Source organism: Ursus maritimus, unplaced genomic scaffold (assembly GCF_017311325.1).
Source record: "Ursus maritimus isolate PB19 unplaced genomic scaffold, ASM1731132v1 scaffold_5, whole genome shotgun sequence".
Lineage (NCBI taxonomy): Eukaryota > Metazoa > Chordata > Mammalia > Carnivora > Ursidae > Ursus > Ursus maritimus.
In genome coordinates, this window is record NW_024426663.1 from 60025829 (window position 1) to 60160776 (window position 134948).

Consider the following 134948-nt stretch of genomic DNA (forward strand, 5'->3'; position numbering starts at 1 on the left):
TTTCTCTTGTACTTCCTGTGAATTAGTAATTAAATCTAGGTTCTTGATCAGATTCAAGTTTGATTATTTGGGGGCACTTTCTTAGCTGGTATTGTGCGTTCCCGAAAGGATGCACATCGTGTCTACTCGTCTGTCCGTTATGATGTGAGCGACCATCGGTGACCCTCACCGAGAGGCAATATTTTATTGCGGCTGCTACCTGCTGATATTCTGTCACTCCTTCACTTTCTCACTGGCAGACTTCTGTATTACAAAGAAGCTTCCCCTCATTTACTATCTAGTTACCTTGAGGTTCCTATGGAAAGGTCGGATACATCCCCTTTTATTTACCATTTTTCAAAATAATGAGTCCCTAGCATCTTCCAAAGGCAACCTGTAAACTTTTAAAATTTTAGTCATGGACTTCAGCATGTTTGATGTGTTTCAGTTCATTCCAGTTGTTGTCATTACTGACGCTCACACCATCCCTTCTTTTGCCACAGCAAACTGTTCAGTTGGCTCCTGAGACTCTTACCTTTTCTCTTCCTTGGTATCTGAAATGATACATGTTCCAGTTTCATCTTATATATTCCCTGTTCTAGACATGGAATGAAGTTCTTCTCATTGTTGGTCATCATATTTCTAGGCCTTTTCAGTAGATAGAGCTAGAAATGCATTTTTATTTATTTGAGAGAGAGAGCAAGAGAGAGAGAGAAAGAGCACGAGTGGAGGGGATGGGGAGGGGCAGAGGGAGAGGGAGAAGCAGGCTCCCTACTGAGCCCGGAGCCTGACGCGGGGCTCAATCCTAGGACCCTGGGCTCATGACCTGAGCCAAAGGCAGACCCTTAACCAGCTGAGCTACCCAGGCGCCCCTAGAAATGCATTTTTAGAAAGAGAAAATACATCATGACTTCACATCGAGAAACTTCTAAATCCAATTGAAGACTAAGGATTTTTACTTAACTTCATGGATCTTATATCTCTTTTTTCCCACACCCAATATGAAGCAAGCGCTTTACCTTTTGAAATGTCTGAACATTTCTTTATTCTCCCTTATGCTGACTTGACAGGTTCACTTGGTATAGAATTCTGGGTTGAAAGTAGTTTTCCAGGGAACTTTGAAGACATGCCTCGTTTTCTTCCGAGCCACCACCGTTGCTATTGAGAGGTCTAATGCTGTTCTGACATTTCCTTGTATGGGGTCTTATTATTTTGTTTTTCCATTTAGGGGAGCTTTTAGTATCTTTTCTTTATCCTTACAGCTCTGACATATCACTATGATATGTCTAGGTGTAGATCTTCTAAAATTAACCCTGATCCACACTGGGGAGGTGGATAGGGAGGTAGATGGGGAGAAGTATTCAGCATGCAGGTGGCCGGCTAACCTCTGGCTTTTAGCTCCTCTTCTGATGCCTGCTTTCTGTGACATCAGCGGTCTCCGAGTACAGGGGCTGGGAGGCTGTGTAGACAGGTGGATGCAGCCTCCTCTGTGAGGTTTCTGGTCTTCCCCCACTCTGCTTCATCCCTGAGCATTCATCCTTCCGCTTGCTGCCTTATAGAAATTTGTTGAAAGCTTACAGATATCTCCTTCTCTTCTTTTCTGTGCTGAGGAAGGAAAGAATATGATTTACAATTTTTACTCATAGTTATTATCATGGGCTCTTGGAAAGCTTGGAGATGGACATGAACTGGGAGTCTTGGCCTCATCCCTCAGCATTCTTCCCTGACCTCTAGCTCTTCTCAGTTCTGCAAGGGCTCTTGCTTTCTCTGAATTCTATTCCTTCACCCCAAATTCCTTCCCCACCTCCACCCTGCACAGACTTTGTGCCTGGTAACTCCTGCTTGTCTTCTAGTCTGTGCCCTTTCCTCAAGGTGATCCCTTGCTCCTTCAGTAGCTCTGGGCCCCCCAACTTGAGCTCCCCTCACATTCTCTGCTTTCCCCACTGTCACATATCTCCATCTAGTCTCATTACCTGCCCAGGGGCTGTCTTCAGACTCTGAGCCCCTTGAAGGCAAGATCTCATCTGCCTCATCCTGCAGCATTAGACTCCTGCTTCTAAGACCTTCTCTGTGGGCAGCCAGGAGCCAATGTGTGGCCAGCATGCTTTTGAGGAAGCTATCAGATGGTGGTGGGGGTGATGAGCTGGAGGGAGTCCTGTCAGGGAGACTGATCAGGAGCTGGAAAAGCCCTGGGCGAGGGCAGAGGCAGGAGGGATGGAGAAAAGAGCCTGGCTGTAGAGAAGTTTCTGAGGATTCAGGATCTGGTGGAACTTCCTACAGAAGGGAGGGAACGGGAGCATTCAAAGATGACTCCGCAGTTTCTGTCTTACGAGAAGAGGAAAACAATGTTGCTGTTTCCTGAGATTAGAAAGATTAAAGAAGGGGAAGGTGCAAGTTGAGTTTGGACAAATTGAATTTTTATGTTAAGGGGTGTTTGGGGGTCAACTGGGAAGTAGCTGCAAGTGAGGTCCTGGAGCTCAAGAGAGGCATCCGGGCTGGAGCTAGGGAGTCCTGAGCTTCCAGATGACGCCTGACTTGAGAGTGTGGGCGAGTCCCTCCAGGGAGAAGGCGTGGAAGAGCGGGAGGGAGCAGGTAGGTCCCTGGGCAATCTCAGTCCTGCAGGGGAGGGTGAAGGAACAGCTCACGGAGGGGAAGAGGAAGGAATGGACACAGAGCTAGGAGGAGAGTCACAAAAGCCACAGGACGAAAGAGTGTCAAGAGATAGGGACATAGGGAAATGACTGCATTGTGGCATGGCCATCTGCTTGGAACATGAAGAAAGAAGAGCTGTATATACTGACGAGGAGTCGAGTGCATGATTGATTTTTGCTAAGTGAACCCAGCAATTTCATTCAACCAAAGTTTGTTGAGGGTCTACTGAGTGTCCAGGCCCTGGAGATTCATGAGTGAGCAAAACAGCCAAAGATCCCTGTCATCATGGGGCTCACGATAGCGGGGAAGACAGATGACAAATAAGAAAGATGAAATACACAGTATGTTAGAAGCAAACGCTAGCATAGCAAGCATATTGGCAAGGGCTAAGGGGAAAAAATAGAGGGAAGAGGAACAGGACATGTAGGGAGTGTTGTGATGTCACACAGGGTGGCCAGGCTTGGCCACCTCACTGAGAAGGTGACTTCTGAGAAAAAACTCTGAGGGAGTGAGCTGTGTAGATATCTGGGGAAGAACATACCAGATAGAGAAAGGACTGTGTTGGGAGTGCTCCAGGGGCTAGAGTGGAAAGAACAAGCGAAGGGTTCAGAAGAGTAATGGGGACTTATACCTTGTATGACCTTGCCAGCCATGATAAAGATCGAGACTTTACTGTGAGGGAGGTGGGAGCCATTGCAGGTTTAGGAGCATGGTAGTGACAGGAACTAACTTGTGTTTCAACAGAATCACTTGTAGAACAAAAGAACTGGGATTGAAAGTTCATGCTTGGAAGCCCTGAGGCAATGGTACATAGAGTCTAGGAGAAAATTCAGAGGTTGGAGGTGCACTCAACCAAGATAAACATTTCTGTGGACCAGGAACAGATCATCACTCCAGAGACTCAAGCCACAGTCGTGATAGACTTGCAGTCCAGATGCAGTGGAGATACCCAGGAGCATGGCTCTTGTGAGGTGCCAGGGGCGAAATACATTCCCCACAAGTCCTGTTGCCGGAAATCAGGTCCTGGGGTGGACCTTGTACAAGGGTATGTATAGTTTTTCATGTTTGTCTTTTTTTAAATTTTATTTTATTTTTGTTTATTTTTTATTTTTAAATATTTTATTTATTTATCTGACAGAGAGTGCACAAGCTGAGGGAGGGACAGGCAGAGGGAGAAGCAGCCTCCCCGCTGAGCAGGGAGCCTGATGACACGCAGGGCTCCATCCCAGGACCCCGGGATCATGATCTGAGCGGAAGGCAGACGCTTAACCGACTGAGCCACCCAGGGGCCCCTCTTTTTTTTTTTTTTAATCCAAACTCTTAATCCAGTACATAGAGTCTGCTTTTGTTTATCGTGGACAAATATCTGGACAGGCATGCATGGGAGTGGAGTGGGAGGCTGGAACAGGGGGCTCCCAGTCCTTCCTTTTTCTAAACTTTGGGTGTATTTGGCTCTTCTGCTCAAGGAGTATGTATACCACAACAGAGAAAGCAACAGGAGCCTGGTGTGGATGGAGTAGGACCAGAATTGAAGAGAAGCCCCTGGATTTGGCCAATGAGAGGTCATTGGTGGCCTCAAGAAGAATGGTTTCCTGGGTTTGTGGAGACCAGGGACGGACTGACGAAAGACATGGATATATGAGTGAGTTGAAAAGTAGACTGCTCTTTCAAGAGGTTGGATGGGAAAGGGAAGGAGAGAGACAAGAAAGGGCTGTGGGGGGGCAGGGGGTGAAGACAAGGCTTGCTGCCTTCAAGGAGCCTCCATGAGAGGGTGGAAGGAGGAGGGGAACGAGAGATCTAAGCTGTGGGGAAAGGAAGGAACAACGGACACGCTAACAGGGAATGCCCGGAGGAAGAGCTGGGGCATGACATCCTGGAGCCGAGGGTCGGAGGTCCAGGCAGCGCTGCTGGGCACCAGTGTGGGGCTGGGTGAGTGCTGGCGAGCGCGGCCAAGGCTCAGGGCTCAGGGATCTCGCAGCTTCAGTTACAACACAGCCTGTTGGTTGGCCTCTGCGTCCTGCCTGTCTGGATTTCCGTCTGGATTTCTCTGACTTCCCTGTGAGGGCAAGAACCTCTCCTGCTTTATCCCTGTGGCTCCAGCACACAGTAGGCCCTCAGTTGATGTTTGTTGACTGAATAAATGGATTTTCTTTGTAGAAAAGAGGTCAAGGCCTCCGCCGAGCGTGGAGGAGATGAAGGCGGGGGAGAGTGACTAATATTTGGAGCAGTGGCATGGGACACGGGCCAGGGCAGTGGCTAGGAGCAAGCTTAGAATTTCTAAGCAGCTCTGGGAGGTCTGCTGAGCATGGAAACATCGGGAGGCGGTGCTGTCATGCAGCATGGCTGTGATACTTTCTTTTCTCTCTCCCGCAACTCCAGGCAGTGCAGGAGCATGCCGAGAAAGCAGATGGGTTTTTTGTAATGTGAGTTGACCTGCTGTCATTCTCTCAGTGGAGGCCTAGAAGAGTTAATGTCACTCCCCGAGGCCCTGGCTTCATTCCTAGAGAGTGTGTCCGCCTTGGGTGGGCTCATCCTTTGTGTTTGTAGCCGCTGTGACCAGAGCAAATTAGAGTGTAAGCCTCAGCCCAAATGTCATCCCCGGGGAAGCCTTCTCCTTCCCTCGCCCTCTTTGCCTCCTCCTCCGGGTTCCCCAGTTGGGGTACTGTGAGTCCCCCTAGGAAGCCTGGGCCAGGGCGGTGTCAGCCAGGGTAGAGCACACCCTGGGAGGGCGAGAGCCCGGTTGGGGCATCAGGTATACACCAGCAGGCTTTCAGCAGGTTTGCCGAACCATAGAGAGAAGAAACCATGGTGCTAGCTGGGACCCAGAACCCCAGGGTTCTGGAAGCCAACAGAGAACCCAACACAGGCAGGCGAGAAATGTGAGACAGGTGTCAGGGGACAAGGCAGAGGTTGGTGGGGACAGACCACAGCAGGTTGCTGGCCCAAGGTGGCTCAGGATTTGGGCTTAATAATGCTGCTACTTGTGCCTTTTTGATTCCCAACACATTTTGCTTTGCTGAAGGCAGATTCTTAGGGGGGTGGCCAGGTTCGGCCATATATTGTTATCATTAATAATGTTGATGTTTGCACGTCCAGTAACCACGCCTTATCTTCTTGCCCTCGGCACACAGTACCGTGCTCAGTAAATTTTTGTTTTGTGAATGACTAAAGGACCTCAGTCAGTTCCAAACTTTCTATAATCATACTAGTGTGGGCCAGCAGGCTCCTGAGAAGCCAGCCAGTCCATCCCCTCCACTCCACGAAGGACTTCACGGATGAGAACAAATTCTAAAGGTCCCATATCTGCAAGTTATCAGAAAAATGGATTCTTTTATCTCAAATGAACTCTTTGTCTGGCCTGGAGTCAGAACAAACTATTTTAATTTATTTTATTTTTTCAGTAAAGTGTAGCTGAATGTTCAGGTTACATTAGTTTCAGGTGTACAACATAGAGATCTGACAACTCGGTGCGCTGTGCTGTGCTCACCACAGTGTTAATACCATCGCTCACCGTACAAGGCTATTTCAGTACCACCGACTATATTCTCTTTCATCCTTGTGACTTCTTCATTCCGGAACCAGGAGCCTGCACCTCCCACTACCCTTCACCCATGTTTCATCCTCCCCCCCGGCCCCCGGCCCCTCTGGCAACCATCAGTTTAGGACAGACTAACTCGTGAATTCAGGCACCTCCCTAATAACCATTCTCCCCTTCTTTCTGACAGGACTCCAATTCTGTTCAGATAGGAATGCTTCCAGCCCTAAGGGACAAATCATTAGTGTGTGTCACGTGGGAAATTATCTTGATGTGATGCAGTTTCTAAGTACTCCATCAGGCAAGCTGTTCGGAGGTCATGAACAGGACTTATAGACCAGTTTAAGATGGTTGAATCACTCGGTTTAAGGATTCAGAATAAAGCTTGCAGGGAGAAGCAAGGCGAAAGAGTTGGAGCAGGGGAACCCCCTTTGGGTAAGGTGTGCACGCGGTCGAAGCAGCCCACTGCCCAAATCCTGTGTTCCCTGGTGTTCACGTTATCCACCCATCCCCTCCCTCCCTCCCAACATTTTTCTGCACTGACAGTGTGGGCATGGGAACCAGAGTTGAGGTTGAACAAAGGGGCTCAGCAGACAGAAGGTTCCTGGAGCCAACACATGCTCTATCAAAGAAACATGGGGCAAGTACGCTTGGCTCCAACCATAGCATGCGGATGACCCCAGGGGCAGCTAGGGAAGAGCGCACAAGGGGCCAGAATGGGATCATAATGAGGGTCGCCGAGGGGGTGGGGGGTCATCCCCAGCTGAGGATGACAGCTCTCAGTCTGGAATTAGCATGATCCTAACCTTGCAACTTGGTTTTTCCGTCCCTTTCTGTGTACAAGTAACATTCTTATGTTCTTGTATCTTTTAAATCTATGTTCAACGTCCATATGTTTCATTTATTCTATGTCTAGCACGTCTTGCAAGTTACCAACTACTGTCTATACTTAACACATTTTATGAATTTTGCCCGTCTTTTATTTTTCTTGCCTTCTACGGGCAGACTTCAAGATTCTCAGTAATACAGCCAATACACATTATATTCGTCTGAGCCAACCTTTGGCAATCCCAGACCTTCTGAGAGGGTTTGTGGCTCATCTCTGGTCAATGAGACTCCAGGGGGAGTTTTTAGGGGGCATCTGGGAAAGATTTTCTTCCCTGACAAAAGGCAAAAGCAACGTAGGGAAGAAATCCTTTGTCCTCTTTCCTCCCTCCATGCGTCTGCCGCAAGGAAGCAATGGCTGGCACAGAATAGACACTCAACAAACAGTTGCTTGAGTAGGTGAGCGAACGACGCCAGTGACCGGCCTTAATATCTGTGACGCTGAAGTCATGCTTTGTCTTCTGAGCAAGCTTCGTTCCTTAATCCAGGGTTGGGAAGGTGGAGCAGGGTAGTGAAAATAAATCTGTGACAATCATTGAATAATAATAATAATAATAATAATAATAATAATAATAATAATAAATTAACTGCAGCTTACATTTATTAAAAGTCTACTGGGCCAGGAGTGGTTCTAAGCACACAATAACCACATAAGGTGGAAACGACTACTACCCTCGTTTTGCCCATGAAGACACTGACTCACAGAATGCAAGGCAAGCTCACCCAGCTGGCAGGTGGTGGCCTTGGAAGTGGAATCTAGACACCTCTAGCTCCGAGTGCACACACTTAGACACGACGCCGTCCGTGTAAGTTTCCTGCCGCTGACGTAAAATTACCGCAGTGGGGCTGCACAGGACGCACACTCGCTGCTGGACAGTTTGAGAGGTCAGCAGCCCAGCAGTCTTCCTGGGCTAACATTAAGGTGTTGGCAGGGCTGCGTGTGGTCCTTTTGCAGGCTGTAGGGTGGAGCACATCTCCCCGCCTTTCCCAGTTCTAGAAGTTGTCTGAATTCCTTGCCTGTGACTGCGACATTCTGAGCTCGGCTTCCATTGTTACATCTCCTTCTCTGACGCTCCTGACTCCCTCTTGCAAGACTCATGATTACATTGGGCCCATCTGGATAATCCAAGATAATTTCTCTGTCTCAAGGTCCTTAAGTTAATCACATTTACAAAATCCCTTTTGCCTTGTAGGGGAACATAGTCACAGGTTGTGGGATTAGGACAGGGATATCTCTGGGGAGGTCATTATTCTGATTACTCCACCATCCTGCCCATGCGGGGCCTGGGCCGAGGGACCCTGAGTCATGTAGCAGTTCTGTCACACACTAAGGAATGGAGGGATGTCCCCTCAAACCTTTTTCTGCTTTCCCAAGAGCTTCTGTCCCCAGCAGGGGAGGAATACTTGTAAAGCAGTCATAGGAACCAAACAGGTGAGTTATGGGCCTTGGCCTCTCGTCCATCAGCTCCTGGAGATTACATTAACCAGGTCCTTAGCTCTGTTTTCATTCCTCAGGCGGCTAGCCTCATCCTTGTGTCTGTTCCTTACTGCTAATTTGTTTTTCTTTCTTTCTTTTTTTTTTTAAGATTTTATTTATTTATTTACTTGACAGAGAGAGAGAGCCAGCCAGCGAGAGAGGGAACACAGCAGGGGGAGTGGGAGAGGAAGAAGCAGGCTCCCAGCGGGGGAGCCCGACGTGGGGCTCGATCCCAGAACGCCGGGATCACACCCTGAGCCAAAGGCAGACGCTTAACGACTGAGCCACCCAGGTGCCCCATGTTTTTATTTCTTTTTTTTTTTTTTTAAAGATTTTATTTATTTATTTGACAGAGATAGAGACAGCCAGCAAGAGAGGGAACACAAGCAGGGGGAATGGGAGAGGAAGAAGCAGACTCATAGTGGAGAAGCCTGATGTGGGGCTCGATCCCGGAACGCCGGGATCACGCCCTGAGCCGAAGGCAGACGCTTAACCGCTGTGCCACCCAGGCGCCCCTATTTCAAATTCAAGTTAGAGTAATTTCTCTCAGGTCCCTTGAAATCATTCCTCCAGTCTCCCTGGCCAACCCTTTGGTTCCAGGGAAAACCTTACCTCTCAGCTCTCTTGACTCAGACTCCCTGGTTTCTCTGGATTCTTTCCAGCAGCAGCCCTCTCCAGACCCAGTTTGTCTGTCTGAATGGATTCCCCCCAGAGGTGTGGCTTTCAGGCTTATTTTCCGTTGCAGAGGAACGCTTCGTTGAAGTGAAAGCCCACTATGTACGGCAGATGGAATGGAGCTGTCTGCGGGGGGGGGGGGGTCCAGTCCACTCTGGGCCCAGGTTGAAAACCATCCCTCTGCGTGCTGATTCGCTTCTCCCCAGTTAACTGTCTCCTTTCCTCATGGCTTGCTTCCTTGAGTTCCCTGGCCAGCAGGAAGCATTTGTTCTGCCTCCATTTCCCTCATGCTCTTTGAAGGTCATATTTTCCCAAACAAGCATAACATTTTAACTTCTCATCTCTGTCTAGTGTGTCCCCAGGTGGGGCTTCCTCTCACCTGCCTGCATCTCACCTGTTCACCCTGCAGGGATGGAGGCCACGCTGAAAAAGGCTGGCCAGCCAGCTGCACATCTCCTGGTCTCTCCCCCATGTGAGCATTTTAGGTCCTGCATGTCTATAGGCCATGGCTCTCTGGTTACTGGACAATTGACATGCTTTGTTTCCAGAGAATCCTCTTTGGTCACAGCTACCTTGGAGGAGCAGAAATTCTTCCATCTCAGGGAGGCCGGGGCTCCACGTGGCCATTAGGAGTTGAGGTGGGGGCAGAGCCGTGAGCGGGATCTTCTGACGAGTCCCATGAAGCCCTTTGTAAAGTTAGTCTCAAGCCCTGTCCTCAGGCCTGCCGAGCCAGGTTTGGAGTGGGCTGTCCTCCCCAGCGGGCAGCTCTGGACCACAGGGGGTTGCTTCAGAAATCCCTACGGACTGGGACTGGGGACCTGTGCGTGTCTCTGTGGCCCATTTACTGAGCACAACCTGGACCTCCTGAAACACGTCTTAAATTTCCGGCCTCTCACTTATGCGGGTCTTTTCCAAGTTCTGTTCTTTTCTCATTCGAAATAATTACTTCCATACCTAATCTTGTATTTACAACTGTGTATTCTCTTCCTCGAAGAAAGCCTTCCAAATTCTAGAAACTTTAGGCCCTCTAAAACCTGGATATGTCCCTACAAACCATGGTCTCGGGGCTCTCCCAGGGGACCCAGGGACCCATGCTCTAGGGGGTCCTCTAGGGGAGGCAAAGATTCTCATCTCCAAGGCTTTCCAAGGCATTTGGAGTACTTCGTGTACGGATGTCCATGACAGATGTTCTGGCGGAAGGCAGGGAGGCCTAAGTTTTTAAATGCTTCTTGTCCCGTCTGCAGTATGCGGTTCCCACGGTGGAAACCCAGGAGGCTAGGGAAGGGCTGTTTTCTTGTGGTTGTTCGCCCTTGTGCCACACGGCTCCTACATCCAGCTCTGGGGCGAACTTTGGCCAGTCTTTACGGAAGGAGGAGTCAACGTCGTCCCTTCTCTCCAGGATGGCCTTTCCATCAGGCTGGGACTCCTGGTCTAGGCTTCAACCTGGCAGTACTGGTGCTTGACTACAATTCTTAAATCTAGCTTTTAAGAGTCTTGTCTTATGAAACGGGAGAATTTGCCTGCCTGGGACGTCTTGGGACTTGTGAGCTCAGTGCCCAGGACCCAGTCGGCTTCTTGGATCTGCTCTTGGCTTTGCATTGTTTCACAGCCATTGATACAAGTCAGATGTGAAAGCCAGTGATAGCTAACACTGTTTTATGGTTTTGCTTTAAAGATTATTTATTTGAGAGAGAGAGAGAGAGAGAGAGAAAGAATGCACGTAGGGGGAGGGCAGAGGGAGCGAAAGAGAGAAAATCCCAGGAGACCCTGATGCGGGGCTAGATGTCACGACCCTGAGATCATGACCTGAGCTGAAATCAAGAGTCAGATGCTTAACCAACTGAGCCACCCAGGCGCCCCAGCAAACACTGTTTTAAAAATGTGTAGGGACACTTCTAGATATAGATAGTGGATTAAAACTTCCCCATAGCATTTCTCTTTCTCAATTCCTAACAAAAGAAAGTAGATAAAACCACAGGAGGGGTGGATGTCTGGGTGGCTCATTCGATTAAGTGTCTGCCTTCGGCTCAGGTCATGATTCCAAATAATAATAATAATAATAATAATAATAATAATAATAATAATAATAATAATAATAATAATAATAATAATAATAATAATAATAATAATAATAATAATAATAATAATAATAATAATAATAATAATAATAATAATACTACACAGGGGAAATTTACTATCAGCAACCAATACAATAAACTTCAAATTTGACATCCAAAGAAAGTTACAAAAAATTCTGGAGTGACACAAAGTGGCATAGCACATCTTGCTCCCTCCCTGTCCTGAACACCCAGAAATGGACAAAATCCTGAACATTCTCTCTATTGCTCCTTAATCTGAAAGGAAACAGATGTGAGTCATGCCCTTATATTCTTCCTCTTCTGAATGAACCATATTAAAAAGTGTGCTGGAGAGAAATAGGGGAAGCAGGGAGCATGACCCATGGAGCTGACTCAGTTGATGGAAAGAAAACCCCTAGAACAACACTCCAACTTGAGAAATGGATGCAAAGCCTGGGTTATCCCCTTTCCTTGCAAAAGGTGTATAGTATCCTCCTCTCCATCCCCAATCGGGTGACCTTGTGCAGGACGTTAATCAGAACCTCAGGACAGCAGCACACGCACGCATTCCAACAAAGGCTGCACTCTGCTTTGGTTGAGCTCTCTTTCCCTTCCTCCATTTCTGACTACCAAAAAGTGTACAAAATCCATATATCCTGCCACTCTCTTAGCTCAGAGGGGAAAACAGACTGATTTCAAATAGTAAGGAGATAGTCAGTGAGCTCCTGTCTCTTGCCATCATCTTACAGCAGCATAAAGAAGGTCCGGACAGAGCCACCAAACCAAGATGAAAAGAAATGGATGCAAACACATGGCAGCACATAATTAATGACAAGTAGAGGGAAAACAGTAGGCAAGAGACAAAGGCTCCTCTCCCCCCTCCGTGCCAAAGGAAATTGCTTTCAATTGCTTCACATAGAAAACAACTTAATAAGAACACGAATTTGATAATCGAAGGCTCAAATATGGGATGATAAGATAAGACTTGATAGCAAGGAAACAAATTGAGGACAAAAACAGCCTCATGAGAGAATGAAGAAATAACTTAGAACCAACAAGAAAGGCAACTAACCACGCTGAAACTCCCATTACTGAACTGGGACCGCTAAACAAAGTAAAGAGATTTGAAAAATTAGAATGAATAGAAATGGAATACATACAAAGATGACCCAATATAAGGATTACTCGGTATCCCTGAAGAAGGAAAATAAAAAAATCGAGCCAAAAGAGAATGTCTAATGAAGAAAAAATGTAAACTGCGGATCGAAAGACCCATTATGTTCCAGAAAAGCTTGATTCAGAATGTTTAATACCAAGACAGGTCTTAGTTAAATTGTTGAACTAAAAAAAATGATGGAAAGTGACTTCTTTAGGCATGCAAGCAGGAAAAAGAGGTCACCTACAAGGGGGAAAATTCAGACTCGTCTCAGATTTCTTCCAGAGAAAAAAGTGGGAAAGAAGGTGAGACCCAAGAATGTTATACCCAGCCAAGATCTGGTTTCTATGTAAGGGCAACAGACAGACATTCTTAAACATCCAAAACCCTTCTTGATGAAACAGCGTGACGATGAAACTCAGTCCATGAAGAGATGAATTGAAATAAAGAGTTTGCAAATGGAGACGCCTTGGTAAAAGGCTTGGAATTCATTTAAATCTCGAATGTATACCAAGTACTTATGCAATCATGTTTTTACAGAACAATATGTTTCTCATAAACCTGGACAATGTAACGACTATTATACAAGTAACAAAAGTCAGGAGGCAGGGTCAAGGGAGATGGAAAAATGGAAAGAATCATGAGAGCTGAGATGCCTTCATCTGCCTACACACGTGCACACACACACATCCACACAGTTAAAATGTATCATTTTTAAAGAATGACTGAATGTCTGAATGTTTTTCACCATTTTTGATTATCCTCAAGAGGTTGAAAAAGCTACCTTTCAACAAGTAATGTCTCTTGTGGTCAAGAAACATTACCTGAAGGTCAACTCTTCCTTCAGTTTCAAGTAAAATTAAATGTAATACTTTGAATTAAAATAGCATCTGTATTATGGTCCAATTCTTATGAAGTATCTCTGTGACCTTTCCTCCTATCTTTAACTATGCACAGAAAGCTTTCTGGAATGATGTGATGTAATGTTCATTTCTGTGGTCGATTCTGAAAGGTCGTATACAGCTGATTATTTTCTTGCTTGTCACTTTTTAATATTTTAATTTTCTGATACATCTATGAATTAAAAAATTTAAATACTAGAAACAAAATTTTCTCAGGTACCTCACTGGAAGGGAATAAATAGTCGAAAAACACAGACTTGGCAGAGAGGACTGCTATTTCCCAGTGTCTACTCTCTTAACATTTTATGGAATTTTTAGCATATACATGATGGCCAGAATATAGACCCCATTTCCCAGCTGGGGTTCTGGCTATTGGCTGTAAGCAGACCTACCATGCGGCAGCTTGTGACTCTTTGGAGAGTACGTGTTCATTTTCTCTTTATCACCTTCCTTCCTGCTGCCTGGAATGCAGATATCAATATATGGGACCCTGAGGTCAAGACCTTTCAAAGCAAAGGGACACAGAAACTGCATATAGAATGTCACATCACCTAGACTGACTTTGTGGATACCGTGAAGAAGAAAGAAACTTCCATCTTAGGATGCCTGGGTGGCTCAGTCAGTTAAGCATCTGCCTTCGGCTCAGGTCCTGGTCCTGGGGTCCTGGGATGGAGTCCCCACCGGGCTCCCTGCTCAGCGGGAAGCCTGCTTCTCCCTCTGCTTGACGCTCCCCCTGCTTGTGCACGCTCTCTCTCTCTTTCTCTCTCTGGCAAGTAAATAAAATCTTCAAAGAGAAGAAAAGAAACATCTGTCTTGAGGAAACAATGGAACCTAATCCTAACTGCCCCACAAACCTACACATATGCATATAGAAATCTAGACTCTGGTACTATTTTCATTGTACATCAGTGGGGAAAGACAAAGCGATTAGCTTGACAAAAAGTTTTAAAAACGCTTTATAGGAAAATACAAAGGGAATACCTATGAATTTGAGAGAGGGAAGGATTTTTTTAAAAGAGGTTTTATGGTGAAAAACATAAAGGAAACAATAGGTAAACTTTACAACACCAGCATTTTAAACTTTTGTATGACAAAAGAAACTATAAACAAATGTAAAAGACAAATCTGTCATGTTCAAGTTCAGTGTGATGCTGGTTGTGTATGTGGGGTGGGGCAGAGGGGTGGTCAACTAAATTTGAGGAGAGCTGCATATTCATTCCCTTTCCCTCTCAGATAGGGACAGTGCGTAGTAGCTTATCAAAAGATCTGAGAACTTCTACAGAACCCCCCCCCCCCGTGTGGAGCTCAGCATTCATACATACAGCTATTTTATTTAACTGTGGGATCGCTCTCTGTGTGTGTGTGTGTGTGTGTGTGTGTGTGTGTGGTTAACATCTATGAACTTCTCCTGCTTGTATAAGGAACACATGAAAATGCTGTCATAAGAAATAACTCTTTGGGGTGCCTGGGTGGCTCAGTAGGTTAAGCATCTGCCCATGGCTCGGGTCATGATCCCAGGGTCCTGGGATCGAGCCCCATATCTGGCTCCCCACTCAGCCAGGAGGCTGATTCTCCCTCTCCCTCTGCCCTTCTGCCCCTACCCCAATGCTCCCACTCTCTTCGTCTCTCTCAAGTAAATAAATCAAATCTTTAAAGAAAACAAAACACTTTGCTCATGTGAGAAGTGATTGTTGCGTTCACCTTTGTGTCCCCACAGGTAACTCTTACTCCTTCAGGAGTTTTGACCAGTAGTAGCATTGGAGGGAAGGGGAAGGAAGTGGAGAGGGTGGAGAGGGAGGAGGAGGAGAAAGAGAGGAAGAGAGAAGAGGAAGAAGATGAAGAAGTGGAAGGGGAAGAAGAAAGAAAGAAAGAAAGAAAGAAAGAAAGAAAGAAAGAAAGAAAGAAAGAAAGAAAGAAAGAAAAAAAGAAAGGAAGAAAGGAAGGAAGAAAGAAAGAAAGAAAGAAAGAAAGAAAGAAAGAAAGAAAGAAAGAAAGAAAGAAAGAAAGAAAGAAAAAGAAAGGAAGAAAGGAAGGAAGAAAGGAAGAAAGAAAGAAAGAGAAAAAGAAATTTGGGGCTTGGGGAGTAGGTGTAAATTCCCCTAGTAAAGTGAACATATCCCAAGAGAAGGAAGTCAGCTGTAGTTTGGGTTGTTCCTTCTCGCAGCCATCAGCTGGAACTACTAGAAGTCGGCATTTTGAAACAGACCCAAGTAGGGAAAAAAGATCTTTTTTTTTTTTTAAAGATTTTTATTTATTTGACACAGAGAAAGTACAAGCAGGGGAAGCAGCAGGCAGAGGGAAAGGGAGGAGCAGACTCCCCGCTGAGCAGGGAGCCCAGTGTGGGGCTGGATCCCAGAACCCTGAGATCATGACCTGAGCCACAGGCAGATGCTTAACCATCTGAGCCACGCAGGTGCCCCAAAAGATCATTTTAAAGATAATTTAGGGGGCGCCTGGGTGGTTCAGTCGGTTAAGTGTCTGCCTCCATCTCAGCTCATGATCTCTAGGTCCTGGGATCAAGCCCTGCATCAGGCTCCCTGCTCAGGGGAGGAGTCTGCTTCTCTCTTTCTTTCTTTCTCTCTCTCTCTCTCTGTCTCCCCCTCCCCACCATTCATTCTCTCTCTCTCTCTCTCTTTCGAATAAATAATCTTTTTAAAAAAGATAATTTAGGGCAGATCTCAGAGAGTTGTGATGCAGAAAATGGCATTTGTGACAGATTTCTTGCCAGTTATGGGGGGAAAAGGAAAGAGCAGATAAGGTCTAGGATGGTCAATTTAACACTGATCTCTGCCTGTCTCTGTCTCTGTCTTTCTCTCTCTACTCTGACATTAAGGCCTTTATAGTCTTTTTTTTTTTTTTTTTAAGATTTTATTTCTAACTAATCTCTACCTGCAATGTGGGGCTCAAACTCATAACCCGGAGATTAGGAGTCTCGGGCTCCACCGACTGATCCAGCCAGGCTCCCCAAAGCCTTTGTAGTCGAGAGAGAGAGACTTTGTTAAGGATTTTATTTCAAGTATATTTAAAGCCCTTTACTTATTTTGTCTCATTTAATCCTGTGACAGAGGTACTCTAATGCTTATTTTTAGGGTGAGGAAAAAAGACAAACAGTTAATTGTGTAAGGTTAAAAAGTTAGCAAGGGATTGGAGGGAGGATTCCAACCCAGGAGGTTTGCCATTGGTCCAACTCACTTTACCACTGTTCTGCCTATTTCTTGCAGATAGCCACCACATAGCACATGAAACACCATGACAGAGACGAACAACGTGAACATACCGAGTCCAAAAGGACCAGTGGAGTCAGTTCACTTTAGTGACAAGCTACAATTTTCCTGGGAGCGAAGAGAGGAGAAAGCCATTACAGGGTAAGAAGGTCACCTACCTGCAAGCCAGTGGAAGGGGCAGGAAGGGGCCTCCTCTTAAATCCAGATGTGCCAAGTCCAGATATGGTCTTTGGGCACCTCCAGCCAGCACAAGTTTCTGAGTAGGAGGGACAGGCCAGGTTTTTTCTTAGGAAGATATTGGGAGTGATGAGGAGGACGTATGGAGGGTGGAACGACCCAAGATGAGGCCAGTGGAGGAGCAGGGGGCAAACCTTGGGTATTCCCAAAGACCCAGCAGAAGGCAGAAGGAAGGGAAAGAATAAAGGAGGGTTTTGGAAAATTTGGTGTTAGATTTTGTACTGCTAGTCAGGGAAAAGGACCAGAGCTCGCTGAAGCCATGGGCTTGGGCAGAAGTGTTGTTTTTCTGAGATTTGTGCACATTTTGAGTAGCGAGGTTAGCAGAGAGAATGTGCATGCATTGGGATCAGTGATTCTCTTTGCACAGGGCCCAGGTTCCATTAGGACGTCGCCCCAAGTGCCTGGGGGCGAGCAGGGTGATGACAACTTGTAATCTGGTGCCTTGACCGTCGAGGTGGAATGAGCATCCTGAGCGTTCATTGCGCAAGGAGTCAACTTGCAGGAGCGGAAGGCTGGTCCCTTCCCGGGAAGGCCGCCCGGCCGGACTCGCGGGTCCCGCCCCGGGTCCCGCCCTGGCTCGGATCAGAGCATCAGGTGGGGCCCAGGGCACCGGCAGACGAGGCTCAGGCGGCCTCTTCTGGCCCCGACGGGCAGCAAGTAGCCGGTCGACAGTCTGGCCGGTGGTCCAGGGCATTTGCAGGCTCGGACGGGGTGGAGGCGGCTTGGTGGGGGACACCCGTAGGCGCTCGCAGCACCCCACTCTTTTCGTTATGGAATTGATTTCCTAGCGCGCGGGGCCCTGTCACAACCACCCGGATTCCGCCCCAGCCTCCCAGAGGGACGCGCATCGGCCCTTGGCCCCCCGGGAACTGCCCTCCCGGCCCCCCAACTCGCGGACTACAAGTCCCAGCAGCCCCCGCAGCTTGCACCTCCCGCCTCGCAGCGGAGACCCCCGGCGGTCCAAGCGGGGCTCTGGCTGCGCTCGTGGCGGGGCCGGGCGGGGAGGCCGGTCCCGCGGGCGGGGGCGGGGGCGGCTCCGCGACTTCTCCCGCCGCCGCCGCCAAGGGGAGTTTCCAGGAAGTGGCCATATTGGATCCATTCAGCCGCAGCCGCCCGGGCGGAGCGCGTCCCGCAGCCGGCTGGTCCCCGTCGCGGCCCGGGTGCTCGCCCCGGCCCGCCCGCCCGGTGCGGAGCTCGCCATGGCGGCCACTGACCTGGAGCGCTTCTCGGTGAGGGCCCTGCTGGGCCGCGGCGCGCGGGGAGGCGCGGGGCGCTGGGAGGGGGCCGCCCTGCAGCTGGCCGGGGGCGCCAGGCGGGCTGTCAGCTACGCGCGGCCGGGCCTCGACGCCGGGCTGGCTTGGGGACACCCGAGCGGGCTCTTCGCAGTGCTAGCCTGGGGTCCCGGGGCGTCGGCGGGGGCGCCCCCCTTGGGCGTACGAGAGGCAGACCCCCTTCGCGGGAAGGAGCAAATAAATACCTGGCTGCTTCGGGCCAGGTGCGAGGACAGACTGGGGCCCCAGGAGCCGGAGGTGTGTGTGTGTGGGGGAGGATCCGGGATCCTCCGGACCCCCACATCTCGCCGGGTGTTTCTGCACTGCTGGGGAGATTCGTAGCCGCGCAGGTGCTGTTGGATGGGCACAGCCTGTGAGGATGAAGCCCAAAAGGATCCGAGGGAGTCCTTCAGATGAGCTCAGGGTAGTTGCAGACTCGGATCCTTGAAGACCTTGGGCCTGCTTTGCCTTCCCCCGCCACTCGTCTCCCATCTCCACTCCCCGCCTAAGCGCCCAGATCGTGGGGGCATTCCAGGCAGGTCCCAGCTCAGTGATCCGGTCTCAGGCAGCAATTCCCCCAGGAAGAGCGATTCTAGGTGAATGTTTGTTTGGGCCCCAGTCTGGGTTTGCCTTCGGCAGGGCTACCGGCTCGGGTGGTCCCTGCAGGGGTCTCTGTGGGACTGAGCCCACCAATAGCCAACTTCCTAAAGATGTTTGTAATTCACCTGGGGGAGGGGAGCCTCTTGGGGATCGTGTCTGCCTGTCCCCTGGTGTCTAAGGCTGGATCTGGGTGTGTCTGGGAGGCTGGGCTGTGACAGTGAAGGAAGCTGTATCCTCTTGCCAGCATGTGAGGCCCTGGTCGGGCGGGAAGGGGGAGGGAGGGCGGGCTCGGGGCTGTTGGGGGGGAGGGGGGAAATGTTGAATATGTGACTGATAAGGAATTGGTTCTGGGGCTAAATAAAGGAGCTAGGACTTATGTAATTAATGCTATAAATACTGTCATCTGAATTTATGTATGTAAATTTACCCTTTAATCTGAAAATACATTTGTTGGTCTACTTGGGAAATATGCATAACTGAAGTAGGAGCTTTTGGTTTCCTAATTTCTGGACTGAGGTGTTTTATTCCCATTGAGGAGGAGGCTCTGTGTCCGTCAAGTAAGTTTAAATATAGGAGGAGCAGACTCAGAGGTTGGGTGAATCAGAGGTTTACCTCACCCCTGCACTATAAATTAGAATTTATGTACCCAAGGAGAGCAGTCCCTGAATCCTAAGAGAGCTGATTAGCCGGAGGCCAAGAGATCTGGGGGTGTTTGCGCATCTGTGCATGCGTGTCTGTGTACATTTTCTGTGCCCCGCTGACCAGAAAGTTATGTCTGAGTTTTGTCTGCGGCCAGAGGTTGCTCTAACAGTTGGTTGGTCTTGCTGGTGGGAACGGTATGTAGAGTAACCAGAATCAGACTGCCCGATGTGAATCCTAGACTACTACTCCTTGGCCATGTGACCTTGAGCACGTTAGTTAACCCCTCAGTGTTCTGAATTGGAATAAAAACATTACCTTCCTCCTGGGGTTATTGGGTAGATTCAGTAAGAGAATCCAGGTGAGGTACTTAGAGCAGTGTCTGGCATGCGGTAAGGATTCAATAAATGACACATGATACCTAGTGTCCTGGTAGATGTGGACACTGGCCCTCTGTGTAAGAAGGCAGCAGAAAAGGAGTTTGCTCCGTTACTCAGTACCCTCCCTGGGGCTCTGGTCACTGCACGCCCAGAGGTGGTCCTCAGACCCTGAGCTGAGAGACCTGATAGCACTGCCAGGAGGTGGGCTGGAAAGACCCTTCCCCTCAGATTCCCATGTTGGCATTTCTGTGAGGTTTTCAGGTATTATCTCTTTCACGGGTCAAGGCACAGAGAGGGGACTGACTCAGGTATGGTTGTAAGGCCTTGGTTACTGTGCCAGGTTGAGCTGTCTGGATGGACGCCTTCCACACCCTCCACGCTCTGAGCCATCAGCCTCCTGGGAGGACTTGCATAGGGTTGAATTTGGGTGGAGACCTTGGGTGGGGTTTGGCCTGAATTTAGGAGCCTGGACTCCATTCTCCTCTCCTGGTTTGTCATCCTGGGAAAATCATTTCTTTCTCTGTCTTGGGCCCAACCATACTAATATTCTTCGGAGTTTGTGAAGGTTAATTGCAGTCTATGGCATGTTGAGAGATATGGTTAGGTGTCTGTCCAGCCTCAGGGCCGACTTTGGTGTTAAGCATTGGCCATGAGGCTATGATCTGATTGAACTTTGGCAGGTCTGCTCTCCCCGAACCCCCGTCCGCCCCCGAGGCTGGCTTGGTGGTCAGCCCAGCCCCGGCTGGCCTGGGAACTGTCCCATCCTGGAGCTTAGATGAGCGTACAGAGTTGTACCTCGAGGTCAGTATGTGCTGGGTTCCTGTTCCCCGCATAGCATGATGTAAATAGGCTCGGTAGCCTTTACGTCCTGGCTAGGCTCTGCTCGACCCTAGGTCAGCTGTGCGGTTAGGTTTGACATCCCCTGGATGTGCACGTCTGGGACAGCCCTCTGGGGACTTTCTGGTGCCTCTTGTCTTCCTGGAGCAGCCAGACTCCTGTGCACTCTTGCTGTGCTCCTCCTCCTTACTAGGACCCCCCCCTCCCCTTACTGGGGCCCAGAGTTTCCTGTCCCCAGGGCCATCTCCTGTGTTTCTTCTGTCAAAATCTCATGGGGCAGGGTTCAGACTCCCAGGTGAGGGGCTTTAGAGCCAGAGAAAGTGTGGCTGTGAGGGGGAGAGGGAAGAAGCGTGCAGCATGGCAGCCTCACGCCTGGCATTCCTCCCAGCCAGTCACCTCCCTCCGCTTTATCCCCAGCACCATCTGTCACTTCCGTTGTCACCCCTGTAATCTTGACACTCCCCCAAGAAGCAGGCTATCCAAGGAGTGCCTATTCCCTCCCTAAAGCAAAAACTGGTGGGAAGGGGTGTGTGGGAGGCAACTCTCTCGTGCAACAGGGCTCTGTCATGGAGTGGTATCTCCCTGTCCTGTAAAAGTGGCCAGGCACCTCCTTGCTGAGGCATCCTGAGAGAGAGACGGGAGCTCAGCAAGGGACATCTGTGAAGCTCTCAGTGCCTGGGGGTGTTAGAGGTCGTTCGTGAGCACCACTGCAAGCCTGCAGCTCTGCCCCACCTCCCTCATGGGCATCGTGCCTTGCTATGGGTGCCGACTTTAGGAAGGCATGCCTGGGATCTTGTTTGGAACGGGTCAGAGCAGGGAGGCTGGTGGAAAGGCACTGAGGATCCAAGGGAACATGTGGTAAGGGACTGACCAGGGTAGGGAGACAGAAGGTGGCAAGAGGGAGCCTAATTACAGTGCCAGCACGATGGGAGAACCGATGGAGGCTGGGACCCCAGGCCTGATTTTTGTCAAAAGCTTTGGTTGTCAGGGAGGGCTCTGGATGTTATCTGCCCATCAGGTTGTTGACGCCAGCAGCCCGCAGTTGGGTGAGGCAGCAGACGCTGGTCATTGGTAAGTTTAGGCCTGAGACCCAACCCCAGCACCCACGTAACCCTTGAGATGACAAAGAGGGTGAAGCCCTCTGAGTTTTGGGCTGTAAGATGGGCGAGGGGGAGGTACGTATTTGGGGCATTAACTACCATGAATGTCTCTGTGGCTTGGGTCCAGCTACCAGAAGAAAGCAGCTGCAGGATGACAGAGCAAAGGGCCTGAGGGCTGGCTGGCCTCTGTGTGTCCCCTGAAGCTTCTCCAGCCTTTCTGCCACTGTGCTGCCAGCATGGGTCTTGGGATCCCCAGGCATGGCCCCCAAGGCACAAGCTTTCCCAGACAGCCAGAGGAGCCATGCAGGCAGGAGGGAGACACTTATGACCGGGGAAGGGATATTTTCCAAGGGCAGCATGCCATCATGCTAGCGTTGGAGTGCTGTTTGCTGGAGCCATCTGTATCTTCAGGAGTTAGATGAGGAACCATGGCTGGAAAGAGGTGGTGGAAAACAGGGCAAGGGGCATCTCGGTTGTATCTCTACTTGAATTGCCCTGAGTGGTCTTGGCGCAAATTAGATATTCTCCTCAGAACACATGGCTTCTAGGCAGTTCTTGGTCCCTATCCTGGAAGCCAGGTTAGAGGGATAGAGCCAGGGGAGGGGGGAATAAAGACCTATTTCAGATTGCAGGTGCCAGCTACTCTTGGGGGGCCTCCTGGGCTTGGGCCACGTGGGGCCCAGGGTTCTGGAGAGGCTGTGGACATGAACCCAAGTCCACTTTCCAGCCCTGGTTGTGGGGAGAGGGTGCAAATCTGATACTTTGCCCGGGGCTGGGGTGAATGGAGCAAGCAGCAGAATGATAGTACTGAGCTTCCACTGGCCCATGTTGGTACCCTTGCATTTCTCTGTCCCTTCCCAGTGCCGGCATCCATCCTGGGATTGGAGAGGGGGAGGGTCCCCTTCACTGCCCACATTCCCCCTTCTAAGGGTAGGGTCTCATTCACTGTGGAGCACTGTTTCCTTCCAGTGATGTCCAGACCACTTAGGCTTTCGCTGCTGCAAAGCAGTGGGGACTGTTGCCGGAGTCCCTGAGCCAAGTGAGAAAGTATGAACACATGGGTTTCCAGTACCTTCTGAGGCCCAGGGCGTCTTTCTCATCTGCTCCATGGTAGAATGGACCACTCCTTCTCAGACAGCACAACAAAGCCCAAGAAGGTGTTGGGGTAAGCTGGTTGGACCTAGAGACCAGCAAATGCGCTTGGCTTCTTAGAAGCCTTATTTTGACAGGAGACCTGTGAAACAAGCTGTCGTATGTTGCTAAGTGTCAGCCTTGGCTTTCTGTGTGCACGAAAAGGGAGGAAAGTGCCTGCTAATGAGACATGGAAACAGAGAGAATGGAGTATAGGGGTTGGGGCATGGGGTGGCCTTAGGCTCCTGGGGGTAGTTTTGCTCCTAAAGTCCCTTCACTTCCCAGGAGGGGGAACGGAATGACTGGCCTTTGGAGAGTGATGGTGGCCTCCTCCTGGGGCCCAGCTGCCATGGTGCCATTATTGCCACCATGCCGGCACTTTTGCTGTTTGATCCTCGGTCATGTCTTCTCCCCAGGCTTTTGGGGGTTTTGTTGCTGCATTAGGAGAGAGACACTTTTGCTCACAGGTCTGGTGTCTTCTTGATTATGGGTAGGTGAATCCTGACTCTGTCCTTCCCTCGCAGCCCAGGAGAGCAACATTCTCCCCCGCTCCCTCCCGCACACATCCCTTTGGTTATTTCCCGTAACCTTTGACCTGGGCTTAGAGACTTGCTGTGGAATCCTGGGATGTGAGCCTAAGCCTTTCCTGGGAAAATTCCTAAGATTCCTCTCAGACTCAAGGACAGTTGCGCTATGACCACGGGTTCTGGCCAGCGGCCTCTGCTCTGGCTATTTAAGGCCCAGGCTGCTTAGAGCAGCTAGAGCTGGGGGTAGTGTGGTTTATGCCAGGAACATGGGTTGAGAAGGCTCCCAGTGGGGCAATGACTCCTGGGTCCATTGCTCAACAGTAATAGGGCTTCCCTAGGGCTGGGGCTCTCCTGGGGAGTGGGCTTCCTGTTTGCCTGGCAGGTGCTCAGTCCTATGGGTTCTAGGCCTGGGAGCCTGGGGGAAAAGAGTTGTTGAAGGCCAAGGCCCCGGAGAACTCTTTGGAAGGCTTAGGGTGGGGAGTTGCTCTTTGTCCAGGATTCGGGAGCCAAATACCCGTACAGTGGGGTACCATTTCCGCTTCCATCCCAATGACCAACTTAGTTTGGGGGGTTTGACCTCAGGATTCTCTATTCACCCACACCTTCTTTGGCTCTCTTGGTTCAGACATTCAGCAGATTTCTAATTTTTCAGGATAAAATTGTGTTTTTGTGTGGGCGAGCTATCAGACATGGTTTCTCCCCAAAACCCACCTCTCTTCTTGGTGAAAGGAATAGCTCCTTTTGGATGGCAATTAGGGCTGCTCCAGAAAGCTCAGACAGAGCATTTCCTGGTCAGGAAAATGACGTCCTAGTTATCCACTGGGCTGCATAACAAAATGCCATTTTCTACTTTGTTCTGGACAGCCGGGCATGGAGGAACACGGCGGGCCTGAGCAGTTGTTATTTTGGTTGTTGTCTTTGATGTGCCAAAGAAATGATGACACAGAAGCCTGGGGCCTGGCTCAGGAGCCAAAAGCTTGTTAGTGATTAGAGAAGGGATAATGGCCCTGTGGAGTTTCCCATTGTGTATGTAGAGCCCAGAGCTGCCAACTCTCTCTTCTGGAGGTTTGAGGACAGTTAGACCCCCTGAGCCAGCACCCCAGGGACCTGGGGGGGGGGTGCACAGGGCCAGAAGCTGGGCCCGCTCCTCACCGGGGTCTGAGCTGAGTTGTCTAACTGAAGGCTTCTCCGGTGGAGCTCTCTCCTGCGGGTCTCCACGCCCCAAGAGCAGAGACATGGGTGTGCTGTCCTTCTAGCTCACTCTCCTACCAGACGCGGTGTTGCGGATCGTGAGGCCGCGGACCAGGTACAGCCCCCAGACAGGTTGTGTTGGGCCCCATGGCATTCTCAATTTGTGTTGTTTGCCAACTTTTAAAAATTAGGGGATTGCACGTAAAAATCTAGATTTGTGGATTCCCTTGAAAAATCGTTCGATTTGGCAGCACCAGGCCTCCATTCCCAGAGTTGGCTGGAGTTGCACAGACAGGCTCTGCAGTTCCCTGGCGTTCCCACCTCTCCCGGGGGGACCCCACGCTCAGCCCAGTCAGCAGGTCTCGCAGCCAGCAGGCCGTGGAGTGATGTGGCTGGAAGCGTGGGCTTTGCAGTCATCCTGTCTCCATTCACATCCTGGCTTCACCCTCCTGAGCAGTGTGGTCCCGGGCAAATTCTTAATCTCTTGGAGCCTAAGTTGTCTCATCTGTTTGATGGTGGTGATATGACAGCCTACCTCACAGGGCTGATGCGTGGACAAAATGACACTCAGAGCTGTACGTGGGAAGCTCCTGATAGCCATTGGGTATTGTTGTCCTGGTTATGACTCTACTTTTTCCTCTTCACCCGTTGACATTACCTGCTTGGCCTCTCTAGCCCTTTGAATTTAAACTGCGTTACACTGAGCCCCCGAGGTCTAGGATCCAGTGTCCTCATTTTTTCTTTGGCAGCCATCCCAGTGCCTGGCACATACAGCAGACGGGCCCCGTGTGCGTGTGCCGAGTGACTGACTGAAGGGGTCAGGAGCCTTGTAAGAACAGGGGAGGCAGTATGGCCCGTGGTTTGGGGCCAGGACTCGGCTACTCTCAAATCCTGGCTCTGCCCCGATTTGTTCTCTAAGCGTCCGTGCACCTCAGTTTCCTTACCTGTAAAATGGGGATAATAATGGTGTCTGCCACAGAGGGTGGGAAGGACTGCGTAGGAGCCTGTAGCCACTTAGCTTAGTTCACACAGAGCAGTCCTCAGTGGGGTGTTGGGTCACCAGCTGACGTCTGGTGCTTTCTTTGGTAGACACCCTGTCCTTACTTTCCTTGCTCTCTCTCTGATCCTCTGTGTTCCGAGTTTCACTCTGGAAGCCCTAGCAGTCGCGGCGTTCTCCGCTGTGAGTACTGGGGGGGCCCACTCAACTAGCAGAGGCAGTAAAGGGGAGGTGTGGCCAGGGGCAAAGGGAAAAGCCCAGAGGTAGAGCAGCAACTGGCTTGCTCTCTCCCGTGGTTTTCTTGGCCCTGCCATTCCCTAAGTGGGCTGTAGCCTGGTGCCAGCTCCCCTCATGCTTACAAATGGTCATCCAGGTTTAGCGTGGTGCACTTGCCTGTCTCTGAGCCGGTCGTGGGATCATGCCGATTGGCTGAGGGCTGTTAGGACCTACCCTTAGAGTGGGAGCTGAGGTCTTACCTGCAAATTGCAGGACATTTGCAGGGTCACCAGGTAGCCATTGGGAGAGCTGAAGTTTCTTTCTGAGTTGTGTTAGGTGAGACATGCCCGTGATGCTTTGGGGGCTGCTGGCTCCTCCGAGGCTGGGTCAGCAGAGACACCTGGTTCAGGCACCTTGGAGTGAGCGGTACACCTTGGATCACGTGTTGTTGATGCCAAATACAGGATCAGAGAAGTTGGCATTAGTGAGAGTCACGCCGCGGTACAGCGAGGAAGTCAGTCTCCCGAGACCAGGCAAGGAGGACCAGTCTGCCCTCCTCAGGACCAGCGGCCTTTCGTCTGTGTGTGTGCATGTGTGTGCACGCACGCCCTGGAGATCGACACTCCCGCCGGCCCTGCGGCTCCTGAGCAGGCGCTGATTGCCCCCGGTGTGTGGTCCCTGGAGTGACAGAGTGCAGCCTGGGCAACAGTGTGGAGACAGGCACCTCCCCGCACTCCACACACGTCTCCAGAGAGAGCCTGGGAGTTGTGTGGGTGAAGGCAGCCAGGGCTGGCTGAGCAAGGATAGGGGGACTTATGTGAGACCCCCCCCCAGTGCTGCTCTTAGCCTTAGCAGCCTGGAACTGTGAGAGAGTGGAGAAACGCAGAAATAGGATGGCGTCTGTTTCCGTGCAAGTACTCCGCAGCCAAGCGTGCGCGCGCGTGCTTTCCAGACGCAGCTGACTGGGTGGGTTTTGGCGGCAGGCTACAGGATGTTGGACTGCATCCTGATTGTGTCACCCTTGGAAGAAGAGGATGAATAAACACATAGCCTTCTCTGCAAGCGCAGCACGCCTTAAATTTTGGAGATTTTCCGTCTCGCCTGGAAGGAAAAATGCTCTAGACTAACCGTTCTGTCCTCCCTCTGATCCTTAAGCTGCGATGAGCAGGTGGAACCGAGACTACATAATGCAGCTCTGTGCGAGGTGGGCAGATGCCCCCGGTGCCGCAGCGGGTGAAGGCAGCGTTCAGTGGCTTGTAAATGGCGGCGTTGTGTGGCATGTTGGGCATCCTGGTGGGAGGGTGGGAAGAGTGGAAAGCCCGACCTCCCCCAGCCTGCAGCCATCCTCAAGCAACTTACAGAGGAGTTGAAGACCGGGATGTGTAAGAAAAGGACAACGCATAGTGCAAGGAAACAGGGTCACAGCCAAGGGAGGGGTGTGGAATGTAAGTATGTAGGGCCAGGTCAGAGCAGGTGCCGGGGAAAGGGGAGAATGAGCTTGGAGCCCGGAGAAAGGGACCGGTTGGAAGAATGAATTCAGAGTTAAACTGGCCGAATCTGTGAGGAAGGCCTCAGGCCGTGAAGGGCCCAGAATGCCGTGCTGGGGGATTTGAACCTGATCCAGGACCTCCTGTGCTCTCTTCACTGTTTCTGATGTGGGCACCAGTGAGAGGAAGCTGCCGTTGGGGCCTCTTTGTTGGGTTATGTTTGCAGTCCTGGGGGGAGCCTGGGCTGGAGTGGGAGGTTGTAACATGATCCCCTGGGGATGGAGGAGATGGAGAAAGGGTCGGCTGTAAGAACAGAGGCTCTGTGGAGAGAGGGTTATTAGAGAGCAGGGGTTGGGGTAACCCTGACTTGTTTGAGGGGTTGGTACAACTGCCCAGAGGGTCCATGTGTAGTCAAGGCTGCCAACACACACACCTGGCCGTCATCAGTGAAAGGTTGCAGTGACTGAGCCAGGCTGGGGGGTGAGGGGAGAGGGATGGGCATCATTAGTCAAGGAGGGAAGGTTGAGTGTATGTGCTGGGAGCTGTGGTTGGGAGGAGAGAATGGTTAGAGCGGTTCGGGCTGAGGCAACAGACTGTGGCTACTAAGAAGTCAGAGAGGGCTCAGGTGCTGAGCAGATCCCTCTGTAGGAGGGCAGGCAGCCAGGGCCCACTGTCCGCTCTCCACATTGGCATGAGAACTGCCACTGTCCTACCACTCAGTAGCTCCCAGGGCTGCCTTCATTTGGGCCTGTTTCCTCCCTTCTGGAGCTGTGGGCAGGACGGCAGGATGGGACTCACACCCTTTGTCCTACCCTGGCCTTGCTTTTCTCGTGGGCAGCCAGGGCCAAGGGGCTCAAGAATAGAGTAGACGTTTCTGCACCATGGAGCTGTCTGAGGCCTGCCCTCCCGAGGTCTGAAGCTGGAAAGGCTGAGCCTGGGAACCTTCCCTTGGAGGACAGCATTTTATCCCCATTCCCAGGGAAGTGAAGAAATCATCCACACAAATTGGAGTCTGACTTTGACCCTCTGCTTCGGGTCCTGGTGGTTTCTTTTTATAGTGCTGTGGGCCAGCTCCAGTGTCCCCAGCTCACTCGGGACCTGCTGCCTGCCTCTCTCCTGAGGCCACGCCTCCATATTCTCATCCAAATCGTCTGTCTGAACAACCAGGGCTGGAGTGGGTGTGGGACGGTGGCATGAGCCAGAGCCTGGGAGTCCCTAGAGAGTACCACTGAGGCAGGAGGGCTGATGCTTCAGTCACAGTGCCCTTAGAGACTAGCCCTGAGACCCGGCGGTAGGTGTGAGGGAGCGCTGGCCCCATTAGCAGGGCCCATTTGTGCACTCCGTGCTTGGGTGCGTGGGCAGCAAGGGGTGCACGTGGAGAACTGTGAGCCCGGCCCAATTGGGGGTGGGTAGCCCTCTGACGGAGAACTAGTGTGAAGGGGTCAGGCCAGACCTGTCTCTGCTTGAGTCCTGTCTCAGAAGGAGTGTCTGTGAGGCCCGGGAGGGAGCTGCGGGAACATACACGTTATCCAATCTTGGCCTCTTGAAATCTTTATTTAAGATAAAGATTCGGGGGACCATCTGGGCCTCCTCTTGGGCAAGAGGATAGGTAAATCCTCAGGGGTAGCAACTAGGATAGATGGTTCCCTGGGCCATCCGTGCCAGAAGACGCCCCAGGCCCAGGCATGGCTTGCCAGCCCAGGTAGAGCAGAGGCGTGTGTGAAAGCGCTTTCCTGGGGTGGGGTCAGGCGCCTGAGGCGCACCGGGCTTCCCCTCCGGAAGCTCCTCCTGGAGTTGGAGCTCTGGCGCGCTCACACTGTGTCCTGAGATTTGGTGAGAATGCAGACAAGTAGGGGGGGTGGCGTTGTCTGTGGGGTGTGGCCTCTCCCCGTGTGGCCTCTCTTCCCTAGGGGCTCACTGCCTTGCTGTTTCTCTCTTGGCAGAATGCAGAGCCGGAGCCTCGGAGCCTCTCCCTGGGGGGCCACGTGGGCTTCGACAGCCTCCCGGACCAGCTGGTCAGCAAGTCGGTCACACAGGGCTTCAGCTTTAACATCCTCTGTGTGGGTATGTGTCCGAGTCTGGCCAGGGGTAGTCGCGGATGGGGGGTTCTCAGATGGGGCGGGGGGGGGGGACAGGAGCCTTCCAGGAGATGGGGAGTTCCTGCCCTGTCCACCTGTTGAGCTCCCAGGGAGCTCCCAGCAGAGACACTCTTTGGGGGTCAGGGCGACTAGTGTCTTTACCAGGGTCAAGGACAGAGGCTGGGGGCCTGACTCCAGGGGCTTTGAAGAGTGAACACAATTAGACATGTGAACGTGCTTTGTAAACCCAGAGTGTTTATCACAGAGGTTTAGATTTTGTGTTTGTTAAAAACATTAACTGTTGTTCCTACTGCGTGGTAAGGACACTCTGGTAACCGAGACTCCCCGTCGATTATAGTATCACGCAGTACGAGCTCCGGCACACATCTGAACAAATAGAGCCCCAAACAGGGAGACTGGGAGGTTCCATGTGCTCAAGGCCTCGGGCTCCCAGAGGGCACCGAGAGCTCTGCCAGACGCTGCACAGGTGCCGACGCCCTGGCCTCCGCTGGGCTGTGGGGACGCCTCGGGGAACAGTGTATCCTGAGCAGATAAGGCTAGACGGGTCAGGAGGCCACTGGTGGTTCGCACCTGGCCCTGCTGGGCCTGTGACCAGCCTGGGCCCAGGAAGGGTGGTGTGCAGAGCAGGGGACCAGGTCGCACGCTGTCCAGTGGATCTCACAGCTGCCCACATAGCCGTAGCTTATGTCCAAGTCAGCCTTCTGGCCCTTGCTTCCACACATTATTTTTGAGGCCACCGAGAAGGGATGGTTCCTGGTGATGGGGACAGTGAAGGATGGAGTTAGAGGCCCGCCCCCCTCTCTTGTGTGGAGGCTGAGGGTGCCCGCGCCCCACCCTTCCTAGCCAGCAGCCAGGGATAGCCCCGGCTCCAGCCTTTGACACCCTGTCTCCTCCACTCCTTGCTCCCCAGGGGAGACCGGCATCGGCAAGTCCACACTGATGAACACACTCTTCAACACGACCTTCGAGACCGAGGAAGCCAGTCACCATGAGGAGTGCGTACGCCTGCGGCCCCAGACCTACGACCTCCAGGAGAGCAATGTGCACCTCAAGCTGACCATTGTGGACGCTGTGGGCTTCGGGGATCAGATCAATAAGGATGAGAGGCAAGAGGCGGGAAGGGCGGCCCCGCCTAGTCTCATCCCGCCTCCCCCCCGCCCCCCCCCAGAGGCCTTGGTTCTAACACCCCGCTCTAGCACTTTTCATTCCAAGCTGCCCCCATACAAATCAGCCAGCCTCACACCTCATGGGGGCCAGAGGAAGTCCTCTCGGGAAATACCTGAGGTCCTGAGCACCCCTTTGGAGGTTAGGAGACAGGGTCGGCCACCTGTCCCCAGACAGGGACCCCCAGGCAGAAGCCGCTTGTGCCCACAGAGGGAAGGCTTGTGGGCAGCCCCTCGCCCCACGGCTCGGTGCTTGCCTCCTGGGTGACGGAGCTGTCTGTAGTTACAGGCCCATAGTCGACTACATCGACGCGCAGTTTGAAAACTACCTGCAGGAGGAGCTGAAGATCCGGCGCTCCCTCTTCGACTACCACGACACGAGGGTCCACGTCTGCCTCTACTTTATCACGCCCACAGGGCACTCCCTTAAGTCCCTGGACCTGGTGACCATGAAGAAACTGGACAGCAAGGCATGCACCCCCCCAGACTTGTTTCCTGGGCTTCGTGGTCCTTCCAAGTTGGGGACTGCGGTGTGACTGCCCACTGTGGTCCCTGTCAGGGGCTCTGCTGCTTCGGGGCCCTGCAGATAGGCCCTTGGGTTGGTCCTCTCTCTCTATCTTCTCTTACACCTGTCCCTCCTGCTCCAGTGGGCTCCCATCACTCTGGGCTCTTTCTCTAGAGCTCTGTCTCCTGGGCCTGGGCCTGAGCCCTTCCTTTTAGCTGAATTGATTCTTATTCTCAGGTCAAAGCTGGGTTTGCCCAGAGGACTAATTTTGGGGCTGAATGGTGGTTTGGGGGAACCGGGGCTATAAGAAGCACCATAGACGATTGTTACCACCGATTAGAAAGGCTCCAGTGGCTGGGTTCAGGCCAGGACTACCCATGGGAGCAGCTCCTTCTCTCTAGCCTCCTGCCTTTCTGCCCAGGGATGTGGGCCGTCCACAGCTGGGGAGAGCTAACCTCTGCCCCTCTCCCCTGATCCTGGCAGGTGAACATTATTCCCATCATTGCCAAGGCTGACACCATCTCCAAGAGTGAGCTCCACAAGTTCAAGATCAAGATCATGGGCGAGCTGGTCAGCAACGGGGTTCAGATCTACCAGTTTCCCACTGACGACGAGGCTGTGGCCGAGATTAACGCAGTCATGAATGTGAGCATTAGACACTGGCCTCGGGGCCAGAGGGCTTGCAGCCAGCACAGATCTGTGACACACAGCCCCAGAGACTCTGGTTTCCCAGGATTCCAGCCTTAGCCTCTCCAGGAAAGACGGGTGGGCATCTGGGAGCCAGCAGGCCCAAGTCCTGTGGCCAGGAGATGGGAGGAATCGGGTATAGGGCTGGTGCTGGGCCTTCCCTGAGTGTAAGTTTCACAAGATAAGGATTCTGGGCAGAGACTGAAACCTGGAGGAGTAAACAGGCCAGATGCCAGGGTGTAGGAACTTGGAAGAGAGCCAGGCTTGTAGGTCCTGTGAGGCAGCCTCGACTGGCCCCTGGGGAGCCCCAGGGCTGAAAGGACACCTCGCACATGAGGAAGAGGGGGTGCAGGTTCAGCCTGCTCCCCTATTTGGAGGCTCTAGGATACTTCTAAGGAGAGCCAGGAAGTGAGCCCTGGCCAGGCCTTGTTGAGGTCTGGCCACCCCTCCCTGGGGCCCAGGACAGGGTCCATCCGCTAGTCTGTCAGCTCAGTGCTCAGCCGTCCTTGGGCTCCTTTCCAGGCACACTTGCCCTTCGCTGTGGTGGGGAGCACCGAGGAGGTGAAGGTGGGGAACAAGCTGGTCCGAGCGCGGCAGTACCCTTGGGGCGTGGTGCAGGGTAAGTGCAGGAGGAGAGCACATCGCATCGGGGGCCCAGATGTCGTGTCCCGTCCTTCCTGGCTGCCCGCAGCCTCTGTCCTGTGTCCTCCCTGGGATTGTGCCTTGCCTGTCCCGCCTCGGGAGTCTGCCCGTAACACGTTGACCGCTGTCCTGTGTCCTCTCCTCCTGGTGCCTGTCTGCGCACCCGCCTGATGGCCCACGTGCCCTGTGCTTCCAGTGGAGAATGAGAACCACTGCGACTTTGTGAAGCTGCGGGAAATGCTGATCCGAGTGAACATGGAGGACCTCCGAGAGCAGACCCACAGTCGACACTATGAGCTCTACCGGCGCTGCAAGCTGGAGGAGATGGGCTTCCAGGACAGCGACGGCGACAGCCAGCCCTTCAGGTGACAGCCCACACCGGGAGTGAGCCTGTCTGCACAGCTACGCTGGCATCGGTGCCTGGGGTCTCGTGAGCCAGGGAGAGGGGCTGTGGGGACCCCAGTATCGCTGTGACCGCATGATCCCCCTTCCCACCCCTGCCCCACGCTATCCCGCTGCCATCACACCCTTGGCCTCTTCTCTCTGGGTCTCCACAGCCTGCAGGAGACCTACGAGGCCAAGCGCAAGGAGTTCCTGAGTGAGCTGCAGAGGAAGGAGGAGGAGATGAGGCAGATGTTTGTCAACAAAGTGAAGGAGACAGAGCTGGAGCTGAAGGAGAAGGAGAGGGAGGTGTGTGCGCGCTCGGGTTTGTGGTGAGGCCAGGCCAGGGAGGGAGGGGCCTGGCGGGGTCCCCACAAAGCCCGAGCTCCCCCATTTCTGCTCCCAGCTCCACGAGAAGTTTGAGCACCTCAAGCGGGTCCACCAGGAGGAGAAGCGCAAGGTGGAGGAGAAGCGCCGGGAGCTGGAGGAGGAGACCAATGCCTTCAACCGCAGGAAGGCCGCGGTGGAGGCCCTGCAGTCCCAGGCCTTGCATGCCACCTCCCAGCAGCCTCTGAGGAAGGACAAGGACAAGAAGAAGTAGGTGGTGGTCCCCTGTCCACCCTGGCTCTTGCTCCCTCTGAGCGCCCACTCTGTCCTACTCTTGGCTCCTTCAGTTGACTTTGGTTTTCACCTATGCTCACCTCTTTACCTTTTTGCTCTCATTCCCACCTGCGTCCCCACTCATTCTTGCCCACCTTTCTTTTCCTCTCACTGGTGAGCTTGATATCGCAGGATACCAGGTATCTGCGCACTTTCTGTCTTGCACAAGCGACCCCTTGCCACCCCCCACCTTTCCCTCTTCTCTTCTATCTCTCTTTTCTCTTTCTTTTCTTTCTTTCTCTTTTCTCTCTTTCTCCCTTTTCTCTCTTTCGCTTTTCTCTCTCTCTCTTTCTCCCCTTCTGTAGCCCCTTCAGAGCTGGGGTGGTGAAGACTGGGCCAAATAGGCAGGGTGTGGCCCCTGAAAGGGTGTAGAGGTTTCAGGGAAGGGCTGCCAGGCCTGGAGAGGGCAGGGCCTGGGAATGTCAGCATTTCCAGATTCTAAAAGCTTCTGTGGTTTCTGCTTGGGCAGCTGTGTTGCATGCCCCTCAGTCTCTGAGACAGTAGATGTGGGACCCACACTGGCTGGCAGGTGGTGACGGAGGGCAGCTGACACTTGAGCCCGGGCAGCACTGACCCCTTGGGCAGTATGCTCACTCCCGGTGGAAGGAAGAACCACAGCTCCCTGTAGGGGCTCTGGGGGTCCTGCTCGATAGAGGTGCTGCCCTTCAAGTTAGAGTTGGAGGAGAGAGAAGGACTGGGGAGGGCAAGGAGGCTTTTCCCAGCCTCCAGGAGTGCAGTCAACTTCTTGGCCAGGTGGGGGCAACTCTGAGTCATTTCTCCTTGGCTTTTCAGAGACTCCACACTCTCAACTCTGGCTCCTGGGGATCTCTCTCCTCCACCTCACTTCATTCAGTGTCCCAAACCACATCACACTGTGGGCTCTCGTCCATCCCTGCTTTCCCCTGCCCCTAGTCTGTGTCAGGTACCCTCTCTGTCTTGTCAGCTGAGGAATTAAGCAGGTGACTCCCTTTTTGCCCTCATCCTTGGGCTCCTTGGACTCCCGTTTCTCCTTGGAATGTTTGGCAGTATCTGTGTCCTTGCCGTCCTTTCCTTGCCTTGTGGTTAAGGCCATGCAGCACATAGGAAGCTGTCAGCTCTGGGATGCTACGTGTGGCATTAGCCTGTCCCCACCTCCAGTACTGCATTCCCCAACGCGCGCCCCCCCACGCACCCACACCTCCATGGACACGGTCTGTCTTGCTGTTACTCCAGCCCCGTCACATGCACAGACGCAGGCACATATCTACCAACACACACAGCCCCCAAGATACACGAGCATAGAGGCGTAGTCACATCTAAGCTCCCTGAGCTCCATGAGCTGCTCCCTGGGGGAGGCTAGGGGGACAAAGCCGGGCCTTTAGGAATTGAATGCTTGTTCTTATGCCTAAGGCTTGTCCTCTGCTTTGGGACGGACCCTCCTCCTTTCCATAGTCTCCCTCATCCTGCTCACTGGTGCTGCCCCTCCCCCATCCGCTGGCACTGCTGGCAGAGATGATCCCCCGTCTGTCCCAGGGAGGACACTAGCCCTACATTCCCCTCCACTGTGTGAATTTGCTCTCTGCTTTGCATTTGTCTCCAGCCCCGGCCCCACGTCCAGCTCTTGGCTTGGTGAGCCTGGGGACTCTGTGAATTGGAATCCATGGGGATTTTAAGCGAGTGGCTCAGAAATCTGGTTTCTCCTGGAAAGGGGTCTGTGGGTCTGTGTCCCAGGTGTTGGCACCTAGCGAGACTTTGCCCTGCTCCCTGCCTACTGGGCCCAGGCCATCTGGTTTCAGAAAAGGCAGATAGAGTCTGCTAGGAAATAAGTAATGGAAAAACCCCGCGGAAATGGAAGACGACGATCTGTGGCCAGGTCAGGGCCAGGAGGTGGAGTGCAGGCCGGCTGCACGGGCACTGGCACACCTCTCAGGGTGGGTGTCCATCCCCAGTGTCACGTCTCCCTGCTTTTCCCGTGTGGCCTGGGTCTGGGAGACAGGCGTTCTCTGCCTGCTGGACATGCCAGAAAGCTTCAGTCAGTTTGGCCTCCGGGAGAGACCCTGTGCTCCCGTGCTGGCCTTGCAGGGGCCAGGAGTGGGCTAGGTAAGGTGGCCAGCAGTGCTCCTTCCTCCTGTCCTGGTCAGGGGAAGGGGGTCAGTGCAGAGCGCATTCGAGGTGGTGGGGGGGGTTGTTTCTCATGACCATTTAGTTGAATTGCTTTCATGGGTTGTACTTGGTCTTCAAATTTTAATCTACTTTTGCAAAATTACTTCCCAATCAGATCTTGACCCTCAGCCTGGGATGCCACAAACTGAAGCGAATTCTCTGCTTTGCTCGTCACAAATGCCAAACTGACTGCCCTTTCCCAGCGTCCAACTTGCTGTCTTTTGTTTCTGTTTGATTTGATTGTCTGCGTATCTTTTAATGTGTCTGTTTTTGTTTTGTTTGTTTTATTTTTATTTTTCAGTTAACGCACGCACAGACTTACATGTCAAGAGCGGACTTTAGACTTTCATGTGTTAAGTTGCTTGAGTTACACCTTGTGACCCTTCTTCTCCCATAACATGGTGTGAGGACGGACTGGGAGCCGGTACAGACTCCAGTGTTTACAGCCTTGCTTTGTCCCCTGCCTCCACCCCCAGGCTGCCCTGGGCCTGGTGGGCCACCCCTCTCTGTGCAAACACGTCAAAGCCATGAATGCTGGAATCCAAAACTGACAAGGTTTATTTTTTTCAGAGCCAGTGGCTGGTCTTCCATTTACAGTGTCACTATTCCTTGACGGAGCAGTTATGTGCCACTCTCGCGAAGGCCCCAGCCGGCGATGCTTGGCCTAATTGTTCACCGTCAAGATGGCAACTCATGCGGTGCCCTGGGTGTGGCCGCGTGGTCTGGTGTACATGCTGCAAAATTCACCCTATTCCCCTTCATTTTAATGTTTCTAACCTAGAGCTTAATTTCAATAATAACTTTAGGATACTTCTAAATTTTTATTTTGGCACAAGCGTGAAGACAGATAATATCCTCTCCCATTATTTTCATAAGTAACCCAGATTCCCTGATTTTTAAGAACTAAAAATATCTCTAAACCTTTCTTATGTATAAAGCATCCCTATAATATTTAGGGAGAGGTGGGCAATAAACATCCTGTAATGACAGTGTTTGGAATTTCTTTACGGATGAAAGTGGATCATGAACAAGGCCACGTCCAGTGTTGTAACGCGAATGTAAATGGAACAGCAGCCCAAGCCGTTGTCTGTGCGCTCCAGAGGTGCTACCTGTAAACAGGGACCAACTGCACGTGTGTGTTAAGTGTCTGACTCCAGCTAAGACCCCCAAACCAATCCTGCACATTCCCAGTGCAGAGGACTCCACTGGGAAAAGGTTTTTGTCTCAAGGTCATTGTTTTCTGTTTCCTGGCTGGGTCACAAGGAAAAGAGACGAAGGTGTCTGACGTGTGTGGACAATTTCAGAAAACGCTACCAGCAAAGGAGCTTTCCCCTCTCCACTGCATTCTTCAGGGGATCATTTTAAAAAAGTACTAGGAGCGTCGATTCTTCTCTGTTCCTGTTGGTTTGCGAGCCAGTGGGAGTCAGGGCTGAGAATATGGCGTGATAAAATAGGAGGTGAAAAATGAGTAGCTCAAAGGAAGAATCTCATTTAATGTTGATGGGGCACTGTGCTGGGCACAGGCTACCCAGAATAGTGCGCAGCCCTGCCCTCAAGGAGCTCGCAGTCTAGAGCACTCCTAGTCGGAAGCCTTGAGAAGCTGTGCTAATTTATTGTTGGCTTGGTCGTTTGTTTTTCCTTGTCCTCCATCCTCCTACCCATCACTGTCTCCCCCTTTCTGCCTTGTCCCGCTTTACTGATTTCCAGGACCAAGTCCTGGCTTCATGCTGTGCTTCCAAGATGGGGCTCCATTCAGAGTGGGGAGGAGGGGTGAGCTGTGTGTGTCCGTGGCGACGCAGCAGGAAAAAGGCAGCCTCTCCCTCCTCACCAGGCGCGGAGCAGGCTCTATGGGTGCCCAGAGTGCGACTCTTCCAAGCGTCCTGCCGCGACCAGGGGTGGATCCAGATTTTGAGGGCCTTCAGTGTGGGCATTCAAAAGGCGAATTGGCATATACCTAAGGCCCATGTGGGCCACAAGTGACTTGGCTTTAGGGGGATTATATGTCTGGAGTGTCTTCGGTTGGGTTGAAGTGTGACCTTTAAGATAGCCTCCGTCACCTAACATATTTCTAAAGATGAGGCTCAGTGACCCAGCGGATTTACTGGTTATATAAGAAATGGGGACTCCTGTTCATGGGCCGATCTGGGGACTCTGGAGTGGACATATTCTGCCACCCATCCACCGCAGCGTGTGGGCTGCACCCCAGGCATACTGGAATGCCAGAATTGTGGCTGGTTACCTGTCTGCAGGTGCAAGGCTTATTAGCATCTCTGGGGAGACCCGTCACTGTTCAATTTGCTGAGGTCTGAGCTGCTTCCACAGGTCCCACGGGCTTTAGTGAGCCTCACTGCACTTCTCCCTCTCTGTGCTGCTTGTGTTTGGAAGTTTATCGTCTTTAGCTGAGACCAAATTAGTCCTGGGTGCACAAGGTGAGCTTAAAACGTGCCATTATTTAACAAGCTCCCGGCCCGGGACGTGAGCCCTACTGCGGGGCCTGACGTGCCGCTCCTTTTCAGAGTCATCCTTTGGCATCATCAGGGCTGGCGGCAGGGCTACGCCGGCATTTACTATCATGTCTTTCGTACGCCAAGTTGATGTTGGGTAGAATCATGTAATTTATTGTCCAAACTGAGACTTTTCAGAGTGAAAGGAGGTCTTGTAAATAATTATGCCAGATGAACAGCTGTAAGCTAGAATGGTCTCAGGCAGACCGGGACATAGGGTCCCCCGGTGATGGGTAACCCGAGTCTAGGTGGTTTGTAACTGTGTAGACTGACTGCATATGTTTCTGTGTGCCTACGTGTGGGTGCTCGTTAAGTGGGGCTCGTATTACTGGATAAGAGGCCCGAGGGACGTAAGGCTTGCTCCTCTGTTATGTTAACAAGCTTTTCTAAAACTGCTTCACTTGTTAATTCATTTATTCCTTCATACATTGACTGTTTTTGTTCTTTTCCATTCACTTTGTACTTTTTTTTTCCCATTAAATTTTGCATTTATTTTGAGTTTTTGTGGTGTCTTTTTTGGGCAATAGCTTTTGTGAGTCAACATGTTTCCTAGCCTATTGATCTGCCGCACAGCTGGTAAAATACAGCTTGTCTCCTCTGTGACCTTTGTGGGGCTGGTCAGCTGCTGTAGGGTTACGTTTTAACAGTGCCTCCTGCTCTGGGCATCTGTGACAGGCTGCGGAAGGGGTGAGGGATGGAGGAACAAGTTAGGGAGAGAAGACACAGCCTGTGCTCCAGGCATCTGCAGTGGGCGACTGGGTGCAGGAAAGGGAGAGGGCAAACGCTGCCGTTTGAGAGTTTATATCCTTGTGGAGTAGGCTTGACATGGGACAACTAACGTTTGAGTTCTTGTGGTATGTTGGCCATTGCTCTAAGCTGCATTAATGCATTAATTCCTCTCATCTGCATAACAATCCTATGCTTAGGTACTGTTTTCCGCATTTCATAGTTAAGGCACACGGGGGTAAAGTAACTACCCAAAGTCACACAGCTAGTAACTAAGGGAATTGGGATTTTAGTATTGGTAGTCTGTACGCTCAATTCCTGAGCTATAGCCCCACTGCGGCGACCCGGTGGGATGACAGAAGAACAGCAAAAATGTAGCCAAAATTCAAGTGTGCGGTTTGACAGTGCAGGATGGTGGACCTGAGACGGTTTTGTAGAGGTGCGATGCCCTGTTGGTGAGTATTTCGTTGAAGGGCAGACTGGTGGTTGAGGGAAGCGATGACAAGCTCATGGGTCCATTGAGACGGTTTTGTAGAGGTGCGATGCCCTGTTGGTGAGTATTTCGTTGAGGAAGGGCAGACTGGTGGTTGAGGGAAGCGATGACAAGCTCGTGGGTCCATTTGTGAGGACCTTTCTCTGTTGGGCACTAATCTCTGGGATGACCAAAATGAGGAGAGGGGGACTAAGATCAGGGAGCTGACAGCCCAGCAGGGAGACTTGTGTGCAGACATCTCTAATGAAAGTACTGCTCTACTCTACCTGTGGCGAGGCAGGTAGCAGGGAAGCCAAGTCTCTACCGAGCTTTGCAGAGACTCTCCTTGGGAACAGCACAGTACAACTCAGCTCACCTATGTGGGGGAAGGAGTATTTAGACAAGAATTAAAAAGGCCCATGCTGCTCACCTACCCCTCTCTCAGCCCATCTGCCCAAGTCACCATACCTCCATTTTCTGCAGCCACAGTCCTTCACCAGTCCCCGACCATCTGGAGATGGGGACAAGAGCAAGACAAATTGTGTCCATATTTCTCCCACCACAGTGATCCCCAGTCTCTGATCTGAGGTGGGATAGGAGTTCCTGAAGAAAAAAAGAGGAGAGCAGGATGGGACCTGGAATCCCAAGCACACCTGAACAGCCTATCTGCTTTTCTTAAACTCACAAGTGGTACTTTGGCAACGCACAAGTTTGCTTTTCCTGTTGCTTCTGAAAGATGACAGGGCTGTCCCTTGCCCCAACCCAGGGCTCACAGGTCTGCCTTCTCCTTTTACTCATTTGCTCCAATTGAGAGATTTGCTCTGAGCACCCAGTTTACGCCCAGAGCTCCCTGATTAAGAGACTTTGCAGTTCTCCAGACAGCCTGTGCTTGGCGGGCCCTCAGCGTGAGCCCATACTTGCCCCATGTGGTGCCCACTCCAGTGCAAGGAAGGAGGCAGAGGGCAGTCACGGCCGTCTGTGAGTTGCCCTGAGCAGCACGCTGTCCCTCAGCCTCTCCGTCCGTGCTAGACTGGAGACGGCCGTTGCTGGGCCCGAGGAGATGATATTCCAAGTATACTGAACTGTCAGGTCTACATCCATGGTATCCGATAGACTGAAAATAAGATTCTGACAAGGTTGAAAGGAATTCAAGTTTATTTTTACAAAAGCTCCAACAAGCAAACTTGTGTGGAGAAAAGGTAGAGATTTGTACAGACACTAGTATAGTCTCTCTGGTCTGTGACCACTCTGCACCTACTAGCCTCCCCATGGTTTAGTGCATTTACAAAAAACCGCTGACTTCACAAATGACTGGTAAACAAGTGGTTCGGCCATTCCTATCCCAGCACTACTGACACAGCTCCAGCTGGCGGAGATGGCTGCCTGGGGAATGGCTCTTTGGAGTCAGGGTGTCAGAGAGACAGCTGGCTTCCCCCCCCCCCCCCCCCGGCCATGCTGGGAAGCTCCTAGCAGCACCGTGGCTGGAGCGGGCTCGGTCTCGGAACCTGCTCCTCTCAACCCAGAGCCCTCAGAGCAGTGTCTCCCCCACTGGGGGTCGGCTGCTAACGTCATTCTTTAGCACAGAGTGCCTTTGATTAAGTGAGCAGACTACTTTAAGAGTAACAAAGGAAAAAAACATGTTTTAGGCTTGATCAAATCACTACATCAAACAAAGCATACTTTACGATCCAGCTCTTGTAAGAGAAGACCCAAGACCGAAGTCAGGGCCAAGTCAGGAGCATGCACCTGGAGGGGGGTCCCATTTTTGCAATGATGGGCAGGGTCACTGGGACCTGAAGTGCTACATGTGTGCCTGGTGTAAGCCTGGGAAGCTGGAAGAACCTGGCCAGCTCCAGCGAATGCAGCAGCGAGAACTGGTCAGTGAGAACCAGCCCGGCCCTTCAGCCCCAAGCAAGGCCCACCGCTGGCTTGACTGCATCCCTTGCTGCAGAAGGAAAACCAAGCAGCAGTGTGACTATTCATTCTTTCACCCTGGTCTCTGACCCATGGGAGAGAAGAGAGCAGGGTCTTGATCTGTCAGACTACGCTTCCCACCAGTGACCCTGACCTGCCTTTTTTTCTCTTCATTGCCTTCTAAAGACTTGGGAACTTTTTCTCAATTGCTTTCCAGTGCCTTCTTTCCTCCTTGTTACAGGATCCATAAAGCCTAGAATTCAGAGGGGTCCCAGCAAGAAGGGGTTGCCATTATGTTCTAAAGGATACTAAGGGTAGGGGCCCAAAGGCTGGGAGGTGGAACAGAAAGCTGTCTGAGCAGGAGGATGACTGCGCACTTCTCAGATGCTGCCCCACCAGCCCCTCGCAGAGGCTCAACTGCTCAGTACCGACCTGTAATTAAAATAGACTGGTCATGCTTGAAGCGGAACCATTTTACATTCTAAGTCAAATTTTGAGTGCTAAAATGTTAGTATAGAGCAATTTCAGGAAGGTGTAACCACTTGACTCAAGAGCATTAACCCCACCATCTTAGGGACATCCACCCCCAACCTCAGTGAAGCCGTCATTGGGCTAACTATGCATTCCATCTTACCCCGTCCATCCTCAGGGATTCTGACCCTTCCATGCCTGCCTCATGGCACCCCAGTACCTGGTACCATATAGTCCTATAAAGGGTGAGGCATCTGCAATTTAACCTCTCCCATAGTAGTAAGCTCAGGGTTGCCTCCTCCTTAGCTGCACACGTCCCCCCGGCTTCACCCCAGCCTCTTGACTACAAGGGTGGCCACTGACATAAAGCTCTTCTTCTGTCAGAGAAACCCACCAACTGGTCCAGTAAAGGAAACATATATCCCATACCCATCCAGAGGGCATGCCAAGTGTGCAAAGCCTGGCCCTTCGGGAGACTCTTCACAGAGTCCCTGTGGCCAGAGCATCTTCTGCAGCCCACAAGCGCCGGGAAGGGTGATGTGTACCATTTGGGGGGCAGAGCGCATCAGCTAGAGGGGCGAAGTGGAGAGCCTGGTCTGGGGCGAAGTTGATGTCTACCTGTGCTTTCTTTAGCAGACCAGATATAGGAGTACACCAGTCGGGCATGAGCCTCTCCAGCTCTAAGGTGATGATGACCAAGGCCAGTGTGGAGCCCTTGAACTGCAGCAGCTGGTGGCCCGCCATACAGTGCTGCAGCTGCCTGGTCAGGGACGCGACGTGGAGGGAAGGATTCCTCTGAGGCAGCAGCTCCACCACGTGGGGCCAGCCCACGATCACCAGGGCGTGGAACTAGAGACCGTGGTTTTTAATGTTAGAACCCAAAAACCCCTACCTTTCATAGATAAATGGCCAAAAGTGCAAACAATTTCAATTTCCATCAGGGAACACCAAATGTTGCCCCACCCTTTTCATTCCCATCATGGCCCCCCAAGGGACTTGAGGCTTAATACTCATTCTGTGGCCAAGTTGAGCTTCAGCCTTGGAGAGAAAAGACAATCTGCTTCCTGACATGGTCATTATGAGCTTAAAGTACCTAGATGACAATGTTTCCATTCTGAAAACAGAAGCATACTATTCAAGATTAAGGTAACAGAAAAGTTACTTGTATCTGTTTGACATGAGCAGAAACTGCAACTTGGCAACAGTGGCCAGTTTTCATAATGAAACAGCCCTTAGCGATTTAATCTTCATGCTTCATAACAGACCAAAACCCCATGACATTTCCACATTGCATAATTTTGCCTTACTAACAGATCATATCCTTAAGAATGACCATCATTCCCGAACTAAAAAAATACCAAGTAATACGACATTTTTTAAGTGCCAGATCAATATGGTCTAAAGCCTCAATAAGGATTGTGTGTAGGTGAATAAAGACAGCTAAGTGAATGTGTGTAAAGTGTAGCAAAAGCAGACAGCTTTTTATGTACAGTATTCATAGAATGGAAAGCTAAATATTTTTGCAGTGTGTATTTAAAAGAGAAACTCACCACAATAGTGCCGTCTAAAAATCTTTATAAAGTTAATTTAATGTCTTATAGAAGTGGGAGTCTGGTGGAACTGTGTTGGATTTAAGATACATTTTCACTCTTACACATGTCTTGAGCCTCGTGGGTCACCTCCCTGTGGTGCATGCGCTAGGGTGTGTGCCCGCCTGTGCTTGGCCGTCCTACGTTGTGAACAGCTGTTCCAAAGGTACCAATGAGTCTAGGGTGGACTCGGCCAGCTCCTCGTACTCACTATGGTCAAGAAGTCCAGCAGCATCCCAATGTAGAGGTCCCAGTGCAGTTTGTCCAAAATAGCCAGCTCCATCCTCAGCAGCTCATTCGGGGTATAGCCAGAGCCGTAGTGCTTTAAGAAGTCTTTTACGTGTGGAATTGACTGTAAAAAGAAAATAAAGAGGCCAAAGCGCTGTATCATGTCATGGTAACTTGTTTTCTTATCCATGGGAACTGGGCATCCATGACCCCAGTAGAAATGTCTTCGGGTGACCTGCCACAGAAAATGCTTCCGAAAGAGAAACCAAGTCAGATCTTGGCAGTGTGTCAAGTCCCCTGGTGGTGATGACAACGTGTAGTGAGTGTCACATGGTCACCCTCTGCAGACAGGTTTTCATTTTCATTCCAGTGGAGTTAACATACAGCGTTATGTTAATTTCAGGTGTACAATCTAGTGATTTAATGCGAACAGGTCTTGATCCCCAAATGCACTCCAGCTCATACCCAAAGGTGCTTTTGAGGGTGGGGCTGTGCCGTCTCCCCTGTTCAGCTGCACAAACTCACTCATGGTTTTTGTTCCTATCATTCCTGTTCTTGATCCCTACCATCCCTCTCTTGTCCCAAAGAGAAAAAGTATGCCTTTGAGCTTCCTGGTCTACACCAGACACAAAACCTCCTAAGGTTTTGGCAACACCATAGCTGCAGCCACATTCCCTTCAACCTTGATTTAAGGCAGCTCATTTCTGGAAAAACGATGACTTTTTCCCGGAAGGACTGGTAAGGCTTGCCTATGACTACACATTCAAGTACAGGTGCTTCAAAGACTATTCTCCTTTTTTTTTAGGTAAACAAAGTATTACCGTAGCTTCCACAGATGCTTCTTTTAAGGCTCATTTACTTGATTTTTAGTTGGACAGAAGCAACTTTGGGGGAGCACAAATTATATTCTAATGAACAGGGGTTAAAAGCACTTTTATGGAAGGTTTGGAACTGGACACACAAGTGATTTTTTTTCTGACCCTTCAGACCCTGAGCTCAGCCAGGGGGGACCCTGTGGAAATGACAGAGACTTCACTATCCCCTAGAGGGGGATAAGTTTAGAGAGAGAAGGAGGGGGGTCTGGGAAGGGTATTCAAAGAGAATCTCCTGATCGGAAACCACAGTGAAACTGCAAAGTCCAACCAATCCTGAAGCATTTGTGGGGGTGCCTCATCTCCCCCAGCATGTGGCCCTCCTGCCCCTCTCAAAGAAGGGTTCCGGAGTCCCTGAGGACCATCTTCATTGACACAGACAAGTCCTTAAGTCTCAAACAGATTTCTTAGATGTAGTTTCTAAGGGTGGACATCAGTCCACATGGTTTGGGAGGCCTTTTTCTTAGCTCAACAGCAGATGCTTCTGTTGGGCGGGAGGCCACATCAGACATCAACCAAGGAGGTAAGGTCCATCTGCAGGAGATCAGGCCTCTGGGTCTGCTGGACCAGGAGAATTCAGCTGTTCTAAGTGCCCATTCGTGGGGTCTTGGGGTGCAATAAAGCTAAAGAAGGAACAGCAGAGATCCTGGGAAGTTAATGAATTTTCCAACATGCCCAACATTCCTAAGGACACAGACTTTTCAGGAAGTCTGAGTGCTCCCATGTTAACACTCCTCTACTTCAAAAGCAGCCCAGACCAGACTGCAATGGATGCCTACCTCCTCTTCTTCGTTCACTTTGGCAGCGAGTCTCAAGGAGGTAACCATGACACATTGGAGTATCCTCTCTCTTATCTGCAAGAATGGAACAAACACATTTGAGCAGAACACGAATGCCAGAAACAAATGGTAAAGCACAGGCAATTACATTTTTTCCTTTTTTCAAAAAGAGATTGACTGTATTCCTCCACAAGTTAGTGCCATTTTAGATTTGAGCAGTGAATATGCTCCTGATTTCAGAACCGTAAGGGACTAGTCAATAGTCCTTTGTTAGGGGAATGAACCATGGTGGGAAATACAGCACCATCTCAGGGAACACACAGTCCCATCCTGGCCTCAGGCTGCACCGGGCTGGCCCAGACAAGCACCTCCTATCTCATCATACGGTAAGTCCTTTCCCAACCAGGTCCTCTCGGAAGGCCAGTCGACACTGAGCCAGACAGGCAGGGGAGTCGATGTAAAGAGGTTCCCATTACAGTTCTACCGTTTCGAACAAGTTCCTTAGTTTATGAGCCTCTGAGCATCTGGGATAACAGAGGTCAGGTTTCCCCTCCCACCCCATTGCCATCCTCACAGGCCTCTCCTACCTTTAATGAAACCAGGAGGCGGCCGAAGGTAGAGCCAGGTTAATAGTAGTCTGGGAGAAGTCGAAAATGTTCTTAAGCTCCAGGAGCCCCAACACGAGTTCCCGGACCTTGTGGCAGATCTCGACCTGCCAGAAAGAGGGGGTAGGGGAGGGCCGGGAAGTTCGTCGGTGGCCCGTCTCGGTCCGCCTGTGGAGCAGGTCTGCCGAAGGTGACCGGAGCGGCTGGGAGAAGTCCCTGCACCTTAAGTTGCGGTGGGACTAAGCGCTTCGCCGTTGCCCAGCCGCTCAGGGACTGAGATGGTCCTCCTCCTGGGCGAGACCGGCCCGCGATTCCCGCCTCGTGCCGCCTGGTGCCTCGTGCCCGGCCCGCACCTGGGGCGGGTCCCAGCGCCGCGGGTGCAGCTCACCTGGGCGCGGGCGCAGGTGGAACCCGGCCGCGTCCCGTGCGCGCGCGGGGAAGGGGGTGAACGCGCTCCCGGGAGGCCCCCGCCGCGGGGCCCGCTAACTGGGGTTGGCCGCCCCTCCACAGGCGCGCCTCGCGACCCAGGGCCAGTTGCAGATGGGCGACCAGCCGGCGCTCGTCCAGAGGGCCGCCCCTGTCCCAGGGCGCGGGCCCGAGAGGTCGCTGCGGGGACGGCGCACCCGGAGCGGCGCGGAGGGCGGGGGCCGCAGCTCGGGGTCCTCTCGGGGACGGCGCGGGGAGCCGCTCTCTCGAAGCCATGGCGAGCGCCGAGTCCCAGGTGAGACCCTCCATAGCGGGCCTTTTATAACCCGGCGCCCCGGCCTTGCAGCTGGGGCCCCGCGGGAGCCGGGCGGGGCAGGCTCTCCCGGCCTTCAGCTGCCCCGGGCGCGCCCGGCCGGTCCGGCTTTGGCCCTGGCTCCCGGGCCGCGGCGCCCAGAGCGCGCGCACGTAGCCAAGGGGTCCCCTCTCCCCGCGCTCCCGGTCCCGCCGCCCACTGTGAGAGGCTTTCCCGCGCGAGGCCCGCGCCCCAGGACCAGAGTCCCGAACCCGGGACGGGGCAGCTGGGGAGCACGCCGGCCCTGGAGAAGGACACCCGGCCGCGGACCCTGCGTCTTACCTCACAGGACGTCTTTGGGACACACAGGACCGGGTAGAGCAGCGTCAAGAGCGCTCCTCAGTCAGACAAGCTTGAGATGGAATTCTGACTTTGTGCGATCGCCTGTAGTGACTTGAACTCTCAGTCTCGGTTACCTCATCTCTTAAAAAGAGACAGTATCTTCCTCACAAAGTAGTTCCTTCATGCGTCCATCTTTCCCCATCAGCAGTTACTCAGTGAAGGCCTGAAATGTGTTAGGACATGACTGTGAATAAAATAGACATGGAATTTACATTCTAGCCGGAAAGACAGGTAATAAACATGAGTAGAATCCCAGCGGTTTCACTTCTAAGTATATGCTCAACAGAAATTCAAAAATGTGCACCCAGAAGACAACTACATAATGTTCCGGGCAGCGGTATTTGTAATAGCCAAACGTCCACCAGCAATTGAATGGGATAAACAAATTGTATATTCACACGATGGAATACTACACCACACCGAAAAAGAACGGATGAATGCTATACCCAATAAGAAAGGATCTCACAAACATAATACCGACTGTAGAGGGGCAGGTACGAAAGGCGTCCTGCTGGATGATTCCATTAGTAAAAGCCTAAGAACAAGAAAAAAAAAATCTATGACATTAAGAGTTAAGATAGTGGTTACCGTTAGGGGGCAGTGGATAGTAACTGGAAAGGATCGCAAGGAACTTCTAGGGGCTGGTCTTGTTCTATTTCTTGATTTAGATGCTGATTACACAGATATGTTGTTCACTTCGTGAAAATTGACCAAGCTGTGCATTTATGATTTGTGCACTTTATTTAAGGTATACTTCATTAAAAATGTACATTACATTAAATTTACATTAAAATATATGGGAATGTCAGAAGGAGAAGAAAGAAGAAAAGGAATAGAAGAAATATTTCAAGTGGTAATGACTGAGAATTTCCCCAGGTAATATTAGACACCAAACAACAGACCCAGGAAGCTCGGAGAACACTGAGCAGGATAAATGCCCCAAAATAATACCTAGGCATACCATACTCGAACTACAGAAAGTCAAAGATAAAGAAAAATTTTGAAAGAAGCCAGAGTGGGGGAAAGAAACTTACCTATAAAAGAGCAAAGGTAAGAATTACATTGCACGTCTCTTCCGAGATCATGCAAACAAGAAGAAAGTGGGCTGAAATATTTAAAGTGTTGAGAGAAAAAACTATCAACCTGGAACTCTGTATCTAATGAAATTATCTTTCAAGAGTGTTGAAGAAATAAAGATCTTGTATGTAGAGGACCCTACGGAATCCACTGAAAAACGCTTAGAAGTAATAAACAAGTTCATGAAACTTCAGAGTACAAGGTCAATGTACTAGAAAAAAAATCAGTTTTATTTCTATACAATACCAATGAACCACCTGAAAATAAAATTAAAAAAATAATTCCATTTCAGTAGCATAAAAAAGAACAAAACATTTAAGAGTATACCAAAAAAAGTGCAGCATTTATACATTGAAAACTACAAAACATCACTGAAAGAAATTAAAGAAGACCTAAATAAATGGAAAGACATTCCATGTTCATAGATTAAAAGACTTACATTGTTAAAATGGCAATAATTCCCAAATTGATTTGTAGGTTCAACATAATCTTTTAAGTTTCCAGCTGCCCTTTTGTGGAAATTTACAAGGTGCTTCTAAAATTTTTATGGAAATACAAGAGTGTCAGAATAGCCACAACAGTCTTGAAAAGGCAGAACAAAGTTGGAGGCCTTAAACTATATGACTTCAAACCTACAGCAATCAAGACAGCATAGGACTGGCATTAGGTCAGTCTGTTAGATCAATGGAATTGAGTTGAGGGTCTAGGAATCAATAGTCACATTCACGATCAATTGATTTTTGACTAGGGTGCCACAGTAGTTCAGTGGAGGGAAGAATAGGCTTTTCAGCAAATGGTGATGGGACAGCAGGATAGTGATAAACAGAAAAATGAGGCTGGATCCCTATATCTTACCATATACCAAAATAATTCAAAATATATCATAGATCTAAATGTATAAGTTAAAACTATAAAATTCTTGCAAAAATAAGTCTTCATGACCTTGGGTTTGGAAATGGTTTGTTAGGTATGTACCAGAAGTACAATGCAAGAAAGGAAGGAAGGAAGGAAGGAAGGAAGGAAGGAAGGAAGAAAGAGAAAATACATAAATTGAATTTGATCTAAATTAAAAACTTTTGAGCTACAAAGAACACTCTCCAGAAATTAAAAAGACAACCCACAGAATGGGAGAAAAATTTATGCATATTGTATATCTGAAAAGAGACTTGTATTTAGGATTTAGAAAGAACTCTTACAACTTAATAATGAAAAGACAAATAAAACGGCAAAGATTTGAATAGACATTTCTCCAAAGAAGACGTTCAAATGGTCAATAAGCACATGGAAAGAGGTGCATCATTAGTTATCAAGGAAGTGTGAATCCAAACCAGCATGAGATGCTGTTTTACACCAGTAGGGTGGCTGTAGTCAAAAGACAAGAAAACAGCAAGAGTCGGTGAGGACATGGAGGAACTGTAAACCTCATATATTGCTGATGAGAATATAAAATCGCTGGTAGTGTGGCCACTGTTGGAAACAGCTCAGTAGTTCCTCAAAATGTTAAACATTACAGTAACTGAATGGCCCGGTGATTCCACTGGTAGGCATATTAGACCCAGGAGAAATGAAACGTGTTCACACAAAAACTTATGGCAGCAATATTCATAATGGCCAAAAAGTAGAAACAGCCCAAATGTCTGTCAACTGACAGATGTATAAAAATGTGGTATATCCACACAATGGAATATTACTCAGCCATTTAAAGTAAAGAATTACTGGTCTATGCCACAATAGGGTTGAAGCTTGAAATCATTAAGTGATAGAAATCATTCAAAAAAGGCCACATATTACATAATTCAAGTTATAGGAAATATCCCAAATAAGCAAGAGAAACAGAAAGTTGATTGGTGGGGCTGGGATGTTGACGAGGAGGGGGTGGGGGTGAGTGGGAGTGAGTGCTATGAGTATAGTTTCTTTTTGGTGTGATGAAAATGTTTTGATTGTGGTTATGGTCTGTGTATATAATAAAAACCATTTAAGTTTACAATTTAAATTGATGAATTATATGTGTGATTATATCTCAATAAGGCAGTGTATATGTATATACATAATATATATCATATATAGTATATCAGATGGTGATAAGTACTATGGAGAAATATGATATATGGAGAAGAGATAAGAAGACTGGGGCTAAAAGTTGAAATTTTAAGTAGAGAGATCATGGTAGAGCTCATTGAGAAGGTGATGTGTGAACAAGACATTCTGAAAGGGATGAGGGAGTGAGGTGGATATCTAGGGGGAGAGCATTCCAGGGCCTAGGTTTGGATCTGGGCTTTGCCACTGTCCATATATCTGACCTTGGACAAGTTACATAATGGCTCTGAGCCTGAGTTTCTTTATCTGTAGAATAGTTGTTCCTATTTTCTAGTAAAATGACTAATAGTACTTATTTCAGAAGGTTATTATATGGATTAAATTAATAATAAAAAAAGAAAGTAAAGCACTTAGAAGAGTACACTGGCACTAAGTCAGATGCTTTATAGTTGTTTTTATTAGCTCCTACTGCAAGTGCAAATGCCCTTGCCTTCTAAGATGGAACCACGCCCAGAATGTCTGTTGAATCAAGGAGGCCAAGCGGGGCTGGTGCAGAATAATGAGGCAGAGGGAAAATTGTAGGAAATGGGGAGAGGGCCTGTGACCTTCAGTCTGTGAGATAGGTAATCATTGGCAGGTTTTGAATACAGAAAGGACACTATCTGATTCATTTTTTAACACCATCACTCTGGCTCCTGTGTTGACAACATTCTAAAGGGGGCAGGGATGCACTCAAGGACACCAGTTTTGAGCTATTGCGGTAATACAGTTGCGCGGTGATGGTGGTAGTGAGAAGTGGTCAGATTCTGGCTCTGTTCTAAAGATAGAAACAAACTCTACTGAAAGATTGGACGTTGGGTATGAGAGAAAGAGACTGCGTTTTGACCTGAGCAATTGTCAGAATTCAGTTTAGATTTATTATGCTGCGGGAAGTATGAGAGGGCGTTTTTGTTGTTGTTGTTGTTGTTGTTGTTGTTGTTGTTGTTGTTTTCACGTCTGGAGGAGGGTGGGGCGGGGATGGGCAGTAACATAGTGAGTAATATAGTGTGTGTGCGCGGGGGCGGGAATCAACCTTTCAGTTCTGGACATAATAATCTTGAACTGTCTATTGCACATCCAAGCGCAGTAGCAGGTGTTCAGAGCATAGGTTCGGACAGGAAACAGGATAGATCATTCGTTCTTTCACAAATATTTATTGAAAACCTGTCCTGTGCTAGATCCTATTTTAAGTCCTATTCTAGGCTCTGGAGATACTTGTGAGAATACAGACAAAGCTCCTCCTGACTTCATCTGTAGTAGAGATACGGGCTTTATAAACAAGTCAGCAATCAAGCGCATTAATGTATGCAAAGTCTTTAGCTCTCTAGGTGGACACAGTGTACAATTGCTTTTTTATTTTTTTGCTATGGTTGTTTTCAATATTTGGAGTACTGCCAGGAGACTAGCGGTGCGACCTAGAAGCACCTCCCTCTCCCGACCGGTGGCAGCCAGGTATCCCCGCCCCAATGCGGGCCAGATTTCTAGCGCAGCCGACCGTCAGCATTACGCAGGCGCGGCCTCAGTCCTGCGTCCTAGGAGACGGACTCTGAAAGCCTCGGCGCAGGCGTAATTCAGGAGGCCGAGGAAGCGTGAGGCCCGGGGATGGGGCGGGGCGAGCTCGGAGTGCGCTTGCGCACTGCCTGCTCTCTCCCGAGGAGCCGCAGTCTCGAGAGCTCCAAGGCGGTGTTTCGGTAATCTCTGGTAAACCTCTCCCGCGAACCCGGCGCCGTTGGACTGCGCCCAGGGCGGGGACCTCCGCCGGGCACCGGAGGGAGCCACGATGCCGGTGAGGAGAGTCGCTCAGCCGCTGGGGTTCCTCATCTCAGCGGCCTGGCTCGGGGGCGCGGCCGTTGCCATGGAGGCGCGGATCAGGCAGGCGGCCGGGGTGGGGCGGGGCAGGGTCCGGCTCGACGGGCCGGAGCGGTAGGGGAGCCTGGCGGGTGGGCTCGGGCCCCGGGAGCTTCCAGCCGGTCCTGGGAGGGGCCCCAGACAGGCCCTGCCACCTTCGCCGGTGCTGCATCCCGCAGGGCCTGCGCTGCTTGACATAAAGGCACAGCGCCAGAGGATGCGCTCTCGCTCCCAGCCCTGCTCACGGAGTAGGGCGTCTGGGAGCGGCCGCGGGGGGTCGGCTTTGGATGCTCCGCACCTGGTGGGGTCTGTATGCCGCGGGGCCAACCCTTGGAAGGTAGCGAAACGAGAGCTGCTTGCTTGTCCAGCCCTTGACTCGAGCTGTCATTTCTTTCGTGGTGCTTTAGCTTACAGTGCAGAATGTAACCCGTAGGTATCTTTGTGTGTGTGTGGCGGGGGGTGGGGGTGGGTGGGTGGTGGTATGTTTGTCTTGTAGGATTTCACAGAGTGTTACCGTACGCTTAACAGGGGGCGTCCTAAGTCCAATCTAGGGTCATGGAGAACACCTGAGCTTTGGTCGGTTTTCTACTGGTTGCGAGGCCTGGGACAATTATTGAATCTTTCTGGGTCCTTAGTTCCCACATAATTAAACTGTTTCTCATGCGGTTTTATCAGGATGAAATAAGGTAATGCACGGCGGAATTGAAGGACAGTGCTTGACATTTAGCATTAAATGCTCAATGTTTGTCCCGCGTCGTGGCTTTCAAGTTATTAGTTCATTCAGCAGATACCGGGCATCAAGCACATTAGGCCCTGGAGGCAAAATATTGAGCAAAACCAGCCAGGTTCTTGAACTTGGGAAGACAGAAGCTTCCCTTCATGGCCAGAGTTGAAAGTCATGTTGATAGAGTCAAGATGCTTATCATTCATGAAGCGAACGGTTGGCATATCATAGAAAGTAGAATCTGGTGAATTGTGAAGTGTTCCTTGTAGGAATGCTGGCCTACAGATGTCAGATCTTTTTTTCAAGAGAATCTATAAATTGTTATTTTTGTGAAATTTCTCCATTTTTAAAATTTTAGCAACTAATTCAAAAATATTGTTAAAGTGCTATGAGCCAAACAAAAGATATATGTGGCTGAATTCAGCCCCTGACTACCAGTTGGGAACCTTTGATGTAGACATTTAAGATAGACATTAATCAAATAAGGAGCAAACAAAAGTAGAATTGAAACTGGTTGTAGATGATGGAGGGAGAAGGGTGCTTTCAGGGCCTATACTGGGATTTGACCTAGTTAGGGAAGTCTTCCCAAGTGAAGTGGCTGTTTTACTGAGATCTGAGAATAAATGAAGGGGAGAGTGAGGAATGTTCTAGGCAGGAGGAACAGCACAGGAATGAAACAGCCTGTGGTAAGAAAGAGCATGGTGACAAGAAAAGGCTTTAAAAAAACTAGTGGCTGTGGCTAAGAAAGCCAAGCAGGGTAGCTAGTGAAATAAGGCTGGACAAGTAGACATGGGCCGGAGCCAGGTCTTACAGACCCCCTAAGGATTGTGATTTTAATCCTGAGATCTGTGGGAAACCATTGAGGAGTTTTAAGTAAGGGAGCAACATGATTAATTTGTATTGAAGCTGTTTGGCCACTCGACAGAACAGACTGTAGGAGAACCTAACTAGATGTGGGTGTCCAGTTTAGGGTGAGATCATGGTGACCTAGACTTAGGTGGTGAAAGTAGAGATGGGGAAAATTGTGTTGTATTGATACTGTTCAACTGAACTATTGAGCTTCAGTAACAGGATTGTATTTTTTTAATTGAAGTATAATTGACATATAACGCAGTAATTTCACCTGTACAACGTGATTTGATATTTGTGTACCTTGTGAAATAATCCCCACAGTGAGTCTAGTGACCATCTCTCACCATAAAGAGTTACAAAAATTTTTTTCTTACGATGAATAATTTCAAGATATACTCTTTTAGCAACTTCCAAATATGCAGCGGTGTACTATTGACTATAGTCACCGTACTATGTATTATTTATGCATGACTTACTCATTTTATAACTGGAAATTTGTACATTTGGTCTCTTTCACCCATTTTGTCCACCTCTGTATCCCACTGCCCTCTGGCAGCCACCGGTCTGTTTTCTGTGTCTGTGAGTATTGTTTTGTTTGTTCCTCTGTTTCGTTTTTTAGATTCCACATGTAGGTGAAATCATACTGTGTGTGCCATTGCTTAAGGTTATATTTTAACACAGATGGTTAATCATAAAATTTCAAAAATTGAAACTTTACATATATCAATGTTGATTAGGTTAGAGGGATACTAAAACATTTCTCTCTGCCATTGGACTTTGTTTGCTGTGTTTCATTTCATGTTGTCTTCTATAGAGAAGATAGACTACATATGTCACATGGTAAGAAACATCTTAGCGATGCATTGTAGAAAATAAAACTCAAAGTCTCAGGGGAACACAGGATCTACTACTTTATTCTTGATTAAAGTTGCTAACCAGGTTCAGATGTGTTTTCCTTCAGGCAGGAAACTCAGAGGAAGTCAGGGACTTTTGTGGAGAAAGTCCATAATATACTGATTCATTTTTCTGCTTGAAAAGCATTTATTTACTATAAATGTAAATTAGACATTCTTTCTCCTCATTTGTATTGTAAAAGAAACCATTTGCCTTTTCATATCTTTTAAGAAGCTTTTTCTGTATATCTGTAAGATCTTTAATTGCATTTAACAAATATTTGTTAGTGCTTAATATATGCAGGGCACTGGGATGGCACAGTAGCCTTTTTCAAATTTGAAATTTAATTTGCTGAAGGTAAAAGTAAATGTTCTTTTCATTATTTGTGAATATTTTCTCCACCAGATCAATAAATCAGAGAAGCCTGAAAGCTGTGATAATGTGAAGGTGGTTGTTAGGTGCCGGCCCCTCAACGAGAGAGAGAAATCAATGTGCTATAAACAGGCTGTCAGTGTGGATGAGATGAGGGGAACTATTACTGTACATAAGACTGATTCTTCCAATGAACCTCCAAAGACATTTACTTTTGATACTGTTTTTGGACCAGAGAGTAAACAACTTGATGTTTATAACTTAACTGCAAGACCTATTATTGATTCTGTTCTTGAAGGCTACAATGGTGAGTATATTATTCACTTTTTCTTAAACAACTTTATCAAGGTATTAATACCCTATAAATTCATCCATTGTAATTGTACAGTTTGATGAGTTGTAGTAAATACATACAGTTGTGAAACCATCACCACAATCCAGTTTTATGACCCCCCAAAGTTCCTATATGCCCCTTTGCAGTCCTACCTCTAGGCATCCATTGACCTGCTTTTGTGTGTAGTTCTGTCTTTGCTCGAAATTTTGTATCTCATCTTCCTAACCTGTTTTCTTTCAGTTGTATAATGTTGTTGAGGGTCATCCATGTTGTTATATATATCAGTACCTTGTTCCTTTTTAATGCCGAATTGTATTGCATTGTATGAATATACCACCTTTTGTGATCTTCAATGGAAATCTGGATTGTGCCAATTTTTTGGCAATTATATATAGTGCTGCTATGAACATTCTTTTATAGAAAGTTCTTTGTGCAGATAAGTTTTTAAGTTTCTCTTGGGTAGATACCTAGAAGTAAAATTGGTGGGTCATATGGTTAATGTATATTTATCTTTTGAAGAAATTGCCAAACTATTTTCCAATGTGGTGACTATTAATTTTTTCCCCCACCAGTGTGTTATGAGGGTTCTTTTAGTTTCTTGACATTCTCACCAACATTTAGATTGTCGGTCTTTTTAATTACAGCCGTTCTAGAGAACCTGTAGTGGTATCTCATTGTTTTAACTTCTATTTCTCTATAACTAACAGTGTTGAGCATCTGATCATGTATGTATTAGCCCTTTGTATATCTTTTAAAATATTTTACCTACTTTTCAGTTTCATTGCCTGTGTTATTATTGAGTCATGCTTTTTATACATTCTGGATTCAAATCTTTTGATCAGATAAGTGATTTGGATATATTTTCTTCCAGTATGTGGCTTGTATTTTCATTTTTTTAATGGTGTCTTTCGAAGAGAAAAGATTTTGAGTTTTGATTAAGTCCAGTTTATCGTTTTTTTTTCTTTTATCATTATGCTTTCATTGACATAGGCAAGAAATATTTGCTGAACTCAAGACCAATAAGATTTTCTCTTATGTTTTTATCCAGAAGTTGTAAACATTGTATGTCTTACATTTGGGTCTGTGATTCATTTGGAGTTAATTTTTATAGATGGTGCGTGGTAAGGGCATAAGTTCTTTGCCTTTTGTTCCACCTTCTATGGATATCCAGTTGTTGCAGCACCATTTGTTTAGACTATCCTTTCCCTATTGAATTAACTTGGTGCTTTTGTCAAATATCAACAGACTATGGTTGCGTGAGTTTATTTCTGGATTGTCTGTTCTATTCCATGTCTATCCTGTTTTTATTACTGTAGGTTTATGTGTAGAAATTAGGTATTGTATGTTCTCTAGCTTTATTATTCTTTTTCAAAATTGTTTTGGCTTTTCTGGATTCTTTGCATTTTCACATAAATTCGAGAATTACCTTGTCAATTTCCACACACACACACACACACACAAAACCAAAAACAAAACCTACTGGGATTTTGGTAGGGATTGTGTTGAATTGTTATTCTGACAATACTGAGTCTTCTAATCCAGAACATGGTATCTTTCTTCATTTATTTATATCTTGTTTAATTTCTCTCATCAGCATTTTGTTGTAGTTTTTAATGTACAGGTCTTGTACTTATTTTGATAAATTTATTCTTGAGTATTTTTTTTTTTTTTACCAGTTTCCCTTTTTTTTTTTTTTTTTAAGATTTTTATTTATTTGTTAGAGAGAGAGAGAGAGAGAGCACACAAGCAGGGGGAGGGGCAGAAGGAGAGGGAGAAGCAGACTCCCCTGCTGAGCAGGGAGCCCGATGGAGGGCTTGATCCCAGGACCGCGGGATCATGACCTGAGCCGAAGGCAGATGCTTAACTGACTGAGCCTCCCAGGTGCCCTACCTCTTTCTTTTTTTAAATTTAAACTTTAGTTAACATACAGTGTATTCCTAAGTATTTTTGATGCTTTTGTTTTTATAATTTCATTCTTGGAATTGTATATTTTTGATACATAGGAATGCAATTATTTTAGTAGTTTTTTTAATCAACATAAAATTCAAATAACATAGAATTCACAATTTTAACCATTTTACAGTATACAAGTCAGGGGTTTTAGTACATTCATAGTGTTATTTGTAACTCTCACTGTTAATCTGTTTCCAGAAGATTTCCATCACCCCCAAAAGAAGCTACGTATCTGTTAGCAGTTACTCCCAGTTTTCCTCCCTCCTACCCTAGCAACTATGTATTTATTTTCTATGTGTACGAGTTTGCCTGTTCTAGGCATTTCATATAAATAGAATCATACTATATAGTCTTTTATGTATGGCTTCTTTTACTTGGTATAATGTTTTCAGCGTTCTTCTACATTATAGTATGTATCAGGACTGCATTTTTTAAGAAAATATTTATTTGAGAGAGAGAGCACAAGCAGGGGGGAGGAGCAGAGGGAGAGGGAGAAGCAGACGCCCTGCTCAGCAGGGAGCCCCATGTGGGTGGGGCTCGATCCAAGGACCCCAGGATCATGACCCCAGCCGAAGGCAGTTGCTTAATTGACTGAGCCACCCAGGCGCCCCAGGACTGCATTTTTTAATGGTAAATTAATACTCCATCAAATGGATATGCTATATTTTATTTATCCATTTGTCCATTGATGAACATTTGTGTTGTTGCCATTTTTTGGCTATTATGAATAATGTTGCTGTGAATATTCTTGTACATGTTTTTGTGTAAATGTATGTTTTCCCTTTGCTTAGGTGAATATCTAGGAGTGGGTCAAAAGGTTAACTGCCAGATTGTTTTCCACAGCAGCTGCCCCGTTTTTACATTCTCACTAGCAATGTATGAGGTTTCCAGTTTCTTCACATCTTTGCCAAAACTTGTTGTCTTTTTGGTTACAGCCATCGTAATGGTTATGAAGTGATATCTCATTGTGTTTTGCAATTGGTTTTTGTATATTGACCTTGTACCCTGAAACCTTGTTAAACCTGTTTATTATTTCTGGTAGGCTTTTATTTATTTATTGGTAAGTTCCCTAGGATTTTCTTTGTACGAGAGCATGTTACCTTCAAATTAAGATAGTACAATTTCTTTCTTTCCCATCTTTTTGTTACCTGAATTGTACTGGCTAGAACCTCCAGTACAGTGTTGAATATGAGTGGTGAGAATGGACATTTTTGTTTTGTTCCAGATCTTAGGGAGAAAGCCTTCACTATTTGACCAGTAAGTACAATGTTATCTATAGATTTTTATCAGATTAAGTAAGTTCCCCTTTGTTCTTGTTTCCCCCCCACCCCCCAGGGATGGATTTTGGATCTTGTCAAATGCATTTTTTCTGCACCTATTGAAATCATCTTTTTTTTTTTTTAATTTGTTCATATATTCAGTTACATTGATTTTTAAATGTGAAACCAGCCATACCACTTGGTCATGGTGTATTATCCTTTTGTATGTTGTTAGATTTGATATGCTAAAATTTTGTTTAAGCTTTTTGTCTATGTTCAGGAGGGATATAGTAGTTTTCTTGTAATGTCTTTATTTGGTTTTGCTATCAGGATAACACTAATTTCATCGAATGAGTTGAAAAGTATTCCCACCTTTTTAATCATATGGAAAAATTTGTCTAGAATTAGTATTGTATCTTCCCTAAGTGTTTGGTGGAATTTACCAGTGAAGTCAACTGGGCCTGGAGTATTTTTTTGTGGGAAGGTTTTTAAAGATTCAATGTCTTTAATAATATAAGGCTTTTTGAGTTACCTGTTTTTCTTTTAGTGAGATCTGGAAGTTTATTTTTCATGGAATTTGTCTCTTTCATCTAAATTGTTGAAATTATTGGCAAAAAGTTGTTTATATCAATCCTCCATTTTTCTTGTATCAGAATGTGGTGATGTAATCTTTCTCTGATATTGGTATATGGTATTTGTGTCATCTCTTTTTCTTGTGATTAGTCTGGAAGAGGACTAATAAAGTAGGAGTAGGTTCTCCTACTTCCTCTTTTTCTACTTTCTTATGGTGGGAGCTGAGGTAATTATTTTGAGACCTTTCTAACTTTCTAGTATGGAGATTTAATGCTATGAATTACCCCCTAAGTACTGCTTTAGTGGCGTTGTACAGATTTTGACATACTGTGTTTTCATTTTCATGTAGTGCAAGGTACTTCCTTCCCTCTTGATTTCTTCTTTGATCCTTGGGTTATTTAAAAATGTGTTAGTTTCCAGATAATTTGAGATTTTCCAGAGATCTTTGTTACTGATGTCTAGTTTAATTCTGTGTTAGAGAACATACTATGTGAAACTTGAATCTTTTGAAATTAGAAACATGTTATATGACCCAGAATAAGTTTATTATTAAATGTTTGTATATTCTTGAGAAGCATATGTATTTTGCTGTTGTTGGGTGGAGCATTCTATAAATGTTCATTACATCAGTTTGATGGTATCGTTCAGGTTTTCTATCTACTTAATTATTTTCTACTTGGTCTATCGATTATTGAGACAGGTATTGAATTCTCTTACTATGTTTTTGTATTTGTGTTTTCCTTTCAGTTCTGTCATTTTTTTACTTGATGTATTTTGAAACCCTGTGAGTAGGTGCATAAATGCTTATGGGTTTCAAGTCCTCTTCATGCATTAACCTCATTTTCATTATGAAATTACTCTCTTTATCCGTAGTAATGTTCTTTACTCTGAAACCTACTTTGATATTAATATAGACATTTTAGCTTTCTTTTGATTTAGTGTTAACATGGTATATCTTTGTTCATCTTTTTTTACTTTAACGTATTTGTGTTGTTATATTGAAAGTGCATTTCTAGTACATAGTTATACTGGAGGTCACTAAGATTACCCCAGGTTCAGAGGTTGGTAGGAGAAGTCGAGGGTTTCGGCATATAATTGTACTTACAGCTTTGGTTTATTAGAGCAAAAAAGATACCAAAAAAAGAAAAAAGAAAACAAAAACAGCAGGGGGAAAAGGTGCATGGGGTGAAGTGTGGAGGAAACCAGGTATAAACTTCCTAGAGGTCCTCTTCTAGTGGGCATACAGGATGTGCTTAATTCTACCATGTAATGCGACAATACCTGTGCAATCTTGTCTGTCAGAGGAGCTCTGTAAGAGACACAGTGTCTGTCCCAGGTTGCTCATGTGGGCGCCCTCAGCCTTGCACTTGCCAAGATCCCACACTCGCAGAAGAAAAGCAGGTGTTTAGTATTAAACCACCTTGTTTATACAAACAGTTTAGGCATAATGAGCTACTCTGTTTGTTAGGGATTAGGGAGAACCCTCCCTAAATCTAAATTCCCAAATGCTAGTCAAAGGCCAAACTTGAAAGCAGGCCTGTCAAAGAATAGTAGCCCCGGATCTGTTGTTAGCTCTCTTCTGCACAGCATTGTATAGTTGGTAGGTTTTTTTATGTTGTTGTTGTTGTTGTTTTTTAAACCCAGTCTTTCTGTCTCTGCTTCTTAATTGGGTTATCAAAACCATTTATGTCTTGCTGTTGGTTTTGTCTTTGTCCTCTTTTCCTTTTTATGCCTTTCTTTGTATTATTTGTATTCCATTCTGTCTTCTCTGTTGGCTTATAGCAATACATCTTTGTTTTATCTTAGTGGTTGTTTCAAGGTTTATAGTATAAATCTTTAATATATCACACTTTACCGTCAAGTGATATCATGCTACTTCTTGTGTAGTAAAAAAAAAAAAATTTAAACTCTACTTCTAGTTGTCTCCTCCCAAGTTCCGTGGTGTTGTTGTCGGACATTTACTTCTACATGTTATAAACTCCAAACCACATTGTTGTTATTTTTGTTTAAACCGTCAGTTGTCTTTTAAAGAGATTTAAATAATAGGAAAAAACGTACCTGTTCTCTTACTTATGTACTCACCATTTTTGGTACTCTGTATTCCTTCGTGTAGATCCATCCTCCATCTAGTATCATGGTTTCTGCATTGGGTAACTTCCTCTAATGTTTCTTAGAGTGCAAATCTACTGGTGATGAATTCTTTCAGCTTTTGTAGTCTAAAAAATATTTATTTTGCCTTTGTTTTTGTAAGAAATTTTCACGAGATGTAGGATTCTACGTTGATAGTTTCTTCTTTTAATACTTGAAGGATATTCCTCTACTGTCATCTTTTTGCATTTTGTCCTGGAATTCTGTTTTCCTTATTTTGGTTCTTCTTTACATAACATGTCTTGCTCTGGTTGCTTTTAAGATTTTCTTCTATTTCATTGGTTTTGAGCATTTTTGATTATGATGCGCCATGGTTTATTTTTCTTTATGTTTCTGTGCTTACAGTTCATTAAGCTTTTTAGATCTGTGAGTTTGTAGTTTCCATCAAATTTGGAAAATTTTCAGCCATATTTCTTCAAATATTTTCCCTGTCCCCACTCTCTCCATGGGGGACTGCAATGACATGTATATTAAGCTGCTTGAAATTGTCCCACAGCTCATTGATGCTGTTTTTCTTTTTTCTCTGTATTGCATTTTTTATTGTGTCTGTTGGTACGTGTTAAAGTTTACTGATCTGTTATTCTGCAGTGTCTAATCTACCATTAATCTTTTATGTTTTTCATCTCACACATTGTAGTTTTCATCCCTAGAAGTTTGATTTGGGTCTTTGTTGTATCTTCCATCTAAGTTCTTCCAAACTTCCATCCAAATTTTCCAGTTAACTTTTTAACATGTAGCATATAGTTTTTATAACTGTTTTAATGTCCTTGTGTGCTAATTCTAACATTTGTGTCAGTTCTGAATTGGTTTTGACTGATTGATGAATTTCTTCATTATGAGTTGTATCTTTCTGCTTTTTTGCAAGCTTGACAAATTTTGACTGGATGCCAGACGCTGTGAATTTTACCTTGGCTCTTGGATTTTTTTTAATTCCTATAAATATTCATGAGCTTTGTTCTCAGTTGCAGTTATTTGAAAATGGTTTGATTCAGGGTTTTTTTTTTTGTTCTTTTTTTTGTTTTTTTTTTTGTTTGTTTGTTTTAGTTGCAGAGGTAGAATTTAGTGCTCATTACTTGAAGTGCCCTCCTTAATGCCCATCACCCAGTTACCCCATCCCCCCATCTCCCCTCCAACATCCCTCAGTTTGTTTCCTAGGTTCAGCTTCTCTTATGGTTTGCTTCCCTCTCAGATTTCATCTTATTTTATTTTTCCTTCCCCTCCTGTATGGTTCATCTGTTTTGTTTATTAAATTTCACATATGGATGAAATCGTATGGTATTTGTCTTTCTCTGACTCTTTCAGATCTTTTTAAGATCTTTAGTTAGGACTGGACCAGTACTTAGTCTAAGGTTATTCCCCTAATTCTGAGGCAAGACCCTTTTGTTTACTGTACCTAATGTCCTGTGCATCATGAGATTTTCCAGTCTGGCTGGTGTAGACAGATACTGTTTCTGGCCTTTGTGGGCATTGAGGATTCTTCCTTCCAAATGATCCCCCCCCCCCATTTAGATAGTTCCCTCACACTCTTGAGATGCTTAGTATTCAGCAGAATACTTGAGGAAGACCTGCAGACCTCTGGAATCTGCAGCTTTCTGCACAGTGTTATCCTCTCTGCTACTGCGTCCTACAAATTCTAGCTGCTTTGGTCTCTTTGGCCTCTGGGCTCCTTCTTGACTCGGGGCATCTTCTCATCATTCCTTGGATTCTGCTGCTGTGTGGCTGCTCTGTGGCCGATTCTCTCTCACAAGGCAAGAAGCTGGGCAGTCATAGATCCTGCCTCACCTGTTTGCCAATTTTCGGGGGTCACGCCCTTTGTTGACTGAGGTCCATTGTCTTGAAAACTGTTGCTTTGTATATTTTGTCTGCTTTTCGTTTCTGTCAAGAGGGTAAATCTGGTCCTTGTTACTCTTTGCTGAAAGCGAAGTGTCACTCATTTAATTTTGAAATAACAAAATTGTGTATTTTAAAAAATAAATGTATGGAGTACTATGTAAATGTCAAGGGAATTTTCACCTATTTTCCACCTGTTATGCTGATTGAAAATTGTTGATAGTAACATAGAAAAAAATATGTTTAAAAAGGACAAAAATCGGGAATACTATATAACATAGGGTGTAGTTTACTTGACATTATCAAATGTGCAATGGCAAGTACATAATCCTAATTTTCAACGTTTTTTTTTTTTAATTAATAAACTTTCTTTTTAGAGGAGTTTTAGGTTACAGCAAGATTAAGGAAAATACAGAAATTTCCCTTATATCTCTTGTCTCCAAACATATACAAAGTTCCCCACTATCAACATCTTGCACTACAGTGGTGCATTTGTTACGATTGATGAATGTACATTGACACATCAGTATCATCCAAAGTCCATAGTTTATATTAGGGTTCATTGTTGGGGTTGTACATCCTATGGGTTTTGACAAAAATGTAATGATGTATATCCCCTATTGTAATATCATAAAGAACAGTTTCACTCTCTGCTCTGCTTGTTTATCCTTCCTTCCCCAGCTAAGCCTGGCAGCCACTGATCTTTTTACTGTCTACATAGTTTCACCTTTTCTAGAATGTCACACAGTTAGAATCGTATAGTATTTAACCTTTCAGTTTGGCTTCTTTCACTTAGTAACATGCACTGAAGTTTTCTCCATGTCTTTTCATGGCTTGATAGCTTGTATCTTTTTTGTGCTGATAATATTCTATTGTCTGGATGTACCACAGTTTATTTATCAATTCACTTACTACGGAAGGACATCTCGGTTGCTTCCAAATTTTGGTAGTTATGAATATGCACTGCTGTAAACATCTATATGCAGATTTTTTGTAGGCCTTCTACCATTTTTAAGATGTAGTCATGAAGTCGGGAGGTTGGGTAAAATTTCAGGTCATTTTTAGTTTTTTAAAAGTAAAGTTTTAAGAAAAGTTCATTTTGAAGGAAATGCTAGCATTGGATTTGTTAAGTTGGACAAACAAAAACTAGAAATTTGGAATCTCATCTCTGAAAATGAGATGAGATTCTTTTATTCTAGGGGATTCCTGGTCCTCCTTTCTCAGCTTTAAAAATATAGATCAGGGGCGCCTGGGTGGCTCCGTCGTTAAGCGTCTGCCTTTGGCTCAGGGCATGATCCCGGCGTTCTGGGATCGAGCCCCGCATCAGGCTCCTTGGTTGGGAGCCTGCTTCTTCCTCTCCCACTCTCCCCTGCTTGTGTTCCCTCTCTCACTGCCTGTCTCTCTGTCAAATAAATAAATAAAATCTTTAAAAAAAAAATTAAAAAAAATAAAAATATAGATCAATATCCTTTTTGAATCAATAATATTAATATATTTAATGAATTTATAGAATTGTGTTGGGAATTAATTTTGAATTAAAATTTTGGCCTTTACATACTTTTAAAAAATAAGGGCTCTAGAGCCAGGTGAACTGTGTCCACATCTTGTTTCTACCACTTACTATGACATTGAATAAGTAACTCAACCTCTGTAAGCCTTTGTTTCCTCAGCTAATGCATGGAATATAAATAGTGCCTTGCTTTTAGGCTTGGGGTGAAAATTCAGTGAGGATGCGTGTAAAGTACATGGTCTCGCACAGAGCAGATGATCAGTGAATGATAGCCGTTGTGTTGGCTCTCACGTGCGGTTTGTGAGTTCATAATATTTTCAGCTCTTTTGAAGGCAATACGTTATATTCTTTTTTTTTTTTTTAAAGATTTTATTTATTTATTCGACAGAAATAGAGACAGCCAGCGAGAGAGGGAACACAGGCAGGGGGAGAGGGAGAGGAAGAAGCAGGCTCCCAGCAGAGGAGCCCGATGTGGGGCTCGATCCCAGAACGCCGGGATCACGCCCTGAGCCAAAGGCAGACGCTTAACTGCTGTGCCACCCAGGCGCCCCCAATACGTTATATTCTTAATGGCATAGTTTGAAATATTTAGTTAGAAAAAATCAAAACTTTTTTTTATTTCCATGTGTAAAAAATGGCTTCCGTTGTGATTAAGTATTGTGATGATTGTCACGGAAAGTCTGAAAGTGATGGTGACATAAGAGATTACTTGCATGGGGTGGAAGTAGTTGAAAAGCAATGTCATTTGTGCTGTCTTCTCACACTGTGCTGTCTCCTGCAGAAATTGCAGCTGCTCCCAGGGCTTCCCTGGGCAAATACATCTCATCCCTCCACCTGCCTGCTTGACACATGGATTTGGGTGTGTCATGGGCATTTCGACCTCAGTATGCTCTCAACTGAATTCACAGTCTTTCCCTTCAAACCGTCATTTCTTCTGGTGGTGTTCACCACTTCAGTAGATGACATAGTCATACATCCCTTGTTCAAGCCAGAAATTTGAAAGTCATCCTGGATTCCTCCTTTTCCCCGGTCCCCTGGCTGGTTATTTCCCAGGTGCTGTTGCTTCTAACTGTTGCATGTCTCTGAAGTCCTTCCACCTCTCTCATTCCCTTCTGTTGTCAGCACCATCTCTCATTTGGCTAACCGCTCCAGCTCTTTGACTGGTTTCTTCACATCTCCCCTTTCTTTCTTCCAGTTCTTTGCACACAGTGTAGCCGTAGTGATCCTGATGTCACTCCTAACTGCAAAATCATTCTATGGCTTCACTTTGCTTTCAGGATAAGTTCTTAAAACCTTAGCATGGCTTTCATGGCAGTGTGTGATTAGGCCCTTGCTGGTGTCTTCACCTCTCTGTCCATCTGCCTTCATTTTCCATCTCTGTTTCTTCCATTCTGATCTCATTTCATTTCTGCAAAACCTCTGTTTTCTTTCTTCCTTCTTGCTGCCCACTCTGTTGCTATCTAACTCTTACTCATATTTCAGATTATATCTTAAACTTTACCTTTTCTGGAAGGCCTTTCTTGATCTCCCTCCACTTTCCTCTTGTGTCATTTCTTCTGCCGAGATTATATCCCTTTACTCTCAGCTAGAACTCCGTTTCTCATTCCCAACACTCATCCTGCTTGTAAATATTTGACCAGTATCTCCTTTCCAAGATGATACACACCATAAGATTAAGGATTCTGTTTGTCTTGTTTGTCACCGTGTCCCTGGTGCTTAGCATAATGCCATACTCAGGTGTGTGCCAAGTACTTGTTGAATGAATGAATTTAGGCTTTAGAAAGTTTAAGTTGTATCTGTAATTACTTATAATAATCGTTTTGTCACATTTTTTAATTCCCCCATTCCTTACAGCTTTTACTTAAAAAATACATATTTTAAAAATTAATTTATTTTAGGATTAAGAAGAACAAACCCTGCCATTTACTTGTACTCTACCAGGCTTCGTGCTAATCGCGTGGAGAAAATTGTTTCATTTGGTTCTTACTGTTCATGTCAGGTAGTTATTCTTGTCCTCATTTTACCACTGAGGAGACAATCTCCGGGTAGATCCTTGTCTAAGCTCAGGTGGCTAAAAAGTGGCAGATGTGTGGATTCACAGTGAGGCCTTTCTGTTCTAGAACCTGTATTCTTTCGTTGCTGCAATTATACTACCTTCTCCAATTTAATGTCCACATTAAATAATTAACATACACATTACAGTAAATTTCTTATAATTATCCATAATGTAAAATTTTGCTTTTAGTGCTTGGGATACTTTTTATTAATAATTAGGGGTATCTCATTGACTCATGTGGCACAGAGTACATATTATTGTTGATAATAGAAGTGAAATTCATACTTGAATAAATTTTAAATCCAGGGAAGAAATTGCATCACAGTGTCAAAGGAATTACTTTTGAGAGATACTGTTCTGTAGCATTAGACTCTAAAAAGTGATTGATTCTCTTCATCATTTTCAGGGACTATTTTTGCATATGGACAAACTGGAACAGGCAAAACTTTTACCATGGAAGGTGTTCGAGCTGTTCCTGAACTTAGAGGAATCATTCCAAATTCATTTGCTCACATATTTGGTCATATTGCAAAAGCAGAGGGTGATACAAGGTAAAAGAGAATTCTTTTATTTTCTAATATTGAGAAGTACAAACATTAGAAAAGCATATAGGTACAAAACTTATAAACATATTTAAAAACAGCTCTTATTTCTCTGCTTTTTATGTTTTCTAAAATGATGTTTTATTTATAGATTTTTGGTTCGCGTGTCTTATTTGGAAATATATAATGAAGAAGTCCGTGACCTTTTGGGCAAGGATCAGACACAGAGGTTAGAGGTAAGGATCACTGAAATTGAGGTACTTTCTGAAGTAGTAGAATGTTTACTAAATTATGGTTCTTTTTGTCCAAAAGTATTTTTAATGTTTTACTTATTTTTTGACCTGGTAATATGATCATGATTCAAAATTTAAAATGTGAAAATTAATGCTTTGTAAAATTGTTCCTACCCCAACTGCCCACTTTTCCCAGCCCTAAGATAACCACTTTCAGTATTCCTTCATTGTTCCATTATGTAAGCATCAACAAATATAATTTTACTTCTACTCTACAAGTAGTTATACATGTACATTGATCTGCACTTTATTATTTTTTATTTCTTAAAGATTTTATTTATTTATTTGACAGAGAGAGCAAGAGAGCACAAGCAGGGGGAGCGGTAGAGGCAGAGGGAGAAACAGACTCCCTGCTGGCAAGGAGCCCTATGAGGGACTCGATCCCAGGATTCTGGGATCATGACCTGAGGTGAAGGTAGATGCTTAACCATCTGAGCCAGCCAGGCGCCCCTTGATCTGCACTTTTTTTAAATTAAAATTCTTATTCAGATGAGTGTAGAGTCACATGCGGCTGTAAGAAAGAATATGGAGACATTACCCTTTACGTAGATGAACCTTTTACACAGGTCTCCCCAGTGGTACCATTTTACAGAGCCGTAGTAGAGTGTCACAGCCATGATGTTGTTGTTGACACAGTCCACAGATTTTGCTCACAGTGCTCCAATTTTTCTTGTACTCTTTGCGTTTAGATTGGCAGATCCACTGCCACGTTAAGGTACGACACAGTCGTATCACAGAGATGCCTCCTGTTGCCCTTTCATAACCACATCCACCTCTAGTCAGACTACGTTGCTCTGTTGTCGTCCCTAACCCCTGACAAGCCCTAATCTACTTTCCAGTTCTAAAATTTTGTCTTTTCAAAAATGTTACATAAATAGAACCATACGATATATAACCTTTTGGGATCAGCCTTTTTCACTTGGCATAACCTCCCCTGAGATTTGTCCAGTTGTTGCATGTATTGATAGTTCATGACTTCTTATTGCTGAGTGGCATTTCATGGTGTATACATGTAAAGTTCAACCGTTGACCTGTTGAAGGACGTCTAGGCAGTTTATAGTTTTTGGCTATTATGAATAAAACATCTAAGAACATTTGCACACAGATTTTTACGTGAATGTGTTTTCATTTTCTGGTATGAATGCCAAGAGTACTCCAGAATTGATTTTAAGTCCGGAATTGTTGAGGTGTCAAAAATAAAGATACTAAGACCAATTATGAATATAGTAAAAAATATTAGTAGTTTTCAATCTTTCTTTTACCTAGAGGAAAAACTAAAGTTGCTGATTGATAAAATTTAGTTTGTACACTTTTGAGTAAGAGATGGGCACAAAAGACTATTTTTATCATGCATTTCAGAAAAGGGAAATGTGAAATTATATGCATAAATATTGGAGAATTACAAAATTTGTGAATAGGTGCATTATGTTAACTTACAAGCTTAGCTGATTCACATTCATTGTTTTTAAAAATTGAGATAATATAGAATAGATAATATTTACCCTTTTGAAGTATACAATTTAGCAGTTCTTAGTATATTCACAAAATTATACAACCATCACTATCTAATTCTGGAACATTTTCGTTACTCCCAAAAGAAATCCCATGCCCATTAGGAATCACTCCCCATTCCCCCACCTCCTGGTAATCATAACTCACTTTCTGTCCAATGGATTTGCCTAGTCTAAATATTTCATACAAACGGAATCATATAAAGTATGGTCTTCTGTGTCTTGCTTCTTTCATTTAATATAGTGTTTTCACAGTTCATTGACGTTCTTCATTTCTTTTTTTAAAAAATAGCTTTATTGAGATATAATTCATATACCATACAATTTACTCATTTAAAGTGTACTATTCAATGGATTTTGATATATTCATAGAGTTGTACCTCTGTCAATGACAGTTAGTTTTGGAACATTTTCCTTACCCCAAAAAGAGGCACACTGTGCCTCTTAGATGCCACTCTCAACCCAGTCCTAGGCAACCACTACTCTCCTTTTTGTCTCGATAGAGTTGCCTATTCTGAATATATAATGTGAAGGAATAGTACAATATGCGGTGTTTGATGACTAGCTTCTTTCATTTAGAATCACTTTTCATGGCGCATCCATGTTGCAGCATGTGTCAGTGCTTGATTTTTTTGTTATTGCTGAATAGTAATCCATTGTATGGGCATACTGCATTTTATAGTTTCCATCAGGTGAACATTGGGGTTGTTTCACTTTCCGTCTATTAGGAATAATGCTGTTATGAACCTAGACTTGTACAAGTTTTTGCGTGAATATATCTTTTCAGTTCTCCTGGTTGTATACCTGTGAGTGTAATTGCTGGGTCCTGTGGTTAACTGTTTGCTTAAGCTTCTGAGGTGCCAGACTCTTTTGCACAGCGGCTGTACCATTTTACATTCTCATCACGAGTGAATGAGGTTTCCAGTTTGTCCACATCCTTGTCCGTATTTGTTGTTGTCCTCCTCCAATTTAGCCATTGTAGTCGGTGTCAAGTGGTATCTGCGGGCTTGGTTTCCGTTTCTTTGGTGGCTAACAATTTTGAACATCTTTTCCCATGCTTGTTAGCCATTTTAGTACCTTCTTTAGAGAAATGTCTGTTCTGATCCTTTGTCTGTTTTTAATTGGGTTGTCTTTTTGTTATTAAGTGGTAATACTTCTTTATGTATTCTAGATAGAAGTCCCTTAACAGGTGTATGATTTACACAACTTTTTCCCCATTTATGGGTTGTCTTTTCACTTTCATGATGGTTTCCTTTGAAGCACAAAAATTTTAAAATTTGATCTTGTCTGATTTATCTATGTTTAGTTTTGTTGTTTGTGCTTTTGGTGTTACACCTAAGAAACTATTGTTTTACCCAAGGTCGTGAAGATTTTTGCTTTTGTTTTATTGTAAGAGTTTTATAGTTGTAGCTTTTACATTTATGTCTTTGATCCATTTTTTTGTTTGTTTGAGTTAATTTTTATATATGGCTGAGGTAGAGGACCAGCTTCATTGTTGCACGTGTGGATATGCAGTTGTCACAGCACCATTTCGAAAAGACTGTTTTTATTCCCCATTGCGCTTTGCTTTTTTGACTGAACGTGGATTGTGGCAGTCTTTGCATACAGTACAGAGAAAGCCTCCTCATTCTTGTTTTTTCTATTGCCCTTTTAAAAAGCTGCATACTATCCTTTATATGGACATAATTAAAATGTATTTAGCTAGCCCTCTCTTGATGAACACTCGGGTTGTTTCTAATCTTTCACTGTTACAAACAATTCTGTAGTAAGTAGTGTTGTACCTATGTGATTTCATACATGTGCAGGAGTATCTGAGGATAAATTCCTGAAGCTAGATTGCTGGGTCATGTGGTAAACAATTGGTAAATATTGCCAAATATTTTAGGATATGAAACAAAAAAAGATTAGCTTTTAAAATATTAATACTGATATTTTATTCAGAATTCCATTATCAGTAAAATAAAGAATAATATGTCTAGAGTAGTTGAATGTGGAATAACAGTAGCCACCTTTGTAGAGTGGTGTAGAATACACGTAGAATAACAGCAGCTACTGTTATTAAGCTCTTATAACGTGACCGTAGGCATTCAGTGCGAAAATCTTAAGCAGGCTCCATGCCCAGTACAGAGCCCAACACAGGGCTTGATCTCAGTACCTGAGCTGAAATCAAGAGTTGAATGCTTAACCACCTGAACCATCCAGGAGCCCCTAGCCTTTTTCTGTTTAAGTTTACTATAGAAACTGAAATTTGGAGCAGTGTATTGCAGGCTTAGGTATTGTTTGTTGGACCTTAATGAAGGCCTATTCTGTATGATGATGTATACATAGGAAATGTCAAGGTCAGTTTCTTTTTTGCTAGTTGTCATTTTTGATGTCAGTTTTGATGGATACTTTAATTCTGTGGTTTTACCATTTAAATGTTTCTCATTGCAGAAATTATTAGAATAAAAATCATTTAGAAAGAACATTTCCATTTGTACAGTAATTATGGATCAGATTTATTCTCAGGAACGTTCTTGTCAATGATTCTTAACTGTATTAGACCCAGGGGCCCCTTTTTATAATGTATATTTTGTAATGTCCCTTTGACTATCCTGAAATAAAATTCATAGACAATAATATCTACCTACACACATAATTTTTAAAATATTTGTATACTGACCAGTTGTAATATAAATGAGAACAAAGTACTGAAAAAAATAAAATGCTAGTATTTCATTATATAAATGCTTAGATATAACCACACTCAATGACATAACGAAGCAGTCAGAGGCATAAGTAATCATTATGAATGCAACAGCTGTAAATGCAGACTGTTACAGATATGCTGTATTGGTGATCTAAACCCCTTGAGTGGTGTTTAATGAAATGGTTTTTTAAATAGTGACAAGCTCTTTTTAGTGTTCTGAACAGAATAAAGTAGTAGTTCTTTCCTCAGTTTTATGTATTTCTATTCTTATTATTATTGTGGAAAAGCACTTTGTCTTTATATATAAAATAGAGTCAGGGTCTAGACTCAGGTAATCATAAATAATTTTTTTCACCCATGTGAATATGTGCTAGGATATTCAAAATTGTGTGGGACAATTCTTCATTGATGAACCATCCCACCCATTTCAGGATGTTTAGTATCCATTGCTCCTGCCGGTGAGTGCTAATAGTGTCCTTGAGTGAACCAGAAACTCTCCCTACAAATGTCTGAAACATTCGAGGTTTGGGAGTAACTGCTCCTTTGAGATCTGTTGTTCTAGTGTTATAAACAGTATTTGTTACACAAGTTAAATTCTATGTTTATTATTTTTAAAGATTTTATTCATTTGAGAGAGAGAGAGCATGCTCATGAGCAGGGGGAGCAGCAGAGGGAGAAGCAGATTCCCCACTGAGCAGGGAGCCCAATGTGGGACTCGATCCCAGGACCTTGGGGTCATGACCTGAGCTGAAAGCAGACGCTTAACTGACTGAACCAGCCAGGTGTCCCTGACAGAAATTATTTGATAGCATTTCCCAATTAAAAAAAAGCTTTCACAAATTTAGAATCACATTTGATTTCTTCATCTTTCATATCTAATCAGTTTATTTACACTTATTAATTGAATTTTAAATTAATGTCATACTGTGTTTGGAAACGACCTTAGATTTGCAGACTAATGCCTGTTAGAAGCGTGTTTCTGGTCCGCAGTTACATGAATGCAGAATGTGAGAGTAAACATTTAAAAACTGTTACAGCAATTTGACATTGTCATGACATCAGATGCATGATTTTTATATTTTTCAGAAATACCAGTTTGCCAGATTAGAAATACACACATTTGTTCCTTACCACAGATTTTCTGAGAAGCATTGATATAGACCAGTAATTTCCAAACATTTGAAAGGTTTAAAGCATTTAAATACATCATCAAACCAGACCTTTACGTGGAAGCACAGTATGCAAAACACATGAAGGTGAAGCTCTCTTTAGAGTTCGTCTCAGCCTGAAGACCTCCAGACTCCTCCAGCAGCCTCCTCCGGGCACCATGAACTCTCTGGGCCTCTCAGAGCACATTTCAACACCCAGTGGTTTATAGAGACCAGCATACTCCTTTACTACTACCACTTCAGGGCGTATTTATATCCCATGACAGAAAAAGAGGAGTTTTTCCTAATGTATAAATATATCTTATAAATTGTTACCTAAAAGAGACCAAAAAACTCCCAAACCGCCAACTAGATCTCAGGTCAACACCTGGAGCTTGGAGTGTCTGCCCTTGTAATTTTTGTCTCTGGGATTGTTTTTTATTTAAACTTCCGTTTGTCATCTTTGTCTCTGAGGTCCTACTGCCTGTGGAATGGTTCTTTCCACTGGCAGCCGTTGACCCGAGCCTCAGCTTCACTTTACAGGTGTACCTCATCTTATGGTGCTTCGCCTTAGAGCTCTTTCCAGATTCTGCATTTTGTATCCTGTGTCGAACAAACTGTTGGCACCATTTTCAAACAGCAGTTGCTCATTTCTTGTTTCTGTGTTATGTTTTGGTAATTATTGCAGTATTTCAAACTTTTTCATTATTATTATATTTGTTACAGTGATCTCTGATCAGTGATCTTTTATGTTACCATTGTAATTGTTTTTGGTGTGCCACAAACCATGCCTAAATAAAACAGCAAACTTAATAAATGTGTATGTTCTGACTGCTCCACTGACTGGCCTTTCCCCATTTCTCTTTCTGTCCTTGGGACTCTCGATTCCCTGACAGACAGCAGTGCTGAAATTAGGCCAGTTGACTGTACACAGTGGCCTTTAAGTGTTCAAGCGAAAGGTAGAGTCGCATGTCTCTTTAAACCAAAAGCTAGCAGTGATTAAGCTTAGTGAGAAAGGCCTGTTGAAAGCCAAGATAGGCTGAAAGTTAGGCCTCCTGCACCAAACAGTTAGCAACTTTTGACTGCAAAGGAAAAGGTCCTGAAGGAAATTGAAAGTGCTACACCAGTGTACCCACAAATGATAAGGAAGCAAACAGACTTACTGCTGATGAAGAAATTTTAGTGGTTCGGACCAAAAATCCTACTAGCCACAACATTCTCCTAAGCCAAAGCCTAATCTAGGGCAAGGCCCTAACTCTTCAATTCTGGGAAGGCTAAGAAAGGTGAGGAGGCTGTAGAAGAAAAGTCTGAAGCTAGCAAGGGTTGGTTCATGAGGTCGAAGGAGGCCATCTCCATAATATGAAAGTGCAAGGTGAAGTCGCACGTGCTGATGTAGGAGCTGTAGCAAGTTAACCAGGAATTCCAGCTAAGATAATTCATGAAGGTGGCTATGCTGAACAGCAGATTTTCAATGTAGATGACACAGCTTTCTATTGGAAGAAGATGCGGTCTAGGACTTCGATGGCTAGAGAAGTGAAGTCAGTGCCTGGCTTTAAAGGACACACTGACTCTCTTATCACGGGCTAACGCAACTGGTGGCTCTAAGTTGAAGCCAGTGCTCATTTAACACTCTGAAGACTCCTAGGGTTCTTAAGAATTATGCTAAATATACTTTGTCTTTCATCTATAAATGGCACAACGAGGCATGGATGACAGCATGTCTCTCTACAACATGGTTCACTGAATATTTTAAGTCTACTCAGCAAAAAAGATTTCTGTCAAAATATTATTGCTCATTGTGCACCAGGTCACCTAAGAACACTGATGAAGACATACAATGAGATGAGTGTTGTTTTCATGCCTGCTAACACAACATCTATTCTGCAGCCCATGGATCAAGTCTTGTTATTGAAGAAATACATTTCCTAAGACTATAGCTGTCATAGTGCTATTCCTCTAAGGGATCTCGGCAAAGTAAACTGAAAATCTTCTGGAAAGGATTCACACTTCTAGATGCCATTAAGAGCGTTCATGATTCATGAGAAGAGATCACAATATCCGAATTAACAAGAGTTTGGAAGAAGTTAATTCCAGCCCTCATGGATGACTTTGAGGAGCTCAAGATTTCAGTGGGGGAAGTCACTGTAGATGTGGTAGAAACAGCAAGAGAAGTAGGATTAGAAGTGGAGCCTGAAAATATGGCTAAATTGCTACAACCTCATGATAAAACCTAATGGATGAGGAGTTACTTCCTATGGATGAATGAAGAAAGTGTTTTTTTGTTTTTTTTTGTTTTGTTTTGTTTTGCTTTTTTTGAGATGGAATCTACTGGTGAAGATGCTGTGAAGATTATTGAAATGGCAACAAAGGATTTAGAATATTTATAAACTTTGTTGATGGAGCAGTGGTGGGATTCGAGAGGATTGGCTCCAGTTTTGAAAGAAGTTCTGCTGTGGGTAAAATGCTATCAAACAGCATTACATTCTGTGGAGAAATCATTCTTAAAAGGAAGAGCCAGTCACTGCAGCAAACTTTGTTGTCTTATTTGAGGAAACTGCCACAGCCACCCCAGCCTTCGGCCGTCCCCACCCTAACCAGTCAGCAGCCATCAGCAATGAGACAGGACCCTCCACAGCAAAAAGATGTCAACTGGCTGAAAGCTCAGATGATGGTTAGCATTTTAACAATAAAATATTTCTTAATTAAGGTATATATTACTGTTCTTTAGACATAGTGCTATCACACACTTAATAGGTTACAGTAGAATATAAACATAATTTTATATGGAGTGGGAAACCAAGAAATTCATTGGACTTGGTTTTGTTGAGTATTCACTATATTGCGGTGGTCTGCAACCGAGCCTGTATATCTCCAAGGATGCCTGTCTTTTGTTGACTTGTGGCGGTGACTGCTAGGGTCTTATAAAGTGAATTTTATATTTCTAACACTGTACTTTAAACCTATCCTAAATATATCCTTCATATTTGGTAAATAAGGTCACTCACAGAAAGGTAACATTTTTACTTAGATGTCATAGGTCTGATTATTTCACTCATTTGTTTGAAATCCTCCAGTGTCTTCAAGTTGCTGTTAAGATAAAGACCACTATGCTTAGTCTTACCTCTGGCTACCTCTGTAGCCAGATATCCCACCTATTTTACCTGTGATTCCTATTCTTTCGAGCCAACCTGTCTTTTTTGTTTGTTTTTTGCTTTTTTCTAAGTGCCTAGTTTTGGCCCATTTCAGGATCCTAGCACGTACTTGTTTCCTGCTACTGGAATCTGCATTGGCTTCCTCTTACTTCATGAAGTCTTAGCTTAAACGTCATCTTGGGGAAACTATAAGTCCCTACTTTACTAGCTTAGTCTCTCTATAGTGTATTCTCATACCGTCCTGTATTTTTTTTTTCTTCATGACATTATCCCACTTGAAATAATTAGTGTGTGGTGTTACTCATCTGTACGTTCTCACCGTAGGGTGTCACCTGTGCAGGTCTACGTAGGGACTACGTCTACCTTGTCCATCACTCTTGCCTCACTTTTTAGCAGAGGGTCCAACACATAGTAGATGTTTGATAAATAACTGTGGTGCAATTATGGTATGTGCATAAAATCTTAGGGTCATTTTTTCCTTTCCTTTTTAGGTTAAAGAAAGACCTGATGTGGGAGTTTATATCAAAGATTTATCAGCTTACGTGGTAAATAATGCTGATGATATGGATAGAATTATGACACTAGGCCACAAAAATCGTAAGTGTGGTACATAATTGTGATTGAACGTTTGTGTGTTGAGTGGGCTTTTAGAAGCAAAACTGGTGTGGCACTTTGCCCCACAGAGACTGGGTTTTTTAAGTGTCTCGACAACACTTTCTCCTTGATTATTTACTGTGTAGAGAACATGCATGAGTGAAAGAGGTCACACATTGCCTTCTGTGTGGACCAAAATTTTGTTTCTTGGTAATACTGCTATATATTTGAAACTCTCATATAGCTAGCTGTCTCTTTTTAGCTGTAATCATATTGGTTACATTTATGGAACACTTACTATGTGGTAAGGGCCTGTGCTAAGTGCTTTCTTTATAAGAGTGATCTTTATAAAATCCTCATCCTGGACCATGAAGGTACTAAATTCCTACTTTATGACTGGGGAAACGGAGACTTAGTCTAAGTAACTTGTCCAAGGTTACGTGCTACTTAGTAAGTGGCAGAGTGAGTATCTGAACCTAGGCCGTTAGTCATCATTAACCGAGCACTTTACTGCCTCTCTTTTGTTGACAAGAAAAGCAAACCAAAATTAAATGACATTCTTTTTAATAAGTGTTTGAAGTTTTGTCTAAAAAATAAGTTGCAGCACTATTTAATACACAGATGCTCCAGGCCTGGTACTAGTGATGTTGCTAGCAGCAATTAGAGATCAGAGGTAAAAAAACAAGAACATAGAAAGTAAACATTTTTTAAAAAGTTTTTTTTTGGCTAGGCTATAGATCTAGCAAACTCAAGGAAATTAAGAAAAATTTAAAAAATCCATTGCATTCTTATAAACCAAGTAGTAGAGAAAGGCCAAATTGTAACAGAAAAATGAGCAAAAGATGAACATGAATATGTTATTCCCAGAAGAACTGTGCAGAACAACAAGGATACCACAGGGTGTTCAACTAGACAAGTAATCAGGAAAACGGGTATTAAAACAACAGTGGGGAGGTATCTTACCCGTTGTTCTGAATGGAGCTATGTATCCAGGTTCGTGAAGCTCTGAAGAGATGGGCACTGGTGATGGGAACGTCCAGTGCTCCAGCCTTTTTGAAGGGCAGTTTAACAGTATCAGCTAAAATTTTAAAATGCATTTCTTTTGACCCAGTGTTTCTAATTTTAATGTATATCTAGATACGTTTTGATATATCTATATTGATAAATATATAGAAAAATATCTTTAGACCTAAACACAAAATGCGTTATTGCAACATTATTTGTAATAGCAAAATTTTGATGCAGTGTAACTATCAGTAAAACATCGGTTATAGAAATTATGGCACAGAAATACTATGGACCATAATGAAGCTATAAAAAAAAGAGTTAAATCTACATGTAGAAACCTGAAAGATTTTCAAGATATATCGTTAAGTGAAAAGAAAGCAAATTGCAGAATAATATGTATTGCATTATCTCATTTATAGATATGGAAAAAAGCCAAATTGTTAAACAGCTGTGTATTTGGGCGGTGTGTGTGTTTGTGTATCCACTTCTGTGTATGTTAAATACTAATGAAAGGACATTTAATAATACCTTTAGGTAAGGGGAAGTAAGATTGGAGAACAGAGACATATGGAGCTTTTACCTTGTGTTTTTGTATGTCTGTATTTCTGAATTTTTTTATACCAGGAGTATGTTCATGTACTGCTTATTCAATAAAAAAATTTTTTTTGACTTAGATTCCATTCACGGTAGTGATTAAAACCATCCCTTACAAACAAAACAAAACAAAAAACCCCACAAAAAACCTCCCATTAACAACTGAAAATTTAATTTGGTATGTGGGATTCGTTCAAGGAAAACTAAACAATTCAAACGAGAGAAATGAAATGAAGACAAAGGCATTTGAAGACCTAAGAGAGCGGAGGAGAATACTCTTGATTAGTAGCTTGAGTCTAAGAATTAGACATTTACAGTACTGCAATTTTCCAAATAGAAAATATCCAAGATATTGCAGATAACCAAGTAGAAAAGTTCTAACATAAAAATACCAATTTTATCATATTGAAATAGAGTAAAATAACTATTTGGGGAAAATAGCAGAGGGAGGAAATGTGACAGTAAAAGCTGCTATTTTAAATAGTTGAAAAATTGATACAAATATAGAATTAGTTCCCGTTTTGTCCAGGTGGTCATAGTATAGAAATAGTTAATTTTACACTTAAGAAAATAAGCCTTTTATCCCAAGAACAAATACGTGATCCTCTTAGCAATTAAAATGCAGATTTAAAATAGTCACTTACATTTGCATTCTGGGCACCATTGTAAATTAGCTAATGTTTCTGTAGAGCAGGGTTTTTCAACCATTAAACCATAATCATTTTCTTTAAAAAATTTTCTTTTTGAATAGGTAATCCATACACATGTAAAATTCAAAAGGCACCAAAGTATACATTGAAAAACAAGTCGTTCTCCTACCCTTGGGTTTCAGTCACCTAGTTCCCTGGCAGAACTCTATTACTTTGTCCTGTCCCCTTCCCGACACAGTGTATGTATGCCCAAGCATGTCTTTTTAGAGGAAGTGCTTGTCTTTTCCTCATGAGTCCGAGAATAGTATCCTTTATTCACTTAATGGTATTATTTTGGAAATCATTTCACAGTAACACATGGTAGACATTTCAAAGTAACTATATAGTATTTCACTGAATGGATCTACATAATGTATTTACCCAATCTTTTATTCATGGACTTTTGTGTTGTTTTCACTCATGCTGGTGTTGAGCAATACTGCAGTAAATATTCTTATATGTATGAGTTTATACACATGCAGTCATATTTATAGGATAAGTTTTCCCATAGCATCTTGAAAAATATAAAAATTTAGTTTTTTTCTTACTCCAGAATAAATATTTTGACAAAAATTAAAACTATGTAAGTTTTTTTGTTTTATTTCCATTATGTGATGTATTAGTAGGTTGGAGCATTGAGTCAACTTGATTGCTGCAAGCAGTTTTCTCCTTAGGGATTGTAATGTTCAGTGTAGCATGTTTGTTGCATTGCTTTGTTTTCATAACCAGAAACAAAGAAAAGTCACAGTCATAAATAACATGCTGTACTTACATTGCAAAAATATAATAGGTACTAAAATAGTTAATATGATTTTTTCAAATTACATGTTCTCTCCTACTCCAAATTCAAAAACACTGCTACAGTGTGCTTTGATAATCACATAGCTATAAAACTATTCCTACCCTATGATCTGGTAATTCCAGTTTGGAAAATACATCCCATGAACATAATCCTAAAGTGAAAGAATGGTGTCTGCTCAAAGATGTTCATATTAGTGTTCATTATGAGGACCTAAAATTGGGAAACAATCCCAGATATCTCTCAGGGAGTAGCAAAATCAATTTTAGTAAAATTTGCAAATTGTTTTTACATGGAAATATAGGAGATTAATGTTAAGTGGAAAAGCCAGAAGATAAAATAATACTCAGTAGGTGTATCTCTACTGATCAGATGTTATGAAGTGGTATTAGATTTTATTTTATTTTTTTAAAGATTTTATTTTTAATCTCTGCACCCAACATGGGGCTCAAACTTAAAACCCTGAGATCAAGAGTCACATGCTCTACTGATTGAGCAAGGCAGGCGCCCCTGGATTTATTTTTTAAGTATATTTGGAAAAAATACATAAGTTTGTAATATGATTTAAAAGAAAATTTTTGTAGAGTCACAAATCCTTGCATTTTCTTTCACTAATTTTTCTTTTACCTTCTTCCATTAGGCTTTCCTTTCCCTTATGACTGCAGTTTACACTCTAGTTACCTGGCTTCTCATATAACCATATGCTAATAAAGAATACCCTTTTAATCTTAAAATTATAAAATCAAGGCTTGCACGGAGAAGTTCTGCATGAATATATAGTAGGAAGATAATTTTGACACTGGCTAAAATTAACAAAATGCTTTTCAAATACTTGGCAATTAAAAAAAAACTAATACATACCTATTATAAAAAACAAAACAACTTTTTCTTTATTTACATAATATATTTATGTAAAATATTTATACTTAAATACTATATTTTGAGTGGATGCTTTGTTTAACAGAAATAGGATTGTACTATATATTCCTTTCTCTGTTTTTTTTTTTTTTAGTTCATATGTTATAGGTATTTTCGCATGTCATACATACAGATCTGTTTTGTGTTTTTAAAGGACATATAGTAGCCCATAGTACGATTATTTTTTTAAGATTTTATTTATTTAGAGAGAGCATGCAAGCAGGGGGAGAGGCAGAGGGAGAGGGAGAGGGAGAATCTCAGGCTAGTCCGTGCTGAGGGCTGAGCCCAGCGTGGTGTTCGATCTCACGACCTGAGCCAAAATCAAGAGTCAGATGCTTAACTGACTAAGCCACCAGGTGCCCCATGACTGTTCTGTAGTAGATTGACCACTGTCCTTTTGATTGTTTCTGATCTCTTGGTATTGCAAACAATGCTGTACTGAGTAGCCTGTATCATCTAATGCATATGTGCGAGTATTTCTGTGGTTTGGATTCTCAGAACATAATAGAGATAGCTGAAACAGCAATAATTTTTTTAAATTATTTAACTTTTTTTTTTGCCTTAGTTACTTGTTTAGTCAATAATACTTGGGATTGAAATTAAGTGTTTTGTCCTAAAATTACCTCTGTAATATGAGAAACATTACAAATTCTTTTGTTATCAACATAAATTGTCAGGCAGAGAAATTTCTAATGTTAAATAAACTTATCCTTTTCTGGGTTAGCCATGCTCTCTGGCTCTTTGCTGTGATGAGATTAAGTATTTAAAACCATTCTGGACATTTAATTATTTTTAAAACTACTCCCTCTTGTTATACTTTTTAAGAATTTCTTTCCTTTCTTCAAGGTTCTGTTGGTGCAACTAACATGAATGAACACAGTTCCCGTTCCCATGCCATCTTTACAATTACTATAGAATGCAGTGAAAAAGGCGTTGATGGTAACATGCATGTCAGAATGGGGAAGCTCCATCTTGTAGATCTTGCTGTAAGTAAGAGGGCACTACGCAAGGAATAACTTGTGATTTTGTGCATTTTATAAGTGAATAAAAATTCAAGTGAAAATGTGTGATTTACATACAATTTTTAACTTGTTTACTTGTATATGTGTTCTTAACTTATTATTTATTATGGAAACCTTCTCACTTCTAACGTCTACAAAAGTACTAAGAACAGTATGGTCTCCTGTGTACCCGTGACCCACCTTCAGCAGTTATCTCTTCATGCCCAGGCCTGTTTCATCTCTACCATCAGCCGCTTTTTCCCTTCCTCTATTATTTTGAAGCAAATTCCAGATACCATAGCAGATATTTTAGTGTCAAATTTTGTTTTAAACTTTCAGAGGAATATTCTGTAATTTTTATTTTAGCTTTATTTCTGTCTTTGTTTATTGCTAGGGTTCAGAAAGACAGGCAAAAACTGGAGCTACTGGACAGCGCCTAAAGGAAGCCACAAAAATCAATCTTTCGCTTTCCACCCTTGGTAATGTAATTTCTGCCTTGGTTGACGGAAAAAGCACTCATGTTCCTTATCGCAACTCTAAACTGACTCGTCTTCTTCAGGATTCCTTAGGAGGAAATTCAAAAACCATGATGGTAAGACTTAATTGTGGAATAGTTATCATCAGGAAAATTTCAGATTCCTATTTATGCCAATGATTGATATGCATAACATTTTTAAAACTATTAAGTATTTCGCTTGTTGTGATTTGTGGTTATTCTTTTTCAAGTACACTGTGTGTGCTAGTCCATATAATGGGGTTGGAAATCTGTGTGGCTGATGCTTTCTCGTTCAAGAAGGCCAGAGGAGAACTATGTTTCAAAAATTCTTTTTGATGTATCATAATGGTAGTATTAATTTTAACTGCATCAAGTATAAAATATTTTGTATTCCTAATTCAACAGTGTGCAAATATTGGGCCAGCAGATTACAACTATGATGAAACTATCAGTACATTACGGTATGCTAACCGTGCTAAGAATATTAAAAACAAAGCTAGAATTAATGAAGACCCAAAGGATGCTTTGCTTCGCCAGTTTCAGAAAGAAATAGAGGAACTGAAAAAAAAGCTTGAAGAAGGTAACTTTTTGTCAAAATATTAATGTTAATGTTAGCTAAAAATATGTTGCTTACCCACTAAGTGTTCTAATAAAAACAACCTGTTAAAATTCTTTGAGCATCTAACATTGCTATTTAAAGCTATATTTCTGCAAGGTAACTTGATACACACTTTAGCATTTTCATATTAAGTATAATTATGTAATATTTGAGTATGTGATTTTTTAAAATTCATTTACTTTAAACTCCATCTCAATCATCTCAGTCCCCATGTCCTTTTTTTAAAAAAAAATATTTTATTCATTTGAGACAGAGAGAGCATGAGCAGGGGGAAGAGGCAGAAGGAGAGGGAGAAGCAGACTCCCTGCTGAGCCAGGAGCCCAATGCGGGGCTCGATCCTAGGACCCAGAGGTCATGACCTGAGCTGAAGGCAGATGCTTAACCATCTGAGCCACCCAGGCCATGTCCTTTTATAGATTTCATTTGACCACTTACTAAATAATGAATTTTTTTGGTCTTTGTATAAGAGCAAGTTTTACCATATATGTATTTAGGTGAAGATGACCCAGAGTTCTTTGTGAAAGATATCAGTGGCTATTATTCAAAGTAAAGAAACCTATCAAGGTCATGGGTAAACAGAATTTAGTAAGTAAAAATTCATTGTGTGACTTTGAAAATATGCTTTCATGCTTAAATTTGAACATGCGATTCTGTTTGGGGAATCCTTTTCTAACCAGATGTTAGAAAGTTTGAAGACCTTGTTCATGAGGATGAGAAATTTACAGACTGTCAATCAAGTGCTCAGTGACTCTCCACACTTTCATGCTAAGAACTGATTGGCATAGGGCTGCTCCTTTTCATACCAGATAAACAAAGGGCTTTAGAGTGGGTTTTTTTTTTTTTTTAATAGTATATGGAGAGACTGGATAGGACAGATGTGAATTACACAGATGCCACCATCACAGATGTTTGGAAAGGGTACTGATTCAATAAACTTGGGTAAAATTATTGAGGAAAAGCAGTAATTGAACTGCCTTTTAGATGATGAAATCTGGTATTTTAAATATGACCACTAGGTGGTATTTATAGTCAATATGTTTTAAAGATTTAAAATTTCTTAGATTTGTTAATGTTCAATTCACACCTTTATTTTGCTGCCTTTATTTTTTTACATTTTTTCACTGTGGCAAAATAAACATAGCGTAAAATTTACCATTTTAACTATTTTTATTCTGTGGCATTAAGTATGTTAACATTGTTCTATAACCATTACCATCATCCATCCCTAAAACTTTTTAATCATCCCCAGATGAAGCTCTATACCCATTAAACATTTACTCTCCGTCCCCCTCTCTGCCTCAGGCCCTGGTAACCACTATTCTGTCTCTGAATTTGACTATCTAGATAACTCACATGAGTAGAATCATATAATACATGTGCTTTTGTGTCTGGGTTATTTTACTCAGCATAATGTCTTCAAGGTTCATCCATATCATAGCATGTGTCAGAATTTCCTTCGTTTTTAAGGCTGAATAATATCCCATCGTTTGTATATACCACATTTTATTTATCCATTCATCTTTTGGTGGACACGTGGGTTGCTTTTGCCTTTTGACTACTGTAAATAATCTGGCTACGAATGTGGGTGTACAGATACGTTTTTGAGTTCTTGCTTTCACTTCCTTTGAGTATATGCCCAGAAGTGGAATTGATCGATCATGTGGTAATGCTGACTGTATTTTTAAGACATTTCATTTCACTGATGCTTATGACATTTGTTTTTATAATCCAGTTAACAGAGTGTTATAATATGGTAAATACAGTTGATCATATAAACAATAAAAAAGTAGGGAAAAACATTAAAAGAATAATTTTTAAAATTTTTAATAGACTTAGAAACTTCAAAGTATAGTGAGTTCCTATATACCCATCACCTAGCTTCCCCTTATGTTAACATCTTATATGACTGGAGCATCTTACGGTGAACATCTTACAGTTGTTGGAACTAGAATTTTACATCGATACAGACTTTATTAACTAATCTGTCGATTTTATTTAGATGTTGAGTTTGCTTTCTAGTGCCCTTTTTCTCTAGTCCAGGATGCAATCTAGCATTACATATTGCATTTAGTTGTCTCCTCCAGTCCCTCATCTTTCTCCACCTTTCATGGTCTTGACACTGTAAAAGTCATATATTTGTAGAATATTCCTCAATTTGGGTTGTCTGTAGTTCTCTCGTAATTATTCTGCAAAGTTTCTTCCCTCTAAATTCTATAATTTTACATTTTCCTTTGAACTTAAGGTGTATCTTGTGGGGAGATACTTCGAAATTACTAAAGGGTCCTGTTTCTTATCATACCTTTCCCCACTAATTTGAGCATCCATCTGGGGTTCTTGCCAGCAACAATAATTCTGTGGAATTTGCTCCTCGGCGATTTTGTTTTCTCATCATTCCTTCTAATATTTAATGTTTGGAATTCTGTTGTAAGGGGGAGTAGTCCCTCCTCCCCCACTTGTTTATTCGCTTATTTATTTGTCAGTACCGACTCATGGATATTTATTTTAGTCTGTGCATTATAATACAATAATATCATTATTTGTTTCATTGCTCAGATTGTTCGAACTTCTGCCATAGGAGCTCCTTCAGGGTAGTTGCTGTATCCTTTCACCATGCTTCCATCAATTTTTTGATTTTTGGTTTTGAGTTTTTCTTTATTTCTGGCATCACAGATGTTTTAGGCTCATTTTATATGTTCCCTACCCTGGCATAATACCATCTATTTCTCCCTATTTCCTTTCAGTGGAGAATCGTATTTAGAAACCAAGACTTGGGTGTTAGGTGCACTCACTGCTACTAGGGTGTCACTGTTACTAGGCCAAAGAAAATATTTTTAATAAATTCTTTCTCCCAATATACTTGTCTCTTCTTATCCATTATTTACTGGTTTAGATATTATTGTTTGTGATTAGTATATATTTATTTTTTTCCCCAAATACCTTTGTTTTTTTAGACATTTCATACATGGACAGTGTTATTTTTAAATAACTATTTTGAAGGTAATATAGTACTGATCTGCATTATTAGTTTAATTATTCCCTTTTTTCTTTTTCTTTTTATTATACTCTTTGTACAAGTAAGTCCTTCTTTTCTTATGATATAGTCCTGAAGGTGGGATCACTGTGTTACATGAGTTTTATCATTCTTAAAAAATATGCAGTTGAATGAATTTTTAAAAATCTTAAACAGAGGGACGCCCAGCTGGCTTAGTTGGTGGAGCATGTGACTCTTGATCTCAGGGTTTTGAGTTTGAGCTCCATGTTGGGTGTAGAGATTACTTAAAAATAATAAATATTTTAAAAATAAAATAAAATCCTATACAGAAAACTGAGGAGAAAATGCTCCCAGAGTGATCACTGTTTTAAAAAACTGAAATAGTGACTTTAACTCGAAATTTTTGTATTATATGTAGTACTTTATTTAAACTAATCATTTGAAATTTTAAGTAGATCAGAAATTTTTTTGAAAGATTTTATTTATTTGAGAGAGAGTGAGAGAGGGAGCACAAGCAGGGGGGCAGCATGAGCTGGGGTTGCAACAGATGTGGGGCTCTATCCCAGGAGCCTGGGATCATGACCTGAGCCAAAGGCAGATACTTACCCGACTGGGCACCCATTAAGTAAGTAGATCAGAATTTAACTTCTCTTTAGGAAATTTAAAATAAAGCCTCTGTATACATTACGTCTTTTTCCTGAGGTGAGCATGTGATATACTGTTTAGGAATATTAAAATACGGTTTGTTTAGGGCAACAGACTAAATGAATAAAATTAATGTAGGCCATAACCTGGTATAGAATATAAATTGTTTTGTAAAATTTCTATTTAAGGGGAAGAAATATCAGGCTCTGATATCAGTGGGTCAGAAGAGGATGATGATGAAGAAGGCGAGGTTGGAGAAGATGGAGAGAAAAGGAAAAAAAGAAGGGGTAAGTTCTTTTCAGTGTTCTAGAAATTAACTGGGATTGCTACCTAAATATGGTTTAACATTCATCTGAGTACATGCCTTTTTTTTTTTTTTTTTTTTTTTGCCATTTTTAGTTATGGTAGCAATTCACACAGAGGAAATGTGCCATATACGTGGTTAATTTTGCCTTATTTTTTTCTCCTATGCTGATCTCCTACTTAGAGTTGAATCATAATACCATATGTTCTGTCTTTTACAGTTTAGAATTGTGAAAATCTGTGATAGTGGTTATACCATGTAAAGATTTCATTCAGGGTTTTAATTTTTTGTGGGGACTTTGATTTGTGTTGGGAACCTAAAATTTTTTTTAAGGGAATCAGGATAATGCGGAGTTTTTCTCAAGCATGGTTAGGCTTTAGAAGTTATTGAATTTTAAATGATGAATTTGTATGAGGATTCTATTTTTTTAATTTACTGCTTTGCTTTATAGAATGTACTTTTGTTCTTACTCTTTTATGGGGCATTTGTTGGCAAGTGTGAAGTAAGTTTGTATTTATTGTGATAAAGATACAGATGACAGGCAAAAGAGAGGGACATATTATAATGGCCCACTTTTCAAATGTTTTTGCTCTTGATGTTTATTTGTTTCAGAACTCTCTTCCATTCATGTGGATCATTAATGTGTGGATCATTGTTTTCAAGCTGGTGCATATTTTGCTTGTCTTATTAAAATCTTGCTGAAAATAAACCCAGGAGTCCCACATTTTAAAACCAAAGGTTCTGTAACTTCAGAAGGCAGGAAGAGCATGATTGAGAGCAAGAGCTGGCCAGCTATAGTCTACTGGCCAAATCTGGCCCACCACCTTCTTTTATAAATAAAATTTTATTACGTGTCCATGCTCATTTGTTTGCATATGGTATACAGCTGCTTTCAGATGAGGCCGTATGGCCCACAAAGCCTAAAGCACTTATTATCTGTCCCTTAAGAGAAAATGCTTGCTGACCCCTTATTTAGATAAATGGTTTTGTGTTCATACCTATTTTTCACAGACTATTCATAGCTAAAGCAGATCATAGATTTGTTAAAAATAAAAGTTAAAATAGAAAAAAATGCCATTGCTTAATATGTTAAAATATTTATTAGTAAGATACCTTCCTTCTAGACTTAGAAATTATAATATTTTTAGTGGGCCTTTCACAGTTTTGCCATGAAACCTGAAACATGCATAATTGGTGGAGAGTGAAATTGTAGACGAACCACACTGTGATGAAGGGTAATTCATCATTCCTATAGTTTTAATTGTGCATAACTTTAAATTTTAAAACTCACCTCCTGTAACTTACCAGGTAAATAGTTTAAATAGACTTAAATGTCACCAAATGCCTTATTTTTTATTCACGTCGTTCCAACCCTCTGAATTACTGTGTTTTAAGTGGGTAGTGGGGTTTGCCTACAGTAGATGCTTAAAGCAATCCAGTTTCTAACTGCCCCGTCTGGCTTTGTACCTAGAGAATATTGGGTAGTCTACCAAGACTGGTATTAACGGAAAGTACGTTTGGTTCTTTAATGCAAAGCTTGATTGTTCTTTAAAAGTCTCTCTCTGGAACTGAATTTTCCTCTGTGTATGTGTTCATTCTCTTGTTTCCTCTTTCTCTGGTTCCCGTCGGGCTCATTTCTTTGTCTTCCAGGCAGTAGCAGCAGCAGTAGTTCAGACTCCACATGTTCTGTCATAGAGAAACCTCTGGATAAGTCCTTGCCTAGTGAGTGGTAGCTCTTAAATTCTCTCACAGAGCTTTGGCTTTTCCATAAACCATGGGCTTCATTTGAGAAATGCTGCACTGCTCCCCGTCATTACTTAAAGAGTACATGTTGGACTGTTCTCAGTAGAACAAAGCATGTGATGATCCCCCCTTCTTCATCGCTTCAAGTTAACTGTAATTGTTAAAACGTGTGCTTAAGCTTATGTCTGAGACAATGGAAGAGAGATTCGTGCTTTTGCAATTGAGATAATGTAAAGAGAGCTAGTAAGCTGTATCAAAGAATAATTCTTACAGTTCCTTTTTTATATTTCAGGATGAACTTCCAATCCTAGTCAGTAGAAGGGCTAGGCAGTAACAAATCCTGAATTTCTAAAAGTACAAATCACATTTGGCAATACACCAGTGCCCATTATAACATGTCTTAAGTTATAAAGATTTTGTGCTTTGATGTCCTATTCTTAGGGGCAGCTCAAGATTGAAAGCTCCCACGTAAAGAAAAATGTAATGTTTGAAACAAGTAAAGATACACTGGATAGTATTTTATTTCAAATGGCCCCTTTCTCTATTGCTCAACTACCTGATTGATTTTAAGAAACTTTCTAAGCTATGATTAGAGAATTCAGATCCACAAGAAGTTGTTTATGCAGGATCTGTCTAGACGTATTTCAGTCAAAAAGGCTTTTTCTTAAACCTTAAATCAGTTGAAAAGTATTACTAATTTTATGTATATTTTTAGATGAAAAGGGAATTGGTTTTTTTTCTACTAGATTGCAGCTTACTGCCTTTTAAAGCATTATCTATGTACTTATTTTTCTAAAACTAATAACGCATTTGTTTATTCTTATGCCTTTAGAGGAAAAATTCCAAGAGTATTAGGAATCGTTTTTTCTCTTGACAGCTCTTTTATTTTACCAAAACAACTAATTTAAAGGACAATTCATAAAATAAAAGAAATTGCTTTAGAAACCATATAGAGGTATTATTTTGTATTATAAACTGTCAGATATGAGAAAATACCTGAGTGACATTATAATTTAAGTTTCTGTTTTAAAATTTACTTTAAAGAGTAGTTCTATGAACGTATGTTATGAAATGAGTTGTACTTGGTTCGATTCATGCAGTTTTAGTTACTGCTGGTTTACCTAGCACATAACATTAAGTTCTTCTGTTGTGATGTGGGCGTGGTGGTGAAGTGGAAAAATGGTTTTCCCAGCATGTGGTTGCTGTGTGTAACTTGTATGTACCGTCCCTTTTAAAAATACGAATGGCTTTTTTTAAGGTGTTCTTTGCTTGAGTCATCAGTTGATCATTTACCTCTATGGAATCATAATTACCCTTAACAATCTACTAATAGGTTGAATGCAAATTCGTTATTATACAGGTGTACTTCACTTTATGCAATTAATTTTTTTTCTGAAAAAATTGCTTATAAATCAAATTGGAAAATCAAATCTATTGGGAGAACTTGCTGTCTTTAACATTTCTTCATTAAATCCTTTTGTTAAATTATCACTGCAAATTACTGTAATCCAATTCATCTCTTTAGTTGATTGAGGTTTTTGTGTTGGATTTTCTTAAAGGGGAGGCACACCTGTATGGGATCTTTATATTAGAACATCGAATTGGGAAATTTTGGAAATTGACAATGCAAATTTTGCTACTTTTAACTTACTAATTTTTTAAATTGGCACAATTTTCTGTTTTGTCCTTTTAGATTACTTCCTAGACCTTAGCAGGTTCCCAATTCCATGTATACCATTAGTATAACCACTTGGTGCTGAACTGTTACATTTGCAGGAGTCTGGGAGTCATTGTGAGCTCTTGAGATTGATTTGAATTGTAATCTTAGTCTAAATTAATCTTATTTGCTTAAATTACGTCTCTGTGTTGAATATGCTTTTCTTTTTACATAAAGCCGCTCTTTTTCAGTTTTGGTAATGATTTATTTCTATATTTCTACTATAAGTAAATGCTGTTAAACATTTTTCTTTGTTTTACAAAGGAAATAATGTTTTTCTTTTTTTCCTCTTCATCTCTGTGCATATGCTTCCTGTCTACGATTTGCTTACTACTCTTACTGAAAGATCAAGCAGGTTGGTGTGATTGATTTGCACTCCACATGGTACAATTATTTAAACTATAAAGAACTTTGTTATTTAACTACATATATTTTTTTTTAATAGTTTTTTTTCAAGGTAAGTATCTGTCTTTTGTATTAAAAAAATCTTTCAACATTAGCTTTTTTTTTTTTAAACTTTTTTTCCTAAATTAAAAAAAAATTCATTTCAGTTTTTGTTCAGGAAGATACTAGGAACATTCTTGTTTCCAAACGATCTTTTTAGAAGAACAATTCTGAGGTATTAGATTGATAGCGACAACTTCACTGGATTCTCTAGACCTAATTGACAAAATAGACAAATATAACAGCAGAACCAGATGACATGATGTTTTTTCCTAATTTTTTAAAAACCCATTAAGCCAAATTTTGGTAATACAAATATAAATGATTTTCACTTTCAAGCTTTTTTTTTTTTTTTTTTTTTTTAACAGCTAGGAATCAAATGCCTGGTTACTTATGCCCATGGGTGCTCATGTAATGAAAAAAAAATTAATTCAGTTAAGTCTTCCTAAAATTCTTCCCTTTAACTTTATCTTGCCAAAGTTCATTTTGACAGCTTTGGTTGGAACACATGGCAAAGGGCAACTAAAAGTATTAAAATTAAATACTGTATGACATCACCATTTTTTAAAGATTTATTTACTTGGAATTTTGTGCAGAATTGTGTCGTGCAGTATTAGAAGGGCTTTTGTTGGTTTGGTTAGGATTTTTAGAAATTCTTTAAAAAAAATGAATTTTTCTAAAAGTGATTTTTAATGATGTCATGATTTTAAGTGCCTGATTAGGAAAGTTGGAATATATTCACATTTAGCCTAACATATTATTTAGAGAGAAATATAATGATTTATCTGAATAATACTGGCTAGAAATTATGTTACTTAAATATTAAACTTTTGAAACTGAACCTAGCTATAAATGCATGGTCATCTTTATGAGACTGTCGTAGGAGCACAATAAGATTTCTGCTGCTTAAGCATCAGTTGGAAAATACTACCTGAATGGTTTTGAATAGCTAATGCAATTCAGGCCTAGTAAGTAATTCATCAACAGGCCTACTAAGTAATTCAACACAATTCATCAATTGTATTTCTACATGTAATATCTTATTTTACTGCCTCTTAATGGGGTTGGAAACTGTATGTTTTTAACTGTTAACCAAACAATTAGAACCCTATAAGCCTAAAAATTAATATGCATATGTTTATCAGATCATTTCCACTATACCATTAGTATCCATGTCTTCAAACAGGGTCTGTGTTTTTTGTTTTTTTGTCTTAACATACTTGCCATTTTTTCTTTAAATATTTGTAATTCTGAGGTGGAAAGTAAGTTGTAATTTTTTAATGCATGTACTTTATTTATTTTTAAAGATTTTATTTTTATGTAATCTCTACACCCAGTGTGGGGCTCTAACTCACAACCCCCAAGATCAAGAGTCGGATGCTCTATCAGCTATGCCAGCCAGCCGCCCTCTGCGTGCACTTAACTTTATACTTGAATTTACACTTTTCTCCCTCAAATTTCCAAGAAATAGTACTACTGATTAGAAATCCTTTCTAGGAGTTCACTAGGAACAGGAATTAGATTAATTTTTAAAATTATTTTTTTAACAGCATAAATCAGAACATTCAGTATAGGTGACTGTGCCAAAGAAGCCAACATATTCAGGTCTCCATCCTGACTTTTGGAATGCAATGAATCACACCACACCAAAGCATGAATTTGGATCAGTGCTCTTATTTACTCTTTTATTTAACTGACTTGTTTTGTGGCTTAAGTATGCTTTGGACTTTTATTTCTATAGAAATGAAGGGTAGTGTATTTTAAACTCTTGGGTTTTGTTTTTTTTTAATATAATTGTATCATAAAGATTTAAAGTCTATGAATGATTTTTCATCTCATGGTTCCTGAAAGTGTATGTTCAGATATATATCTGCATCGTCATTATCTTTCAGTTCTCTTTCCTTGTTAGCAGGAGGGGCTAGCTTTTGGGTGGAGACATTAACAATTTATAGACTCCTCTGGTTTACACTCTTCTGTGGTCCTTTGGGAAGGAAGTTAAGAATGACAGAAAGCTTTCAGGAGAGCCTCAAACCAATTCTACGAAAAGTTTGATTGTTTTTCTAAAGGAAAGTATGTTTCAAAGAAATTGTATTACCAGAAATGAATTATATTTGATTCAGTTTCATAACCAGTTTAATAACCTAGTTCTTTATTTTTTCTTTTTGATTTTTCATTTTAATTTCATTATTTTGAAATTCATTCAGTAAGCTTTTACTGAACATCTGTTGTGTGTATATTAGGCACTATAGTCAAAATCAATTGGAAGCTCTATTTCCAACTTCATTATTTGGTTGTATTTCTACTTATATTTGATACTTGGCATATTTAAAATGGCTTAGGTTTAGGATCCTGAGTTTGACACAGTAACGAGCAATTTTAGTTGCTCATTTAAGATACAATGATAGATTATGGTAGCTCAGCAACTGTAAAATGCCTGGTTAGTTATAATATAACCATTATATAATTAGTATAGAACTTCGTCCTTTATACTATGAGATGAAATACTTCCAAATAATTTTATTAGACATAAATTTTAGAAAAACTCTGAAGATATATATTAGAAACTTGTTGCTATAAGTTTTGCCTGACACTTTTATCTGTGCAATTTAGGCCTATATGTGACTTCTGTTTATTCATTTATTTTAATAAATTTTGGGGAAGTATTTTGGGAAGCCACTTGATTTTGTATCTAGTTATCAGAAAAAAGTAACTAATCATACTGCTTTTTTGAACATATCTTATTTGGGGACCCATAGATCTTTGGTTTTTTTTAAAAATTTATTTGGCTTTCCTTTTATTATTAATCTTTCTCTTTTCCCCCCTACTTACCTGTTTTGCTTCTCTTTCACATACTTTTGTTCCTAGTTATCATTGAACGGTTACACGTTTTGTTTAGCAATTAGTTAAAAAGTTATTCTAGGAACATAGTAAATAGAAATAAAATATATTATTTATTTGATTTCCTTAAAATGTTGGTAACTGACTTTGTATTATTGAGGAAATGTATCTTTTATAATTGAAGATAATTTATACAAATCTGAAAAATTGGCTCTAAAGTGATTGTTGGAATTAAATGACTCATATAGGTAAAAAGAAAGTGTCCCCAGATAAGATGGTTGAAATGCAAGCCAAAATTGATGAAGAGAGAAAAGCACTTGAAACAAAGCTTGATATGGAAGAAGAAGAAAGAAACAAGGCTAGAGCTGAATTAGAGAAACGGGAGAAAGATCTTCTTAAGGCCCAGTGAGTATTACTTAATTGAGATGGATTCGTGATTTAAATTTCTGGTATTTTTCCTAGGATATTTATAAGGAAGAAAATTGAATAGTAATTAAAAGCTTGATTTTTGTCTCCAGAATAGCTTTTTCGGATAGAGGGTTTTGTTGTATGTGTTCTATTTCCAAAAATTACATCTGTTTTTACTATTTTGTCTCTATGTAGGAGGAAAAATTATCAGTGAATTTGAATGTTATAGATTAAATTATAAGTTAATTTATACTACCCTGTGATACAATTTGATAGAGGTGTTACATAATTATATACAAATTCTGAAATTTCGCATCCAAATACTTGTAAAGTTTTGGAAAACGGAATTATAGAATAGTAGGTAATTGATGGATATTAAGCATTCTCATTTTTAATCAACAGACAAGAACATCAGTCTTTGCTAGAGAAATTATCTGCACTGGAGAAGAAGGTAATTGTGGGTGGTGTTGATTTATTGGCAAAAGCTGAGGAACAAGAGAAACTTCTTGAAGAATCTAATATGGAACTGGAAGAACGGAGGAAAAGAGCAGAGCAACTTCGCAGAGAACTTGAGGAAAAAGAGGTAACGTGACTTTCTGGTTTTGGTTGACACTTTGCCTTCGGTATTTAACTCCTCTAGTGAAAAGCTTTATATCCATCATATTTAATTAATTAAGTATAGTGGACACACAGTGTTACACTAGTTTCAGATGTACATCATAGAGTGATTAAACTTCTCCATATGTTACTCTTTGCTCACCGCAAGTGCTGCTGTCATCTGTCACTGTATAATCCTATTACAGTACTATTGACTATATTCCCCATGCTGTCCCTTTCATCCCCATGACTTATTCCCTAACTGAAGCCCTGTGCCTCCCCCTAGCCTTCACCCATTTTGTCTGTCTCCCCCCCACGCCCAACCATCAGTTTGTTTTCTGGAGTGATGGGTCTCTTTATGCTTTTTGTTTATTTTTTTTGTTTTTTGGATTGCACATATAAGTCAAATCATATGGTGTCTTATATCTATAATCTTAATAAAATTTTAAAGCAGATCTGTGAATTGCTTTGAAAGATGTTAGTTGCTAAACGTTTTTATCATTTGTTAAATAATTAAATTTTTGATTTAATGAAGAAAATTATTCTGAGTTTGTCAATTTTTGTTGTAGCAAGAACGCTTGGATATTGAAGAAAAATATACCAGCTTGCAAGAGGAAGCACAGGGAAAAACCAAGAAATTAAAGAAAGTTTGGACTATGCTGATGGCTGCCAAATCAGAGGTTGGTCTCCTAGAAATTACCTACAAATGTAGCTCTGAATTAAATTTTTTTTTTTTTTGAGTAAGTATGATTAAGAATCCTAAAGAGATCTTAATGTATGCTTACAATTTTAAAGAAATAACATTTTCTCTTTTGTGTGCAATTTCAAATTTTAGCTATGAAACTATATTGTATATTTCCAATAACATGGAAATAGTGACAGGTAATATCATTCTGTCCATTGTTTGTGAAGGAACTGTGTAAGCTCTTACAGGGTTTCTTAGGCCAGTGCCTATATCAGTTGGAACTGTTTTATATTTAAAATCTTGTTTGCCCTTAGTATTTTTATTGATTTTCCGGTAGATGGCTGATCTTCAACAGGAGCATCAGAGGGAAATTGAAGGCCTACTGGAGAATATTCGACAACTTAGCCGGGAGCTCCGACTTCAGATGCTTATCATTGATAACTTCATACCTCAAGATTATCAGGTAAGACGGAAATTCTCTCTTCTGGATATTACATCACTGGCTAGGGTGAAGAAATAAGGAATATAAATTCTAATTTAATTGATGGTAAATATTTACTTTTCTGTTGTCGGCAGTAAAATTTTCTTGAACTAGTGCCATCACATTTCACTTCAGCTGTTAACTTTTTTAATACTAATTCTTTGAGTATGTGAGTATCTAAGAATTTCTCAGCCCTTTGGAGGAACCCAGATTTTTGTAATTGCATTCAGAATCAGAGTATAGGTCCTATTTATATATTCAATTTAATCTTATAAATAGATTAAACAGAACTGCTTTGCTAATTTTTCTCCCCGCTTATGGATACCAGTTGTGTGTATGTGCACGCATGCGTGTGTCTATGTATGGCCTGTGGTTTATATGGTAAAATAAACATAACATGAAATTTACTTTGCTTAACTATTTTTAAGAATACAGTTCAGGGGTGCCTGGGTGGCTCAGTCAGTTAAGCGTCTGACTCTTGATTTCAGTTCAGGTCGTGATTTCAGGAGTCGTGAGATCGGGCCCTGCATCTATCTCTGTGCTTAGTGGGAAGTCTTCCTGATATTCTCTTTCTCCCTCTGCCCTTCCCTCCTCTCTCTTTCTCTCTCCTCCTCACTCTCTCCAAAATAAATAAATCTTGAAAGAAAAAAAAATTCAGTTCTGTGACATTAAGTATATTCACAGTGTTTTGCAATCATCACTGCCATCTCCAGGTGGATGCTGATTCTTAATTCTAGTATAACTTTAAAATCTCAGCCATTTTCTTTACTCAAAATTTCCGTTTTTCTAGTACATTTTAGTAAACATTAACATACTGATTTTTCAAAAATTTATTTTGAGTCTCTATATAGCATGAAGATTTTTTTCTGAAAATAAGCTTTGATATTTTTTTCCTTTGGACCTCAGGTGCACAGAATTAATTATTGGTTCATGGCACATTCTCCTTATTGGTCCTTGGATGACCTGCTTTTATTTAGTTGGTTAGTTTTTGTCTGTTTGTTTGTTTGTTTTGGTTATTTTGTAGTGAACTTGTCATGAGTAACAAAAGCTAATACCACAGCAGTAACCTACTTCTAACCAAATGGTTTCCCCCTTCCCTCTTCCACCCCTTACCTCTTCCAACTCAAAGTAACCATTATCCTGAATCCCATGTTCTTCATGTTCTTACCTTGCTTTTTATATAAGAATATAGTTTACTTGCATTTACATGTATTCTTTCAAAGTCTGAATTTTTTTATTTATTTAGTAAAGATTTTATTTATTTATTTGAGAGAGAGAACACAAGCAGGGTAAGCGGCAGGCAAAAGGAGAGGGAGAAACAGTCTCCCCGCTGAGGAGGGAGCCTGATATGAGGCTTGATCCCAGCCCCCTGGGATCATGACCTGAGCAGAAGGCGAACACTTAACTGACTGAGCCATCCAGGTGCCCCACAAAAGTCTATATTTTTAAATGTATAAAAAAGATAATGCTGTATATAATGTTTTTAGGCATTTTTTAATTTAATATATTAAGATTTTAATTTTGTGAGTATCTTCCTGTCAGTATTTCAAATGTTATTAAATATTAAAAGTAGACCGTCTTTGACTCTTAAAAGGAAATGATTGAAAACTACGTCCATTGGAATGAAGACATAGGAGAATGGCAGCTAGTGAGTATTACCTTCATCCTTTCATGAAATACTTATGGAGTGTTTCCTATACACTGGATCTGTGCTGGCTGCGAGGGGAGAAAGATAGTCCAGAGAATGAATCAAATGAGAATCCAGTAGGATGGATGTTTTCCTAATTAACTGTATTATAACACACAGACTTTTCAGGGGAAATGGTGTAAATGGGGCTTCATAGGACTGTATGACCCATAAATCCCTTTCTTTTCCAGCATTCAAATTTCTGGCACATTTTATGAGTGTGACATCAGTATATCTCATAGTAATTTGCCTTACTTACAGTATTAATTGCTAATTAAGACATTTTTCCTCTCTCCCCTTTTTTTCCCTTTTTTGAGAAATGTGTTGCCTACACAGGAAATAACATGAGGAAGCAGACTCCAGCTCCTGATAAAAAAGAGAAAGATGTAAGTGCTTTTTTTTTTTCTTTTGTAACTATAGTCCTTTATTAGGAATGTGGGTCACTAAATTGTGCTATCAATATGATATAAATCAGCTCTGCTGAAAAATCGGTGGATCTTTTGGAAAGAGAAGCCCCAGGAGGGGTGATAGAGGACATTTCTGCTCCCCTCCGTCATGAGGGCAGGCTCACTTTTTGTATGGCAGGAGGGGGCATGGTGGCGTCTTCAGAGCACCCTTATTCACCACCTTTCCAGGCCACGGGGGTGGATAGAGACCAGAATGGGTCTGTATGTCCCCAAGCTAGTCCTAGACTTGGGTCAGCAAAAGCAGCAGCTGCAGGGAAAACAGCAGCAGTTTCCCTTTCCTATAAAGGAATTTATAGTGTGTCAGGGCTTCTTATTTACCACCCCTTGGTGAATACATTTGAGACAAGTGGCATTAGAATATATCTTAGACATTTCTTTGGTCTTGTGTTCTGCAGGTTTTTTCTAGGACTGTATTCATTATTGTACATCTTCCCCCCCACATCTGGTTTGAATCCTTCCTGTGAGAGTGTCTTGTGTTTGTTCTCTTTACTTAGCCCTTTGAAGTGGACCTTTCCCACGTGTATCTTGCCTACACTGAGGAGAGCCTCCGGCAGTCCTTGATGAAATTAGAGAGGCCACGGACTTCGAAGGGGAAAGCAAGGCCAAAGACAGGGCGAAGGTAAGGACTGCTTTTCAGTACTAGGAAATAAAGGCAGTGGGATATGCTAATTAGACACATTGAGAGGAAATTTAGTTAACAAAATAAATATTTTAGCTGTTTTGAAAAGCTGCATTTTAGATGTATTCAAATAATCAGAGTCCTTATGTAGTTATGATTTAACTAAGTAAAACTAAAGAATTAAATTAAGTCTTCCAACTTCTTTAGTCCTCCTGAGAAATAGAGTTTATTTTTAATTTACTTTGTTCTATCCAAATGTATTAGAAGTCATCTATTATCTTAATCTCTTAGTTCTGAATAACAGTTCTTCTAGTGAGATGCTGATTCATTTACCTGGTCGATTCCCAAGGTCTTGTATTTGCTGCCCTGCTTTTCTATCACGAACATTGCCCCAAGAACCTTGACCTTCTCAATCACCAGTTAAAGAAAACTTTCCTGACCATCTTTCCCTCTCCTTTGAGAGCTGGTTTTGACTGTTGAGTAGTCTGGATGTATCATAACCTAAGCCCAGGGAAATCATGGCTGGAGCTTATTTCTTCTCTCCCTTCCCTACATCAAATACTATTCTGCTTATTTAAACTGATTGTAATACTTGGGGCTCCTGAAATGATAGGAAATACTAAGCTTATTTTTCCCCTACTTTGAGTATATAGACTTCTGAGTTACATGTAAGATGAAGTTGTATGGTTTTAGTATTTTTGTGTTACATAATATCATAGATATAACCTAAAACTTATAAATTTGGTATCGTTGAACTCAGGAGGTATCAGTAGCATTTTTAAAATGTACACGTTTTTACCTTTTTTAGCATTTGGGTGCCAGTTGTTGAAAACTTTTCTATGTCAACAGAAGCCAGATGTGTGTATTTAGTGAATGAAGAAATAAAAAAAACACAAATCCCATTAGATCTTTTGTTTGTCCATTTCTTAAGGGAGGTATTTTCCTCTTCACTCTGCAGTTAATAAGAAAAATTACAATGCAAGGGTGATGATAAGTGGTAAGGCAGTTGGCTTCAGTGTAGAAGAAAAATAGGCAGTGGTTGGGACTGGGGAAAGTGGAGAGTGGTCTGTCTGGAGTGAGTGGCTCCTACCCTGTTCCTAGTTAGTTTGGGGAATAAAGGGCTCGTTGTTTCTGGATCTTCTCGTTTCAAAGGAGGAGCCAAAAATCCAGGTTATTTACATGACGTCTCATAGTGTTTAGTCACTTTTTTTTTTTTAAGCATAAGGACCTGAAACAAATAATTTGATAAGGTATGTGGTTACAGTTTTCAGAATGCTCACTTAAAAATATTTATTTTGTGGTTTCACATTAAAAAAAGTTCATTTGAGCCTACATTAGATGAGTCACACTTACCATTCTCTGTGTACCAGAATTAGCCTTCTGTATTATGAAAACAATAGATGGCCATAAACATAGGTAAATATACACAATATAAGGTTTATTGATACTGTGTTACTTTACCTGATAATGTTCAATGGGATATCCTCATTAGAAATGCGTAGTTCAATATGCCAAGCAAAATTCCAGTGAACACAGTACGTTCATGTAGCATTTCCATTGGTCCCTACACATTGTCTGTAAGGTGTTGCTTAGGATTATTTGTGTCTCTTTTTTTTCACTGAATGAACCTGTACCTTCAGCATGCCCCAGAGCAGATAATCAAGGGGTTCAGGTCTGACAAGCATGCAGCCCACTTGGCCTGGCCTGTTTAGTCCAGTTTTAGAAGTTTTCATCCACTCAGTCCCTTACATTCTTGTTGGTAGCGTGGAGTGCCATGCCCTTGCACCTACTTTGGGCAACTTCCCCCTGGCCTAAAAAGGTGGGCTTTCATTGGTCTCTTAACATAGTCAGCCATGTCAAATGTTGGCCTGTTTCTAGACCTTATGGCCACCCTGTATTACCTGCTACATAATGTAAAGTGTTTGCATTCAGTCTTCTAGGAAAGCATTCATGTTTTCTTTTTCTCTCCTCCAAACAGAAAGCGTTCTGCAAAGCCTGAAACTGTAATTGACTCTTTACTTCAGTAAATGTGACAGACTTAAAGTCACAATAAAAGTTAGTGATATTCTCATGCCTGGACAAAATCTTTACTTAAAACACTGAAGACTATTCTGTAATTTCAAATAATGGAAGCTGTAAATCATGGAGTAAGACTGGAACTAATGAGTTGCCTAATAAGTCTTAGTCAATATAAATATTAATGTCATATTAAAATTGTACAACTGGTAATTCTTTAAATTGTCATATTACGCTCCAGTTTATACTGTGCAGGGAAGTTGGGGGAGCAACTCATACTATAGAGAGTTGCAGTTTAAATGTACACATAAGTCTGCTAGTGATTTATTCAACTGCTGTAATAATTAGGTAACTAGATAAAAAAACGTAAGTCCTGTTCTGCACACAGAAAGTAGCAGGTCTCATTGTCCTTTGTTGTGCTGTCATATATGAATACGTGGGCTGCTTATCTAAGACATCATTCGATCCTAACACCCGCCTGGCCTGTTTAAAAATGTTCTCATTTTTATACTAACATTCATTGCGTTTTAAGTATAAGATGACTCATCTCACTGATCTTAGAAAATTTTATAATTCAACAATCAATCTTTAAAAGTATACATGTTTAAAATACAAAAGTTGGAAATATGTTTCTTCTGTATCTCTTGACCTTTTTTGCTGCTTCAAGTCAAATGCACTTTTTTTGTTCTGGTTTTGTGTTCTCTTGAAGCATTGAATTTGTATGTAGATAGGAGTCACAGTTGCAGAAAATTAAGAAGCTAATACTGGTCACTGATCTTTGCCCGTATGTGTATATTTTCTGAAATTTACTTTGAAGTGTGACTTAATGGATTCTTGCTTTCCTGTGTCTGAGTTCTAAACTGTGATGGAAATTGCTCTGGATCTCCCAACTGAGAAAGGTCTCCATTTTCCACAAAATGTAACCAAAGCAGAAAATATGTATATCTTTTAATTCTTTGGCTTTAATACACTTTGTTTTGTTTTTATTCATATTTTATAAAAAGAAAATATTTTCCCTGAATTTCTTTTATTGACAACTCCCAGTTAGACCATATTCCTCTAAAGATAAGAAATTTTATTTTATAGTAAATAAGTTGTAATAGAATTGTTCTTATGTTGGCTACTTACAAAATTTTAAATTTTTTGTAAGTTAAGCTACACCTAAACAACTTAATATCATATCTTTTAGGAGTTTCAAAATTATGTAATCAGCCCTGAAGTCCATTGATTGCAAGTTTGAGACTTCATAAATAAGTATTTACTAAGTGAACAGTATTTTAATAAGTTTGGTTAAATATTGGTTTGTAGTTACAAAGCTGTGTATAGAGTGGGGGTGAGCGTAGGTGGCGTACTTGTGATGTGGTAGTAAAAACGTGTCCCTAAATTTAAAGTACATTTCAAAGGTGGTGTACTAAGTGTCCTGTGTATAGTGAATATTTACTAGGTAATAAGAATTGCATTTAACTGGCAACATTTTCTTTGTAATGTGTGAGATAGTTAGAAGTTTATGACTTCTGTGGGGCATTGTTTAGGTACCGTGAAGACTAGAGGTAAATTTGTGTCTTGTAAAAGCTTTGTGTGCACAGAATATCTTGGGAATTGTAGATGCGCATTTAACTGTTAGTAACTGCTCTAGAGAAATCTGAATTTTACCACGAAAAAACCGATGCAGACTTCTTTTTAAAAGTCCTTATTTCTAACCTTTAACCATCCAGTTAATAGGAAAGGACTATCTTTATTTTTATTTTATTTTATTTCATTTTTATTTGAGTAGAGTTGACACCGTGTGACATTAGTTTCAGGTGGGCAACGCAGTGACCTCACCTGCTCTGTTATGCTGTGCTCACCACAAGCGTTGCTCCCCGCTGTCACCATACAGTGCTCTTAGAATATCGCTGACTGTATGCCCTTTGCTGTGGGAAAGGAATAACTTTTGCATTAAGCTTTAAAACACAGGACATTTAAGCCAGTCTGTTAGATTCATTTTTCCATTCCACTTCCGCTGCCGTAACAAAAAGAAGTCTGTAAGAAGTCAGAACATTGAGGAATTTACAAACCAGGCCGCTTTAGTAGTTGTTGTTGTTTTTTTTTTAAGCATTTACATTAGAACTGATTATACCAGATGTACATTAGATATTCATTTTATGAAATACCAAAATAAGATATTCAAGCCAGACTTGAATATCCATATGAAAACATGGGATACTGACTTTGAAACTATTCATTCAGCTTTAATCATAGCAATTCTGTGGTTTCTTCATGTGTACTGTCTTTGTCCATAAAATGAAATATTTTGTAACTTCGGTGTTAATTTCATGAAAGGATATAGATGAAGAAACCTGCTCATTATTTGAAATAAATAGGCAAATTTTAAATAAGTGTCACATATAAATAGGTTGTCGAGTGCATATTTTCTCTCTAATTTAAAAAAGTAATGGTTATTTATTAAAAGGAGCCTTGGTAGAATGTTAATTGTGATATGATCTTTAACAAACCCTGTTTTAAAACCTCAATTATATATACTAATAATTAGGGTATTAAAATATAGTGGTACCCCCCATTTTTGTTTAGATTCCTGTAAAATATAAGCTTAATCGAAGTATAGGGGGGTGGCCTGCATCTATGTGGAAGTAGAGTCCATTTGCCAAGGTATGTCTTCTTTTTTCTGGGAAAAGGGGACCTTTTTTGCAGCAAGAAATTTAAGGTTCCTTTGGGGGGGGCAGTGCTACTTCATCTGTAACATGGTTTTTAAAGTTATGATTATGGATTTTGGGTTGTTGTTGTTTTCAGTCTTAAAAATATCTCTCCCCTTAACTCTTACATTAAGGAAAGTCCTTCTCTTTCTGACAGGGCTGTAAATTAAGGAATGGGTAGAGTTTACATTTAAGCACGCCAGTGTCTGCCCAGTTTCTTAATGTATACATTTGTTTTCCTTTTTAGTGATTCTTTGTTCTTAAAATGCTAGAAGAAAACCTAGATCTTCCTAGTGCCTTTGAATTTATACTATAGTTTGATTAATTTAAATCATTAATAACTTCAGTAGGATTACTACAATACTATATACTGGCCAAAATTGCAGATCTTATAATGAGTTTGTTGCATTAATTTCAAAAGCCACACCTTCATTGTATTTTATGTATAAATTGTATTTGTTCAAGTTGTATATATTGATATTGTATGTATACATGCAGCATGGTTAAGTTAGAAATAAAAATCTTTACCTAATACCTCTAGTGCTGGTCTGCTTCTTTCCTGAACTGTCTTGTGTTTATGTCCATCCTGATATTAGTAGGTATGGTCTTTGTGCTTGGCGTCTCAATTTTGTATGGTTAAGAGCCCTGTGTCATTTTATACCCAAAACATTTCATTTTGTGAGTCTCGAAACAGAAATCATTATGGAACACAAACCTGGAAGAAAGGTTTTAAAATGTGCTTCTTCTGGGGCACCTGGATGGGTCAGTTGGTTAAGCATCTGCCTTCAGCTCAGGTTGTGATCAAGGGGAGGTGGGCTCCCTGCTCAGTGGTGAGTCTGCTTCTGCCTCTGCCCTCCACTCATGCTTGTTCTGTCTCTCTCTCTAGTGTTCTCTTTCACATAAACAAAATCTTTAAAAGATAAAAATAAAAAAGTACAATGTGCTTCTTCTAATTGATAACATTTATTTTTTGGGCGCCTGGGTAGCTCATTCAGTTAAGCGTCGCATTCTTGATTTTGGCTCAGGTCATGTTCTCAAGGTCGTGAGATCGAGCCCTGTGTTGGGCTCTGTGCTAGGTGTGAAACCTGCTTAAAATTCTTTCCTTCTCCTTCTGCCTCTGCCACCCACCCTGCACTTTCTTTATCTCTTGAAAAAAAAGAACAAAACCTTCTTTTCACCAAAAATATTTTTATCCAAATTTTGTTATCCTTTTCACTTGGTATTTGAGAGCAGAAACTTAAAGAGGCGTGTATGTAAAATATATCTGACTAAAAGGTAAATGGAGACATTTCTTAGTGCTAAGATCCCATGATCTCTTTCAGCAATTTTTAATAAGCTTAATCTGTGAAACAAAACATAGCTTGGATTATTGTTAACCACGAATTCTTGTAACAGACATTGATTAATTAGCAGGCTCCGTGCTGGGTGGCCCTAAGAAAGTCTTGGCAGGCACTGAGAAGTTGTGATTCATCAGCAGGTCTCAGAGGACTTCAATGTGCTTTTTGCATCGGTGACTCCTCTGGCCCTGTCAGCGCTCGCTGTCTTCCTTTTCCCAACTGCTAACTTAGGTCACACTCCTACAGCGTGTAGAACATGAAAACAAGAGGAAAGGCCCGCCATGGCCTAAGCCAGAGAATAGAGAGGGCCGCCTTTGCGTCCTCTGCCCATCCTCCCCAGCCGAGCTGGAGCTCCGACACTTTCACCGAGCCATACCCGCAGGAACCCTGCTGCCGCCCGTGTTGTCAGGATGCTGCTGAGGACATGGACTGTCCCAAGGAAGACCCTCGAGAAATCTCTTTTAAAAAACCGAGAACAAAAAACAGAGTGAAAACCATAGCCGAGGACCAGCCTAGGGGACCGCAGTTAGCCAGGGCTTGCCAGAACAGCCCTGAAGCCACAGCCTAACCTTAAAGTGAGTTGGAGGAGCCTCCAAACACGCTTGTCACAATAGCTGACTGTCTCATTCTTAGGCTGTTTCATTTGCAAAGCAAATCAGGTCTTCAGTCCTCCTTCCGAAGTTAAACAAATGTGTGGGAAAATGATTACGAAGAGGCTACTTCAAAAAGAACCTGTTTCCTCTCAGCATTTATCTTGGGCTTCCTGTGACCCAATCTTCAAGTTCCTTTTATCAACGTTATCAGAACATCACTTTGTCTTACCCAAACACGTTTATGGCTCTGACTAAAGAATAAGACAGATCACACATTCTTCCACACCTGCTCCCCTCCCCCACTCCTTTTCAGAGGGCTGGGGAAATTTTAGTGTTTAATCAAAGGCTTTATTTCTCCAGTGGTACAAAGGAATTTAACTGGGACTTTACAACTGCATAAAATATTTCTCGGAGTTGATGCTAATCTTAGTGAGAGGATATTGCCTAACCCAACCTAAAAGTACCAGAGTCATTACAGAAATATTATGTTGGCCTTGATTTCTACTCCATCACGAATTGTGCCACTCCATCACTGGTGTCTTCTGTATTCCTGTGTACCTACACAGTACTGGGTAGAAGGTCTTCTCGATGCTCACAACTTCCCTCAGGAGGGAGTGGTGACCCTAGAAATGAGAATGTCAGCACAGCACGTCGAGGGCTGTCGTTCAGGAGTGGGAATGGTGAGCGGCCAGGACCGGTGTTCTTCCCGAGCAGCTCAGATGGTATCTAGCACGTATCTACCTGACCACAAGGTCAGAAGAGGCTTCTTCCCAGGGAAAGTGTTTTTGGAGATGTTGCAGCAAGTCGGGTAACATGAATGTGGCTGGGGGAGCATGGGTCGGATGTTGGACAGAGGGCAGAGGGCCATTGGCACAGACGAGCCTGAAAAGGAAAAAGCGATAGGCCAGGACCCTATTGTGAAAGACTTTTCAGTAGGGAATGGGAAGCCACAGACGGATTTTAAGTGGGTCCTTGACATCATTTGTGTTTTAGAGAAACAGCGTGTGGAAAGGTTGGGAAGGGGTAGCTAGATGGCAGCTGGGACAACAGGTGATATGCACACCTGAGCCCTGGAGACTCGCTTGGTCCTGAGCCAGAGGAGCCCAGCGCCCTGTCTTCTCAGGCGGCTCCCTTGTTCTCTTTACTCCCGTTGACCAGCAGGTACCCGGCTGTGCGGCCAGCCCGCAGAACACGAGACCATGATTGTGTGTGGTTTCTCCCCGGCCAGTAGGAAATAAGGAGCAGCTGGCTGGGCGCCTGAGCGCGTGCAGCTAAGAGAAGTTGACAGAAGGCCGGATGGGCAGCCTGCCCTGTGGAGAGCTGAGGAGAACATGTCCAAGCACTCGGGGCGAACCCAGTTCAGGAAACGCTGGGCAGGACCGCGAACTAGATTTTCATTCTCTGCCTGGGAATGCATCTCCAGCTGGAGCTGATGCATTGAACCAAGGACTCAGACTGCGGGAGCAGGGAAAGTGCGTGCCTCGTGCTCCGTGGAAGCCGGCAGGAACGGAGAGGCTCCCCTTGCACGCTGTTGGACCGGGATGTACTGTGCTACGTGCGAAAGGGGCGCAGCGCCCTCTGCGCGGTCCCCGTTCTCAGATGATTTGGGCAGCCCGAGAGGCCTTCCAAGATGACATGTGTGGGAGGCTCGCTGGTGTGCACCAGCCAGTAGCAACAAGAGCCCCCCTCCCGCCAACCCCGTACCTTCCTAACTGTGGCCCAAGGATGCTTCAGTAAAAGACATTCAACCATAGATTTGAGTGAAACATGTTTTTTTTCATTCATTTATTCAGAAATATCTCTTAGCTACTGATGTAGATACAGTGCATTCATTGGCAAAAGGTGTGGATGGCTGATGGCAGGGAGGGAGCGGTTGAGCATCGTCCTCGTCCTCGTCGTCGTCGTCATCGTCGTCGTCGTGTGTTGCTTGGGCCAGGCAGAGGCACGTGCGTCCCCTTCCCCCTGAAGCGCTGGCTGCTCACTTTCCCCAGTGAAAGAGCTTAAATAACAACTGTCGCACCTTTCCCTGAACTCCCGCTTCTTCCCTTATTCTTCCTATGTGTGTTCATGTCCCTGTGCTCAGTTCATGTGCTCTCGCTGTCTGGGCAAACTCAAGGGCTTATTATTGGGTGTTTCCATGCAGAGCCCAGAACCACCCATCCGGAAGTAAATAGAAATATTAGTTGCATCTTAACCATCGAAACTAAGCTTATGACAGACGTGCCTGGAGCCCGCCTGTCCTTCCGATGGCCGCTTCTAAGTCTTTCTTCCCAACAATCTTTCCTCTTACCATCCTGGCCTCGTACACAAATATAACCCACAACTCATATCCTGTGGCAGACTACAGCTCACATTAGCCATTGAATGCAAATGAGCCTCAATCAAAGAAGAAAGGAAACTGAAGTTTTGAGCATGGCCTTAGAAGGCTCCATGACTCTCTTAGTTACTTGCTGCCCTTGGCATGCTGGTATTTTATGTGGGCAGGGTGAAACTGGCTGTGGTCAGGGTGAGACTTTAAGCTTTTGATTTGTTCCCTTATTTTGAAAGGGTTAAAAAGATGTTACATGTTTTGGTATAATTTTAGCGCTAGTATTAATTTTTGTCACATACGTGGAAGCGAGGAGGAAACGCGAGCGCTCATTCACTGTTACTAGATCCATATTCTTGCAGAGAGCATGGCTTCAAAAGGCAACTTGCAACAACTTGCCCCTGTTTTTGTTCACCCTTTTAATTAAAAAAAAAAATGACAGCTTTAAGATATATAATGTAAGTGTACTCCTATACTATCAAGTTCATCTTTCTCAAGCATGCAACTCAGTGGTTTTTAGTATACCCACAGGGCGGCACGGCTGTCACCACTGTCTACTATGAGAACATTTTCCTCTCTCCTAAAGAAGCCCTGTGTCCACTAGGAGTTGCTCCCTAGTCCTTCATCCCCCCAGCCCCTGGCAACCAGTGTTCTACCTTTTTTACCACTATTGTGTTTCCTCCAAATTTTTATTTAAATTCTAGTTAACGTGGAGTGTAATACTGGTTCTAGGAGTTCAGTTTCGTGGTTCATCACTTCTACACGCAGCGCTCATCACAACGAATGCCCTCCTTAATGCCCATCACTCATCTGGCCCTCTCCCTCCCCCCGGCCCCTCCATCAACCCTCAGTTTGTTCTCTGTCATTAAGAGTCTCTTATGGCTTGCTGCCCTCTTTTTTTCCCTTCCCATGTTCATCTGTTTTATTTCCTAAATTCCACTAGATTCACTCATATGTGAAATCGTATGGTATTTTTCTGTCTCTGACTGACTTTGCTCAGCATAGTACGCTCTAGCTCCAACCACATCATTGCAAATGGCAAGATTTCATTCTTTCTGATGGCTGAGTACTCGTTTTCCATTTATCAGTTGACGGACACTGGGCTCTTCCCATAGTTTGGCTAGTGTTCATCTACTTTTGCCCTCTATCGATTTGCCCCTTCCAGACATTTCATATAAATGGAATCATACGAAATATAGCCTTTTGTGTCTGTGTTCTTTCACTTAGCCTAGCGTTTGCAAGATTCATCCATATTGTAGCATGTATCGGTACTTCATTTCTTTTTACTGCCAAGTAGTACTTTGTTGCGTAGGAAGACCACACTTTGTTTATTTTTTCATCAGTTGATTGGCATTTGGGTTGTTTCTGCTTCTTGCTATTATGGATAATGCTGTGATGAATATTGGCATAGAGATTTTTGTGTGCACATAAGTTTTCAGTTTTCTTGGGTAGATTACCTAGGATTAAAATTGCTGGGTCATATAGTAACTGTGTTTAACCTTTTGAGAAACCGTCACACTATTTTCCGAAGTGGCTGCATCATTTCCCTATCACACCAGCAATATATGAGGGTTCCAGCTTCTCCACATCTGTGCCAATATTTGTTATTGTCTGTCTTTTTAACTTTAGTTCTTAAATTTTTAGAAACATTTTCTCATTTATGCTCATGGTCACAGATTTCACATGGAAAGCCAACAGTCTTCTGTCTTGCTTTCACTGATCTTATTCCAAGTCCTATTCCCAAAACAAACCACCTTATGCTACTAGCATAAGTCCAAAACAAAGATTTCTCAATTCACTTACTGTGGGGTTTTATTTCCCACTTTCTGTTATGAAAACTTAAAAACGTGCATAAAAGCAGAGGAGTACAGTTAGCTCCCTGGTACCCACCCCAGCTACAGCAATCATCATCTAATGACCACTCTTGACAACTAGGTTTTGATTTCCCAACGTTAGATATTGTGTGTGAATTTCCCTCCTGAAAAGTGAGGGTTTACCTCATTTATACTACCCCTTCCAAATTTTTTATAGTAAATTATTTTTAGGCCTTATATTACCTGTCAGTTTTGCGTACTTAAATCTCTTGTTCTTATTCATCATTCTTAGACAGTATTGTTCAACTAATCCCTTCCCCAGGTGAGCTGGGATCTTAGTCCCCTACCTTTCTTTCTTTCTGCTTTTACTTGTCAACCATTTTCAGCTGTACTTTTTTTTTTTAAGCCTTTTGATTTTTTTTTATGACTCATAAAAGCTTAATTTTTTTAATTTAGCTTTCCTGACTCTGCGCTTGTGCCTTCAACACTTTGACAACGATTTTCTGCTCAACAAGTAAAGCACGCTTGATCCTGTCACAAACACAGCAGACCGGGAACCACCATAGGCCCTGCTGACGTATTATTTTTTTAATTTTATTTTTTAATTTTATTTTTTTAAAGTTTTTATTTATTTGAGAGAGAGAGTGAGTGAGAGAGAGAGAGCACATGAGCAGGGGCAGAGAGAGAGAGAGGGAGAAGCAGACTCCCCTGCTGACCTGGGGCTCAGTCCCAGGACCCCTGGGATCATGACCTGAGCCGAAGGCAGACGCTCAACCCACTGAGCCACTGAGGCGCCCCATGTTTTTTAGTTTTAGACAACCTCATAAGGACTTTAAGTCTCACAGCACGAACTCCTCGAAGTCAGCTGGGCACACGCCACGTGCAGATTTTGGTACCCTCTCAACCTTCTTGGTACGAAGGAAAACGATTCTCTTACCAGGGGTTTGGGACAGCCTAGTTTTGGTCGAGGCATGTCAGTTTTGGTCGAGGGCAGCCTAGGACGGCATGTCAAACACTGGGCCATTCTGAATGTCTACAGACGCCGTCCCCGGTAGAGGCAGCCGTACCTTTTGTACCATCAGGTTGATAGCATTCGGTCTGTTCTGTAATTCCAGCTAAGTCATCTGTGCTTTGTTGGTTGGTTGGTCCTAAGACTTGAAAATCAAGGGAATTCACATGATCAGGACTGTAAATACTGTTCACTGCAGAGCCGTGTAGTGTGCTGGAGTTCTATTCCCCACCCCCCCACGGACTCAGTGTGATGACTGTGTGCCAGTGAGGGAGGAATGTTCTAAGCATCCAGTTAGCACCTTTTTTTATTCAACATTAGATGGTGGTTAGTGGTACTCATGGACCCGCTCTGCGTACTCTCCTGTCCTGTACATCCAGCGTGGCCTTGTACTCTTTAATCATTTTGTGCGTTACATCGCCATCTGGAAGGAGAACTCCTTGAGAGGGGAGTGGTCTTCTTTCACTTCTATACCAATTTTAGTCTCGTAGTAAATTGAATTGGTTTCCCCAGGAGTTGTCCAGTAAATAGAGCCAATGCCACTGAAGTGATGCCCTGCTGTTCGATTCAACATATACTTTATTTTATAATGTTATAAATATATAAATACTTTTAAAATAAAGCTATTAAAAACTCATAAATTAAGATATTCAGCTTCAGTGCCTGTAGTATTTCCTTTGCACGATCGCTTTTAGCCTTTCCAAGAAGTCTCTCAGCGTACTCTTCTTGACTTCATTCACCGAACAGGTCTGCAAAAGAAACATTTCATTAGCCTGCGTTGCTAACTCAGAGTCTGTCTCTCATGCCTGTCCACTTGAGTCAGGCCTCCTCTGGCACTTGCCACCCGAACAGTTCTTTCCAAACAGGGCCTCCTGTCTAGTGTGACTGGGAGTCTGTGTCGGCCACGAGGCCAGCGCGGTTTGCGGCTCTTCTGGGCGTGCGAATAGACTCCTAGAAGTGGTTACTGTAGCATCAGTACCTGTGTACCTGTGGGGGCTGCCGCAGACTCTGGAGAGGTGTGTCACAGCTGGGTGCGCCTAGGGGTCTAACATGAGGCGGAGGCTCCGACCTGCCTGCTGCCGTACTGGGCCTTCTGAGGGCCACCTGGACCGCAGAGAGAGATTCATTCCATTTGCCCTCCTGCCCGTAAACGGCAGCACTCCAGCTTGACAGCACCTCACGTGGAAAGGATTCCATGTACCTACGCCAGGTCACTGCTTCAGTTTGGACCTCCGCTCTGTCCGGTCGTTAGTTACATTGCTTAGGACACACTACTTCATTTATAAAAGCTTCAGTTTCCTCCCTTGGTAAATGGGGACAATTGTGCCCTACTTTTTAGGGTAATTAAAAGGATTAAAATAGAAAACGAGTGTAGTGTCAGCTCCCTAGTCCTTTACCTTCCCTTAAAAATCAGGTGACAGGCCCAGCAAGGGGATAAATGTCCCCAGTTCTGGGCTCTTCCTCTTTCCCACACTACCAGTTCTCCCCTCTCCGCTGGATCATTCCTGCTGGCGTATTACGCTGCTGGATATATGCCCCACCTCAGAAGAACTGCCCTTACTCACTCCTGCCCTTCAGCTCTTGTTCCGTTTCTCTGCAGTCTAGTAGCAGAACACCTCAAAAGAGTTTCCTGTGCCGCCTGCCCCTTTCTTTTCACTCCTGCCCACCGGCATTCTCTGTGGAAGCCGCTCCTGTCAGCTATCATCCCAGATCCATTGGCCCTTCTCATCTTCATCTGACTTGACCTTCCGGGGCATTTGACACATTGGATCCCTCCTTGTTTAGAGTTTCTTCACTTGCTCTCTGGGGCACCACGCGCTCTTCCGTTTCCTCCCACTTCACTAGTTACTTCTCAGTGTCTTCTGCTGGCCCTCTTCTTCCTGACTTCTGTATGTGAGGGTGCTTCTGGGCTTAGTCCTTGTATCTCTTACTCTGTGTTATTCAGATCTAGGGCTTTAAATGACATCTTTCTGAGGACTCTTCATTTTATACACAAGTCGTGACCTCTCCCCAAAGCCTCTTACTTTTCCTATAATCGCAGCGTCTCCACTTTGGCTATCCAAGAGGTATCTGAAACTGAACTCCTGAACTTGGGCTCAACCTCCAGCCCTGCTTTGCACCCAGTTTTCTAGGCACCAACCTTCTCCCAAAAGGCTTAGGCTGGGAACCAGGAGGCCGCTTTTACTCATTCCCTCACCTCTCACAGTGGGTCTTCTGGCTCTATTTTGAGTTATATCCCAAATCTAACAACCTATTGCCGCTAATCTGTTGAACCCACTATAACCTCCAACCTGGGTTACTGTGATAGCCTCCCAGCAGGGCAGCTTGCTTCTGTGCTTAGCCCTACTCAGTTTACCACACAGCAGCCAGAGTGATCATTTTAAATCACATAAATCAGATTGTAGTCTCTGTTTGGCTCAAAACCCTGTGGGTGTATGCTGCCATACTTAGGGTAGCGTCCAAAGACCATGTGTGATCTACGAAAATCCTCTTTGCTTAATCTGATGCAGCCATCCTGGCTTTCCTACTGATCTTCTACCTCAGGGCGTTTGCACAACTATTTCCTCTGCCTGAAATGTTCTTTCCCTAGTTAGTCATATAGCCTGCTCCTTCACTTAATTCAAATATTTGTTCAGATGATGTCACCAACTGTCAGCCCTTTCCCTCCTGACCCCTATATTCTTTATTCCTTTATTTTGCTTGATAGCACTTACTACCACTGGATATAATATTACGTGTTTGTTTGCTTTTCTAACTCCCCCACTAGAACGTTCTGTGAGAGCAGGCACTGTATCCCCAGTGCCGAGAACAGCAGCTTGCGCTCATAGAGCCTCAACTAATATTTGCAGAGTGAACGAGTGGGTTGATTAATCAAGGGTATTATGACTCTTAAGGAGGAACGGTTAGGAGTCAGGCTGCTGTCCATCAGGAGCCAAGCGGTGGCACGATTCAGCTTACCATGTTTGCCATTGTCTTGAGGTTCCTGTGAAGCCCTCCGAGGAGTTTGTTGGAGCAGCTGTGTGTAGAGAGCTGCCGAAGCACAGTTGTGGCTCTGCAGAAGGTTTCCGTATCAGTTGTGTTCTAGAAAGAGAAATGCCACAGTTAGCCATGTGCTAGCTCTGTTTTGAACATGGGAGAGACGGTTTTCCTTGTGATTGCTTCTTTTCAGGAGGACAAGTGGAGAAAGTGAGTTTGCTCACGGTGGATCAGTATTCAGATATTCCTTTCATGTGAATGAAGGCTGCTGGTCACAGTAAAGACCTCTTCCAATTACCTACAAATGCAGCAAACTTCTCTTTTCCCTTAGACGATTTTGCTGAAAGGCTGCCCGAGTAAAGGCACTCAATTAAGTAAATGACAGAGTGGGGATTTGAGTCTAGAACCATCCGTCTCTGCCTGTGATCTATGTCCATTTTTCTCCACCATGCAAGCCTATATGAGCTTGTCATCAGATTGTGCTCTGTCTCATTGCTGTAAGGTTTTAAAGTCCAGGTTTCCCTGGAAATCCTGCATGCTTATTGAATAAATGAGTGCCCATCCTGTGGCCTGGACACTGGTGCTTTGGGCCGTGCTCTCCATTTAGCCTGCGCTGTGGGAGATGACCGTGTGTGCCAAGTTTGGGGTCCATGTGAGGAGATGAGATGTCTACCCATACAGTTGGAGAGGCGTGCCAAGATTAGGGCTAGGCGTGAGATCAGAAGAGGCTTCTGGGAGAGGGTGCGATTCTGCCGGCCGTGGACACAGCTTCTGGAAGAGCCCTTTGGCCTAGGAGATGCAGCGTCAGTACCTCCGTGGCATGCTGGCAGCCCCGATGTGTGTCTGGCCACATGGCTCTTCCTAGAAATGTTTGGGCCTTAGAACAGGGAATATACAGGTGGGAAAATAGGTCTTTTGGGAAACTTGTCAGAGGGATGGTGACTCAGTCTGAACCAGGCCTGGTGTGTCCTGTCACTTTGCACTGAAGAATGAAATCATGGAGTGCGGAGAACGGTCCTCGCTTGAGCCTGATCTGGCTCAGATCAAGCTGTCTCCAGCCTCTGCGCGGACATGCTTTAGTCCCTTGCCGCCCCAAGTGTGGTCCAGGAAGCAGCAGCACGGACATCACCTGGGAGCTCGTTAGAAATGCAGAATCTCACGCCTGTGATTACCTTCTGAATCACAATGTACATTAACATAAACCACCGGGGGATTTAGATGAGAAGTACCATTGGGGCAGTTTTTTAAGTTCTTGCATATTGTTTCTGATTATAAAGGTAACGTATGTTTACCGTAAAGGTAATATATATTCAGCAAAAATGCATTCAGTCAGTCCCACCAGCCAGAGATAACTGTTGATATCTTGATGAATATCTTTCCATTTTTAAAAATACTTTTTTAAAAATGGGGACCAACTATTGATACTGTTCTGTAGCCTTTTTGCACAATCCATAGTACAAGCGTTAAGTCATTCAGTAGTATGTAAGAACATGGGACTGAGAGCTGCACGGGACCCCATGGCATAGTTGTACCATAATTGGGTAATAGGGTAATACCCTATCATTGCAGTTTTTTGCTTGTGTATTGTGGCAGTGAATCATCTGTGTAAATCTGTGTGTTCATCTCTTATTTCTTTAGGCTAAATTCTAGAAGTGCATTTCATATTTTAGGGTTTTTCCAGGAAGATCTAGACCCAAACTGAAGTACTAGAATCCTAGCCTGCAAGAGCTTCCCGTTCCCCTGTGGGCCTCGATGGCCTATTGGCAAGGCCTTTGGAAGGACACACGCTTAATGAACTGGCCAAGAGCCCTCCTGGAAATATCTCTGGGCTGCGAGAGTCAAGAAACCCCCGTCGGTCTCCGTATCTTTGGAGGCTTAGTGGGTGAGCAGAGGTGGTGAAGCGGAGGGTAAGGCCGATGCTGGCCGTGTGTGCACTTGGAGGCAGATAGCTGTGCCGCTGGACAGAGAACAATGAGGTTCAAGAAGACCAAAAAGAGAAGAGCCCCTTTGCTTATGTTTTCATCAAAACCTCATGAGACTTTTCTAAAACTTTGGCTTGGAGCCTAGAAATTACTGCCTCGGCTTTGAGTATATAGCCTGTAATACAGGAAAAACACCCTCAGGCAGATTCTTCAAAGGGTTTGCTAAAGGCAAGTAGGATAAAATAGGAATTGAAAAGAGTTTGAATCAAATGGGAAAACTTTAAAAGAAAAAAACTTAAAAAGAACTCATTCTGCAGGCAGTTTCCGGGAAGACCTTAAGGTTTTAGTTCCATTGGAATTGCAGCTATAGAATTCTACTCCGTACCGACGGCTGGCGTCTGCTCGCCACAGCCTACTGGACCTTGCAGTTCCGGACTGCTTGGGAAAAGAGACTGAAAAGGAGGAACTTGGGCCCACTCTAGACAGAAGCCTGGCACTCAGGGGGTAGCAGCAAGTGGTGGAAGACCGTCTAGGGCTTCTGTGGCAGAGACGCTGTTAGATTTCCAACATGGTCCTTGACTAGCTTCACTAGGGCCATAAAAATCTAGTCCTCGTTGTGCTGTACTCATCATCCCCACCTCGGCCTAAATTTAATGAGCCAATGCTATACATGAGAAAGTCTCTCACTTCTACTTAAAAAAAAAAAAAAAAAAGGATTTGAGGGTTGGCATAGAACTATCCGAGGAAGCATGGACTTGATCTCTCTTTGGAAAGGAGGAAATACCTCCCACTAATGGTCCACCCAAGACATCCGTCAGAGACCAGCCAGCTTGCTTGCTTTCCACTTTGCCCTTTCCCAGACCACCTTAGCTTCAGAGGTACTGGGCAGGCATTGCCTGTGAAGTCCAGGATTCAGTTCCACACTTTCTTTCCAGCTACTCCCAAGAACAGGATCCCACCTGACTTGGAGATAATAGAATTCTTGATCCCCCAAAGAAAGAAAACTGATACATTGGATTTTGGAAAGATGTCCTCCTTTGGGAACATGAAGAGGTAACGTTTCCTCCCACATACCACCTTGGTGGGTTTTGAAAATAACAGCCTTTCCTTATTCTGTAATATCTTAATAAGTAAGCAGGGCTGTGTCTTTGAGGAAAAGAAAGAATGGAACAAGGAGGTTGGTAATCCAGGAGGAATAGTAGCAGCTTGAGGAAAGCCCGTGAGACAGGTGGGAGTGAAGGAGGGCAGTGGGGACTCGTTTCAGCAGATGTCTACCCATGCGGTGAGGGGCCTGTGTGCTAACTGATGAAGAGGATGGCCACGAACACCAGATCGTGGTGTGGCCTGGCCTGCACCTCAGCAAGGGTGAGACTGGTCTGGTCTTCTACGGCTGGCCCTGACTGGAGTCACAGAGACTTGGATCTTTTCCAGCCACTGGCCCCTCCTTCTTAGAATTACTGCTTCCCTATAACCAGTTTTCACCTTTAACCAAGAGTTATATCATTTTATACTAACACTTTCCACTAACTCAAGAATTGGATTCCAACCAACTTTCAAAATCACTTTCATATCTTCAAATGTGGAAACCGAGGCACAGGGAGATATGGAGACTGGCCAAAGGCCACACAGCTAGTTAATGGCAAAACTGTGGCTAAAGCCACAGGCTGTGTCACTTCGAGACGCTCGGCACTTTGGGGCCCAGCCCTTGGCTTTGACAGAGCCCTCTCGGCAGCGTGGTGCCATCTGAGTACCCAGGGCACAGCCCAGTGGGCTCCTGGCTATTTCCTACATATATAAAATGCTAATAGCTGATATATATTATACAATTCTCTATGTATACAGAATCTCCAAGTCCTTCCAGCCTCCTGATGGACAGAGTCTGAAACAGGATGAGATTCTAAAGGACAAAATTACGTAATATGTATTATTAAAGAATATGATACGTTATGCATTAATATTACATAATATATATGATTATATTACAGTATTACATAGTATTGTATATCAGATTCCTCGACTAATCTCCAATGAGATGCGATGGTCCAGACAAAGCCCAAGGAACAGTTTTCCTCACAAAGTAGGACGGGTGTGTTCTGTGGCCCGGGTGCTGGGGTGTGGCTGTGGCCAACCTGCACAGCCGCCCTCCTGGCCACCCCGTCCCCTCTAGTCCGCGTGGAAAGCAGGTGGTTAGGAGACCATTGGCAAATTGAAGCTTTGGGTTTTTCATTCTCAGTCTTGTGTTTCCATGAAAACAGGAACTGATGTGCACAAACCTATTGACATGGCTGTAGTCATATGTTTGTCAGAGAAAATGCACTATCAGCTGTCAAATCTGTCTCCTCCCACTAAAGATAGAGGGGCGGGGGTGAGACGGTACAGGAGGCGGAAAGGCGAGATGCCCAAGCAGCCAGGGCCAGGGATGTGTGGGACCCCGCGTGGCAGGGCAGTTCTGGACCGGGCTGGAAGGGGCTTGGCAGGACATCGCAGCCGAGGGTCTCTGGAGAGCCGCCCTGGAGCCAGTGGGCTGTTAGATGACCAGGCTGTGGAAAAGGAGGGCCTCTGGCACTACCTTCTCTGTTGCCATAGGAAGTCTCTTAGACAAAATGAAAGCTCCCTCGACCTGTAATCTCCATATCTCTTTTTGTGACAGCATTTGGTTTTTCAGAAATGTGCGGGCCAGAAAAACTCTCCTTCAACAAGCATTTATTGAGCGCGTCCTATATTCCAGGTGCTAGGCTGGGATATAGGAGGAAAAGAAGGAGCCGTTCCCCGACCAGGATTGGAATTAGGATCACAAAAATCCAAGCTTTCCATTACACATCTTCTAAATCAAGTGAAACCAGAAACACTAAAACATGCTTGAGAGTAAAGATCAGAATTCTCGTTCTTAAAAACATCTAACGCCTTCTAGTTAATTTGGGTCTGTTCACTTTCTGTTAAAAAGTTTCTTGTTCGAACCCCCGTGGATGGTTTTCCTCTCCCAAGTCACTCACGTGCCAAAGCAGACCCCGGGACAGCCCTTACCTTTGGGGCAGCGAAGATGTTGGTGACGGTCAGCTCCATGCACGTGTCCTGGCCCGGAACGAGAGGGCAAGAGACAGAGTCACTTCCAGCTGTACAGAGGGCTCCTTGCCGGGTAGCCCTGACTCCCTCCAACCGCGCAAACTGCCTGCGATCGCCGCGCAGGACAGAAAAGCTGCTGCAGAGAAATCTGCGCTCTGCTCCCTGTCTGTCACCAACCACCAACCACCAGCTTCTCTGGAAGCTGTGATGTTCTTCTCAAGGTCTAAGAAGTACCCACAGCCTCTCCAGAACATCTGGAGAGATGGTGCCTGATAGCTTACTCACGTTTCTCGCTGTGAGGATGTTCAACGTTTTGATGATCTCTTTAATGGTAATACTGAAGTTATGGCCGTGGACGAAGGTGCTGGTGAGTGCTAGTAAGCAGACCAGAGCTGGAATCAGTTGGGAGGTGAGACCCATTAATAGATCTCTGTTTGCAGTGACAATATGAGACAAATCAGTTTACTAGGAGAGGCTCACAATGCAATTCTGACAGAGATCTCTCTATATATAGATTTAAAATTGCTGAAACTGAGGGAAAATGAGGGAAATTGGAAATTTTCGTTACACCAGGTTGTCAGTCATTTGGGGCCAATCAGCACCTCTCTTCCAGGAGAAAAACTACCTCACAGAAACAGGTAAAATGTTCCTGTGAAATCATACCAATAGGAAAATGAAACCTTTTTTTAAAATTAACTACAAAGTATCAGCATAGGAAATTACACCATAATTTGCTCTTTAGATTAATCTTATCAGCTTGGGGTTGCTGCTGGCTTTTTGTTTGCACAGAAGGAAGAGGCCACAGGTGTCCGAATTTGTTTTAGTGCAGTCCTCCTGGGGAAAGATAGAGTAATATCAAGAAAGTTTGACTTGAATAGTGTTTCAGCCTGGCTTCTTCCAAGTATGGGTGGCATCTTGGAAACTCTCCTGTTGTGGAAAAGCTGATCTGGGGTTCTTTCTTGAGGTGGAAGGAAAGTAATGGGCAGACTCTCTCCTGTCCCAGCACTCAGGCATGCCATTCCTTCAGGCTTAGGACTTTGGCAAAAGGCTGGTGCCACCAGGTGGTGCTTAGTCTGGGTCACATCAGGTCCACAGGTCCTTAGCAATACGGGGGCCCCTTGGCAAAGCGTGTCTATCTGGAGGCGTTAGGAATGACCGCTTTGTAAATGGAACTTAAATACATCCTCAGCTAATTAGGAAAAAGAACCATAATCTTCCTGGTTTACAAATCAGTTGTCTTTGTCGACGCCCCATATCTAATTCCCATGGCCCCAGTGAGGTCCTGGCACCCCTCCTACGCACGCAGTGGAGCAGGATTCCTGTGCCCAGCACCGCTCGGCTGTTTGCTCCTGAGACTTGGCTTCTCTGTCCCGTCCACTCCCTTCCCCTGCTTTCTGACCTTCCTCTCCCTACTGATTTCCTCAGGTCACGTAGAAAGGATTCCTGCTAAGTTATTCCTGTGCCTTGGATCTTTTTATAGTGCTTTGCGCTCCGTGAAGGACAGGATCCAGGTAAGTGTATGAGGAAGGCCCTGCGACCGGATTTTGGATCCTTCCGCTGGACTGTGGCACGAGTTTGCCAAACTCAGTGCAGTGACTTCTGACGCCAACTATGCGGAGCTGGGTTGTACTTCCCAGGTTAGGGACGTGGCCTCCACGAGACTGCCCTCACTTCAGACACCAGCTGCAAATCTCAAGGGTTCCCAGTGCGCCCTCGCTTTTGGCCAATTGGCTACAAATCCAAAGTTCCCTTTACCTTGTCAGGTTCCGTAATTTGCCGGCGTGACCCGCAGAACTCAGGAGAGCCCTATACGTAAGGTTATAGCTGTGTTACAGCAAAAGGATACCATTACCACCGAGCCAACAGAACAGACAGAGGGTGAGGTTGAGGAGGGTCCCAACCATGAAGCTTCCTCTGTTTTCTCCCCATCAAGTCAGAACGTGCCGCTTCCCCGGCCCCTTGATGTGTGACAACGCGCAGGGGACTCCCAAGCAGGGCAGCTCACCTGAACTTCGGTGTCCAGAGTTTCACTGGCGTGTTGTTCTGTAGGTGTGACTGATGGGATCATTGGCCCCGCAGTTGATATCACTATGGGCTACTAGTGATGCTGGTCCCCACCCTGAGTTGCCTAATTAGCATAAACTCTCAGGGCCCGGACACTCTCATGATTTGGGAAGTCCCAAGGATTTTGGGCTCCTTCCCAGGAACTGGTAACAAAGGCCAACCAAATTCTTTATTCTAGGGGTTTAGAAGTTACCTCCCAAGAGCTGGAACACAGGCTAGATCTCTCTCGGTAAGTTTTTTGTTTTGTTTTGATAGAGCACGTGGTGGAGGGAGGTGGAGGGAGGGGTAGAGAGACAGGGAGAGAGAGAATCTTAAGCAGGCTTCATATCTGGTGTAGAGCCCAGGGTGGGGCTCGATCTCAAGACTTGGAGATCAAGAGTCAGACACTTAACCAACGGAGCCACACAGGTGCCCCTAAGTTTTGTTTTTGTTTGTGTTTTTAAAGATTTTTTATTTATTCATTTGAGACAGAGAGAGAGAACATGAGCAGGGGAGAGAGACGGAGGGAGAGTGATAAGCAAACTCCTTGCCCAGCCAGGAGCCTCATGTGGGGCTCAATCCCAAGACCCTGGGATTGTGACCTGAGCCAAAGGCAGACATTTAACTGACTGAAACACCAGTGTTTTGTTTTATTTTGTTTTGTTTTTTAATTTGTGAATAGGTATTTCTTTTTTTCCCTCAGTTTTACTGAGATATTATTGACATAGAGCACTGTATGGGTCTAAGGTGTACAGCATAGTGATTTAACTTCCATATATCGTGAAATGATAACCGTAATAAGTTTAGTTAACATCCATCATCTTGTTTATACACAACAAAAAAAGAATAATGCTTTTCCCCTTGTGATGAGAAGTCTTAGGGTTTTACTCTAACAATTTTCAAATATGCCGTATAGTAGTGTTAAGTACGGGATCTTGTTGTGCATGACATCCCCTGGACTTCTTCATCTTATGACTGGAAGTTTGTGCATTTGATCACTGTCATCCAGTTCCCCCTTCCTCTCCCCCTACGGTGACCACAAATCTCAACTCTTCTTCTATGAGTTTGGTTTTGTGTCTGTGTGTGTTTTAGACTCCACATATAAGTGAGATCATACAGTATTGTCTTCCTCTAACATTTTACTTAGCATAACACCTTCAAGACTTATTCATATTGTCACACACAGCAGGATTTCCTTCCTTTTATGGCCAAATACTACTCCTGTGTGTGTGTGTGTGTGTACATACGTATATATATCTATCACAAGTTGTCTATCCATTCATCCATCAGTGGACGCTTAGGATGTTTCCATGTCTTGACCTATTGTAAATAACCCTGCTGTGAACAGAGGAGTTCACGTATATCTTCGACAGAGTGTTTTCCTTTCCTTTGGATGTATTTCCAGAAGTAGAATTATTGGATCACGTGGCATTTGTATTTGTCATTTTTTGAGGATTTTTTGTACTGTTTTCCACAGTGGCTGCACCGGTTCGCATTCCCACCGACAGCACACGAGGGTTCCTTTTTCTCCAGGTCTTCATCAACACTTGTTGTTTCTTGCCTTTTTGATAATATGCGTTCAAACAGGGGTGATGTGATAACTCACTGTGGTTTTGATTTGCATTTCCCCGATGACTAGTGATGATGACCATCTTTTCATGCATCTGTTGGCTGTTCACATGTCTTCTTTGGAAAAATGGCCATTTAGGTCTTCTGCTCCTTTTTTAATTGGGTTATTTGTTTCTTTGCTAGGGTAAGTGAGGTCTTCACTACAGAGATGGGGAGACAGAGTTCCTTCCATGATAGGTGGAGACTTCAAATCCAGATTAACTATTATTTGGAGTAAATGGTGCATACTGTTTTTGAGGGAAGGTCCGAGTTTTTGAGGACTTTAAAACCTCGAAGTGCGGACATCCTGGAGGGAGGTCCAGGGTGCAGAGCACATGTCTCAGAGCTTTGGGGTTGAGGGAGAGCTGGAGAAGGGGGAGGTCAGCAGGATTCGAAGCTGTCCATGTATTCAGCGGTGGTGTTTTTGAGTGCATACCTTCACTGGGGGCTGCACCCCAGGTTTAATGTTGTGGGGGCAAGGATAGAAATCAGAAGACATGTGTAATACCAGGGGCAGTAGCTCAGAAGCAGAATAAAGCTTCTTTGTTTTATTTCAGGGGTGGGATAAGGCCAGGGAAATAACAGTAGACTTTCCAGAACATCAAAGAGTGACCAAAAGGTCCCCTTAAAGGGTAGGAGAAAAGGATCTGTTCTCCCTGCAGTGTGGCTCATGGCAGCTGTGCCTGTGGCTGCCTGGACAGAGCTCTGGGAGATAGGGCCTGCACATCGGGGCAAGGACAGCCACCACCCGCCTCTCCGAGCCTTCAGGAGTTGTGGGCAGTGATTATTCAAGGCAGGCGGGCAGGCACCGAAGCTCAGGGAGAAGTCGACAGCTCTGCTGGGTTCTGGCTGTGCCAGTCATAGACCCCCTTCCCTTCAGCCTGCGTGAGCACTGAGAACCAGCCCTGGCTCCTGTGTGGCCTGAGAGCTTTCCCAGACCCTGGAATAGAACAGTTTTGAACACTGGGTTTTGGAGTCCAGCAAACAAACCACTTGTCAACTCTATGACCGTGAGCAGATCACTAACTCTCTCTGGGTCTCAGTTTCTTCAGCTGTGCAGTGGGAATAATGTGACCCTCCTCCTAAGGTTCCTGCGAGGAGTGCGTGAGAAGTTCTATGCAGAGTGCTCAGCAGCCGTCACTCCCCAAGGCATGGCTGCTGCTGGAGGCCCCTTCAGCATAGGCAGGCCAGGCCTCCTGTCAGGGCTGGCTCCTCACCTTTCTCAGCCTCCTCCGTAAAGTGGGGGTGATAGCAGTACCTGTTTCATGTGGTTGTGGGGAACAAATAAGTAATAAGTTCATGTTTTTAAGTTGTCAGAATAGTGCCTGGCACATAGGCACTATTATTATTATTATTTTTTTAAGATTTTATTTATTTATTTGACAGAGAGAGAGACAGCCAGCGAGAGAGGGAACGCAAGCAGGGGGAGTGGGAGAGGAAGAAGCAGGCTCATAGCGGAGGAGCCTGATGTGGGGCTCGATCCCATTACGCTGGGATCACGCCCTGAGCTGAAGGCAGACGCTTAACCACTGTGCCACCCAGGCGCCCCTATTATTATTATTATTATTATTATTATTATTATTATTATTATTGTCATTGTTATTAGTCATAGCTTTGGTTGGTCATGTGACTGTGGTACTTCATCTGCTAGGCAAAGCTGAGTCTGGACAGGGCCAGTGGAGGTTTTCCCACTGGACACTAACCCACGCATGTCCCTCCTGGGTGTGTCTCCTTCCGGTCTTTGAGGCCTTATGCTTGTTTGGAGGAGTCACCGCTAGTTGCTGCCTGGCGGCAGTCCTAGGGTCTCTGCAGTCACGGCAGGAAATAGATAGCCCTGCGCACCTTATGCAGAGAGCACTCAGTGCAGAAAGGTAGGTGTTTATGAAGATGTTGGGAGGGTGGAGGAGCAGGCTGGGCCCAGGACCCTAAAGAAATAACCTACAGGGAGGGCTGCTGCCCCTGGGTCTGCCACTGCTGGTGTGGAGCTCAAGAACGCACAGCTGAGGCCACAGCGCAGGGGTCTCAGAGCACCTGCTTCAGCCGTGCCCAGACAACCCAGCAGTGCTCCAGGAGGAAACCTCAGCTCCCCACGCCCAGCCCAAGGGCATAGGAAGGGGGCGTCCACCTCCTCCCGCCTTCCACAGCGTCCTAGAGAACAGGGACCAGCGGGGGTTGAGCAGAGCAGCCCAGGTTCGTGGCCCTGGCTGCAGAGTATGGCCACACCAGCCGTCCCTGTGGCCCTGTCCTGTCCTGAGCCCTGCACTTGTCCTCTTACCTCCTTTTCCGTCAGTTGAGGGGGACAACACGCAGAAGAGCCCTTTTCAGCTCCTCCCAGGCTTATTTATGACGGAAAGTAACACTCCTCCAAAGGAGGGATATTTCGTAGAGATTGGAATAAGTAGGCCTTAGCAGGGAGGCAGGGGGACAGTTCATGGAAGGGCAGAAGGGCTTCTCTGGGGCCTGGAGAAACTGAGCAAGTCAGCAGGCCTGGGAGGGAAACTTGGGGAGCACTGCAGTTACCAGTCAGTATGAGCTTGGAGCTGGCAAGCTTGGAGCTCCCAAGGAGCTGATGGTGACTCCCAGCCGTGCGGTGTCCCTGAAGGCCGTGCATCCTGTAGTCAGCACAGCCTGCTACATGTGAGTCCCAGCTCTGCCACTCAGTCTTGGGGTGACTTTGGGGAAGTTTCCCTGCCCAGACTTCTCTGTCAAACTGGGCTGATAATAGGGGTGTGGAAGATTCTATGAAGCAATAAATACACTGTCTGGTGTGTTGCCTGGCATGTAAGAAGCCTGTGAATGCCGACTATCATCATCATCACCATCATCATCACACTTGGGATGGGCTGAATATGGGTGTGAGGAAGAGTGAGCAGTCCCAGAGGACCCCAGGTTTCTGGCTTGGGAGCTGCAGTTTCAGAGGGAAGGTGGAGGGACAACGAGCTGAGGGTTGTAGACACAGGGTGAGGAAGCCAAGGGGAAGGACAGTACTGCCCCAGGGGCTCTAGAAGAAAGGGAACAAAGAACGGCCCACGCATTCCTGAGCTGCTGGGGGAAGGGAGGGAGGGAGAGGAGGTAGGAGGCCAGGGGGGCTGAGAGGGAACCCAGGCACAAGAGAGTCTTGGAGGAGACGCGAGTGGTCATTGGTGTCAGATGTTCTTCAGGGCGGGCAAATTCCGGCAGAAGCGTTGCCGCTGGATTTAGTGATAGGCGACAATCAGTGACATCACTGAGATCACTTCTGGAGTGCGGTGGGGGCGGGTGCCTGATGAGAGGGCAGGCTCTGCTGGGGTGTGTGCCGTGAGGGGGTGTGAGGTTCCGTGAGATCAACGGGGACACACTTGAGCCCAGGCTTCCCCGTCTCAGTAAATGGCAGCTCCGTCCTTTGGAGTGCTCACACCATGGTAACTGCCTCCCGTGCCCACATCCAGTCCAGTACCAAAGCCTCTGCCTTGGAATTGTATCCACACTGAAGGGTATTCTGGCTTATGATGCGTGGATGGGGGCAGGGCGGCGGGGGTGGGGGTGGGGACAGATGGGGCAGAGACAAAACTGAATTGGCTGTGAGTTGCTAACTTAAGGTTGAGCCGTGGATACTGGGGAGTTACTTTGTATGCATTTGAAATTTCCCATGATAAAGGAGTTTTAAGACTTACATGGGTAGAGAAGTTATATATTTAATATTTATATATTACCTAATATACATCTATGATCTCAGGTGTCATGCATGTTTATATAAATGATGTATAAATGTATGTCATGTAGATAATACATCTCCAGAACATTCTCCTGCCCTTTCCCACCTGGGTTTCCACAAGGGTGTCCTTACTGGTCGTCCTGCTCCCGTCCTTGTCCCCCCGTTCTGTTGTTCCCACAGCAGCCCGACTGCTTCCTAAAATGGGAGCCAGATTGTATCACCCCATCCCAGCAGAGCAAAGCCTTCCTGTCCTCAGAGCCCTGACCTCCCTCCCTCTTGCCCCTGCCCTTGGTGTCTGCTTTCCTCATCCTGATGCTTACTCAAGACTTCAGCGCTTGGTGTCCCCGCTCCCTGGACATTTTCCTCGGTTAATGACTTTCTCCCTCCATCCAGATCTCTGTTCTGTCTGACCTCATCAGGGAGGACTTCTCGGACCTTCCCTCAGTACCCGCACCCTGCTGACGCCACTGCCTCAGTGCCCTCCAAAGCCCTCACCACCACCTGCACTGTCTGTGTTATCTTGTTTGTGGAGTCTGTCCCCCCACACCGGAAGTAACCTTATTTTTGTTCATCACGGATCCTCAGTGCCTGGAACACCTAGTAAAGGCCTCACTGGATACTGAATGAATGAATGAATGAATGAGGCTCCATTTCACAGAGAGGGCAGCTGAGACTTGGCCTGAGTAGCCACGAGGGAAGTTAGGGGCATAGCTGGGACTTGTTTGGATCCCGTAGTCTGCCCTAGCCCTGGTGAAGGCAGGGAGAATGGGATCCTGAGTACAGATGCAAGGAGGACCCCTCAGAGGGAGCGAACGAGGGGGGAGAAGGGAGCCAAGGCAGGCACAGCTGTGCACTCCAGCTTCTCTGAGTGGAGGTGAAGCAGGTCCATAGGCCACTGGCTTCTCTTTGCTTTGAGAAGCAGGTGGCAGGTCCTTCTCCTGAGAGAGGGAAGCTAGCTGAGGCGTCTGCAGGACCTTCTCCATCTGTCCCCGGGGCATCCATGTCACTTCAGCCTCCGAGCTGGACTGGTGGCCCACCCTTTCCCATCTCACCCCGTTCCATCCAGTCTGGCAGACCAGGGCTGGGTGAGGACCCCCCAAAATGGTGTGTCTTCCTCTCTCTTTGGCAACATAGAATCCGCTTGGCCCTTGGGAGGAGTGGTGCTGGACCTCCTGCCTCCCGGACCCCTGCCGGTGGCCAGCTCTGCTCCTGAGACAGCCAGTTCCCAGGGGGTGCTTGGAACTGAGCTCGCAGTCCTGGCGAGCCTATCCTGCAAGTGCTCCTGGCCCCTTCCTGATGTTCGTGGACCAGTCACCAATTTCTTGTTGTTTTGTTTTAATTTTTTTTTAATTTGTCTGTGTCCCCCAGTGGGAAATGAATATATGCTCATTATAGAAAATGTGGGAAAAACAGAGCTGAACAGAAAGAAGAGATACTAAATGAGAAGTTGCCTTTCTAACCTGGTGTCCCTGGGGCTCCTTCTGGCCCCGGGCCCGGGCCCTGGGCTCAGCAGGGGGCATGGGCCCTCTGGCCTGCAGGGTCCTCCACGGGCGGCTGGCTTTCAGGAATTGCCCTCGTCATGGGCTTGCTAGCTTGTCCGAGTGATGCAGAGAGCGGAACTGACGTGAGTTGCTATATTTAATGTTGGTGTCTGCGTCACCGGTGACCACACAGCAGCGTCCGCCCAGGTGGGGCACCGGCTGGGGGCGTTTCTGAAGGACGCTCTGAGAGAATCACTTTCCACAAGAGAAGGCATTGTGCAGGGGAAGGGAGAGAGCGCAACAGAAAGTGAGGTCGTAGGTAGAAAATCGCTTCTGGGATTTCAATGGCTTCGTCATGGGGCCCTCCCTTGCTGCCGAGAAATCAGTTGATCTGGGAAAGTTCGTTGCAAACCCTTTACTCTGCTGCTGTTGGGTGGAGCTGAGAAACGAATGAAGATAATGAAGCTTTATGACTTTTATTTTTCAGTGTAGGAGTTGGGCAGCGTGTGTGGGAGGGGTGACTGTGGCTACAGCCACCGGCTCTGACCCCAGCTGGGGCCTCTGGAGAGGCCCCGATGACCGGCCAGTGGGTCCGAGACGAGGTGGCCAGCCTAGAACACAGTCAGCCTGCACTCGGTAGGGCCTGCTTCGGAGGGAGTCAGCTAAAGGGAGGAACCGTTTTTGGTTTTGCTCAAACTGACCAGCTAAATCGAGATAATAAGCAGAAGGCACTTTCCTGTTGATAATAACGAAAAAGCCATGAGCCGATGGATTCGATAAACCCCAGCCTTCAAGCCACTGGGTTATGGGGAAACAAGATGCAAGCCCTTGTCCTCCTGAGCCCTGAACATTGCAGAGGGCCAGCCTCAGAGAAACCCCAGCGGTGACTCGCAATGTTTTCTGACACCTCATCTGAGCAGCAAACAGAGGTGTTTGGTGCCGAGTTCACCGGAAACTCAAGTGTGTCTCACTTCTCACTTGAGCCCTGGCCCCTCTTCCAGTGAAACCTCCGGGGCCTGGGGTTCCTGGGGTGCAGAGGGGCTCCCCACCCTGGGCCCCATGACCAGCATCTCCCTCCCACTCAGCAAGCACCCTGTCTCTTCCCAAACGCCCTTCTGTCTGGACCCGGCTCAGGTTTTGCCTCTCCGCATGGAAGAAGTGAGACCACACGGTTAGAGAAACTCCCAGCAAATACCCCGGGGCCTCAGTCCCCAGGTACTGGTGCTCCCAGCCACAATAGCTGACACGTACCCTTTTTTCCTGTTTCATCTGTCTCTTTCTCTCTCATTCCTGGCCAGGCCCTCCTCCCTTTTGCCACCCACACTGGCTTGGCTCTGTGAGGTCCATCACTTCTGGAAGGATCTGAACCCCCGCTGGCTGACTGCATACCTCGGTGAACACAGGTTCCTTGTCTTGGGGACAGTCTCAGAGCTGCAGGCAGGGAGCTGTGGGTAGCCAAGGACGTGGTGCGCTGTGGACCCCTAGTGGTGGGGCCTCCACGGCCCTGTTAGTGCTGGACACCCTACTGACTACCGTTATAAGACATCTGTAGGAAATCCTAAGGGACCCTGCCCACACCAGCCTCAGTTCGGGTCTTTGTTCTTGGAACATTCGTATGGAATTTCACCCAAAGACTTTCCCTCTTCCTTTGGACAGACAGGCCAGCGCTCTGGTTGGGCAGAGGATGTGGTGAAGGGTAATGTTACCCGAGAGTGGATGGCTAAGTTTTGTATGAAAATAAAATTAGTCTTCCCTAAATATCCTCTGGCCTTAAAACCCTTGAAACTCTGGATGGAGAGCGGTTGCAGAGACCTTGCCTCCTACCCCCATGTCCGACTTTCCCGCTTACCTGGTAGAGCACCCTTTCCAGACCCTCCGTTGCTCACAGACTTCTCCCTGGTGCGAACCCTTGAGCGCGTGCTGTGTCTTGGTCATTGTTAGCCTGGGCAGCTGGAGGAGTGCGGGCCACAGGCAGGCCGCCACAAATGTACTGGGAGCTTCTGAGACCTCCCGGGACCACAGAGACAGTCCAGCCCTGCCCTCGATAGCCCCTGGGACACTCCGCTCCCGTGCCTCCTCCCTAGGTCTTTCCTCTCTCCTGCCTGGGTGCAAGGGGTCCGCTGTCTTTGAGTGGCTCCCGGAGCTGCCCGCCATGGTCCTCTGCCCCTGGACAGGTCCTGCCATGGCCTCTGTTGCCTGCGTCGCACAAAGCAGCACCTCTCCCTGCTCCCGGGGTGGCTGCCTCCACCTGTTTCTGAGCTTTGCTGTGGACGTTCCCACAGGACTCAGGGCTTCCCAGGGAGGGTGCCTGCCTGCCATTCGGTGTTCGAGACTGGTCTCTGATGACCCACCACCCACTGCAGAGGCATCGCACCCTTCTGGACGCCTCTCAGAGAGTCCGTGTAAACCGCTCCTGATGGACATGAGCATTAGCTGTGGCTTGCGGAGGCCTACTGCTTCTGGTGCTTGTGCTGCTGGCCTGGGCCAAGGGAGAAGCAAAAAGACTTGGTTGGGGGGTGGTCTGGCCAGGGCCCTGTGACCTGGGGTCTCCACTCATCACTCCATAGTGCAGGGGCCATAAGTCAGTTGGTGCATCTTTGTTCGCAGAGGTGACGAGTGTGCAGTAATGACGAGGCATGTCCAGGGGCTGACGAGGCTGACCCCAGAAAGGAATTCATGAGCTTCCTGTCAGGGGAGGTGCCCAAACAGGTTGATGACAATGTTATAAAAGTCATGAGGCCCCTGGGTGGCTCAGTCGGTTGAATGTCCTACTCTTGATCTCAGCTCAGATCTTGATCTCAGGGTTGTGAGTTCAAGCCCCGCCATCTGGCTCCATGCTGGGCATGGAGCCTAGTTTAAAAAAAAAAAAAAAAAAAAGTCATGCATTGAAGCCAGATGACATTTGGACAGAGGAAGGCAGAGTGGTTAAGTGTATGGGCTTTGGAGTTGGAGTGAGTTCCGGGTTCTAATCTGGACTTGGCTCCTTACCAGGTGTGTGACCTCGGGCACGTTGCCTCCTCTTCCCCGAGAGTCAGAGAGGTCATGAGGGAGACACCAGAGGGTGTGTGGGTGCTACCAGACACAGGCGCAACTCATCTGAGCTCTGCTCATGCGATGACTTCTGAAGTCTCTACCTGTTCACATGTCCTCCTTGAACCCAGACGGCTGGGCCCTAGCTGCTTCTCCCTCCCTGTGGGCGGCAGGTGGGGGGACCTCCTTCAGGCCAGCCCCCCCGCCCCCGGAATTGCTTACTTCCTTTCAGCCCAGGTCCTCTCTTCTACCTGCCCTGCCTCCCGAAGAGCTCTTTGGAGTTTTAAGAACCTAGGCCAGCCAGGGTCCCCACAGGCCAAAGGAAAAGACAAACATCATCAGGTCTCTTGTCACTGTCTTTATTTCTGGCTTCCAGTTTGACAAAGTCAGTGAAAGAACATATTCAGTGACCCCTCCCCACAGGCCACACACACCAAACGCAGCCTTCTAGGCTGCTCTTCTATATATTAATAACTCTTTGATAACATATTTTATTTCTTAATTTTAAATACAAGGAAAAACAATAAATTACTCTTTGGCTGAGGGCCAGCTGCTGCCTGGCAGACAAGAGCAGCTTCTCTGGCCCTCTCTCCTGTCCCGTGTCGGCCCCAGGACCCCCGTGAGGTAGCAGAATTTTACACACAGTGCTTATTTTCCCAGGGACTCCTAACGCCCAAGTCGTTGGGCCCCCAGCTCCAAGTTCTGGAGGCAACGGGCCCTCCCTGTCCCAGCACAGACGAACACACTTGTTTAAATAACACACAGTAATAAATAAGGCTAAGAAGAAATGTGCCTGAGCTGCTGTCCTGGGCCTCAGCCGAGCACAGCGAGGCCCCCCCAAGCAGGGCTGCCAAGGCGGCTCCCACTGTAATGCTGCGGTTTGCTCTCAGGAGGGGGCAGTCCGTGTGAGGCCGCGTTTCCTCTGGTCCTTCCCGAGCAGAGCCTGAGGGAGGAGGGCACCAGACTGGGCTCGGCTCAGGGAGGCAGGCAGCACAGGCTGACGTCCAAGCTAAGGAAATCGTGTCTCCCTCCCTTCCCACCCCCCATCTCCCCCAAGAAATTTGTGACATCTGAAAGAAAAATGAATCTGTAACTTAAATGGGCAGGTCTGCCTCTGCAAATAAGGATGCTAGGTTTTCATGTTTATGTGAAATTTCCATGGCGAAAATGTCTCCGTACATGGGTGAGCAGGTTTTTCACCAACTGGATCACTTCAATTTTGGTGTCTTGGCTGCGCAGACTGGAAAGGTGCTGCAGGACAAAGAGACCAGCGTGTTAGTGGGACGCCGGAGCAAAGAGGCCCAGCATCTGCCAGGGGCTTTCCAGGAACTGGCTTATTTCATCCTCACAAAAGCCCCCACGAGGTGGGTACTGTTATTACCCGCATTTCATGGATGTGGAAACCGAAGCTCAGGTAGGAGTCAGGAGCCCGCAAGCCCAGATCCTGGAAACCCCAAAGGCCGTGTTCCCGCTGCCACAGTGGGCCCACCCCCAGAGTGGAAGCCGGCCTTCCAGATGCTCAGCCAGGGTCTCCTGGAGCTCCCAGGGCAGACAGGAGTGGATACGGGGTTGGGGGACACAGGGCAGAGGGCCTTACCCCTGCCGAGGGAGTGTGAAGGCACATGGCTTTCAGCATCCTCTGAGTCCTTTGGATGGCGCTGCAGTCAGAGACATTGAGCAAAGATTCTAGAGCTGCGCAGTACTGCAGGGAGAAGAACACGGGGGTGTCAGGCCCTGCGGGGTGCCCCCGCCCCCGCCCCGGCACCTTCACTGACTCTGCAGGAGGAGACCTGACCGCACTGGCTCCAAGTTGTGGGTAGCTCTTGAAGCTTGCTCGGAACCCCTGAGCCTTGTGAGAGCCAAGACCTACAGCCTCAGCCGCGTCCCTCCCAGCGTCGGGGGGTCCTTACCATGCTGGCGGTCTGGTTGACGCTCCACACCATGCTGCCATTGCAGAGGGACGCCTGAGGGAGCGAAAAGACAGTAAGGCCAGGCCGTGTCTCCACAGGGATCCGGCCCTGCAGGCAGCCCTGGTGTAGCCCAGAGCTAGGCCTGGGACCCCTCAGTGTTCCTGAGCTTCACTTCCTGCTCTGCATGGTGGGGGAGACCCATTGTACAGGGTCTTGGGGCTAAGAGAGAAAAATCTGAGTGACACAACCAGTAAGGGACAAGCCTTGTGTGAAGCTTTCCACAGCCAGGGCCGCAAGACAGAAAACACCTGGCTGGTCAGTAGGACATCTCCAGGGAGGAGTCAGGACAGCGCTGGGTGAGGGAGGAAGGGGTGGCCAGGTCAATCAGATGGGGGGTGATGGGGGCTAGTATAGAAAACCCTGTCTTCTGAATTGGGGGACACTACAGTTTGGAGTATGGGTGCTGGGTGTCAGCCAGGCCTGGTTTGAATTTGGCTTTTGTCAACCTTAATGAAGCTTAGTCAAATAGGGTCATCATAACTGCCTTTTGAGGTGGTTGGCAGTGATGAAATGAGATGAAAAGCACCCAGCACTAGGCTTGGCACACAGTCATTGCACAGAAAGTGTGAGCCATCACCACTGGGGACAGGAGCTGACTACCAATGAAGCCTTCTATAAGAATGAGCTTAACCAAAATGCTGTGAATAATGGCCCCATTATTCCATTCAAACCAGATGGCAAATGCTAAGTAGTTCTAGGAGAGTGCTGGCTCTTCTCTGCTTTCCTCTTCTTGAATGGCTGAGTAGTAGCTGGCCGTGGCCAGGCCAGGGGAACAGGTGGTCCCTGGGGGCTCCACCAAACCCCTTTATGGGTCCATCCATACTGCTGCTCCCCAACGTGGCTCTTCTCCCTCATGGCTGGGCCCATACTGGTCCATGGGGCTTCTCAAGACTGGGCGCAGCCTTCATGGCCTGAGCCATGACCAATACCATGAGAGTGAGAGTCCCCTACTCCAGCACCCTCAGACCTAGGACCCTGACCGGAGGGTACTCACCTGATTCTGGGTGATGTTGACCAGTTCCTCAATGAGCTCCCTGAGGGCTTTGTGGGAAGGCACAGGGCCTGGGGAGGCAAGGCCACCAAGGCAGGTGAGAGCAATGACCACAGTCAACCAGAGCGCCATGGAGCCTAGAGCCCGCGCAGGAGAAGCAAGGAGCAGACTCGTAGGCTGGCCTAAGCTGAGTGGCTTGTGGCCTTGGCCTCTTGCGGCAGCTTTTATAGGCCAAAGTGATGACGCCTCCAACCCTGGTCTCCGCTTTGTCAAGTACTATCTAGAAACCACATCTTTACTCATCTTGATTTTACTTTGTGGAAAATCCAGCGTCGCATAAAGGAAAGAGTTTGATTTCTTGTGGACTTATCAATGAGAGGGGTCTGGAGCCCTTCCCAAGATATGGATGGGCTTACTCCAGGGGTAGGGGAGAGGGCCCTGAGGGCAGCCTGGTGTCAGCCATGCCAGCTGGAACTGCAGCAGTTTTGCTTGGTACCACCCTGAGTGTCTCCCCAGCTCTTGTCCTCAAACCCTTTTGGGTCGCCAGAAGTGCTTGGCTGACAGGACTAGGACTACGGTCTACCAGATGTACGAATTGGGAGGGTTTTTTGTTGTTGTTGTTGTTGTTTTTTTTTTTTTTTCAGTGAACTGTTCTTTAATACTTGATTTAGATACAAAACTCAAACAGGATAAAAAGAGAAGAGTGAAGTTCATTCTTTTTCTTCCACCCAATTCCCTGTTGGCCTCACTGTGGGAAGGATTATAAAAAATTCAGATTCGTAGGTGTCCACCAAAAGATCCAGTCAGATTCAGGGATCTTTTGGGACCTCTTTTTTTTTTTTTTTTTTAAAGATTTTGTTTGAGAGAGAGCGAGAGAGAACGAGCAAGGGGAGAGGGAGAAGCAGGTTCCTTGCTGAGCAGGGAGCCCTGTGTGTGAGATCCTAGGATCCTGAGATCATGACTTGAGCCGAAGGCAGACACTTAACCCACTGAGCCACCCAGGTGCCCTTGGGACCCTTTCTTTTTAAAGTTGCTTTGATGATAATTTTGAGCATGGGCAGCCTAAATACGGAGTGCCCAACTCACGCCTTCAGCATGGGCCCATCCTGATGGGAAAACCTTAGCCGGCCAGGCTGGCAGGAGGCAGGACCTAGCCTTAGCCCAGGTCAGAAAGTAAAGTGTTGCCAGTGACACTGAGACTTGGGGCTACCACCTCTGCCCACCAGTATCTGTGGGACAAAGCCTTCCTCCCTGGGGGACCCAGGTTTGTGCAGTCTAAAGGCTGTGGAAGGCAGCCTGCCCCCACTTGAGGGTCCCCCAAACACCCACCCTTGCAGACACACTGGTTATAGCTATTTTCCTGCTTCTCCCACCTTTCTCTAGAAGTCCTCCAGAAACCCCTGCAAAAGAGACCGCATCATTTGCCTGGTGAGTACTGATGTCAAGCTGTCTCCCTCACCCACTTCCTCCCCTAAACCAGTGCCTCCCCCTCCAGGCCCCTTGTCCGCCCTCTGAGGCTTCCTTTGTCCTACCCCAGTGAGGCTCAACCTCCTTGCAAGACTGTCCCAAGTGATGGGGCTGCTCCTGCTCTGATGCTTCCCAGCCTTGCCCACTGTCTCCTCCCACCCTCTCTTGTGGCCAAATTCCAACCTTCCCAGCCCACTTGCAGGCCCTGACACCCAGAAGCCAGCCCCTGCCCCTCGCCGGTGGCCCGGTGCCTGGAGTGCTGTCACTTGGCTGTATCACACCTCTGTGGGCCCCAGCTTCCTTATCTGTAGAATGGGGTCTCTGTGTTGAGGGAAAGAGCAGGGAACCACCGTGGGATGCAGGAGTCCCAAAGCTCTGCACCAAGATGAGTCAAGGCCCCTCAACCCCCCAGACCCGCCAAACCGCTGCGGGGAGCAGTGGGCAGGCGCGCCCCCGCGCATAGAAGGCACATTGGCCGGGCGGTCGCACTGATGCCCCGCAGAGATAGGGGCCCCGCCTTATGTAATGGGAGATGGGGCTGATAAACGGGATCTGCCCCGCTCGGCCCTCCTCCGCGGCCCCGGGCGGTGGCGTTGGCGTTGCCTGAGGGGGGTTGAGAGCGCAGAGCAGACTCCGCGAAGCTGCGGATCGCCCGCCCCCGCGGTCCCAGGCTGGGCGAGGGAGCGGCCAAGGTGGCACTGATGGGACCCAGCGCCAGGCCGGACGTGGGCCGGCTGCACACACCGGTCCTCCAGCGCCCCAAGCGCCTGCGCGCTCCAGCGAGGGGGGCGTGCGGCCCGCCGAGTGCCCCTGGCGGGGGATCTGCTGGCTCTGAGGAGGGGGCCGACCTCTCTCCCAACCTGCCCCCGAAAGCAGGGGCTCGGGTGACCCGTCCGGGCCTTCAGCCCCGAGACGAGCCCCCATTGGCTACGTCCTCCGTCTCTGTTGGTATTTCTTGACTTTCAGGGGGCTCCATTGACACTGTGTCGGATAACTGTGAGCAACACAAACT

The 134948-nt window shown here is 44.8% G+C and overlaps 4 protein-coding genes across 10 annotated transcripts; 2 read left to right on the forward strand and 2 right to left on the reverse strand.

The window, feature by feature from the left end:
• Positions 1 to 17889: 17889 nt before the first annotated feature.
• On the forward strand, positions 17890 to 43518 carry SEPTIN8 (septin 8). Of its 6 annotated transcripts, none has more exons than XM_040622463.1 (10): positions 17890 to 18029; positions 29120 to 29240; positions 30186 to 30381; positions 30728 to 30908; positions 31427 to 31588; positions 32153 to 32249; positions 32469 to 32637; positions 32830 to 32962; positions 33060 to 33250; positions 42176 to 43518. In XM_040622463.1, exons 1-10 carry the CDS (start codon positions 18000 to 18002, stop codon positions 42339 to 42341), a joined length of 1446 nt encoding a protein of 481 aa, XP_040478397.1. In that variant the 5' UTR covers positions 17890 to 17999; the 3' UTR covers positions 42342 to 43518. The 6 variants fall into 6 exon arrangements, with proteins under 6 accessions (XP_040478397.1, XP_040478396.1, XP_040478398.1 ...); XM_040622462.1 differs by having other exon boundaries at positions 17891 to 18029; positions 30722 to 30908; positions 42179 to 43518; XM_040622464.1 differs by lacking the exon at positions 42176 to 43518 and adding an exon at positions 36026 to 36444 and having other exon boundaries at positions 17892 to 18029; positions 30722 to 30908.
• Positions 43519 to 51491: 7973 nt separating this feature from the next.
• KIF3A (kinesin family member 3A) lies at positions 51492 to 103162 on the forward strand. Of its 2 annotated transcripts, XM_040622468.1 has the most exons (18): positions 51492 to 51674; positions 54612 to 54885; positions 66648 to 66792; positions 66935 to 67019; positions 76068 to 76173; positions 81025 to 81164; positions 81574 to 81771; positions 82081 to 82255; positions 86120 to 86218; positions 90042 to 90050; positions 93226 to 93382; positions 93788 to 93968; positions 94552 to 94662; positions 95005 to 95130; positions 96743 to 96796; positions 97153 to 97221; positions 97797 to 97921; positions 99900 to 103162. In XM_040622468.1, exons 1-18 carry the CDS (start codon positions 51669 to 51671, stop codon positions 99946 to 99948), a joined length of 2109 nt encoding a protein of 702 aa, XP_040478402.1. In that variant the 5' UTR covers positions 51492 to 51668; the 3' UTR covers positions 99949 to 103162. The 2 variants fall into 2 exon arrangements, with proteins under 2 accessions (XP_040478402.1, XP_040478403.1); XM_040622469.1 differs by lacking the exon at positions 90042 to 90050 and having other exon boundaries at positions 51493 to 51674.
• Positions 103163 to 110278: 7116 nt separating this feature from the next.
• IL4 (interleukin 4) lies at positions 110279 to 118091 on the reverse strand. Its single transcript, XM_008691633.2, has 4 exons — positions 117938 to 118091; positions 117614 to 117661; positions 112650 to 112772; positions 110279 to 110440 (listed from the first exon to the last, which is right to left on the reverse strand). Exons 1-4 carry the CDS (start codon positions 118070 to 118072, stop codon positions 110348 to 110350), a joined length of 399 nt encoding a protein of 132 aa, XP_008689855.1. The 5' UTR covers positions 118073 to 118091; the 3' UTR covers positions 110279 to 110347.
• Positions 118092 to 130388: 12297 nt separating this feature from the next.
• On the reverse strand, positions 130389 to 133337 carry IL13 (interleukin 13). Its single transcript, XM_008691634.2, is given in 5 exon segments — positions 130389 to 130759; positions 131106 to 131210; positions 131419 to 131472; positions 132473 to 132706; positions 132709 to 133337. Coding segments are annotated over 5 exon segments (555 nt in total). The 5' UTR covers positions 132763 to 133337; the 3' UTR covers positions 130389 to 130651.
• Between the last annotated feature and the right edge of the window lie 1611 nt (positions 133338 to 134948).

Bases quoted from the DNA above. Each gene is read 5' to 3' on its own strand.
- SEPTIN8 (XM_040622462.1), top strand. From the start codon at position 18,000: ATGGCGGCCACTGACCTGGAGCGCTTCTCG. The intron at 29,241-30,185 runs GTATGTGTCCGA...CTTGCTCCCCAG, and splicing joins CTTTAACATCCTCTGTGTGG to GGGAGACCGGCATCGGCAAG. The intron at 33,251-42,178 runs GTAGGTGGTGGT...TTTCTTTAGCAG, and splicing joins AAGGACAAGGACAAGAAGAA to ACCAGATATAGGAGTACACC.
- IL4 (XM_008691633.2), bottom strand. From the start codon at position 118,072: ATGGGTCTCACCTCCCAACTGATTCCAGCTCTGGTCTGCTTACTAGCA. The intron at 117,662-117,937 runs GTGAGTAAGCTA...GTTCCGGGCCAG, and splicing joins ACATCCTCACAGCGAGAAAC to GACACGTGCATGGAGCTGAC. The intron at 112,773-117,613 runs GTAAGGGCTGTC...TTCTCTTTCTAG, and splicing joins ACATCTTCGCTGCCCCAAAG to AACACAACTGATACGGAAAC.
- KIF3A (XM_040622468.1), top strand. The intron at 67,020-76,067 runs GTAAGGATCACT...TTTCCTTTTTAG, and splicing joins ATCAGACACAGAGGTTAGAG to GTTAAAGAAAGACCTGATGT. The intron at 81,772-82,080 runs GTAAGACTTAAT...CTAATTCAACAG, and splicing joins GAAATTCAAAAACCATGATG to TGTGCAAATATTGGGCCAGC.